Genomic DNA, 144179 nt, shown 5'->3' on the forward strand with positions numbered 1-144179 from the left:
TTTTGATTAAAAAATGCATTCCACTTTTAAATTTGTGAATGCTTGGAACATTTGTAATATTGGCTTACCATGTGCAAATATGCTACATCTTTTCATTTATTAAAAAGTATCTTCTTTTATGTGCTATGCCTAAGAAAAATGAGTTCCCACTTTTTATGGTAAAATGAGAGGCACCAAAATCACTTGCAAGAATTTTAATCTATAAGAAACAAGTAAATTTAAGCTTGGAAATCTGGAGTTGTAGGTGCTAATTCCAATTGTACCCCAGGTTGTGTGGTTTTGGAATGTGGCCAAAGGATAACCAAAGTTCAAACTACCTAGTCCACTATCAGGGGCTGGGCTGGACTGGAGGGTGAGGAGGAGCATCTGCAATGGTTGGATAAGTTCTAGGTAATCATTATCTTCTTCAAGAATAGATGAAATATTACCTACATGTCTACAGTGCCTCTTCAGCTATTTTTAAATCTGAGAAGTTCTGGAAGCTGAAAGTGTTTTTAGTCATCGAATCTGAACTGACATGAGGCTATAGTTTTTAATCTGTCCCCTAATGAGAAGATTCACGTTTGGTTGTAAGAATATGGGGACCTGTTCTGGACCCTTTTACAGGTGGTTTGTCATAACAAACCTTGTGATATTTCTAACACCTGAAATCTGACTCAAGATTCAAATAAAGAATTTGGAAGCTTTCGATTGCTAAATTGCCACATCTCAAATCTTTAGGATAATATATATTTTTTTAAATCACAGTTGCTGGGGATGTCTATTGCTTGGTTATAAAATGAAAGAATTTATTGAATAAATGTTCTTCGGCAGTGGCTTTGGTAAGTAAATGAATTAAGTAATTTTCCAGACATAGGCTCTAAGTTTTGAGTGCTGAATGGTGCTTAAATTGCCCTTTCTGTATTATAATAAATACCACCCCCGCCCATTCAATGCCTCCACGATTTCTTCTAGACTTGTTGTTAATTCTAAAGCCATGTACTATTCTGGACAATGCTCTGAAAGGGGAATTCTGTAAAGAAGACCATTCAGAAAGATGACAGAGATGACAAATAACTCTACTGTAAACCTCTCCATTACACAGTTAGACTGAATGAACTCACTATTGTAACCACTGTGACCTAGTAGTGTACACATTAATCTGAGGAAGAATTTAAAAGAATTTAGTGAAAGGGGTTTTTCTCTAGCTTTCCTTTTCTAGGTTCCCATTTCTTAAGTTTCTAGTTACACATTCTCTCACTTATTATTTGCTTGGTTAAATTCAATTTTTCTGGTACCATTTTTAAAAAAGGTTTTATTTATTTATTTGAGAGAGAGAGAAAGAGGGTGTAAGCAGGGGGAGTGGGTTAGGGAGAGAGAGAAGCTTCAAACAGACTCTGCGCCTAGCACGGAGACTGACACGAGGTTAGATCTCAAGATCTTGAGATCATGACCTGAGCCGAAACCAAGTTGGATGCCTAACTGACTGAGCTACCAGATGCCCCTCTATTACCATTTTTGAACAAGGCTTAGTCTCATTCCTGACTGCGTTCCAATTTAGAGTAAAAGTTTGGTACATTCTGCAGATTGTTTTTAAGAATACTTTTTATTTGTCTTTGGAGTGAGAAATGGACACAGCGAGTGATGAACACGAGCCGTGGAATAACAGGGACTGGCATTTTCATCCTAGGCCCACACTTATCCCTCGAGGGTAAGTAGGCAGAGCTCAACTTGGTGGGGCCAGGCCCACCGTGATGCATATCCAGATTGTGTCCTGCTCTAGGTCCCACTCGATTCACCAAGAGGGTTGTAGTAGGTCGAGTTGTGGTCCCCCAAAAGAAGTCTAAGTCGTAACTTCTGGTATCCATGTGTGTGACCTTGTTTGGCATAAGGATCATTGCAGAAGGCATTCATTAAAGGATCTCGAGATGGGATAATTCTAGATTAACCGGGTGGGCCCTAAATCCAGCGACAAGTATTCTTTTAAGAAGAGAAAAGGACGTAGACAGGGAAGAGGAAACATAGGAAAGTATTTCTTTACAAAAAGATGGGGGTGGAGATTGAAGCAGTGAGTCTACAAACCATGGAAAGCCAAGGATTGTCGGCAAGCACCAGAAGATCAGAGGGAGGCAGGGAAGGGATTCTTCCTCAGACACTCTGGAGGAAACCATCCTGCTGACAATTGGATTGGAGACTTCTGGCTTTCCCAACTCTGAGCATAGATTCTCTTGTTTTAAGCAACCAAGTTTGTGGTAATTTGTTGCAGCAGCACTAGAAAATTAACACAGGTGCTTTTTGTATGGCCACTTCAGGGGCCAGGGATGCCATTTTCTAAAACTGTACAGAATTCTCTGTAGAGCTAACAGTGGCCCTGAGTCCCCTGATGTGACCCCTGCTCACTTCCTGGGTCACTGCCTGCCATTCTCTCTCTTCACTCCCATTCCCTTGGCTAAGTCCTGTTTGCCAGAACTTAAACTTCAAAATTCAGCTCAGGGAACTCACTGTTTCATTTCCCAACTGCAAGTCAGGTTATGTTCCCTGCTGAGACCTCCAGGCCATGTCTGTCAATATTCATGATATCATGTTGTATTCTCCACTTGGCTTGCTTCTCCTACGGTCTACAAGTTCCTTATGAGTTGTGTGAACGTTCTTGGACCTCTAGCAACTGGCAATGCTCTTGTCTCATAGTAGGCATTCCAACGTTTATAGAACTAATGGAAAAAATGTTGAGTGGCAGGGCTACCAGGATGAGGAGTTGAGCTTTGGTGAAGGCAACTCCCATATGTGGGTTTTCCCCTCCACACACACCACTAAGCAATTCTCCAATTCCCAGCAGACACTGTCCAGGTCCCACAGATTTAACTCAAGTCCGATACTATCTTCCTGGAAACAGTGTTAGATCTCATAGGTTAAATGCTTGGTCTCACAAGACTGCTCCCACTCCAGATGCCAGTCACAAGTTCCTACCTGTGCTTCTGACCAGCTGGTTGTAAGTCCATGAACGCCTCCTTGAGTTCAGTTGATTTACTAGTCTAGCTCCCAGAACTCAGGAAAACAGCTTTATTTACTACATTACCAGTTTACTAGCTATAACTCAGGAACAGTCAGCTGTGAGAGATGCATAGGGTAGGTTATGTGGGGAGGGCCAGGGATCTTCCATGTGTTCTCTGAGACTACCACTCTCCCTCGATCTCCACATGTTCACTAATTCAGAAGCTCCCAAACACTGTACTTTGGGGATTTTTGTGGAGGCTTCATCAGGTAAGCCTGATGGACCGTTAACTCAATTTGCAGCCACTCTCCAGAGAAGGGAGGATGGAACTGAAAATTCCAAGCTGCCAATTATGGCTTGGTCTTTCTGGGCACTAGCCCCATACAAGAGCCCAACCAAAATTGCCTCATTAGAACAAAAGACATTCCTATCATCCTCGAAATTCCAGGGAATTTAGGAGCTCCATGTTAGGATTCAGGATCAAAGACCAGAATTAGAACAAAAGAGGCTCCTAGTGTTCTTTTGACTTTTGAATTTACAAGGGTTTTAGGAGCTCTGTCCCAAGAACTGGGGCAGAGACCAACACATATGTTTTCTACTATTTCAGAGCAACAGAATAAAAGTGTGGTTCCAACTTCAGTGAGTATGGAGAGGGAGATCTTCCTGAGCTGTAAACATCATGGAGTATTTCTAGTAAAGAGAACTCTAGGGGGTCAGGGAACGATAAATCTGTCTTTTTACCTCCAGGCTGCTTAATTAAATATTTCCCAGCACGTTTCCCCAGTGAACATGTACGGTTTTGATTTTGCCAACCCTTTCCTATTTCTCCCCTAAATTCCTTAATTAAATAAAATTAATGTTCTATATTTAAGAAATATTTATAGCTCTATTCTTCAGTTAATTTTGGAATGATTTAATTCCCATTCTTGTGGCAAGAACACACAGGTTGTCACCCTAAAATGGGGCCTCTAGAGTCAAACTATCTGGGTTTGAATTCTACCTTCGCCACTTAACCATCTGTGGTGGGTTGTATGTTCTCAGGTGGCCACAACAGCTCTCTGTCCTTCATGGTCTTTCTTAGAAAGGGTATCAATGCTACTCTTATCAAGGTGGGGAGGACGTGAATTTCTCCCCTTGAATCTGGACAGGACTGCAATTATTATAGAAATGAAATTGTGTGACTTCTAAGACCAGGTCTAAAAGGCACACATGGACTATTACTCAGCAATAAAAAGGACCAGCTATTGATGCACACACAGTTGGATGGATTTGAAGGGCTTGAGCTGTAGTGAAAAATCCAACCTTAAGAGTTTACAACTACATGATTTCATTTATGTCACTTTCTTAAAATGATAAAACTGGAAAACCATTGAGTGGCTGCCAGGGGAGAAGTACGGGGCTGGGGAGAGTTGGGAGAAACTCTAGAGGGAGAGCATGAAGGAGTCCTTTTGTGGAACTGGTTTTTATGTTGAATGTGACTATTATATGTGTCTTAACATGGAATCAAATTGCACAGAACACAGACATGCACACACAAGAACACACAAAGGAGTGCATATAAAAACGGGCAAAACAGAACATAAATTCATAGCCTAATCCAAAGCATTGAGCAAATGTCAATTTCCTGGCTATGACCTTGGTCTCCAGTTATAGAAGACCACAGTATTAGGGGAAGCTGAATAAAAGGCTCATGGGACTCTAAAACTGTATTTCAACTTCTTACTTAGTCTATAATTAACCGAAAAAAAATTTTTTAAAGCCAATATAGCTTTTACCTGTCCTGTAGGGATGCTTGCTCTCAGAGCCCAGTTGGGACACAATAGGGAAAGTCCAGGCCAGGTGGAGAGGTCTTGGTGACAGCCCCATCTTGCATCCTAGCCAGCAGACACATGAGTGAGGAAACATGACAGGAAAAAAGACAACTCCAGCCACAGCCACTGCCTGACTACAACTGCATGGGAAACCCCCAGCGAGAATCCCAGACCACCTTGCTGAGTGCAAGACCACCTTGCTGAGTGCAGTCGACCTCAGGAACCATGAGAGAGGTAAGAATAAAAGGATTAATGGGGTTTTAAGCCACTGCATTTTAAGATAATTCTCTCTGCAACAAAAGATGAACAGAGTACCATCAGCGTGATCCGGGAAACTCTGTGCCTCAATTTCTTTATCTATGAGATGAAAAACAGTGGTACCTGCATCACAGGGCTCCTGCAGCCATGAACCAGGTTATCAAGTAAAGGATCTAGGGCGGTGTTTCCATGAGACTAGTAAATATTAGCTACAGGTTTTATTACTGTGGATCCAAGTTATAACAAAAGGACAAGCAAGATAGGGACTAGCCCATTTAGCTCTGGGTCAATTTCAGAATGACACTCAATGACTCGTCCTGTCTTATCCCCAGCCATTGAGAGTGAACCCCTGGAACTTGGCAATAGAGTGGCTTCTATCTTGAGCGCATCCTTAGATGACCTCTATCTTCCAGTTTGCCTGTGGGATAAATGTTCATTCTAAATATAAATGATGGTTTTATTAAGTTATCCCCTCCCCCTCAACCCCAGAGGGAGTAGCTTTTTTCTTCTCTACGGACACAAACCTTTAGAGCAAAATGTATGTATGGGTGCTAATCTGTTCCTTGGAGTCAAGAAATGTTTCTTTTTGGAGAATGTCTATTGCTTGAAGAACACTTGAGTTATTTAGCAATAAACAGCATGAGGAAAAGCCTTATTCTCTTTTTTTTCCCCCAATTTGAGCACAGAGTGTGCTAAATCAAATGATCTCTAAGGCTATCTAAGATCTAAAGAACTATAATTCCTACTCTTATTTCCTGACTCTGTAGTTCCTGCCAGCATCCAGATGGGTCAGGCCAGAAGGGAAGAGAGAAGAGAGAGAGAAGAACCCATAGGAGGGCGGGCAGAATTCATTACGAGGGGCCTGGGGTCCTGAGATCACCCCCAGGAAGCCTGAATTCTCTCCAAGGGCTAATGCCTAGTCAGAAACCAAGGAGGGGCCATTTCACCCAGTGTGGTGACTGCAACTGCCAGGCAGAGCAGGGATGCAATAGAAACCCTTGGACAGCATTTGGAAAAGCACTTTGAACTTCAGACTTGGGAAAATGCCAAATCATTAACCCTTAGGTTCCAGTTCTTGCCCCTGACCAGTATGGGTTTTTGGAGGTTACCTTCGCATCTAGATTCAATGTGGCTTAGTCCTGCCAACTTTGTCAGTAATATTTAATCCCTAGACAGAGATGAGAGAGAAAATTGATGTCGGGGACTGAGGGGAGGTGGGGCAGGGGGTTATGGAGGGAGATACTGGAGAAAGCACAAGTCTAGACACACACACACACACACACACACACACACACACACTCAGCAGAGGTATCTTTGGTTACTGACCATTATCATTCAGGTTTTCACAGCCAAAGTGGCTTTAAATGCAAATGTGCATTGTATCTAAGAGATTCTGAGGAAAAATATCAGAGTTGCCTGAAAACGAGGACAAATATCCCAACAGCCTGGGAATCCAGAACTCGTGACTTACAAATGACCCTGCTTTCCAGAAGGGCCACAGCTGGCCCTGCCACTCTCCTTACCCATCACTGGGAGATCTTAGAGGATTGACAGTGACACCAAACCCAGTTTAGCTGTTTGAGAGAGTCTCTGGGTCCAGAAGTGGAAGAAGGAAGGAGGGAAGTTGAAAACAGGCTGGAAAGCGGACCTCAGAGACAGTCTCCCACACACACAAACTGCTGCTGCCAGGAGGGGGAATAAAGTAAACAACACACCTTAAATTGTATCCATTAGGAATTACTTGCAATTAATCATCACCACTATCATCATCCTCTTTACTTTAAAATGGATACTATTAACCAACGAAAACCTTGTGTAAATGTGCTCTATCCCGTGGCTTTTTCCTAAACCTTTCCCATAGTTCTCGGATTTTGTCCATTGAGAACTATCATCAGAGAAGCTTGTGAACCTAGAGATTCCTGGAGCTCTGCCTTCAGCGTCTGATTCAGTAAGGGAAGCCTGGGAATCTGCATTCGAATACCCTACTGGGGGTTTCCGATTGAATATTCCCCACTGAGTGTTCTGTTCACTCTGGTGTGTCTCATATGGGTGGTCTTTGGTTCATATTTTAAGAAGCGTTTGATCTAGCTGCACTGAGCAAATGGTAGTTCGCCTTCTTGTCTGCTGTTTGCTCACTGATCCTGGACAAGTTACCTTTATCCTGTCGGCTTAGCGTCCTCCTGAGTAAAATGTAGTGATAAGATGATGGTGGAAATGAACTGAAGATGCACGTAAGAGACATCCATAAGAGATGACACACACAAATGTGAGTCCCCTCAAACTGTACCCCAGCTACATACTGAAGACTTACTCCATTGCTTGTGCAAGAATCTGTGCTCTAGTGCACCAAACAACTGATTTATGCAAACTTTTATAAACCATGGTCTAATTGCAAGCTTGCAACTTGATTGAACCTGGGACCAAGTTAATCTTATTTACGGAACACCATGTGACCAGAAACCACTTACTTCCTCATGCTACAAACTATCAGTATAAATGCTCAGGACCTTTACTTTGCACAGAACTCCGTCTATACACTCCTTTCCATAACTCCAGTTTCCATGCAGTATTTCCACTTATGCACCTCAACCATTCTCACGTACGACTGTGGTTTGTCACCCTCGCCCCGTCTCAGAACTCTGCAGGGACTCACTCTTCCCTTTTCTTTGTATTTCTTTCCCCATCTGCCCTACCCCCCCAAAATAGTAACTGATTTATTTTCCATAAGGTTAACATATATGCTTAAGACACACGCATGTCAATTAAGACTAAAAGTTCAAAACTACTCTGTATTTGAATAAACAACAAAACTGGATCTTCCCTAAGCAATTGATGTAATTATTGAAATACATGATTTATATTTGTGTTATGAAAGTTGCCTGTATAATTTATACATATGGGCCCTAAGTGCTGATTTAGAATTATATATAATCTGCCCAGCAACCCCCCCTCTTTGAGTAGTATGAGTGTGAGTATCAGAGATGACAGAGAATGTCAGTTGAGAAGATGAGAATGTTATAAGTTTCATATAGATGAGTAAAACACTAATTTAAAAATCTTAGTATGCCTTTTAGAGTATGATTATCGAGAGTTGCCAGTGATTGTCTTTTAGTTTATGTTCACCTTGGTCTTGAACATCTGTCTGTGTGCCTACCCCTTTCCAAGTGAATTAGCTTAACCCCTATCTTTGGCACTGACCCCTGTCTTCCGGATTGTTCCTTCTTTGTCCTTCACTGACTCTTCCAGCTTACTAAATGTGGCCAGTCAGTGACCATTTACTGTTTTCATTTTGCTTTTTTCTCCTGCAGCGAATCTACAAGACTTCAACTATTGTCTACATCTCTGGCCCTGACTTCAATCATTTATCTTCAAATGCTGCTTGAAATCCCCTAATTGGGTGTTCTGCCTATCTCAGATTCATTGTATACAGCTGAACTTGTCTTTGGCTCGGAACCAGCAATCTTCTTGAGACTTCTCTTTTTTGATGGTAGTCCCTTAAGTGATTCACTCATCAGACGCAGAAAAACTCATCTTTAAAAAAAAAAAAAAAGATTTCTTATTTATTTAAGAGATAGTGCGAGAAACTATATGATAGATATAAATGTGTGTAATCAATTAATTGGTTGTTAATAAGACTTTTTAGAGGTTGGTAGAAATTCAAACTTTCTATACAATAGATCATTTTTTAAATGTTGGGATACCAATAAGATGCTGGGTGTTTTCCTTGGAATATACCTATTGACAGGTTTTTAGGCTGAACAGATTCTGATAATAAAGAAGAGAGTTCAACAATAATCTAACTACCCTCAGAAATCATTCCAGTTGAAGACCATTCTTACATATAGAGTCAACTATTCTCAAGTGTGTCTGGGCTGTTTTCTCTTCCCCCTCAGCACTTTGAGTATATCATTCCACTGCCTTCTGGACTCCATGGTTTCTGATGAGAAATTAACTATTAATTTTATTGAGAATTCCTTATACATGATAATTAGCTTCTCTCTGGCTACTTTTTTTTTTTTTTAAGATTTTATTTATTTATTTGACAGACAGAGATCACAAGCAGGCAGAGAGGCAGGCAGAGAGAGAGAGAGAGGAGGAAGCAGGCTCCCCGCCAAGCAGAGAGCCCGATGCGGGGCTGGATCCCACGACCCTGGGATCCTGACATGAGCCGAAGGCAGAGGCTTTAACCCACTGAGCCACCCAGGCGCCCCATCTCTCTGGCTACTTTTAAGATTTTCTCCTTGTCATTGAATTTCTTTTATTATGTTCAGTTAACCACTATATAGTACATAGTTTCTGAGGTAGTGTTCAATGATTCGTTACTTGCCTATAACAGCCAGTGCTCATTAAAACATGTGCTCTCCTTAATACCCATCACCCTATTACCCCTTTCCCCTTGTTGGTTTGTTTCCCGGAGTCCATAGTCTGCTTCATCTCCCTCTCTGATTTCTCCCTTTCAGTTTTCCTTCCCTTCCCCTATAGTCCTCTGGGCTGTTCCTTCTGTTCCACATATGAGTGAAACATGATAATTGTCTTTCTCTGCTTGACTTATTTCACTTAGCATAACACCCTCCATTCCCATCCATGTTGATGCAAATGGTGGGTATTCATCCTTTCTGATGGCTGAGTAATATTCCATTGTATATATGTACCACATCTTCTTTATCCATTCATCTGTTGAAGGAAGGCATCTTGGCTCCTTCCATGGTTGGGCTATTGTGACTGCTGCTATGAACATTGGGGTGCATATGCCCCTTCTTTTCACCACAGCTGTACTGGGGTAAATACCCAGTGATGCAATTGCTGGGTCATATGGTAGCTCTATTTTCAACTTTTTGAGGAACCTCCATACTGTCTTCCAGAGTGACTGTACCAGCTTGCATTCCCACCAGCAGGGTAAGAGGGTTCCCCTTTCTCCACATCCTCACCAGCATTTGTTTCCTGTTTTATTAATTTTTGTCATTCTCACTGTGTAAGGTGGTATCTCATTATGGTTTTGATTTGTATGTCCCTGATGGCGAGTAATGTTGAGCATTTTCTTTTAATAGATTCTTCTCAATGGGCTGTGGTGACATCCATTGCAGGGCTGGATTACCTCACAGTTATTGTAGTGGCTTTATATTTTTATTTTTAATTTTTCTAAAAAAGATTTATTCATTTGAGAGAGTGCACATGTATACACTCAGGGGAAGGAGTGGAGGGAGAGGCACACTCCCTAGTGAGGGAGCCCGCCAGTGGGGCTCAATCTCATGACCCCGAGGTCATGATCTGAGCTGAAATCAAGAGCTGGAAGCTTATCCGACTGAACCACCACCAAGGTGCCCTTGCTATATATTTTTAAGCTGTGGTTTTGAGGCATATGAAGTTTATATTAGAAAAAACACATGGTATTAGCTACATAAAAGATAACTCAATGACTTGATTGTTACTATGCTATTTATAGGCAAAATAGTTAGGGGCCTGCTATACCTTAAAGGTGACTGACACATTAAAATAACTATCTGAAAACTGTTTCAAGTGGAAAGACTCATGAATTCTTGACTCTGAGAAGGTATCCCATGCACGTTTTGTTTCTTATAGAAACACTTTAAAAGCATTCCAAATGTATTGTGAATCCAAATAGGTTAATGTCTCAGGTACAGTGCAAGTAATAAGATTCAAACACCATGTCTGTGCACAGTCACTAGTGAGCTCATTGCTGGAGACTTTGAGAAAGATAAGAGCTCAAGCCACTCCCCCAAGTTGGAGAATTCCACTAGGAGTAAATGTAGGAGTAGAAAAAGTCCATCCTTTATGTATCTCAAATCTCTTCCTGTGATCAGCTGGGAGGTGTTTTGTTTTGTTTTTTGTTTTGTTTGTTTGTTTAGATTTTATTTATTTGATAGAGAGAGAGACAGCACAAGCAGAGGGAGCAGCAGAGGGAGAGGGAGAAGCAGGGAACCCAATGTGGGTCTCGATCCCAGGACTCTGGCAGATGCTTAAACAACTGAGCCACCCCTCAGCTAGGAATTTATGAAGTGGTTACATCAGGGCTGATACTTTCCCAGCAACTGACAGAGGAAGTGGAACAAATATCACTGAGCCAGGTGTTAGTCACAACTGTGCTAAAAGGCAAGGGTTGTACTCAGAGTAGAGATAAAGGTATGGTTTATCCTGCCATAGCTTCAGGAAATTTGGAGAATATATTCACGGAAAATGAGACCCAAGTTAACTCCAAATAAATTCTAAAAGTCTTCCTATTATAATGGTAAAGAATCTCACTAAAATACAGTGACTCAAAACCCAAGCTGGTTGGCTCTTAGAGCTAGTATGATGTGAGTCCTTGGTATAGTCTGACCTGAAGAGAAGTACCCCCATCTAGAGGTTGTCGGTCTTAGGAGACACTGGTGTCCCAACAGTGTCAGGATTAGAGGACATACTCAAATCTATTTGTTGGGTGAATTGTGTTCAAAGAAAGAAGAAACAACAAACAGAAAAAACTCTCATATAAAGAATTTGATCCAGATGCCAAAACCAGATTAAAAACTTTGTCTGAGATCCAACTTGTAGGTCTTTATGGAATAGTACAAGGGTGTGGTAATTAATTTGCAGCAATGAGTAGGCTGACTCAAATAATAAAAACAGGAAAATGATCTAAGAAATAAAGCCACTGAGTAATTCTAGCAAATGGAGTAACTGCAACCAGAAAACATGGAAAATTTAGGTGAAACAGATGAAGGTAGCTCTAGAATATTAGAATCAAAATTCAGAGTCAAAGTTAAATTTTTAGTTTCTATCATATAACTTAAACATTTCAATGTTTACTTGGGAAATTCACAGTAAAACCTTGTAAGAGATACCTGAATATCGCTTGAAGTAGGAAGAAAAGTAGGAGAAATTTGAACTAGTGGTTTGAAAAGAGGAAAATGTGATTCAGCTAGAAAATGTCTCGGAGCTTCGTCTCTGAACATATAAATAGTGCACCAGGTGAAGCAAAGCAAGGCCAACCAGGAAGAGAGTAATTCTTACGCAGAAATCAAATGAGAGCTTTACACCCAAGGACCTCTAACAAGAAAGTGTCATGGACTCATCAAGGTGAGAGAAGGGAGGTCCAAAAAGCCACTTAAGGACCCTCAAGCATCTCTATTCATAATTCTTGGTGTGTAGTTGGTTGAGATTACAGGGGTAGAGCATCTTCTTAGAGAAACACTTCCCAGCTTGTGTTTGAGAAGGTTAGAGACAATGTGACTGGAATGTGTCACTCTATGAAAGGCAAACCAGAAGGCCTGAACAGCAGGGTCAGCCAACAGTAGAGAGAAAGTTCTTGATTTGTCTCTGGAGAATGTGGCCCTGTGTCATTAGTCCATGGGATTCAGAACACGTTTCCTAATACATTTGTTTATCTTTTTGTTGTGAAATAAGGTTGATAGAGTAGACCACAAAAAACAGTTTAATGAATAGTTACAAGGCATTCTTTTTTTTTTTTTTTTAAAGATTTTACTTATTTGACAGAGAGAGAGAGAGAGAGAGAGAGCACAAGTAGGCAGAGAGGCAGGCAGAGAGAGAGGGGGAAGCAGGCTCTTCGCTGAGCAGAAATCCTGATGTAGGACTTGATCCCAGAACCCTGAGATCATGATGTGAGCTGAAGGCAGAGGCTTAACCCACTGAGCCACCCAGGACCATTATCACCCACGTCAAGAAACAGAACAGTGGTTGGGGCGCTGGGGTGGATCAGTTGGTTGAGCTTCTGACTCTTGATTTCAGCTCAGATCGTGATCTCAGGGTCATGAGATCCAGGCCTATGACCTGCTCCATGCTGGGTGTGGAGCCTACTTAAGATTCTCTCCCCATCTCCCTTTACCCCTCTATCACTTCAATGGTTTCTGCCCAAAATGCGTAACTTGAATCTAATTACAACGGAACCTCAGATAAACCCCAGCTGAGGGACATTTTACAAAATAACTAGCTTATACTCTTTAAAAATGTCAAGGTCTAGAGAGACAAAGAAGAGCTTAGAAACTGTTTCAGGCAAAAGGAGGCTGAAGAGCTATGATCAACTGAAGGCGATGTATGATCCTGGGTTGGCCCTTGGAGGGAACCCTGTGAAGATTATGGGAGCAGTTGCTGAAACTTGAATAGGGACCATATCACATTATATCAGTGTTAAATTTCCTGACTTTGACAATCATACTGTGGTTATATAAGAGGATTTTCTTGTCCTTAGGAAATACATGCTGGATTATTATTATTTTTTAAAGATTTTATTCATTTATTTGACAGACAGAGATCACAAGTAGGCAGAGAGGCAGACAGAGAGAGAGGGGGAGCAGGTTCCCCGCCGAGCGGAGAGCCCAATGCGAGGCTCGATCCCAGAACCCTGAGTTCATGACCCGAGCTGAAGGCAGAGGCTTTAACCCACTGAGCCACCCAGTTGCCCCCACGCTGGATTATTTAAGGCTGAGGGGGCACGATGTCTTCAAATTCCTCTGAGCTGGTTCAGGAAAAAAAGGTGTGTATAGGGGTGTGTGTGTGTGTGTGTGTGTGTGTGTAGGGATAGAGCAAGTCAAGAGAGAGATGGAACAAAGGGAGCAAAAGCAAAAAATTGGCAAAATGTTATGGGACTTCCTCATATAATTTTTATGATATTTCTGTAAGTCTGAAATGATATAGAATTTAAAAGTTACAAACAATGCTAGGCTGTCCGCAAAATTCACCTCTTTGAGTCAGAGATACCATCCAGAGTTGTTTAACTTTCTTGTTCCAGAGGAATGAGCAGTTAGGATGCTGCACTCTCCCTAATATTAAGAAAAGGGCCTATACATCTGTACCCCAATGTTCATAGCAGCAATGGCCACGGTCGCCAAACTGTGGAAAGAACCAAGATGCCCTTCAACGGACGAATGGATAAGGAAGATGTGGTCCATATACACTATGGAGTATGATGCCTCCATCAGAAAGGATGAATACCCAACTTTTGTAGCAACATGGACGGGATTGGAAGAGATTATGCTGAGCGAAATCAGTCAAGCAGGGAGAGTCAATTATCATATGGTTTCACTTATTTGTGGAGCATAACAAATAGCATGGAGGACATGGGGAGATGGAGAGGAGAAGGGAGTTGGGGTAAATTGGAAGGGGAGGTGAATCATGACAGACTATGGACTCTGAAAAACAATCTGAGGGGTTTGAAGTGGCAGGGGTGTGGGAGGCTGGGGTACCAGGTGGTGGGTATTGTAGAGGGCACGGATTGCATAGAGCACTGGGTGTGGTGCAAAAATAATGAATACTGTTATGCTGAAAATAAGTAAAAAATAAATGAAAAATAAAAAAAGAACAGGGCCTATGAAATAAAATTTCTAAGAGAAAAGGGGTAATAAGAGTACACAATTTTTCAGGATTTATATAAACACAGTCTTTCTTCATATTTTTTATATTTGTTTCATATCTTACCTCCTTAACAGGAACAGACAAGACCTTGATGTGGAAAAAATTTTTATGATAGAATTATTCAAACGGAGGATGGAAAATCACTGGTTGGCAAGCCTTAGGAGGACTGTCTGTATCAGGGAAAAACACAAGGGAGCTGTGATTCTAACTGTGAAGATTAGTTATTAAGTATTTTCAGTTAAAAATTCTACTTAAGGGACGCCTGGGTGGCTCATTTGGTTGGACGACTGCCTTCGGCTCAGGTCATGATTCTGGATTCCCGGGATCGAGTCCCGCATCGGGCTCCCAGCTCCATGGGGAGTCTGCTTCTCTCTCTGACCTTCTCCTCGCTCATGCTCTCTTTCACTATCTCTCTCTCAAATAAATAAAATATTAAAAAAAAAACATTTTAATAAAAAAAAAATTCTACTTAAGAGATCATACTTGCAACTGAGAGAACTTTGAAGTGTAGGACTCCTGTCTCCTCTGTTCCTGGATCCTACTGCCTTCAGGGTTTTGCGAAGCAGGAGTTATTTTCCAGGTCAAAAATTCTGATCCTGATGTTGTTACAAAGTAAACCATTAGCCTTGGCATGTATCGGCCAGCATCTATTCATTTACTGAATATTTTAGAACATTAACCAGTTCTTGGCCAAATACTGATCCGACAGATGTTGAGGCGGAGCTCTGCCCCACGAACACTCCGTCTGATCAGCTTCCAGGATGTTTGTGAGTGCTGGAGGGACGAGCTCAGGTCATCCAAACCAACAGCATTGCTTCGTTCCACGTGATGCTCTTTCCACCCATTGAAACCTGCAAATGTGCAGTCCAGTAGAAAGAGCCCAAGCTTAGCTACAAAGATTCCGGACTTTCGGCCAAAATGGCCTCCGAGGTACTCTGTATGCCTGATCCACGTGCGTCCTGAGGCCTGTTTCCTTCCCCCAGAGTACGTGGCTACCGCTGGCATGCTGGCCAGCTTTTCTTCAGGTGGAGCTGGAACTGTGGGAAACCCCTGTGACGTGGCGCTTTCTCCACATTGCCCGGGGACCCACTGATCCCCATCCATTCTCTTGTCGTCTGGGAGACACCCCTGCTCCCTCCATCTCCAGTGCCAGTTCAGATCTTCATTTCACAATATACCGATAACTGGCCTTCCCTCCTGGACTGTGCCCAGCACCTCCTCCTCCACAAGTACTCATTCTTCACACAAGCTGTGCTATTTTGCTAAAGGAAAATATGATCACATCCCTCCCTTCTTAAGTCTTTACTGGCTTCTCATTAACTTACGTGATCATACCTGTACCCCTAGCATGTGCCTCCACTCGATTCCCTAATAGTCCAGTCATTCCTTTGTTCTGTCTTCGGTCTTCTTTCCCTCTCCCTGTAGGATCCACATCTTACCACTTACTTACCCATTTGCCCCACAGTCCCAGAAGTATACTTGATAAATAAAAACCCAAGAAGACTGGTCATTAGCACTGAATTTTAATTACAATTAGTAATTAAAGTAGTTCAGATGAAGAACGGACTAGAATAGTGTTAAAATCAACTTCTGAAAAAAATCACATTTATAGAAGGGAAATAAAACGGGCCAGCAGAAGTCCAAAAAAGGTGCAGCTTGGATTATTGCACTTGGATGAAATACGCTGCTCGGGGTAACATAATACTCAGGCCACACAAGGCCGGGAAGAGGAGGCAAACAGACGACAGACCCAGGCAGTATTTACTCGGGATTCCAGACTCTCTAGTCGCCTCACAGATGCTTAGTATTTTCAAAACACTCAAGAAGAGCTCTTTCCAAAAGTGACGGTCGTGTCTCTCAACAGGTTTTACGAACACCTCTGCTTTCATTCCAAACTGTGGGCAAGTTCACTGGACGGCTCTGCCTCACGTGATGGGGCATCTGTCGCACCAAAACGACCCAGCAGCCCAGGCCACGGAGAGGTGAAGGGGGGGAATTTGGACTTCACGCATGTTTTCAGGAACAATACTGTGGCTACAGTTTACCCTTTCAAACACTGTTCATTTTGGTCATTTGTATTGGAACATGAGAAAAAGTGACGACGAGTACAAAGGAGCACTAGGCTACCAGTAGAAAATCAAATAAAATTTTTAAAAAGTCCCCTGCCACGTTCACAAGGGTGGCGTAACTGTATGTGTAAGAAAAAGGCTGTAAACTTATAGAAAAGATAAACTCTGGCTTCTAAACAAATTATAAAATTGATTTTACCTTGAACCTTGAGTGTTATGCAGGAAAATGTAAACCAGTGGGCCTAGTTACCAAAGACACGTATCCTCCTAAGCTGAGGGATGGCCTTAAAGTTTGGCCTGAGCCAGTTTTATATTCAAGTTTTCTCCGAGTTTGTCCATGAACTCGAATGTATTCAAGTAGTCAGAACGTTGCACACTAATACAGGAGGAAAAAGGAAAGAAAGAAATTAGTTTGTCTCTGGTCTGGTAGCAGGTAAAGGGAAAGTCCTAGAAATGCTATGTAGGTAGCATTTAATTAATTGAAAATTTATTTATTAATAAATTAATATTATAAATTACAAATGAATATAATAATAAATTATAAATTAATATATGGCTGATGACTGTGCTCAAGGTGCAAAGGGCTGACTGAGGCTATAGGCAGCTTGGCCACATGTACCTTCAGCATGTCCCCTGCCCTGAGTCTTTGAGGGCGAAACTATCACAGAGCTGCTGCTTCTTCTTCTTCTTCTTTTTTTTTTAAAGATTTTATTTATTTATCAGAGAGAGAGAGCGAGCACAGGCAGACAGAGGCAGAGGGAGAAGCAGGCTCCCTGCTGAGCAAGGAGCCCGATGCCGGACTCGATCCCAGGATGCTGGGATCATGACCTGAGCTGAAGGCAGCTGCTTAACCAACTGAGCCACCCAGGTGTCCCCTTCTTTTTTTTTTTTTTTTAAATTTTATTTATTTATTTGACAGAGAGAGATCACAAGTAGACAGAGAGGCGGGCAGAGAGAGAAAGGGAAGCAGGCTCCCTGCTGAGCAGAGAGCCCCATGCGGGACTCGATCCCAGGACTCTGAGATCATGACCTGAGCCGAAGGCAGCGGCTTAACCCACTGAGCCACCCAGGCGCCCTATCACAGAGTTTCTGTTCAGGCTAATGGCGGAGAGACTGAAATCATCCCACTTCTTATTCCTCATTCTTAAAAATAACAAAACCTACTCAGGGGAACAGCCATGCTTTCATTTACATTCCTACAAATTGTCACATGTCCTTAAAACTGTCTGAACAGTCTTATTATTATCATGGTCTTAAAAAAAAAAGAAGATAACAGACTGGCTAAGGTAATCCTGATAGGTGCCGAATCAAAGAGGCTACAAAGCTAACATACCAATAAGCACATTTCAAACACTGTGTTCTTGCCAGAAATTTAAGATAAGAAAGACAGAGTGGTTGAGTATATCCCCATCACTGAGGTATACTGACCCTGATGCAGATCTCAGAGGATGCATGGTTTAGACTTGGGACTGGTGTTAAACTTCAGTAGGGTTCCTTTTACTTTTCTTTCTTTTTTTTTTTTTTTAAAGATTTTATTTATTTATTTATTTGACAGACAGAGATCACAAGTAGGCAGTGAGGCAGGCAGAGAGAGAGGGAAGCAGGCTCCCTGCTGAGCAGAGAGCCCATGTGGGGTTCGATCCCAGGATCCTGGGATCATGACCTGAGCTGAAGGCAGAGGCTTTAACCCACTGAGCCACCCAGGTGCCCCTTCAGTAGGGTTTCTTGAAGTGAGTCATAGTGACCAACTGTGAAGAAGTCTCTGATTAGCAGCCAATCCAGCCGGGAGATGGGCTACCATGTTTTCAGAAAAATTCTGGGCAATAGATGGGCCTCGAACATTTGACTATTGGTTAGAGATCATTATGGAAGGGACTAGGACGAAGTGGGCATCTAAAACTTGTGCTCTTGTTTTTTTTACCCATAAATTGGAGGAAATAAAGGGGTACAATACAATAGCCTTGGTGGTCTCTTTGTTTCAAATGTCTATAATTTTCTTGTTAAACAGAACCCTGTCACCCAACGATCGTCAACTAGATCAGAGGTCAGCAAACTCCAGCCTGGCTCCTGGACTCCATCCAGGCTACAGTCTGGTTTTGCAACTGGTTTGACTGGAACACTGCCACATCCACTAGCTTCTGTATCATCTATGACTGTTCACCTTCCACAGTGGCAAAGTTCAACAGCTGTAGAGTTTTGAAAAGGCTGTCTGTTCCCACAAAGTCTGAAATGCTTACTGTCAGCAATCTGTAGATAGTGTCTGTTGATCCCTGAACTAGGTGATAAATAATAATCCGTGTACCTCAAAAAAGCTCTGATATTTTGTACCTAGAAAAGATACGTGGTGATTTAACTGCAGATCTCAAGGTATCTTATACTTACTTGGACAAACCTTTAATACAAGCAGCCAAGTCCTTGGTCATGAAACCAGCCTCAATGGTCTCAACACAGACTTCTTCCAAAGCCTTGGCAAAAAAACCGAGCTCTTTATTGTTATCAAGCTTAGCCCTGTGGGCTAATCCTCTGGTCCAGGCGAAAATGGAAGCTAAAAAGAGCAAAACAGAACGAAACCAAAAAACCAACACTTAGATCAAACCAAGAGGGATTCCCAAATGTTTCAGTTCCCAAAAACAGAACAACTTTTTTTTTGGTTAAATCTTCAAGTGACTGATACCATTAGATGCTATCCACATGGGCTATATAAGAATTGGAAATATTTTTACTGAATAGAAATTTTAAAAAGATCTGTCTTTTTGTAGAGCAAATGTCTTAAATTTTGTTAGAGCCTTCAGAAAGTACATTTTCATGGTGTGCTAGTAATACTTGAAGCTTAAGGCATTTACTAATCTGCGATGGGTCACCATCTCTTCTATCTCTCATCTGTGTCGGCCTCCCCTCCTCTCTCTAGGCTGTCATCTCTTTTTAAAATGTTTTCTTTAAAATCCAGTTAGAAGGATCTAGCTGTATAGCTTTTAGATTATTAGCCATCTGTGACTTTGCTGTTCCAGAGGAAAAGGGAAATGCTCACTGGCAACATTCTTTTCTGTAGTGTGCATTCTCCCACAAAATAGAAATGCATATATTGTGTATATTTCAAGAAGTACCTTCAAATGGCTCTCATTAGTCGAACAGAGGCACTGTTTGGTGATGATTTTATACACAAAGCACTGGGCAGACAAAGGGACATGTCTGATTTCCTCTGGAGATCTCCACTCCTCGGGTGGAAATCGGTATAGCAGTAAACATGACCTTACCAATGGGATTGGTGGACGTCTCCTGTCCTTTCTGATACATGCGGTAGTGACGTGTTACAGTCCCGTGGGCAGCCTCTGCTTCTACTGTCTTGCCGTCTGGACAAACCAGCACGCTGGTCATCATGCCAAGAGAGCCATAACCTGTAAGTGGCAAAGCATGAAGAACTGGGTACAAGCGCAGAAGAAGGCTGACTCCCTCAGAGAGGAGCGGGCTCAGGAAAATAAACTTAAGCGTGTGTAGTCATCAGTGATTCCACAGTGCTTACATTTTAGGATTTAACAAAGGGCTGCAAAACCCCCTTTTCTGAACTAGAGAACTACTGCGGCATGACCTAGGTGCCACCGGCTGCACTCCACCTCTGTTTGGTCCCACAAGTCCTTACCTTGGGCCACGGAGTCTGACTGCACATCACCATCATAGTTCTTACAGGCCCAGATGAAGCCTCCCTCGGACTTCATAGCTTGGGCCACCATGTCATCAATGAGCCTATGCTCATACCAGATATTCTGAGCTTCGAACTGGGATTTGTACTGCCTAAGAAACAAGAGAGAGAAAAGGGAATTAACACGGAGACTGGTGTTGTTAGGGACAGCACCTGCTACTCCAAAGAGGGTGGGGTTGGAAACCAGCATTTTTTAGTGGAAGCAACACAGACTTGAGAATCTGAGAGACCTAAGCTCAAATCCTGCCCATTTTAAAGCTGTGAAACCCCAGTGTCCCCACCTGTTAGAGTGACTTCACCTTCTTTGCAGAGATGTGAGAATAATGGAGACAGCAGTGTCACCGCATTATTTTTAGTTTTCAGTACACTACTGATGAGATTCTTCAGATATAGCTTACTTTAACAATGTAATAACAGGGGCCACCTGGGTGGCTCAGTTGGTTAAGCATCTGACTTTGGCTTAGGTTGTGACCTCAGGGTCCTGGAATTGAGCCTACCTCCAGTCCCCCCTTGGGCTCCCTGCTCAGTAGGGAGCCTGCCAGTCCCTCTCCCTCCCTATGCTTGTGCCCTCTCTGTTTCTCTCTCAAATAAATAAATAAAGTCTTAAAAAAAAAAAGAATGTAATAATGGATGAAAAATAAGATTCTACCACTCTGTATCTTTCAGGAAACTAGGACAGCTCCTGGGGTTGGTAGCAGGAAGAAGAATTAAGATGTCTTAAAATCCAAGCCCTGGCTTCAACATTTGCACCTAAAAGGGAGTTACGTCATCTTAAAAGTTAACACATGCTCCCGTGTTGTTGAGCCTGAAGTTGTTATTAATACAGAAAAGTTCAAATGACTCCACTAAAGCTGAGTTCTAACTCACAACAAGGTGCTTTGGAAAGAGTGGGAATGTGCCCATGCAGAAACTCATATGCTTGAAAAATTATATATATATATATTTTTTATTAGAGAGACAGAGTGAGCAAGCAGGACTGAAGGTGGGAGTTGGGCAGAGAGAAAAGCCTTAAGCAGGCTCCCTGACAGGAAGCGGGGGCTTGAACTCATGACCTTGAGATGATGACACGAGCTGAAATCGAGGATCAGATGTTTAACTGACTGAGCCACCCAGATGCCCCTCCTATTCTTTTTTATAAAACAATATTTTATTTGCAAGTAATCTCTACACCAGACATAGGGCTCGAACTCACAGCCCTGAGATTGAGAGTCATATGCTCCATCGACTGAGTCAGCCAGGACTGATTTTGACTAATTTTGCCCCCCAAAATTAGAACTTTCTGTCAGTCACAGGGCACCTTCATTCAAACATTAAACAATTCTGGCTCTAAACAAAAAATAATAATAAATGTGAGACATTACTTGAAAACATTTACCTTCTAAAAGCAACTTGAAAGTGGTTTGTTTCATGTCTGTTAAATCTTAGTTTTGCCCTTAACTTTATGGGATAATGATGGTTTTCATTCAATTTGTCCCAGATTCAAAGGGATAAGGATGCAAATTCTATATTATAAATCCTAGCTTATTTTAGAAAAAAGACAAAGAAACAAAAAAGAACTAGTTACTTGTCATATATTTCCTGAAAGATGTCTTTAAAACGTCCATCGTATTTCTTCAAAATAGTGTTCTTGGTGCTCAGATACAAAGGCCAACTCTTCGATAGAGCCATCTGGAAAGAACTGTGTGCAAAATCTTCGATCGACTTATCTTGATTGTACATCCCCATAGCCACACCACCACCCTCTGTGGGGGGAGCACCGATGAGAGGAAAAAGGAGAAAGGTAAATGGGGTAGAATTGTAACAAGTTCAAATCCACCCACCAACACCCAAGCACCCAATACCCAGCTCCCATGGCTTCAAAAAGTGCCGGCCAGACTTCCAACAAGAATATTCCATGAGCTGCCAAGGCACGTGATTGGAAGAAAGTCAATTCTAGATAAGAACCTTCTAACTTGTTTTGAAAGGGCAATAGAAACGAGAAAAACATGGTCTTGAAGATCCTGAGGATACCAAAATACTAGAAAGTACTGATATGAGCCAGAAATACACTCAAGAAAGGGCGAATCATTTTTTAAGCTGTCTTCGGCACTTTCAAAAATTTCACACGTGTTTTCGACTCTATGTGGGTGCTTTATCCTCAGCCATTGAGAAAAATTGGCATTTTAAATATCGAATGAAAATTCTCATCATTTCCTGGAGGATACTGAAGGTTCAGACCTCACTGGCAGAAATAATTATGCTACACTACACGTCATCACTAGTGTTTTACGACTCTTACTTGGTAAACTCTGTAATTATTGAAAGACAGAACTTGAATCTGGGCTAGTGCCCAGGGCCAACCTAGGCTCAAAATATACAAGGCCCAAACCCGCAGGACGAGATTCCATTAAAATGATATTAGTTAGAGGAGGGAAAGAGAACAAGGGCTAGGTAAGCTTTGAGCTCTGTTTGCATGAGAGCTTTTAACCACTTGAGGAGTGGAGAAAGAGGGTTCTCTGTTCTTTCAACAACCTTTGGGTGGCATCTGCTACGGGGGACCTTTGAAGCAGCAGGATTGGGTGGAAGAAAAGGCAAAAACCAAATGTTCACTTTCACAGAATAAACACTCAGGGCAAGAAGAAAATCTCAGCAAATATATAACGCAACCATTTTCAAATACAAAGCCTACCAGAGCAAAGCGCAGATTACATGACAGGCGATATGGGATTATTAATGTTTAATTTCTGTGATTTAGGCATGATTGATTCCCGCCTACCTCTCCTCCCTGTCTTTGCCCACGTGCGTTTCCAATTAAGTGGCTGGTTCCTTTTGTGTCTTTTAATCTACCCCGTGGGAAGGCATGGAAGGCACCTACTTCTTTATGCTAGACGTTGGGTCCTATAGAAACGTTACAGATTCCATCTTGTATTTTCAAGAGCCACATAACTAACTTCCAAAAAAGAGTACCAATATTGTCTAAATGATCTGTAAAAAATGAAAACATGTAGCTCCTGATGGACTTACCTTCGAAATTATGTACCAGGTATGTCATTTTTTTGGATCCATCACTTGATGTGTAGGTTATCTCGACTTTACCAGGTCCGGGAACAACAAAATCAGTTGCTCTGTACTGTGTAGAGGGGAGAAAGATATAAAACCAACCAACCAACCAACCAACCAACCAACACCAAACCCCCCGCCCCCAAACTATCTTTTTAAGAACTATAAGGGAAAAAAAAAATCATAGAACACAGAGCTGGAAGATACCTAGACAAACAGGGCAGTGTGGCCCAACCTTCATTTATTTTGGATGGGGAAAAAAGAGGTCCAGAGAGTTCCCAAAGCAAGTTAATCCCAGGGTATAGTGGAAATCAGAATTTACTGGGTGCCTCCCATGTAAAGGGCAGTTTCCTGAGCACTGATAAAGAGCAGAGAATCACAAAGCATTTTCTCTTAGGAAGCTTATAACCTAACAAAGACATTCAAAAAGTGAGAACCAATCTAAAAGCTTTCAAATGTCAAAGGTGGGCTTAGATAAGAAATGCAGTAGGATGACAGAGGGAGAGAAATGACCACGACCTGCAGGTCCAGGATGTCTTTCCCCAGGGGGATGATAATACACCAGCTAGATCGTGGATGTGAGGAGAGCTAATGCCTTGCCTTCACTATATGACAGACGTTTTAAGTGACTAACTTGAATCATTTATTTCATTTGATTCTTACATCAATCTTACAACAGAGGAACAGTGATATAGTAGAAATAACACATCTAGGGTCAAAAGACTTGCAATCCCGTCCTTAGGCCTTCATGGCTCAGTCTCTTCACGGTTATTATTGCTACTTACACCAGCCCAGGATTTGTCCAAAAGCAGCAGTGACTGTGGAAGCAACTATGAGGGCTGGTGCGCCTTCGGAAAGGACCGTACAAGGTGGTGGAAGACTGTGCCTGGCTCACACAAGGCATCCGTGAATTTCTGCCTCATTGTATTCTCTTCAATGAGTTAAATTAGAATATTTTCACAACCAGGTACTCACGGTTGCCAGCCACACCTACTTATTTATGTCCATATAGAGTACTACTAATGACAACTGGGAAAAGAGCCTTTAGGTAACCGTGAAGATTAAATATCTTTTCTATACAGCACGCTTCTGCCATATGAAGTCTTTCACTATGGGTGGTAACTCATTCCCATTTCTTAAAAGGAAGACACTGAGGCACCAAAGCCTCATGGATGCTTTGTAAAGGTTTATGCACATTTAAACAATTAGGGTTGAATCAACTGTAGGCTGGGAATTTTCAGTCTGAATTTTAATGAAAAGAATGACCATTCTTCCAAGTGACTGATGCCAAAATAATTGAAGGGGGTAGGGGTGCAGGATGAAAAAGATACCATGAACTCACAAAAATATAAGAGTAGTCTTCCTGGGATTTGTGTTTGAAGCGCTCCTGTGGACATTCTCCCTCCTGGGCCTCTGGAAGGTTCGGCCAGGATGAAGGGATAGTTTGAACCAAAGGGTAGAACAAAGTGAGCTGATCCTCAAGGACTAACCCAGTGACCCCATCCACAGGGACGGAGAGTGGTCGGACCTGGCCATACTGTTTCTAAAGACAGCTACATCCAAGTCTCTGGATTTCAGCACAAGACATTCTTATCTGTAAGGCTCTTTGAGGACCTACGCTGCTTTTTATAAAAGTTCAAAACCTCCTCTTCAGTACGGATTTTGTTTAGTTGGCAGTTTTTCTGTTTAAATTGGCAATAAGCCTGCTGGTACAAAAGTACAGAAACTAGTACTTCTTTCTTTTCCAAGTAGGAAAGGAATGTTTTAAAGAGACTACTTTCAGTCACGGAACCAGTTTTTCCTTTTATGTATGAAGTGATCATGTTCCGTATAATCTTTGGTGGTTCTCAACCCTGTCACGAGAAAAGAATATGGAGAATACAACAATGCGAACGCGACTTACTTGATCCCCATAAGCATGGCGACCTATGATGATGGGTTTTACCCATCCGCTCACAAGCCGGGGGATATTTTTGCAGATAATAGCTTCCCTGAAAACGGTGCCACCCAGAATATTTCGGATGGTGCCATTTGGTGATTTCCACATTTGTTTCAACTTGAACTCCTCAACTCTCTTCTCATCAGGGGTGATGGTAGCACACTTGACACCAACGTTGTACTTCTTTATAGCTTCTGCCGCATCCTTGGTGACCTGGTCATTGGTGGCATCACGATTCTCTATGCCTAAATCATAGCTGGGAGGGAAAAGTCGTTAAGTGGAACTGTCCAGACAAACTGATGAGTGATGGAGGGTGTCCCCATCCACGCATGGGGATGGCGCGCAGAGCCTGCCCTGAAGAAAGGAAAGGCTCAAAATACACCTCAATCTGCCAGCTTTGAGGACTAGTGCACCTTAGATCCAGAAGACGGCTGCCAACCAAACAAAGCACTAAGAGAGGTGGACTGTGGGCTGTAGCCACCTGCGGCATGGGAGGTTGTCTAGGAGGAGACTGAATGGAAGCCACTGTGCTCATCCCCTTTGTGTGTTCTTTACTGCCAAAGGCAATAAGCACCTAAGCAGCCGTTTCTGCAGACTTCCATAAAATCAGCAGAAAAATGTAAGTCTAAGCACTTATTTTCCCTTGGTAAATAGTGTGCTCTAAAAATAAAGGGCTCGGAAAGTCTAAAGGATTGTTTTACGGCATTTAAGTGGTAGGATCTATAAATGCCACGGTCGGTGCCAAAAATGCTATTGACTTCTTCATTAATGCCAGTTAGTCAGAAGATGAACCTCTCCCTAATTCTGAGGCAAGTCTCTTTGTTCTGGAAATAAGCCTGCAGTGTGTTGAGTAAATAATGGAATGCAATGATGGATTTATACACTCCAGGGAGTTACAGTAATTGACACCAATTCCCAGGCTGCAGGTCATTCGGAACTGGAAAAAATGTTGGTTGTCCACGGAGCACAGAAAATGATTAAAGCTTTAGCTCAAGTATGTCAGAATTTGTCAGAAACAAAACAGTAATGTAATAATTCTTTTTGTCCTCCAGGACTTTATGTTTTTCAGGTTTTTTTTAGCTTTCAAAACTTGCTAATCCATGAAGCCTCTAGATTTTTCTTTTCAGTTCCTTTTAGTTTTTGCATTTTCCTTTCCTTCACTATCCCAACTCACAATGCAAACGCAAAGGAGCAATCTTAGTGTATTTCCAAAGAAAAATTATTCCAAACTGCTTTGGCCTTAGATAATTCACTTAAGTCTAACGAATCCATTGACTCTTATCTTCTGGCAGAGGAAATGCTGAATACTACAAATGTCTAATCCTAACTCAAACGAGGACCGTGGTCAGCACTTTTCATGTTTATAGGAACCAGCTCTCATCAGAAGAATCTACCAGCAAATTAGTAGTTTTTCTTCTCTTCTTTAAGTCTGTAACAGAAGAGAATGAGTAAGTGGCCTGGACCACTAACTTGCAGGAAACAAAACAAACAAATCACTCTCTGTTCCTCAAAAAGAACTGGTCACGTAATGACTACAGTCATTTTGGAACACCTTAAAATTTGTTTGAGCCTCCCAAAATTCTTTATTCTGTAGCCAGTGAATCTTTCCCTTTCAGGCATAATGACTATCCTTTAAAACTCCTTATGCCTCTAAGGCTAACGAGGCTTAAAGCTTTTTCGCAGCTTTTACACTGTCAAGAACTTGGCAAACTCATCTGCTACTATGTCAGGTTCCAAACCAGGGGAGTGCTCGTGAAATGCTTCTCTAACCCATTTAATGTTTTTTATGCTTCGTTTCCTGTATGTCTGGTTGGCCTCTGCAAGTATTTGCTTCTTCTCGTGGTTGCAAAACAGACATTATCAACAGCTTGGGCTCAGAATAACTAAAGAGTGTCTAATGACACCATGTAAATGAACTAACTAAACCCAGGCAAACAACAGGCCCTTGGAGGAACACGTGGGTCTGATGAATAATTCTGGGTCAAGACAAATACACAGAAGACTTGCTATAGTCTGGCTGAAATGTGTGGGTCAACATTTTGCCATGGAATATGGCTTTAGCCATATCCCCTTTGGAAAAATTCCGTCTCTTCCTAGTTTGGATTCACAAGGAATATGAGCAAATTTATAAAAATCACAGGGAACAAAGGGGAGGATCCCATAGAGACTTTCATCTCTGTCTCCAAACACTTTAAAGACAGAGCAAAGGCTCAAATCCTTAGAACACAAAAGGCATGGTCTACAGAAAGTTGAGGGTTGTATAAGATAAATTCAAGTGTTCTTTCTGTACTAGAATTGTGTGAAAAGGGTAAAAGGTGGGGAAAAGTCCACTGACTAGTTAAGTAGAGTGATAGAAATCAGAGGTAGAAGGAAAGGAAAAAACCGCGCTAACTACATTTACTTTACTGTTCAATACAGACTGTACCTCTATGAGTCTCCTTTCCACAAATAATACCTTGTGCAGCTCTGAGCCGCTGATTTATAAAAAGAAAAAAACTTCACAAGAAACAGAGACTTGGAAGGAGCGGAGAATCACTTTGTTCTCAAAGCAATTCTTTTCTTCAGACCAATGCTAAATCCAGTCTTTCTAGCAAAATATCAAAATTAAAAGAGTCTGGGGCGCCTAAGTGGCCCAGTCAGTGAAGCATCTGACTTTTGGTGTCGACTCAGGTCATGATCTCAGGGTTGGGAGATTAAACCACTGGTCATCGGGTTCTGTGCTCAGTGGGGAGTCGGCCTGAGACTCTCTGCCCCTCCCCACTGCATTTCTTTAAAAATAAATAAATCTTAAAAAACAAGTAAAATTAATAAAATTAAAATAGAAGGTTCACATATCTATATTTTGGTATCTCTCCCTCGACAGCTTCATTCATAAGATACAGCTGTAGCTAGTTACACAGCTAGTGATGCCCTGAAATTCACTTAGATTATGCTTTCTGAGTTTGCTGCATAGAAGGCTAATTCATTTACCTGTGCAGGTCCAGTTCCACATAGGGAAAAATGAGTTTTTCTTTAATCAACTCCCAAATGATTCGTGTCATTTCATCTCCTTGCATCTCTACCACAGAACCGCCACGAATTTTCTGAGACATTTTGACTTCAAGAAACCTTTAAAAAGAACAAAAGGGAAGACCCAGGTCGTCTCATTTATTTCATTACAGTGTAAAAAATACCAAGAATTCGGTGATTACTAAACACTACATTCACTCATGACAATATATTTACCAGGAGGCTCAAGCACATTCTCTGTAGAGAGCATCGTGTTACGTGCTTCATGTGTGGGTTTTGAGGTGGTCCTCACAACCCCGTAAGATGGAAATGATCTTCCCAAGTTACTCTGACAGAACGAAAAGGTTTCCCAAGGCCGTCCCATGACCCTGTAAGATGTTCTCAGTAATGTTGTCATTATTCCTGACTGTTGGTTCACCTTCTAAAACGAGATGATTTCTTCAATACCATGTTTATTTGAACCCTCCTAATCCAACCCCTCATTTTATGGCACCCTCAAAATCAGCAAAATGAGGGGTGCTAGTATTTCTCTTTTTTTAAGAGGCTGTTTTGGTTAAAAACACACACACACACACACACACACACACACACCAAACCTAAAACACCAAAACTACACTTGGGGCCATTCAACAAGTTCTTATAAGCCATGTTTAAGGAAACTTTAAAAGTGAAAGATGAAGGATTTCTGGGGGAATTATGTTTTCCTAGAGACAATAATGGAAATGGGGATGTCACCCTAAAAACAAAAGTGATTTCTCTATTTCGAAAAACCTGTATATAGAAGGGCTACCACTGCCCAGAAGCCAAGCATGTCCCTGTCCTGTTCCTTGGTATCCCAACTCCTGGACTGTTCTTGGGCAAAGGAAAGCTGCCAGTGGGTGGGGCAGAGAAATGGAATTGTTCCAGTAGGACATGTCTTCCTCGGATTGAGGATAGCAAATACAAATTAATCTCATTCCCAGAAAGGGCAGGGGTGCACCCTCTGGAAGAAGTGCAACTATGAGGCTTCCAGAAGACCACATCCTGTATGTTGTCCCTGAGAAGTGGAAGAGGCTCTGTGCCTGAGGAAGGGATCTATTGCCTTTCATGATGCTCTAAGGGAAACTATTTCCCTGGGGGAACATAACTACAAATTGCTCCTATCCCCTTAAGTTATGGCTGAAGACTGGAAAAGTCAGGAGAACGGACTTACACAATTATTAGGTGAGAGGCCTATAAACAGAATCACTTGACAAGTTGAGCTAAAGTAATTTCGTCCTTAAATTACAAAAATGTACTGGGCGGCGGGGGGGGGGACCTGGCTGGCTCAGTCCGTGGAATGTGCGACTCTTGATCTTAGGGTCATGAGTTGAACAACCACGTTGAGGATAGAGATTACTTAAAAAAATAAAATCTTAAAAAAAACAACAACACAAAAAACCAAAAATGTACTCATTAGCAGACTGTGAACCTCAGTTCCTTATAATAAGCCAGGGTATATCCCTAACCCTCAGGCCCATTTTCACTTCCCAAATTTGTAATTCTAGAAGCCTGCTTATTAGTGTTTAGGAGGTTCCCTATACCATTACTGGGAGCCATCTGGAACCCAACTAGAATAAAAGAAGGGAAAAAACTAGTGTGGTAGAGTTAATTACTTGTGATGTGTAATTTCAAATATAATTTACAGTAGAGCTATATGTTGATTCAGTCCTGCTGAGCCCACTGTCACATCTGTCCTTGTATTTAAAACAAAACAACACAAAAAGAGGCAGCAAACTTATCTTGGTCTTGATACATTTCCATGGTTGCATTCCTATATACAAGCGTTATGACTTGGCTATTTTTCCTTGATGGCAAATACAACTGATGGCTCATACAGCATCTTTGAAAATGTCTTGCCTTGTCACAAGGAACTGAGGTTCAAGTAGACTAATGAGTACATTTTTGTTATTTAAAGATCAAATTACTTCAGTTCAACTTGTCAAGTAATACTGTCTATATTGAATAATGGCATTTTAAAAATTATCTCCGCAGTTGAAGCAGACATTTTTTGCAGTAAGTTTTCTATATCTCATAATTGAAATATATCAGGATTTCTTCACATTATCCATTAAATGTTAGCACCTTTTAACTAAAAAAGTCAAGTTTTCTTCTTCTTCTTTTTTTTTTTTTTTTTTGGTAGACCCTTGCTTCCTACAACATAGGACATTATTTATTTCTTTTAGATTTAAATTCCATGGGGTAGGCTTTAGGCCCCACTGGATTCACTTCTCTAAGCCTTGCTGATCAGAGTCTCCCTCTTCACCCAAACCCTGATTTCAGAAGGAAGGACTTTTCCAACAAATCAGTTCATTTAATCTGAAAGCAGGTGAATTCCAAACTTCCGACACACTTGTGTCATTCCACAAAATAAACCCGGATGAATACAGAGTAGTTTAAGAAAAAAAGAGTTGTTAAACCTTCTTAATTTTTTTCATCAACCCTAAAATTTTAGCCACTTTTTTTTTTTTAAGCTGAGTTCATGAAATACAGTAACTTCTGGGCCAAAAACAGCCTCTTGCAGAGAAGAGGTGCAAAGAAGGAAACAAGGAAGCAGCTGAAATTTATTGTTGTAAATATCCCTGACTCATTCCTTGCAGTGCCTCCGCCTACCTCCAGACCTCCAGGACCAATAAAATGCAGAATTGCCACATCAAAAAATACAGAAGGGGAAAACTTGCTAATTCTCACCTTTACAACTTCTAATCACTCCAACTCCTTTCAGTCTTGCAGACTGAGTTGAGCACAGTTTATTTCCTAAAACAAAACAAAAAGGGGAATTGAAGGACTTAACGTTCAAAACACGCCTGTCAGAAGGATTTAGCTGTTTTTAATACGGGCCAGCCGGGTTTATCTGGTTTAAAGTACAGAGCTGAGCAGACCCAGAAGGCCAAAGGGCAGTTTTAGGCGCGCAGGCACTTTCCAAACGAAGGTTAAGGGAGCACACAGATCTCAGCTCCGCACGCACTGAAGGGTGCGTCAGTGGGCGCGTCTCGGGTTCATCGTCCGTTAGCTGGTCTTGGGGTTTGCATGTCCTTAGGTGACGCTGTGACCAGCGGGCTCTTGGCCTGCATATGTCCTTGTGGCCGTTGTGCAAGACGGCTGCAACCGAAGCTGGCTCCGCTCGTCTCTCCAGGTCTCCACGCCCACCCTTCGCTGGGCACGCCAGAATCTTTACCCCGGGCGTCTTGAGCCTGCTGGGGGAACGCTTCCCTAGAACTGGAGAACTGGAGAGCCCCGCGGGGGGCGGAGGTGTGCCCTGCACCCCATCCCGCCCCCTCCACGCCTCCAGGAGGACGCTTCCACCGCCGCACGGCCAGGTCCGGCCAGCTGAGTTCGCGGCACACGCCCAAGTCCATGGCTCCCCCCCTTCTTTGCAGCCAGCTCGCCACCGCAGCACCTTTTCTTCCCTCTAAAGCCGAGACTTGGTCTCCCACACCTCGTTGCATCCTCCCACCGCTCGATTTCCCTTTCTGCCTGCAGACCTGGGTTTCTGTGTGCCACTGCAAGCAACTTTCCGCCGCCCATTCCAGAGTGGGCCTCTGCACATCCAGACATCGAGGACCTTCTTCCTCCCCATGCCTCTTCCCCACGCCCAACCTGGATTTCCCTCCTTCCTTTCGATCAGGGCTCGCCGCTAGATTCCTCCCTTCATTCCCAAGATCTGAGCTTTCTCCCTTCTGCCCGTTCCAGCTATAGGCGGGCTCCGAGCCTCCCCGCAAAAGCCAGGTCCTGGGGGCCGCCCCTCGAAGCCTGCGGTTACCTGCAGGGGAAGGTACGCGGACGATGAGCTAGCGGCAGCACAGTCACTCACACGCCGAAGCTCACAAACGTCTACACTGGCAAACCCCGCTGGGCCCCAGCTGTTCCAGCTTCTGACACCGCCTCCGCACCAACCCAGGAGCCGGCCGGCAGGGCAGGGCTTTGGCACAGCCACGCTTTTGTCCCCTCCCAAGCCCGCCCCCTCAGCCCACCTCCCGGAGCTCCACCCCCTCCACGCCGCCAATCACCGCACGCCGACTACAAGGGAGTGGGCGGAGCCGAGGGGCGGGGACCGGTCCCGGAACTTCGGGGCTGAAATCGCAGCCGGGTTCTCCGTTCTCGCGGGAAGCGAGGGGCTGCGGCGCCCCCTGGACCGGGCTTCGGCTGCGTGCGGCGGAAGAACGTGAATGCCACCTGCAGGCTCCGGACCGGGGTGCTCCAGGCTGGTTCTCTAAGACCCACGCCGCTTAGGGCCCCGCAGAGTTTCCAGGTCTTCTGTAAAGGCGGACAAGGACGGAGCTTGGCTGAAGGAAGAGTGCGGGCGGGGGCTAGGGAACTTGAGGTGGTTTTCGGGGCTTCTCGGTGCAGCGAGAATGCAGAGGGTTACAGAGTTACACAGGCAGGAATCCACGGTAAATAATTTCCGCCACCACCACCGACGACGTCTTCAGAACTTCCGTACCTGTCATTCTAATCACTACCAAGTACATTCTATAAGTAAACCCAATTGTCATTCGCAATAGAAGATAAAGATAGGAGATTATTGTGTGGATCCCAGTGAAGCCGGAATAAAGATGTGAAACCTTAAGAAAACAGTAAAGCAAAAAAAAAAAAAAAAAAATATATATATATATATATATATATAAATATATATATATATATATATAAAATATATATATATATATATATATATATATATATATATATATTTTTTTTTTTTTTTTTGCCTCCTGCAGGGAACTTGTTTATTCCTTACTCTTGAAAACATGGGGGAGGAGTATTTTAGACGGCTATTTGTAGTAATGCTTGTATATTGCTATCCAGATTCGATGTGCCAAAATTTATTTTTTAAAATTTTCTGTAGCATCGGATTACTACAATTACTCTTGGAAGATAAAAGGGTGTGACTGGCACTACACGAGGCACATTTTGGACACTAGAGGGCACTGGTCTTTTTCCCAAGAGAAAAGTAAGAAGAAAGACTGTAGCATCTCACTTGTTGATTTTTTTTTTAAGATGTTGTTTTTAAGTAATCTCTGCATCCAAGGTGGGACATTAACTCAAAACTGGAAATCAAGAGTCCTATGCTGTATCAGTGAGCCAGCCAGGTGCCCTACACTTGTTGATTTTTTTTTTTTATTTAAAATTTTATTTATTTGACAGAGAGAGATCACAAGCAGGCAGAGAGGCAGCCAGAGAGAGAGAGAGGAGGAAGGAGGCTCCCGTGGGGGGCTGGATCCCAGGACCCTGGGATCTTGACCTGAGCCTAAGGCAGAGGCTTAACCCACTGAGCCACCGAGGCGCCCCTCACTTGTTGATTTTTTAAGGTAGATTAATGGAAAGTAGCAGTTACCTCCATTTATTCTTGTGGAAATGATTATAGAAGAGTATAAGCTTGTATTTTCATCTAGAATCTGAGATCCAAAGTTACCTGAGATGTAAATTTACTCCATTTTATATCAGGTTCACATTATTTGTCACCCCTTGCCTACTACTAAAAGTATATTCATTCTTGCTTGAGAAAGATTGAGGACAGCTTTCAAGATATATACAATATAGCATGATAAAATACATTGAAATATGTGAGGAGAAGACAGAATAAATATAGGAAATTATACAGAATGAAGGTGAATTTAATCACAAAACGTATTCCATCAAATCCTAAACACTGCTAAGGCTGGGCTGCAAATTTGGCTCTGAGCAGACATGGGAGGCAAGGTAGCATATGGGAGTCTCAGCATCTTAAAACAGTAGGTTTTTTAAAATGACTTTTAAAAAGATTTTATTTATGTATAACAGAGAGATAGTGAGAGAGGGAACACAAGCACAGGGAGTCTGGAGAGGGAGAAGCTGGCTCTCTACTAAGCAGGGAGACTGACATAGGGCTGGATGTGGGGCTGGACATTGGGCTGGACATGGGGCTGGACATTGGACTTGATCTTGGGACCTTGACCTGAGCTGAAGGCAGAGGCGTAACTGACTGAGCCACCCAGGCACCCTCAAAACTGTTTCTTAAGCCAGTAATGTAGGAACTCCTTTTTCATTGAAAACATTATTTTTATAGATCCCTAGAATTGACTCATTATAAGATGCATAAACTAGATATATGCTCCTTATGCTGTTAGCTCTTATACAACTAAAAAATAAATTTATAGATAAAATGATGAGAAATAAAACTATAAAATTATACATTACCTATTAACAACATTAGTTAAATGTAACAAATGATGTTTGGCTGAACTTAAGTTACTGCTTGAAATGTGAATATGAAGCTCACTGCTCAGACTCTTGTTCTTTTGAACTTAGCTTGCTATTCTGGGTGTCATGTGAGGGTTCATTTAGTATACCATTTTTCTGTTTGGTTTATATTGCATGCCTTGACATCATTTGGTTTTCATTTGGACAATAAAAATCTGAATATTTTAATATTAGCTGGTTCTATATCCTGTTGTAAGCACAAATAGAAACATGGGCTGTGAAATTTCTGTCTGTATTTGGTTATGAGACCCTCATCTAGATAATAGGGGATTCTCATAAATACTTCAAGGTATTTGTGTTTTCATTTTGATGATCTAAAAAGTGAAGTAGAATGAACAGTTATTCTACCTTGTGGAAATTCACTTCATTGAAAATTACTGGCCATGAAGATTATAGGAGGAAGAACATTGCAGGTAATTTCTGGGCTTGGGGTTTGGGTGACATGTTGCCCTTCAACAAAGAAATGATATAGATAGAGTCACAGGTTTGATGGCCAAGATAAAGAGTTAAGTGTAAGGTTTGTTAAATTTGAGATGCCTATGGGACAGCAAGATATAGTGTTAAGGAAGCAGTAAGCCACATGATTTCAGAAGGGGTATCTGGGCTAAAGAGAGAAATCTGAGAATCTTTAGTATTGTTATGGGCTAAATTGTGTGTCCTTCTTTCCCCCAAATTCATCTATTGTAGCTCTAACCCTGCTATAAATCAGAATGTGACTGTGTTTGGAGATAGGGCCTTTAAAGATGTAATTAAGATTCAATGAAGTCATATTGGTGGTCCCTAATCCAATCTGACTAGTGTCTTTAGAAGAAGAAGAAATTTGGACACACAGGATGTGCACACACAGAGGGATGAACGTGTGAAGAGGCTGCAAGAGCGTGGCCATTTATTTGCAACCCAGAGACAGAGGCCTCAGGATGAAATAACCCAGCAGGCACCTTGATCTGGACTTCAGCCTCCAGAACTGTGACAAGTAAATTTCTGTGGTTTAGGCGACCCAGTCTGTGACATTTTGTTATGGGAGCCCTAGCAAACTAATAAAAGCATGTATTGATAGTAGTGGAAGCCATGGAATTTATGAGGTCATAATCTAGAAGTATACCATAAGAAGAAAAGTTAACCTCAGTGAGAACTCTGTAGAATACTTCACATCTTTAACAGATGGGTGGAGGGAAAGTAGTCCTCAAAAGAGAATGGCAAGGATTGTCAGGGAGGTAGTAGAAAAATCAGCACAGGCTGATGGGAACCAAAGAGAAAGTTTCTAAAAAAGAGAAGGTACTACAGAGAAGGCAAGGAAGACAAAGCCTGAAAATAATTTTGGCAAATGCACCTTAAGAAGAATAATTCTATCAGAATGATTCTGAATGAAGCCATAGTCGAGAGGATTGGCGTTTGAATGGGAAGTGGGGAAAAGGAACATAACTCTTAAGATGATTGGCCATGAAATGAAGAATCGTGCACTATAAAGCAAGCCTTAGCATAATTTTTAATGACTGCATAATTGTCCATCATTTGATTGTATTGCTTTCAGATTGATTTCATTAGAAATTTGTTTCCTTTTTATTTTTATTACTGTTTTAAATAACTGTGAAAAACATATTTCACTACATTCTACTTTGCACTAGAAACAGTTCCTTAGGCACGACTGTTGACTTGCAATCGTTGGATGAAGGAACATAAACATTTTTAAGGCACTTATTAGACCCATTGGATAATTTTCTAGGAGGACATACCTATTTATGTTTGTTTTCACATGCAGTGTATGAGAGTGTCAATTTCATGACTTTCTAGACAGAACTGACTTTCATGATTTTTAAAAACATCTTTGTGTTCTCTATTAAAGGGATCCTTACAGAACTACTAATTCTAGACCTGGAGCAAGGATAATTAAGTATGAGTCTGGTGTATTTTATTGGGTGAGAAGGTAAGGAAGTGCTCAGAAAGTGAGAAAGGCATGTCAAATGTACATGGAATCTGCTTGAAGGGGCTCTCCCTGGGCAAATCAGAGAAAACTTGACTATCAAAAAGAGTGGTACAGTAATGAATTATACCATACTGTAAAAAAAATCATTAGTCTGTACTACTACTGTTAAAAATAAACTGAGGCATATTACAATTTTTAAGAGCTTATTTGAGCAGGAATTTTTTTTTTTTTTTTTTAAGATTCTATTTATCCGACAGAGAGAGACCACAAGCAGGCAGAGAGGCAGGCAGAGAGGGAGGAGGAAGCGGGCTCCCCGCTGAGCAGAGAGCCCAACGTGGGACTCGATCCCAGGACCCCGAGACCACGACCCGAGCCGAAGGCAGCGGCCCAACCCACTGAGCCACCCAGGCGCCCCTGAGCAGGAATTTTTAAGAGCTTATTTGAGCAGGAATTGAGCATTTCCAAACACGAAATTATTGGAAACATTACAGGGACAGGAGCTAGGGGAAAGACTTTTATTTATTTACTTATTTTTAAAAAATATTTTCTTTATTTATTTGCAAGAGAATGTGCGCACAAGAGCAGGGAGGGTCAGAGGGAGAAGCAAACTCCCTACTGAGTGACCCTCCGGGAAGGCAGTTGCTTAACCCGAGGAGCCATCCAGGCACCCAGGGGAAAGACTTTTATAGAGAAGAAGCAAAAGCAAAACAAGGAAATTGTTTGATAGATTACAGCTTAGGCAGTTGCTGTGTTTGTAAAGCCTAGGTGGTTGTTTGTGATTGGTTAGCCTTAGGTTTCAAATTCATAAGCTTGAGGTATTACAGGCTTAGGTTTGGGTTTGCTTATGAAGGCTACTAAGACATTAGAACTATCTCAGTCTAATGGTCTCCTTATTTAATTAATTGAATATTGGGAATCAATATAAAAAAAGAAAAGGAAAAGCTATTTTGAGTACAAATGCAAGTGATACCTGATGGAAGAATATAAGCATAGTACCATCCTAACAATAATAGACTCAGTAAGTACCATAAGTCCGTGCTTCAACGAAGGGTTTGTTAGAGGTCACAACCAATAATCCCAACTTTCTCACTCAGGTAGGTGAGATTCTCTGCTGAGAATGATAGTCAAGGTAATGGGGCAGGAGGAAGGGTGTGATGTGGGATAGTAGTTGAGAAATCAAAGAGGAAGCTGACGACTCTTAGGGAGATTACTGAGGGCCCCCCTGAGGGTGGTAGGGATTTCCTTGTACTGGTATCAGCTGTCCGGTTTCGGTGCTGCTCTCCATAGCCGAGAAGGCTAACTCGAGGAAAACTGGGTAGGGATTTGCCAAAACTCTTGAGCAAAGGGCTTGACGAATTTAATTAAAATAGCCCCTCACTTTGGGTTTCTATTCTGACCGCCCCTGCCAAGCCCCACAATTGGGGTCAGCAGGTTTGGGCACGTTTTCTCACAGCAGTACAAAAAGATGGGCTAACGGTAGCCAGGGTGGGCAAGACGAGGCTTGGTAATTTTCTTTGCACTCAGTCTTGGTGCAACACAAAAGCTTGAACGAGAAGACTAGCTCTGGGGCTCACATCGCGTACTCTGGGGTAAGGCACTGTGCCAGAAGCTTTCAGTGAAATGTTTTACTTTATTTTCAGACGCTGTCTGTGCAGTGGGTGTTGTTATCAGCCGCATTGTAGAGTTGAGGGCAGGAGCCCGAAGAACTTAGTAATTTGTTTACGGTCACAGGGCCAGTTGTTGCCCGTCACTTAAGCGTGACACCGGTCTGCGCTCTCGTGAATGTCAGTCCCTGCGGACGCGGAGCGCGGTAACATCTTGCGAGAGCCCTCATCATCGAACACATACGGTAACTGCGGCGGCCCAGACAGCACCCGTCCGGTGACCCCGCACGCGTGATGCTCACGCGCGCAGTCGCCTTGGCTTCCTCTGGGAAGGCTGAGCCGGCCTAATCAGTCAAATTGCCCAAGACGACTCTATTTGAGCTCGACTCCTTTTGCCTGGCCGTCTGATCCTAACGTGGCGCGGCTGGGAAGGAGGGGGCGGAGCCGGCGCCCGGGAGAGTTGCGGATTGGAGAGGAGGAGGAACAGGGGGCGGAGCCTTCGGGGGAAGCGAGAAACCGCATCAACCATGTAAGTGGCTTTGCTTCCTGCAGCAACCGCCGGCGGCCCGAGTATCCCCGTCGCTGCGCTCCGGAGCTGGCTTCCTGCGCCTGGACGGGGTGAAGCGGCGACTGGGGTGGAGGGTGGCCGGCGGGGCCGGGGCGGGAGGCGCTGGCAAGAGGCGGCCTGTCGCGCGGCCGGCTGGCGCTGAGAGCGGGGAAGAAGGCCGGTGTGAGGAGCTCCGGGGCCAGAGCGGAGGGGAAGGCTGAAGTGAGGGCGAGAGCTGGCGTTTCCCAACCGTGTCGGGAGGCCGGCTTGCGGCCGAGGCAGGGCACCGAAGGGCGGAGAGCCCGCGCCCGGGGCGAGCCGGCTCCCTGATTCCCCGGTTGCCCCTTCTCTGGCGAGCGGGGAAGGGAGCCGGGTGCGGCTGTTCTTGAAGCGGTTTCCTCGGAAACATTTGCAGTTCCCTTGCCCGTCTCCTGTCCCGGGTCCCCGAGCTTGTTTTGGAGGTGCACAGTCCAGTTCCTCCTCCTGTCAGTTGCCGCCGTAGACTGAAGAAGAAAGTTCCTGAGCTACAGAACACGACACCAATAGTGGCTTTTCCGATACGTATCTACGTCCTTAAATGATTGCTTCTGCTCTTCGAGTCCGTTCCGTTTCTACCCGGGTGTGAGGAGGAGGCTTGATTTCCCAGTTAGTATTTGCCCTTTGCTTAGAATATTCCCAACAGAAGGGTGAGGATGAAATGTGATGGGTATTTTTAGGGAATTAAGAGTCTGCTGTTCCAATAGAGTGGTTATGATTTTTAACATACTCGAGAAATATGAGAAGTGCTAGAAGTCTGTATAAAGCAAGTTACTTAGGTTTATCGGAAGTGTGTAGGGATATGCTAAATGATCAGGTGTGGATTCAGTGCATCCTCTCTTATAATGAGTACCTGCTGACGGTAGAGGTAGTGGGTCGGGTGTGGCGCTCTCTTATTTCTCACTTATTTGAATCTGGTTTTCTGCCACTCCAGAATCCCATCAGGATTCAAAAATAACCTTGGTTTTCATTTTGGGTTGGTTTTGTTTGTTTGTTTTTGTTTGGTTGGATTTGGGAAACACTGGGCAGGTGAAGTCTTCTGTGGAGCCAAACTACAGTCCCCTTTTCTTTCCCTGAGTGCTCCCTTTTTCTTCTTTTTGGGAAGAGTAATATGGATCATGTTGTGGTCTTGCTTTAGTATTTTTCTTGGCATGTTGATGAAAAATTGAACAGAAAAACCCTTTGTTGTTGGAAACTGACATTTCTGGTGTTCAGCTGACTTGTATTATTTTGGGTACATTTTAAGTATTTTTAAAAGCTGTATGTAGGAATGATTCAGCTGATACAACTTGGGTTTTTTCATCTGCTTTATTTTGAAATTGGCTAGTAGATCGGGCTTGTTTAATACCTTATTAGCTTTCCTATTGGCTTAATCACCGAGATAACGGGTGGTGGGTCTGTATATACTAGGAGCCTTCAAATGAGAAGAGGCAGAGTACTGGCATTTGGAAGAGTAGGTTAATATTTCTTTCTTTCTTTCTTTTTTTTTTTAAGATTTTATTTATTTATTTGACAGAGAGAGATCACAAATAGGCAGAGAGGCAGGTAGAGAGAGAGGAGGAAGCAGGCTCCCTGCCAAGCAGAGAGCCTGATGCGGGACCCGATCCCAGGACCCTGAGATCATGACCTGAGCCGAAGGCAGTGGCTTAACCCACTGAGCCACCCAGGTGCCCCTAGGTTAATATTTCTAATTGCCTATCACTTAGCAAAGACTCCTGGTTTATATCACAGACAGTTTTTAAGCTTTCAGAGTAAGAATTATAAGTTTTTTCAAGATCCTGGTGTCCTTATGGAATTTTTGAGATGAACTGTGTGACTGTGTTTATGTTTCAGAGATTATAGTTGCTGAGTGTTGTCATGGTAATTTTTATCCTCATATTTCCAAAGCTGATTAATTAGTTTTGTATGTGGGTGACCCTCTGAAGTAATGCTGAGATTCTTTATTCAGATTGCTAACTCTGCTTCTGACATTATTTCTGTCAAAGTAGAATGTAGACTGTTTTCCCAGGCCTGAGTGTTCCTGTAATCACATAATCCCTTTTCCTTAGTGCTTTTTTTTTTCTTTCCTTTTTTCCCCCATTCCCCCTCTTTTTGAGTTTACATTTCTTCAGTCAGCAGCTTGCTTCAAAATCCTTTATGCTGGAATATGGATTGTTGACTACTCTCCCCAATAGTGGATGGTATTAGAGGCCTCCTCTCTCCCTCTCCTTCCTTTCTTCTTCCTCCCTCCAGCCCCTCCCTCACTCTGCGGGCTCCCAACCTTCCTTCCTTCCTTCCTTCTCTTCCTTCCTTCCTCCACCTTCCTCTACTTTCCTCTCTCTCCTCCATCTCTCTGTCTGCTCTTCGTCAACACTCCTTCCACTTTTTCTTCCTCCTTCCCCCTCCGCCACCGTACCAATAAACAGTTATTGCCAAATCATGTTCAAGTCCATGGTTTAATTTCTGCTTTGTTTAATTAATTAATTATTAATCAGGCAATGTCTTGAGTAGTTAGAATTCAGTTAGGCCAGAATTGGAAGTATGTGAAGAGCTACAAAAATAATTAAAAAAAATATTTTATTTACTTATTTGACACAGAGAGAGAGAGAGAGCGGGCACGCGATCACAAGTAGGCAGAAAGGCAGGCAGAGAGAGAAGGGGAAGCAGGCTCCCTGCTAGGCAGAGAGCCCGATTCGGGAATCGATCCCAGAACCCTGGGATCATGACCTGAGCCGAAGGCAGAGGCTTAACCCACTGAGCCACCCAGGCGCCCCTACAAAAATAATTTTGATCTAAAGAGGAATTCTAGAATGAAACTTTGGGGTCTACTTACAGTTCTATCACTGACTAGCTCAGTGACCCTCAAGAAAGGTGTTTAGGTTTAGTGTACATTGCTTGCCTCCAAGATGAAATGTAGTAATAAGGGACACCTGGGTGGCTCAGTTGGTTAAGCAGCTGCCTTCGGCTCAGGTCATGATCCCAGCGTCCTGGGATCGAGTCCCACGTCGGGCTCCACGTCGGGCTCCTTGCTCAGCAGGGAGCCTGCTTCTCCCTCTGCCTCTGCCTGCCATTCTGTCTGCCTGTGCTCTGTGCTCGCTCTCTCTCCACTCTCTCTGATAAATAAATAAAATCTTTAAAAAAAAAAAAAAAGAAAGAAATGTAGTAATAAGTCCAGCTCTGTGCTCTCTCCAGGATTTTTGCAAAAATAAAACAAGATGGTAGATATGATTTTGAAAGTGAAAAGCATTTGAAAGAGTATGATGTCCTCATAGTAGAACATAAATTAGTTGACAAACTATAGAACTTTAATGACTAAAGTTATGTGTAGTTTATGGTTCTCATTTATTTGAAGTATTAATATGGCAGGAAATAGACACTCGTGTTTTTCTGTAACCTCCATCTGTTGATGTGGTTACCTTTCCTACTTCAGTTGAACTATGATTTTTAGTTTTTGGGAAAAAGCCCTTTAAGATCTTCATTTTAATGTCTATATGAGTTTACTCTTAAAAGGAGAAGAACCAGGTTCATGTGCCTAGAAGAAGAGATGCTAGGAACAGCTTGTTGATTTGTATAGTTTTTGAACTGATAAGGCATGGCTTGAGGTTATATATATTATATATATAATATATAATTACATATTATAGAAATATATAATTTTTGAGGTTATACACAAGTATCCTTAAGGGTTGACTGTTGCATCTTGGGAATATTTATGTTTTACATTTTTTATTTTTCCAATTTTTAAAAAAGATTTATTTACTTTAGAGAGTGAGAGAAAGCACGCCCACATGTGAGCTGATGGAGGGGCAGAGGGACAGAGAATCTCAAGCAGACTCCGACTCCTTGCTGAGCTCAGAGCCCATATAACTGGGCTCCAGTTCCATCTCATAAACCCTGAGATCATGATCTGAGCTGAAATCAGGAGTCAGACGCGTAACTGATGGCTACCCAGGTGCCCCTGATTTGCATTTTTTTAAAAGAAAAAATTGAAATAAGTTCAAAAAATTGTGAGGAATTAATATACTTGTGTAAAACCTGTTTTCCCCGGTATTGAGTATCTGTCTTTAAAAAGAGAAATCCTAAAATGAAAAAGATATAAATTATGTCAAAATGCTTTTTTTGTTTTTTTTCCTGCTCACATTTATATTTACCTCCAAATTGTTAATGATTTCGATGTTTTCTGTAGATTGAATAACAATGTAGGCAGTTAGATTGGCTATATAATCATAGTTTCATGTGATTGAGACCTTTATGATCAAGACTGCAGTGTTTCTAAGCCTTAATTTGCAATATAACGCTGAACTAGATTTATTTACTCTTTGGTTTTCAGAGGTCTGAGTTTTCAGAGTCAGATTTCCAGAGATTTAGGGCTGCTGTTTCGACTTTTGAGCTTCCTTAGGAACTCCTATCTTTTGTGTTTTAGACTCATGAGATGGCCACAGATGATAAGGCTTCCCCAGCAGTGGACTCTGCTAATGATTTGCCGCGGTCTCCTACTAGTCCTTCTCATCTCACACACTTTAAGCCTTTGACTCCTGATCAGGACGAACCTCCTTTTAAATCAGCGTATAGTTCTTTCGTCAATCTCTTTCGATTTAACAAAGGTAAGCATTATTCTTAACCAACTGAGCCACCCAGGCGTCCCAAAGGTAAGCATTATTCTTAAGGATCAGAGAAGCTGCAGTTTTGATTTTCCGAAATTCTCTTGTTCAGCTTTCATGCTGTGTCTTTGCAAGGATGTGAAATATCAACAAGGAGATAGCTTTAGCCATAGGTCACTGGGGTTTATTGCTTATGAAGAGAAAGCTAGAGTTTTCCCTGCAATCTTACTAATTATTGGTAACTAAAGATCTGAATTGAAAGCTAAATGTTAAAAAGAGGTCCCTTTTTGAAGTTAGCCTTTTTTTCCCTTTCTTAATATATTTCAACTTTCTTAAATTCACAGAATGGACTTTGTTCTTTTAAGGGTTAATAGACAAAAAGATTGTAATTAGATCCATAAAACTAGAAGAATCAGCATATGGGAGGAAAGGTTCTTCTATTTCCAAAATTTAAACTGTTATGCCTGTTGCCTTAAACCCATTAGATTAAGTTATAAATGTAATGATATCAAGAGAATAGATACTTTTTACTTATATATTTCAGGAAATTCAGTATCGATGCAGTACTTTTATGTAATGAACAGTCTGTATTCCACACAAATGAAGTGTTCCCAAAAGAAAACTTCGCTTCCAGGATCCAGTTCAGGGTCACATTTTGCATTTGGTTTTCATCTGTTTTTAGTCTCCTATTCTTAGTCTTTTGTGAGGTTGACATTTTAGTAGATAACATGCCAGGTATTTTATAGAATCTCCTTTGTTTGGGGTCTTCCTTATTTTTATTTTTTTTCACTGAAGTGTAGCTGACAACATAGTGTTGCTTTAGTTTCCGGTGTACAGCACAGTGATTGGACAAGTCTATACGTGGTGCTGTGCTCCAAGTGGAGCTTCCCTCTGTCACCATGCAATGCTCTTATATACCATTGACTATGTTCCCTGTGTTGTGCCTTTCATCCCCATAACTTGTCCATTCCATCAGTGGAAGTGAAAAGGTACTTTTTAAATGAGCTCTTTTCAAGTAATACATTTTTTACCTAGAAAAAAATTTTTAAAAATATGGCCTGTATCTTCGCTTTCTATTTGTCTGTATTATTTGATATGCAGTAGAAAGTAATCCCTCTTGTAAGGAATTTGAGAGTTAATTATTAAATGAATTCAGGAGAAATTTTAGTAGTATTAACTGACTTTTAATAGTAGTCATATTTAAAGCTGTATAAAACGTCTTCTTAGTCCACTTTTAAGATAATGACTTTTTTTAAAAGAATATTTTTTATTTATTTAACAGACAGAGATCACAAGTAGGCAGAGAGGCAGGCAGAGAGAGAGGGGGAAGCAGGCTCTCTGCTGAACAGAGAGGCTCGATCCCAGGACCCTGAGACCATGACCTGAGCCGAAGGCAGAGGCTTAACCCACTGAGCCACCCAGGTGCCCCAAGATAATGACTTTTAAAAAATCTTACTATTTACTTATAGATTTATGGAAAAATTGGGAAGCTAGTACAGAGTTCTCATATACTCCCACACCCAGCTTTCCCTATTATCATCTTACGTTAGTATAGTGTATTTATTATACTGTATTATATTCATGAACCATCATTGATGCATTGTTGTAAACTAAAGTATGTGTTTTAATCATACTTGTTCAGTTTCTACCTCAAATCCTTTTTCTATTCTAGGATCTCATCCGGGATACAACATTATATTTACTCGTCATAAAATAATAATCTTCTTATTCAGCAAATGTTTATTGAGCCCCTACTATCTGCTTACTGTTGCACTATTTTAATAGTGTATGGTATCTACCCCATAAACAAAACCGATCAAAAAAATTCTCTGCAGTCATGTAAAGCTTGTATTCTATTTCCTTTAATATGCTCACAATATTTCTAATGAAATGTAAAACAAACTGGGGATCACATATGCCAAGGGTATATCAGCTTGTAATTTTGTCACTTTCTTTGAATTTCTTTTTTTTTAAACTTAATTTTTAATTATGCAAGTAATATGTAGTTACATTGTTTTCTGAACAATTTCATCCTCTTTGCTGAACTCTTGAGTTTTACTTTTTCAAATAATGCCAAGCTTTCCTTTGTTACAGAACGCGCAGAAGGGGTCCAGGGAGAGCAGCAGCCTCTAGCTGGAAGTTGGGCCAGCCCTCAGCTTCCTTCAAGAACACAGTCTGTGAGGTCACCTACACCTTATAAAAAACAGCTTAATGAGGAACTCCAGCGACGATCTTCAGCAGTATTAGGTGAGACGGTGCTTCTCATTTCATCTCTCTCATGTGTTGGATTTTTCCAGTCATTGTGTTTTTCAGGTTGTTTATTGACTTAACTTTTCTACCGTTTTGGAATAGTCAGGTGCTCTTCAGAATTAATGACACTATTGCCTTGGTAGTGAAAGAATTTGTTGATACCTAAAAAAAATTCCTAAGCGCTTTATTAAATTTTAACTTAGGCCAAGCACAGATCTCTTGACTGTTTTTTGATTAATTACTTGCTTGGGTTTCAGAAGAGAACAGTTTGCAACATCCCCAGAACACAGGTTAGTTTCAACTTTGTGAAGGAATTCTGCATCTGTTCTTGGGATGGCTAGTATAATGTGGTGCGCATGACTCTGGCTGCAGAACTCTGTCACCTCCGTTAGCGGGCTGCCACTTGCTCTTGGCATTCTGTCCTTGTTGGGGTGCAGACTGTCCTTGTGGCTGGATGAGCTGAGCTCTTGCCTGTTTGTTCTCTGTCCTGGTCTACTATAGTCATCTCCTTCATTTTCATGCTCTTCTGATGAGTATAGACTGGGGGTCAGTGCCTGAATCGAGAGACAAAACAAATGAGTTGTTTTATGTTTTATTTCTGTTAGAGTATTGAACTCAGCACAGTGGTTTGCCCAGCTAAAGGTGATAGAAGAAAGGCAGTGAGAGGTGGCCTAAGAGAGGAGGAGGGGGCAGCATTGGAAGTCAAGTGTCCCTCGACACCATATCCTATCTTGTCTGGCCAGCTTCCTCATGAGATCCTTGAGTGAAAAGTAGGCAGGCACAGGTAATGATGGTTGGCGGGAGGATATCTTACGGCCAGCTGAGACTCGGTATGGAACCTGAGGACTGGAGTGGGGCTTGTGCACGTTTCTTAGGGCAATGAGCCTCAGCCTGGGTTCCATCAGCCATTTTGGAAGGAAGACCCAGAAGGTGGGAAGGGGGAGAGGGAGAGAGGAGCTCTTCTTCTACCCCAGATTGTGGGAAGGAAGAGACCATCCCCACCTATCCTTTAAGCTCAGTAAACTCTTTTGCTTTTAAACCTGACCTGTGGCCACACTGTTGTTTTTGTTGAGGGATCTGACTATGTCCTATGCTGAATTAAGCATAGAATTTCCTTATTTGTCAAATTTAGGAGTTGGACTAGAGGCTCTTAGGGATTACAAACTGACAGCCTATCACACCTTGCCTTGGTGTTTTGATAAACTTGAATTTAAATATCACTAGGTAGGGGTGCCTGGTTGGCTCAATTGGTTAATCCTCTGCCTTTGGCTAAGGTCACGATCCCAGGGTCCTGGGATTGAGAGCCCCAAGTTGGGCTCTCTGCTCAGTGGGAGCTGCTTCTCCCTCTCCCTCTCCTCCTCCCCCCTGCTCATGTGCACTCTCTCTCTCTCTCTCTCTCTCAAATAAATAAATAAAATTCAAAAAAAAAATCACTGGGTAGAGCTTGTAATGTCTAATTTGCTGCAATCCTTACCACTCCTAACTGTCTTTTATCGAGTCCCTTTGATTCTTTGATTCTTTTTGCCTTAGCTGCTAGAGACATTTACATTTAAGCTTCGGAAGCCTGGGACTGTTTGACCAATCAAGTTCCTTTTTCTACTGCAAGGCTGTAATTCCACAATTTATTAGCCCTGTGACTTTAGGAACATCATTTCATTATGTAATATCCGTTTTACAACAGAAGCATCTAAGGTTATTTAGGGCAGAGTGCTAGACCAGATTTCCTCTCAGGTCTCTTTCACCTTCATGTGTGATTCTTTTGGTTCCAGCAAAGGCTTGTGTTTCCTTTTCTGTTGAGTGATGCCATTAGTACTCTCTTATGCTTCTAAATAGCTAAATGCAAGGGGTTGTCCCTGCAGGGGAGCACAGCCGTTGCAGTCTAACAGCTTCATCTGCCTCTCTTTTTACCTTATGAATTATGGACACTTCCTTTATTTTGTGATACTCAAGGAGAATTTGGTCATTCTAATGCTTGCATGTTGTATTCCAGTAACAACACATCTGAGGTGTCTGCTGAAATTAGCATTTGACTATAGAAAAAGTTTTTAAAGTTTTCTAACATAGGTGCACTTTTGATAATTATTTGTGTTATTCAGTTGTCTTGGGAAGTTCTTTGTCAATTTAGATTCAGAGAACAACCACTCGTTTCTTGGTAATCCTTTCTGTGCCACCCAACCCAAACAAAGAACATTTAAAACAAATCTAGCGGTGAGTTTGAGAAAGACTTGAGTCCGGGTATCTTCCATCTTGATTTCCATAAGTTATTTGTTAATGAGATTAAACTAATAGAGATTTTCATCCCTTTTATCAAGCCACCTCCCTTCATTCTTAAGCTTTGTAACAGCCAGAGCCAGGAAACTTCAGTCGTAATCTTACTCTAAAATAAGGAAATAATATCATAGTTTTTGTGGGTGTATGCATTTTGTCCATGAAGCTGAATTTGGTTTACTATTGATAGGACTGGCTTCGGTATTGCTATTAAAAGTGTAAGTGATGTCTTTCAGTTTGGAGATGCAGGGTCAAGAAGGTGGCAGGAAAGGGTGGGACTGGAGTTCTAGCAATTCTTTGGTGTTTTTAATCTGTTTAGATCTTGGTGAAGCGAATTGTGGGTAAATCACCGCCCTGGATATTCTGAGCTCTCTCAGTCTTTGGGGATGTGGTTATTAAACTCTTTTCTGATCATCTGCTTCATGAGGCTTTAGGTACTTGGTCTGTAGACTGAACTGAACTGTTGCTTACTGTTTGGCTGTAGACACTAAGCTAGGTCAACTCACAGGGATTGCTTTTTCTTCTAAAATTTTAGCAGGTATTTATGATGATTTGGGAACAAAGAGCCCAGTAAATCATAATGAATTTTGGGCCCTTCTGAGCAATGTGTCTGTCTGAGGCCTCAAAGCCATCAGTGGTCTTAGTGCTTTTCTTAGGTAGCCCTTACTTGCTTGTGAAGCAGTGTTTTACATGGTAATAAATACTTCCAACAGCCGCTTATCTTTATAAAAACTAGTTTAACTCTCAATCCATGTCAGTGGCTGGGAGAACATAAAGGCACTGTGCATCACATATATACCTTATTTTGCATAGATATTAGAGACTAATAACAAGGTTGCCTTTTCTTTCTTTCTTTTTTTTTTTTTTGGTAAATCTGATTCAGACACGAGAAGGAAAGCAGAACCTACCTTTGGAGGTCATGACCCTCGTACAGCTGTTCAGCTTCGAAGCCTCAGCACCGTATTAAAACGCCTCAAGGAAATCATGGAGGGGAAAAGCCAGGTACTCTCTAGGGGGTTTAGAAGATTTTTATTAAATACTTATATGGGGCTTATGCCATACTCACTAAAAATGGCATAATGCTACTCGACTTGAAAGAATGTTCAGCTAGTAGTTCCTCCAGTTATGAACACATTTTTAATACAAATTCTTAACTTTAATTTATCATTTTTCTGCCCTTTATGGTAAGTGTTTTTTGTTTTAAGTTAGTACTTTTCGGTTGAAGAAGTATTTATTTAGCTCAGATGGTCTTTCATGGTTTCTTCAAGAAACTTTATAATTCATGGGAAGTTTTGGGGTCAAGCTTTTTTTTTTCTCACAGAGGTCTAATTGGACCAAATACCATTTTTTTTGTTTGTTTTATTTTGTTTTGTTTTTGCTTTTTTGGAAAAGACCATGCTTCACTGATTGCATTATAAATCTTGTCATAAGTTCATATACGTGTGTGAGGGTGTGCCGGGCTCTCTTTTCTGTTCTATAGTTCCATTTCTTTTCCTATCCTTGAATGAATTTTCTATTTAAATTACTATAGTTTTAGAATAAGTCTTGATGGACAGTAATGTAAGTCCTTCAACTTAAGCCTTGTTCAAGGTTATTTTAAGGCCCAAGGTGATTTTGATCTTTTCCATTCCCATATGAATTCTTGAAATAAGATGTCAATTTCTGCAGAAGAAACCTTGTAGGATATTGATTAGCATTGCACTTTTCATTGCATCTTTTCATATTTTCAGTTTCACATATTGTTACTGTTACAGGATAGCGACCTGAAGCAATACTGGATGCCAGACAGCCAATGTAAAGAATGCTATGACTGTAGTGAGAAATTTACAACCTTCAGGCGCAGACACCATTGCCGACTGTGTGGGCAGATTTTTTGCAGTCGTTGCTGTAATCAAGAAATCCCTGGAAAATTTATGGGCTATACAGGTAAATGCACTTTATTGACAGTTTTGCAGTTTTTAAAGGTCATAACTATAAAATAGTTATAATACAGGACCGTTGTGAAGCCAATTTTTATTTTGGGTTTTGTGTGTGGGACATGAGGAACACAAAAGTGGGGGTGATACAGCTTTGCTTTAAAGGACTTTACAGTCGAATAATAAAGTAGATGGAGAGGTTCATAAATAGAGTAAAAGATAGTGTGTCATAGATGCTAGCAAAAACCACAGGAGCAATAATATTTATTAGACAAGGTGGTTAGGATAGATTACTAATATATATTACTATGAGAATTTTCATTTTATAAAATGCAGATCATCCTTGAGTTATAGGACACCTTGCTTAGCAAACTGCATCTTATTCATATTTTTTCGTAAATTTATCAGTATGGAAATGTTAAATTATTTAAATTATTTGTTGAAGCAGAAAATACCAAACAATGGTATGTGGATTTACACAGTGCTTTGGGAGTGGGAGGTGGGCAGAAGTTACCAAAAGGAGAAGACTCTTTGCATCTCTCAAATTATTTTTGTTGCCGTGCAAATCTTCCTCTTAGCCTTACTCACTCCCCCTGCCCCCCAGCTGCTAGAGTTCAGAGCTCAATTATCTTTCATCAGGATTTTGGCTGCAACCTTTAGAGGAATTTTTTACCTTTAGTTTTTCCCTACTTCTAGATCCTTTTCCATACTCTGGTTATTATTCTTTGTTAAATGCTAATTTGATCATATTGGGATATTACCTGCCTAAAACTCATTCAGAGCTCCCGTTACCCTTAGGATAAAATCCTGTCTTGTTAATATGATTGTCGTGTTAGTTTCTCAGGGCTGCCATAGCAAAATATTACAAACTGAGCAGCTTACAACAACAGAAATTTATTTTCTCAAAGTTCTGGAGGCCAGAACTACAATAATAGCTCTCACTGCACAGGTCAGAGAACTAATGTAGGGATTCTTCCATTTACTGAGTATGTTTATTCCAACTGTGTGTTTTTAGAACTGAGGAATAACCACAGAGTAACCACTCAACCCACCAGAAGATGGATCTGAGCTAAAATCTATTCATCACCTGACCTCTATAAGTCCCTCTCCTGACTGGTAGACTATAATAAAATTTTGGGTCTCCTGAAATGAGAGCCAAGTCCAGTAATCCACCAAAGGTTTGACTGTTACCTTTTTCTTAATGCAGTCACCCTTTGGGGAAGGGTGGTACATATATTAACAGTGTTAAATTTTTGGCAGTGTGTAATGAGGTTTTTCTCAAGGGGACCTAGCCTCCCTGCTTCATTCAAGGAATTCTGGGTCTGTAAATGGCTCAATTCTGAGAATTAATTGGGAGGTCATGACTGTTTTTGATTTAAGTTAGACTACTGTCCACTTGTTCTGGAGTTTGTCTTATACAAATCTAGTAAAAATTTAGTAGACTGCCCATTGACTTCACTTTTGGGAGTACTATGATCAATGCCATGGTCGCTACAAATCAGACTATTCTGAATCCTGTGTTGACTCCACTGTCTATTATAGTATCCGTGCCCACCTTGTCATTGGTGATTAAGTGCCACCATTCTGCGTGTGCCACTCTAGAATCTAATGGTCTCCATTGCATTTAGGTTTTTCAATTCAGTGGAAGCAGTTCCCACTGTAATTTCTTTTCTTTTTTTTTTTTTAAGATTTTATTTATTTGACAGAAATCACAAGTAGGCAGAGAGGCAGGCAGAGAGAGAGAGGGGGAAGCGGGCTCCCCGCTGAGCAGAGAGCCTGACACGGGGCTCGATCCCAGGACCCCGGGATCATGACCTGAGCCAAAGGCAGAGGCTTTAACCCACTGAGCCACCCAGGCACCCCCCCAGCCCCCCGCCAACTGTAATTTCTGACCTACAGAGAAGAGTGACCACAAAGCTCTACAAGGATCTTGGGGTTCCCCTCACAAATTTATTTCTCATGGTCATGAGAGGTATATGTTCTAGATCCTGCTGGGGTGAGTAAGCAAGTGTTACTTGATAAATCCTTTCTTAACATTTAATATCCCTAATTCTTTGGATCCCTTCCTTCATAATACACCAGGTTAGTTCTGGCCTTTCAGCCTCTTAAAGTATAGGCCACTTTTGGTCCCATGTTTCAGCCAGTCAACCAACAAGACTGTTAGAGCCCTCTTTACTCTCATGCTATGGTTTTCAATTCATAATCTCTATTTAGTGGGCTCATATCAGTAAATTCAGCTGGGTCCTACTTTATGTTCTTTCTACTGTATCTTTGATATATCTCCACTGTATCTCCTATATCTTTGATATCCATTTGCATACCTATTCCCTGGGTTTCTGTCCATATGAGTTGGAAAAATGTTAGTTCACCTTCTCATGGGTCACACTATACCTTACCTTTCAGGGCTTGCTGGGACTTGAGTCTTGTTATAGCTCTAGAAGCAAAGAGGGTAGTGGGAGTGGGTCCTGAGGAGAATAAGCAGTGTCTTGCAAGGTAGAAAACTCAGGCCATTTTGGATTTCTCAGGCAAATCAGGGTTAATCTCCTCTGACAGATTGCAAAGGCTAAGAAAGGTAAAGAAGACTCAGCAGAATTTTTCAGGGCTTCATTCCCCAGCTTCATCAGGATCTTTCCATAGATCTCCATTCTACTTTTCAGGATTCCATTCCTTTCTAATCAGTGCCCTCATTTTCACAGCAGTCATACTGCAAGATTAAGTATTCTATGTGTGTTGTGATTCAGCCACTTGCAGGATGAAACTCTTAGTTTGAGTTTTAGCTCTGTGGCTACAGGAGATAATGATTTCTCTCGGGGAAGACAGAGAAACTTCCAGGTAGTTTGTACAGCTGGGAATTTGAATTCCTGAGGTCATCCTTCCTGCCTCCCTCCCCACTTTGTCTAGTAAAATTAGGAGCAATCAGTCAGCCTCATTGTACCTGCTAATTTGACAAAAATATTCTAAGATATGAGGGCCACCTACTTTATGGAGGGTAATTTACTTAAAGTCAACAGATTGTATATGTTAATCATACATTAATCAAAACCCTTCACAGTAACAAGGAGATTACTGTTTGGCCAACCAACTAGTCTCTCTAAGTTGACACATAAAATTAACCATTGCAAATGGAATAATACATGTTGGGCACTTGTACAATGTAGCCTCGAATAAATGTAAAGTACTTAGAATAATGTATGGCACATGGAAAGGGTTGAATGCATATTAAGCAGTTATTGGTGGTAGTAGCATTAATATCTCTACATCCATCAGGCAACTTTTTAATTATATGTGTGTCTTTCACCTCAGTGGACCAAGGTCTTTGGTGGCAGAGCTGTGTCTCCTCAGCCTTTGTTATACAATCACATAATTAAGCATCTGTTCAGCAGACACTTGCTGATGAAATTTCTTCATGATATGAAAACTTTTTAGTTCAGGCTTGGCTGAGTTCTGACCATCTGCATTCTAATAGCTGCCTGGTAAAGGGAAATTTCTTTATAGTGAGAAACAAACCAAGCCTTTATTGTGGGAACTTAGAGACCTTTCTGCAGGATGTCATTTCACTTCCTTACTGTAGTTCTACTTCTCTTGGCTGGTGGTGATTTGTCCAAACACTCTTATTTACCCCAGACCAGATTTACTTTTTTTGGTCCTGATTGAAGTGGATATAGTTTTCTTTAGTTTTAGTATATTTCATCTGTTGAATTGTGGCATCAGAAATAAGTAATGCAACAAGTGATACTTAATTTTGTGTAAAATCTATGCATAATGTAACAAAACTGAGGACTACATAGAACATAATGTAACGAAACTGAGGACTACATAGTCTTAACATGGAAAACCCCCCTAAAACTATTTAACATAATTATACTTGGTTGTAATTATGGTAAAAACAGTACAGTTGCCTTTAAGAATGTAATAAAATCTGAAATTGTTTCTTTTAAAAATTAGTAATTCCCTTTCAATAATTCAAACTCTAGTATTGATTAAAATCTTATTACTAACTGATGAAATTTTTTGAGTTCATTTTTTCCCCCTCGTTCTGAATGTTTTCTCAATAAATTCTGGCCTTCTAAAATAAATTTAAAAAAGAAATCTTTTGTTCAAGTCCCATCAGTTTTCTAATGTTAATTGTAAAAAAAAAATTAAGGTGGAATTGTTAAATAACATGTGTTTGTAAAGTTCAATTATCTGACCTTTTTTTTTTTTAGTACAGTAAACTTACAGACTCAAACAAATAGCTTTTACAGAAAAATAGGATGGAAATGAAAACTTCTGTTTGGGCTGGGCTGTGACCTTAAATGACAACATATGAAAAGTATTAAATAACCTTGTTGTTTGTCCTCTGAAGAACATTTCGTTGCCAACTCAGCTTTCACCAGAGCAATTTCTTAACAGTTCCCCAGCTACTTCACAGGGTCTGTAAGCCCATTTTGTTATTTGTTTGTTTCTGAGATGGTGCCCCCTTGTGGAGGCTGCTCTCAGGGTTTCACAACAGACACTTGCAGGACATTTTCCTCCTTACCCAGGGAAAACATGTTGTTTCTCTTTGTATTGCTTTATTTACTCTATTCGAAACAGTTTTTTTCTTGAACTTACTGTCCATTATTTCATTTTTAGAACCTTGAAAAGTTTATTTTTTTGAAAAATACTCTTAAAGAGTTTTTTTTTAGTATCATTGGGTGCTATTTTCTTAACTCATTAATAAATTTTGAGGTTATTTGAATGAATGGATGAATTTATCACAATGATGGTTTTTAAAATATATAAATGAACCCAAAATTATTTGCATTGTGAAAACATCTTTTTTAGTAGTCTTTAGTAGTAGAAGACATTTTCCTGTTACCTGAAAAACTATTAACCCAAGGACTTAATGTGTTTTGTTAAGTAACCTGTTATCATTATTTTTTAAGTTCATTTTCTTGTTTTGTTTTCCTTCCTAGGGGACCTCCGAGCTTGTACATACTGTAGAAAGATAGCTTTAAGTTATGCTCATTCCACAGACAGTAATTCCATTGGGGAAGACTTGAATGCTCTTTCTGATTCTGCTTCCTCTGTGTCTGTACTGGATCCAAGTGAACCTCGAACACCTGTTGGAAGTAGAAAAGCTAGCCGCAACATATTTCTAGAGGATGATTTTGCCTGGCAAAGGTACTATCACTTAAGTACAATTTTATTTATGTTTGAGAAATACAGATAGTCTTGTGACCTGAGGCTGCCTTCAGTTTATTTTTATCTTCTTTGAATTATTTTCTATATATTCTCCTCCTTATTCTTTGGAATGTTTATGGGTAGTAATTATATTGACTAATTAGAACCTAAGCTGTAAAGAGGAGAGACTTTATATTTATATTGTTCTTGTTCACTGTTCTACCTGCTGGCACCAAGAACAGTGTATGGTATATATCTTGAGATTTGTTAAAAAGGAAACAGAAGTTATTGAGATGAATAATTTCTAATGTAGCCTTCATAGAGAAGGAAAATGCCCATAAATTTTGTATTCATAATATTTGTAAATGAGGGGTGTCTGGGTGGTTCAGTCATTGGGAGTCTGCTTTGGCTCAGGTCATGATCCCAGGGTCCTGGGATTGGCCCTGCAGTGGGGTCCCTGCTCAGCGGGAAGTCTGCTTCTCCCTCTCTCACTTCTCCTGCTTGTGTTCCCTCTCTCGTAGTGTCTCTCTGTGTCAAATAAATAAATAAAATCTTAAAAAAAATTTGTATATGAAATTAGATCTTTTTTCCTCCCTAAGGAACATTTCATGTTTTTCCATAGGTTTAAATCTGCTACTTCCAGTTGCCTGCTGGTGAAGGATGTTTCTAACTCTTGGTAGTTACACGGAATTGTTTGAATTAGAATCCTAGATTCATCAGTTTCTGATTTTTTTTTTTAAGCTAAGTTATATTCTTATGTATAATACTAAATCTAGCCATATGAAAGGGCTTAGAGTTTTAATTAACCCTTTTCTGATAAGTTGTTTTATCAATCACCCTTAAAAGTGTGAGGAAGTAATAGGCAACTAATTTAAATAGAAGTCAAGAACGAATTATAGCTGCATTCTACATATATGACTCTTAGGGACATAACGTGGAGCAGAAAAGAAAGTCACAGAGGTGTACAATGATTATTTATGATGTTCAAAAATACATAAAACAAACACACTGTCTAGGTATACAGATGTGGTAAACTTAAAGAGAAGGGAGGGAATGATAAGTATAAAATTGATAATAGTCGTTTCATTGAAAATAGTCTCCCAGAGGGGAATGGGATTGGGTAAGGAAATAACACGCATTTCAGAGTCAGTACTGATGGTACATTGTTATTTGTGGTGTCATAATTCTTTATCAATTACGTGTCTTTTATAAATTTTAAAAATTGATTTTACATTTAATAGAACAGTAAAAAAGTATAGGGATTCTCACTCCTTTCTCACTTTAGTTAGTAATCCCTTTTAGTTGTGGCTGGCCCTATTGCGTGAGCCCAGAATTGGCAAGTGTCTTTTAATAAACTAGATTTGAAATCTTCTTGAGAGATGTAGGATAGATGTCAGAGGTAGAGTAGTGTGGCAGTTGTTTCATGTTCATTCTCTTTTAGTTATCGTATCTCTTGGATAGGCACCACTTTCTCCTTTTGATAGATGTAGAAGGTGAGGTTTAGAGAGATAACTAGTGGACCCAAGGTCAAAAGCTAGAAAGAAGGAGAGCCTGCACTTGGACATACGTCTGACTCTGCGGTGCTATTCCAGTGGGCTAAGGGGACTGAGAATAAAATATTTGAACTCAGGGTTTCTCCCCAAAATCATTTCAATTTTGTATATGATGGATGTAGGAGTTCTGTAAGTACCCATCCAACCGGCATTATTATTTTAAGGACTCACTGTATACTTAATAAGCTACCAGCCTTTTGGCAGTTGATGTAGTTAATATAAAAACTATAGTTTCTATCTTAATTAAAAGAAGAAAACAAAACTAACCCCTAATATTATTATTGTAGGGGAAAACAATCAGCTTTTAAATGTTAAAGCACTTCACTGAAAGTGGATTTGCTTGTTACTGTCCCAAATCATCTCAGTATTTTTCTGTTTCTTTGTAGTTTGATTCATCCAGACCCTTCAAATACTCCTCTTTCGACAAGACTTGTATCTGTTCAGGAGGATGCTGGGAAATCTCCTGCTCGAAATAGGTAAGCTGCCAAATGAAAACTCCATGTTCTGTATTTGATTTTTCTTTCTTTCATGGCAATGAGAAGAGCAAACAGATAAAAATGGGGTGGGATTGATTGTTCCACTTTCTTAGCTCTAAAATCTGAATTAAAGTATTGTTTTTCCATTTGCTAGTCAGCTCTGGCTTGCATTCTTTTCAGTGTCTCTTTTCCAGTATTCTCTGCTGGCTTCAGATCTCCACTGGCTTTCTCCTAGCTCAGCAGATAGCCTTATTGTCTATTGTAGAGCCAAGAGGGCAGCTAACAAATAGGCACTTCCTCAACTCTTACCGCCATTTACCAACCTGATTACGTTTAGAGCTCATCTTTTTTTTTTTCTACCTCTTATCCAGGCTAATTCTCCATTTGTATTCTGGATCCCATCCTTTTTCATTTTTTATTAATTATCCTGTTGATGTTTGTACCTTCTACCTTTCATTGCTGACTCCTCACCATTAGCATTTAAACAAACTCAGATCCCCTATTAAAAACAAACAAAAATTTCTTCTTTATGGTTCATCTCTCTTTTCCTATATTCTCAATTATTTCTTTTCTTCTTAGCCAAATTCCTTGAAATTGTTCCCTGTAATCATTCTACACCTGCACACTTCCTCCTCCTTTTTCAACATACTAGATCTTACTGATGTTCACACCTCTTCACTGAGAAATGCTTTCCTTTTTACAAGTTTAAGTGGTGACTAAGTAGTTCTTAACCTGAAGAACTAGAGATCTGAATGACCTTGGTTTAACATACTTTCTGTTCTTTCTACAAGTATTATTAAGTACCTAGAAACCAGCTCTGTGTAATACAGCAGTGAATCAAACAGTCAAAATTTAATGCTCAAAAAAGCAATAAGGCATATGGGTAGAGATTGACATTTTAAAATTGTGTAGTCAGGGAAGATCTAACCGGGAAGGTGACATTTGAGCAAAGGCCTGAGGATATGAGGGAATGAGCCATGTGAACATTTAATAGAAGGGTGTGCCAAGAAAACAGAAAATAGCGAATTCCTAGAAGGAATATAGCTGGCAAAGAGTAACAAGAGGTCCTGTGTACCTGGAGTAGAATATTCTTATAGTTAATTTTAGGCCTTTGTCATTTACTCTGGGTGAAATGGGAAGCTACTAGAGAAGTGAATTTTTAAAACACTTTTAAAATTATTTTGAAAATATTTCAAATTTGTAAAAAGTTGCAAGAGTAATAAATTTAATATATTCTCTATTAAGGTTCACTAATTTACATTTTCCCATTTGCTTTGTTTTTATTTATATAATAGACATTTTTTGAGAATAGGTTGCAGACATCAGGATCTTTTACCCTTTTTTAATTAATAAACTTCATTTTTTTAGAGCAGTTTTAGGCTAATAGCAAAATTGAGTAGGGAGTACAGAAACTTCATATATACCCCCTACCCTCATAACCTCCTCCATGGTCAGTACCCTGTATCATAGTGGTATATTTGTTACAGTTGATGAACAGCTGTTAACATATTATCACTTTGCATTGATACATTATCACCCAAAGTCCATAATTTACGTTAGGGTTCACTCTTGGTGATGTATATTCTGTGTTTGGGACAGATGTATAATGATGTGATGTCCAGTGTTGTAGTAAACTGTAGTTTCACTGCCTTAAAAATTCTCTGCTCTGGGGTGCCTGTCTGGCCTTCAGTTAAGCATCTGACTCTTGATTTTGGCTCAGGTCATGATCTCAGGGTATGGGGTCTCTGTGCTCAGTGTGGAGTCAGCTTGCCCCCTCCCTTTTCCCTGCTTGTGCTCACCCTCTCTCTCTCAAGTAAAAAATTCAATAAATAAATAAAATCTTTAAAAATTCTCTGTGCTCGCTTTATTCATTTCTCACTCCCACCCAACCCGTGGCATAGCCACTGACCTTTTTACTATCTGCATAATTTTCCCTTTTCTAGAATGTTTTATAGTTGGACTCATTCAGAATGCAGCCTTTTCAGATTTGTTTCTTTCACTTAGTAATATTCATTTAAGGTTCCTCCATGTCTTTTTATGGCTTGATAACTCTTTTTTTCAGCATTAAATAATATTCCATTGTCTCGATATACCACAATTTATCCACTTACCTACTGGAAGATATTTTAGTTATTTCCAAGTTTTGGCAATATGAATAAGGCTACTATAAAGGTTTGTGTGCAGGTTTTCATGTGGTCATGCATTCAGTTCCTTTGCATAAATACCAAGGAGTATGATTGCTGGATCATAGGTAGAGGAGTATGATTAGTTTCATAAGAAGTTGTCAAACTGTCTTCCAAAGTGGCTGCACCATTTTGGATTCCCTAAATGGAAGAAGAAGAATTGGAGATGGAAGTTGTGCTATAGTGAAGGAGGGAATGTCCCAAGGGGATGTGGAGTTAAGAGAAATTTTTTTTTTAAAGGTGGGATGAATTACAGTATTTCTTTTGGCATTGTACAAATGGAGAAATAGCTGTGCTAATTTACAGAGTAGTTCCATCTGTTTTGAATTAATACTATGATTGATGTAAATCTTTGGGAAAGGTATAATTTAGTCAGTGAGTACTATTTCTAAATAAAAGTTTACCCAGCATTCTTAATGCTAGGCTACTTATTAGAGTATTTGACATTAGGGGTTCCTAGGTGGCTCAGATGGTTAAACTTCTGCCTTCAGATCAGGTCATGATCCCAGGACCCTGGGATCAAGCCCTTTGTTGGGCTCCCTGCTCAGCGGGGAGCCTGCTGCTCTCTCTCCCTCTGCCTGCTGCTCCCCCTGCTTGTGCTCTCTCCTGTTGCCTCTGTCAAATGAATAAAATCTATTAAAAAAAAAAAAAGTATTTGACAGCAAATGTGACTATTTTTTTTTGTTTTTGTTACTGCCATATCAGGATATTAGGTTATGTGTAGGGATAGTTAGAATGTTAGAGAAGCAAAACACAGGATAATACAATCATTGGAAAAGAGTTTCTATTTTCTTTACTTAATGTATTTATTTGAGAGAGAGAGCATGAGGTCAGAGGGAGCAGCACACTCCCCGTGGAGCTGGGAGCCTGATGTGGGACTCAATGTGGGACTCAATGTGGGACTCGATGCCGGGATCCGGGATCATGATCTGAGCGGAAGACAGTTGCTTAACCAACTGAGCCACCCAGGATCCCGGAAGAGAGATTTTAATTAATGGAGTCAGACATATATTCACTAAAAGAATATGCTAAGAAATAAATGATTATTTGAAAAATCTTTATTATTTATTTGATAACAGTGCTTTCTCATAAGCTATTAAGAATGACTTTTTGCTAAACCTGTTACAGACCTGTGAATAATTTCTTAAATTATTTTTTTAAGATTTATTTATTTAGTTTTGTAGGGGGAAGGGGAGAGAGCACACATGTGCATGTGCATGCACAAGTTGAGGGAAGGACGGAGGGAGAGAATCCCCAAGTAGACTCCCCACTGAGTGTGGAGCCTGTCTCAGGTCTGATCTCATGACCCATCAGATCATGACCTGAGCCAAAACCATGAGTTGGATGCTCAACTGGCTGAGCCACCCGGGCACCCCAAAGTTATTTTAAAATTATCTTTATCTTCATGGCAGTGGGAGCATAGTTTTTTAGTTGGCACCTGGTTTTGAATGGGAGGCAGCCTGGCTGTTAGTCGAGTTACCTTAGAAAAATAACTTTATCTCTGATTCTTGATTTCTGTATTTGTAGAATGGCTTTAGTAGTACCTACTCTATAGTATGCTATGAAAATTATTATTATTTTTTTAAAGGTTGTATTTATTTATTTGACAGAGATCACAAGTAGGTGGAGAGGCAGGCAGAGAGAGAGGGGGGAAGCAGGCTCCCTGCTGAGCAGAGAGCCCAATGCAGGGGGGCTCGATCCCAGGACCCTGAGATCATGACCTCAGCTGAAGGCAGCTTAACCCACTGAGCCACCCAGACACCCTTGCTGTGAGAATTAAATGAGTTTATTGCCTAACTCATTGTAGAAGCTTCTGTTTATATAGAAGCTAGAATTTGGTTTCATTTCTTTCAAAGTAGAAGCTAACTAAAATTTCTATCTCCAGTTTTTAAATAAATAAAAGCTTGCTTGATGCTATTGACATTCCACTTACAAATCATTTATCTAGTAACTTTGCCCAGGGGCAAAATTAAGGATGCTATATAAGTAATAATATATTAAGAGAGGAAACAAATTTTCACTCATTTTTTTATGATCAAATTCAAAGTATGATTGAGGATAACAATGCAGTTCTAATAAGAAGAAAGGGATTATTTTGGGGGGGATAACATTTGCTTAGCTGGGGTTCAAAAGTTAATGTTTTCTCTTACCAGAACATTATAGATACTCATCTAAAGACATTCTTGTTTCATTGGTTATGCAAAAACTATTTGGTCAGTGGGCCAAAGTTTCCTGTTTCTGATCTGCAAAATTCTTTCCCTCCTTATCTCCCTCCCTTCCTTCCTTCCTTCCTTCCCTCCTTCCTTTTTAAGATTTTATTTGTTTATTTGTAAGAGAGAGAGAGCACACAAGCAGGGGGAGTGGCAGAGGGAGAGGGAGAAGCAAGCTCCCCACTGAGCAAGGGAGCCTGACCTGGGGCTCTATCCCAGGACCCTCGTATGACCTGAGCATCAGGTAGATACTTCACTGACTGAGCCACCCAGGGACCCCTGCAAGATTATTTCTGCATTTAGTCTGATTCTTCATATTTGTCAGTTAAAACAAAAACAATAACACTAGTTTTCAGCATTTTAACAAGTTTATATCCTTTTCCTCTGAAATGTTACTGGTAAGTATACTATATTTACCATTGCTTTCCTGTAATCTCTCCGTAGCAGCTTTGCTTTTTCACTTATTCTGAAATAGCTTCTCCCAAAGATGATATCATACGTAACCATCATAATTACATTTAAAAGTACCCTTAATGTTGGCAAGTAAACATTTATTTATTTATTGTAAAGATTTTATTTATTTACTTGAGAGAGAGAGAATGATTGAGAGAGCATGAGAAGGCAGAGGGTCAGAAGGAGAAGCAGACTCCCTGCTGAGCAGGGAACCCAATGTAGGACTTGAACCTGGGACTCCAGGATCATGACCTGAGCCGAAGGCAGTCAGTTAACCAAATGAGCCACCCAGGAGTCCCAGTAAGCATTTATTTAAAAATGAATTTTCACTGTAATTTTATTTATTGATGAAGAATTTACAACTGTGTATTCACTTTTTTGTTTCTCTTTCCAGATCAGCTAGCATTACTAACCTGTCACTGGATCGATCTGGTTCTCCTATGGTATCTTCATATGAGACATCTGTCAGTCCCCAGGCTAACCGAACCTATGTTAGGACAGAGACCACTGAGGATGAACGCAAAATTCTTCTGGTACTGGTCTAGTATCTTTGCTATTTTTAAGAGACCTATCAATAGCCAGTTAGCATATAAATTAATAGAGGAAATAATTATCTTGAGTTTTTATTAAGATCACCTAAGAAAGTGGTGAAGCATTCAGTACTCTTATATTGTATTAATATTTTCTTGATCCCTTTCATCTGGTAAGATTTGAGGTGCTTACATAGTAAGAGAGCTGAACGTTTAGTTAGGTCCCAGATTGTTCTTAAACTTTGAAATATGTTTCTCATACACACAGAATGCTTTGCATATCTTTCTACTGTATGTTGATGTGAGACGGTTATCAGTTGTTTATAGACTTTATGTAAGTGTAAAATATTGTATTTAGTCCCAAGAGTGACTCAAAGAAATGGAAATTGGCTCCTGTCCTCAAGCTTAAAATTCAAAAGGTAGAAATGAGGCTGATGGTCCGGTCCTTAATAGTAAAAAAGCAATACTTTATTGATAAGAGATAGAAAGATCATTAGTGGTGAGGGCTTTAAACTGAAGGGTTTGGCCTGGACCTTGAAGAACGGATGGATTTGGGCAGGCATTGAGGAAAGCAACTCTTATTTAAAGGTATGACAAAGTATAGAGGTGAAAATAAGCATTTTCCATGCACCAAAGTAGGATTTATTAGTTAGGAGAGGTTTGGAGAGAGAGTAAGCTGGAGTCTGTGGGCAATGAGAATGGAAGTTACTTGGGGTTACCTCGTGGAACATGGCAAGTTCACCCTTTACAAGTTTAGATTTGAACCCAGGTGCTGAGCAATGTTGGGAGTTTTTTTGAGCAGGGAGTCATTCACTGAAGGCCTTCCTTTAGGAAGATTCACTTGGCAGTTGTTGGGTACAGGTCAGAAAGGTGGGAAGCTGCTGGAGTGAAGACTACAAGAAATGGATTGGTGTGGTTGGCTGTTTTCCCCTCTCCCTTGCCCGTCTTCAAAGAGGAGATTTTGCAGTTTTGTACTTTGATAACTAGGAGACTGAGCATATGTGCCATGGACTGGGAAAAATTATTTGGGGTAGTTGTTTTTATTTTCTTCCCTAAAGATTTTATTTATTTGAGAGAGAGAGAGAGCACACAAGCTGGGTAGTGGGGAGGAGTGGCAGAGGGAGAGGGAGAAGCAGGCTTCCTGCTGAGCAGGGAGTCCAACGTGGGGCTCGATCTCAGGATCCTGGGATCATGACCTGAGCCGAAAGCAGCTGCATAACTGACTGAGCCTCCGAGGTTCCCTGGGATAGTTGGTTTTAAGAGAAAAAGTTACATTTGCAATTAGATTAACCTGAGTTCAGGCTACTCCCCATGCATGTGTTATTTCTGTTAGATGGTGTGAGTTGGCTCTGACAATCTGTATTGAATTTCCTTTTAGGCATCTGAAAATCACAGGAAAGAATCTGCAAAGGTATGTGATAGCATCCTTCTCAGGAGTAATTATTTGTTCATAATGTGATTTCAGGACAGCGTTCAGTTAAAGGACCTGTGGAAGAAAATCTGCCATCACAGTAGTGGAATGGAGTTTCAGGATCATCGTTATTGGCTGAGAACGCATCCCAATTGCATTGTGGGAAAAGAGTTAGTCAACTGGTTAATCCGAAATGGACACATTGCTACGAGGTAATGTGATCTTAAGAAAGACTTTTTGATATTGTTTATTGCTTTATTTTGAATAAGGCCATGTTGTTGTAGATGGAAGGGCAGCAGATTTTAAGACTAGGGTTCTGTTTGGTTCCTGCGTTTGGTGCATAGGGTACTCATGACTCAGCCCTCCTCCCTTCTGCATTTTAACCAGTAGTAAAGAGATGCAAGGAGCAAATGGGGAACAGTTTACCTTACCTATTATAAGCAGAAGTATGCAGTAATTCCCAGCACTAAGCTCTCTGATTAAGCAGGATTTGGGAAGGTAACTAGGTATTGAGATCACAGTGGATTCTTCTGCTACTGTTCTCTGATCTGGACATTGCAGTCTATGGAACTGAGTTCCTAAGTCCCGCTTGGAGTGTCTTGCTTGGCTCAGGAATCATTTGTGAGAAAGAGATGGACAGGCCCTATTGCCTTTCAAGGCAGCATGTCCCTAAGCTATTCTAGTTGATTAGATTAACTACTCCTTTCCTGGGAAGAAACAGGTAAGTAGGAAGAGAGAGTAGAAACCCCCGGGGTCCAGTTTTGACAGTATTTCTTTTTAGTTTTATGCTTTTACTCAAGTTATTTAATCTCTTTTGAACCTTGGACCTCTCAGTTTCAGTGTGAGGAGTATGTATAGGTGCTGTGAAGAAGCTGTGAGGATGAAATGAGATAATATGGGCTAAAGTGCTTTATAAATTGTGAAATGCCGTGTAAGTGCCCTGTGTTGAGTGTCTGTTTCATCTATTAAGTGTCTATGTATTATTATTATTTTTTAAAGTTTTCTTTCTTTGAGTGTGAGTGAACATGAGCAGGGGGAGAGGCAGATGGAGAGAGAAGGGGAGAGACAGACTCTCCACTGAGCAGGGAGCCCGATGTCGGGCTCGATCCCAGGACCCTGGGATCATGTCAGACACTTAACCGACAGAGCCACCAGGGCGCACCTTAAGTGTCTGTGTATTGCCGTATATGTTTAAGTATCTATTTTGTACATATATGTATATATATATTTGTAATATTTGGTATTACCTTACCAAGACCATAAGCTCCTTGAGGGCAGGAACCATGCTAGTTTCACCATTTTGTTTTACTATAGTGAGGACAGAGATATGCATGTACTAAGCACTTCTTACATGTTTGTTGTAAGTAAAATTAGGTTTTGCTAGGACTGCCTTACCAGCAGCTTCTCCTTTACCTGGTATCTGGCAAAATCTTTCAATTCAGCTTCAAGTCTCACTTGTTTTACCCCTCACCTATCGACCGACCATTTGTAATTCCAGCTGATCAAAATGGAAGAAAATTCCATTTGCGTCTCATCTTGTGCCTGTGAAATTACTCTGACTTTTTAAAGTTTTTATTTTTGTTGGTCTTCATTCAGGGCACAAGCTATAGCCATCGGACAAGCAATGGTCGATGGACGTTGGCTGGATTGCGTCAGTCATCACGACCAGCTCTTCAGGGATGAGTACGCGCTGTACAGACCACTGCAGGTAGTTTCCCGTGTCATCGCTGACGAGTTGGGAAGTCTTGTCTTCATCGGTGGGAATAAAAAGTCATTGAATTAGACAGAGATACATTTTCCCTGTTGTTTGAAAGTTACAAACATTTTTACTTGGTTGGTAGGGGTGATGAAAAGCCTGTTCGAATCAGACGGTTTCCAGTGGGTTTGACTTTTCTGAAGCTGGACCTTGTGGTGATATAGTTGCCTGTCATTTACCTTTAATGGTTTTCCGTTTCACTATGTCTGTGTTTTCAGGACCAAGAGAGAGTATACAATGAAATGATAGAAAAAGTATCACCAATGCAGTAGATTTTGACACATTACCAGTATTAAATTGTATAGCAGTGATAAAACAACGATGATGTATATATCTTTTTCCTTTAATTAGGGAATAGAAGTGATTTAAAATAGAACTTTTTTTTTTTTAAGATTTTATTTATTTATTTGACAGAGAGAGACCACAAGTAGACAGAGAGGCAGGCAGAGAGAGAGAGAGAGGGAAGCAGGCTCCCTGCTGAGCAGAGAGCCTGATGCGGGACTCGATCCCAGGACCCTGAGACCATGACCCGAGCCGAAGGCAGCGGCCTAGCCCACTGAGCCACCCAGGCGCTCCCTAAAATAGAACTTTTTAAAAAGATAAGCTTTCACTTTTGGTTTATGTTAATTTTAAATAAATAAATAAATAAATAAAATGTTTAGATACTTTTGTGAATTAAAGTGGAAACTCAAAAGGTTAGAAAAGACAAATGACCAAGAAGACTGGTGTGGTGTTGTTTGTTAAACTCTAACAGTTGTTTTCCAGACTGTGTCCTGGTGTTGGCACAGGATTAGAATAAATTCTGAGCCAGATTTACTCTCAGGACTAAAAAGCATGAAATGAAACACTGTAAAATCTGTGTATTATATTTTGCTCATATTAAGCTGCCTAAACTTACTGATTAGTGACAATTATAATTATTAGAGTGGAATTATCAACATTAATGCCAGTTTACTTAGTTTTTATCAATTAGCTTATTTGTATGTAAATTTATTCAGTGGTTAGCTTTGTAGAAATATTGGGCTTGAGTTTATTTGTAGTGTTGCCTTTGAAAGCTGCCACTGAATGTGAATTACTTGGATCTTGTCTTGATCTTACTAGAGTACAGAATTCTCCGAGACCCCTTCTCCAGACAGTGACTCAGTAAACTCTGTGGAAGGTCACTCTGAGCCATCCTGGTTTAAAGACATAAAGTTCGATGACAGTGACACGGAACAGATAGCTGAAGAAGGTGACGATAATTTGACTAGTGAGTTTAAACTTTCTAATATTTTGATTTTTGTGACTCATTACTGTGTATGTATGATAAATGAGTGTCTTGTTTGTTTAGTTGAAACAATCGACTTTAAGTTTTATGGCACCAACTAAATGTAAACCTCTGATAGCAATCTTCATTCTAGATACAGTATTTTCTTAAGAAACCAACTTGGTAGGCTACTGGCGTTTTCAGATTTTTGCCATAGGCTGTAGTTTGCAGCAGCTTAAAAATAACTCTGAGCTAATAATATCGCAGCAGACAACTTTCTCACCTCTTCACTATGATATCAGACTCTCTCTCTGCAGAACCTCCAATAGATTTCTCCATCTTAAAAATTCATCATATATTTAATGTGTTCCAATTTTTATTAAGTCTCCACAGAAGTACATGAAAATACTGTATCCATTTTGGTATTGCACATTGGCCTTGTCTATTAAAAGAACATTTTTCTCCTTTCCTCCAATACCCTGATGAAACCCATTTTTACTCCCCTCCTCTCCCTATATTTCTTTCCCCTCCCTGACACTAAAAGATTCTGCCAGTCCTAGCAAGCGCACATCAGTCAGCAGCTTCCAGTCCACAGTGGACAGTGACTCAGCCGCTTCCATCAGCCTGAACGTGGAGCTGGACAACGTGAACTTCCATATCAAGAAGCCCTCCAAGTACCCACATGTGCCCCCTCACCCTGCTGACCAAAAAGGTAGGAGGTAGTCACCATCTGGAATCTGGGCACAGGCTGGAGAGCTGGGCCACACGATCTCATGCCAGCCTGTCTTCCTGGCTTCCCTGTCCCATGTGGCGGAAGGGATTCGGTGTGGGTTTTGTTCCCCCTTTCTCGTTTTCCCCACACCGCCTCCCCACACTTTTTTTGGTTGGTTCCTTTTATTTCTCATTTTCTCCCGCAGTACCACCACACCCAATTTAAAGCTTGTAGTCTTTAAAAGGAACTACATCTTTAAAAGGATCTACTACTACTACTGCTCTTCCCTTAGCATAATGTGCAACTTCCAAGGTGGCATTTCTTTGCATTTATAACATGGATGTTCTGCTTTATTCATTTCTCTTTCTTTATTTAACATTTTAAAGCCTATTTGCTTATGCTATTAACCAGTAATGTAGTATTTCACTAAACCTTTTTAGGTGCTTGAACTGTATTAGGGGGAAACACACAATACAAAACATCTTTCTACTATGATTTAAAATGTTTGCTATGGAAAGAACAGACTGAAGATGCACATTTCTTTCCTGATATCATTGTATTTTTTGCATGGTTTCTAACCATGATGAAGCTTCTCACAGATGTTTGTCTGCAGGGAAAGATCGTGTTGATCAGACTCTCACATGTATTCCCAGGCCACGCAGTAGTTATATTTTCTTTTGTTAATAAATAAAATATCATTCTTTTGTCCAGCAAATAATATGCTTGTGTGTATATGCTGTATTTAAAGAAAAAGGTTTCTTCTCTGAGTAATACAAAGTGAATTTGTTATTTTGTTATTTTTAGTTGTCTTAAATGAGGGTTTATTCTACTGACTCAAAAATAATAATGACCGTATTCAGAAGACATTTGGTATAAAAAGGAAAAATAAATCATTACCAAAATCTAATACAGCAGTATATAAAAAATGAGATGCTTTTTATTTTTGTATTTTCATTTTATGTCATTTTTAAATTAACATATAATGTATTATTTGTTTCAGAGAGACAGGTCTGTGAATCATCAGACTTACACAATTCACAGCACACACCATATAGCACACGCCCTCCCCAATGTCCGTCACCGAACAACCCCCTCCCGCCCTCCTCCCTCCCCTCCAGCAACCCTCAGTTTGTTTCCTGAGATTATAAGTCTCTTATGGTTTGTCTCCCTCTCTGGTTTCTTCTTGTTTCATTTTTTCCTCTCTTCCCCTATGATCTTCTGTCTTGTTTCTCAGATTTCACATATCAGTGAGATCATATATGAAATGCTTTTTAAAAATGAATTTCGAGGTTTACCCTGTTGGAAAGAACTAACAGCCAAATTAAATTTTAGCCCTAGAGAGGAATTATGTAAAAGGAAATAAATAAAAAATACATAAGTAAGTAAGTACTTGTAAGATTTCATTATGTTCTAGTAACTAAAAAATCATTATAAAGATGAAACCATTTATTCCATGATTTCACCTGAAGTTTGGATTTTTAACAGCCCTCTAAAGTTGAATTCTTTCCTTAGATTGGAAATGCTTGTCTGATTTCCTTGCCACTTCCTATTTTGAGTCTAAAGATATGGTCAGAAAAGAGAAGCTTTTGAACCTAAACATCTATTCTAAAATAATTTGGAACAAACTCCCATTTCTATAACAAATTTTTAATGGCTGTCAGTAGTAACCATTATCCTCAAGATGTGGTAAAAAAGCTTTTAAGGGTTACAGTAATGGTGGGGGGGGGGAGAAGCAAACCATAAAACAGACATAAGTATAGAGAACAACCTGAGGGGTGCTGAAGGGGAGGTGGGCAGGGGGTGAGCTAAGTGGGGAATGGGTATTTAGGCAGAGCACTTGTGATGGGCACTGGGTGTTTTATGTAAATGATGATCACTAAATTCTACTCCTGAAATTAATATTATACTGTATGTTAATTAATTGGAATTTAAATAAAATTAAAACAACAAAAAGTTATAATAAAAAGGTATATCCTATTAAAAAATAGAAATTTAGAGAGGATGCAGTGAAAGAGGAGACTTGCCTAGTGTTGAACGTGAGTCAGAGACATGTCTTTATGGGGATCCGCAAAACAAATGGTAAGCGTGGTGGAGAGTGTGGTGAGTACGAAAGGACAGTGGAGTGGATGGGACACTTGGGTGAGATGAACTCTAGTCTGGTTCCCTGGAGCATACTGGGTGATGCTTTTGTAATAGAAGTGACAGATATGGGTCAGAGCTGGCACCTCTTATGATGGAGGATATCCTTTGGACACGTGTTGGCAATGCAGTTTCGTTTTGCTGAAAGTAGATCGTGAAATACATTTTTGACATGATGATTTTGTGTCTTGGAAGATTAGGAAATTATGAAAACGGTGAAGAAAGTAACCTGTCATCATAGTATTTATAATAGCAAAAGACGGACTGCTGAGCACAGTCAGACAATTTGCTTCAGGGTGCTTGACTTCCTAATATTGGAATGGAATGGAACAGAGAACTTCAATACTGACATTTGTACAGTACGATCTCAAATTGTATCCCTAAGGAAAATTAAAGGGGAAGCATCCACAGTTGGAAAAAAAAAAATCACAGTGACTCTTCTGCAACCTCTCTGCTCTTAACCCTTTATTTACTTTTTAGAGAGATTTTATTTATTTATTTGTTAGAGAGAACACGGGAAGGGAGAGCAGTAGGCAGAGGGAGAAGCAGGCTTCCCGCCAAGCAAGGAGCCAGATGTGGGACTCGACCCCAGGACCCTGGGATCATGACTTGAGCCGAAGTCAGAGGCTTTAACCATCTTAGCCACCGAGGTGTCCCTGCTCTCGACCCATTAAAAAGATTGTCTATAGAGAGACTATTGTGAGAGGTAACTTTTATAGGAGGATGAATCTGAAAGAGGGGCCAGCACTTAAAAAAAAATAAAAATGACAGGATAGCACAAGTCCAGATTGCATTGATGGATGGAATAAATGCCGAGAACATCTCAGAGAAGATTTTTAAAATTGTGGTTTAAAGAAAGAAAATCAGGGCAGTAATATGGGGAAGGTGATATATAATCTTAACTGAAGCTTCTCCTCCTTGCCCCCATCAAGACAATTTTATCAGGAAAGAATGTATATGACTAAAAGGAAAGTAAAGTCCAAGATGATGAAGAGAAGTTAGAGAATACCTGATTATTTTAAATAAGTCTTTGGCCAGGTGCAGGCAAAATATATACCAGACTATTGAAAGAATTTAGAGCTGTGATCATGGGGCCAGAGTTTGTTATCTTTGGAGAACTAAAAAGAAAAGGAGGGGGTTTAGCTGATTGTAGTGACAGAGGCATTAAAATTTTGTAAAAAATAGGTTGTTGATTTGACTTTGGAAGTTGGTAAAATTGTAGAAAAAAATTCAGAGGATGTTCTGTGGTATTTAGAAAAGGGATTGGTGGTGACTGGGCACCAGCGTTGGTTAACTAAAATTACATCTTTCCACAGTAATCCCATTTCCTTCTTTTATGGTGGTATGAGATTATCAGCTCAGGAGACTGGTAGAGACTGTTGTCTTTTATGTTAATAAGACATTTGATGGTCTCAGTAACCTTGTGCACAAAGAGGACAATTTCACACTTGAAATATGTTAAGGAGGAAGTTACAGGCAGTAGTTATATCTGCCTTTAAAAGCACAGGTTCTGGAGTCTCTGTGAGTCTACAAAAAGCACGCATAGGTTATTCGTGTGTTTGGTGAATGTAAGAACTTCGTGATGTCACTGTTAATATAACATGTACTTTGTGTAATGGTTGTGCCAAATGTTGAAGGAGTAACCTGATAGGAACAGGAAAGGCATGCTCATAGTTTAGGCTGTAGGGCATACAGGCCCTATGCGACCTAGAGACTCTAAAATCTAAGGCCTTTCTGAATCCCTTAATGAATGTTTCTGGCTTTCACAGCTCTCTCCTATTAGTTTTTAGCATACTAACAAGAATGGTTCTTCTGTTTTTCTGGTGAAGTTGAAGTACAATAATGTATTTTTTCTGCATTGTAGTTAACATTAACACTGATTACCAGAAAGTAAAGATTGTCAGAGGCAACTGGTAGTGAGGTGAAAGAGTAGTGATATACCCTCTTCCTCTGGTTATCCTTCCTTTTAGAGTGTAAATGGGAATGGGTGGTTATCTTTTCCTGAAAGTTAAAGGTAATATTTATAAAATATTTTCTTAGGAATCATCCTTTATCTTCCAGGGCTGAGGAAATTTGGATTTCTAAACTTGATTGACATATCTGTATTTTTTTTTAAAAATCTGGTGTTTTTATCTTCTGCAAGCAAACCCTACATTTTCATAAACTTGTAAAACTGGAACATTACGATCTTCTTGCTTGATTAGTTTTCACTACTGGTAAAACTTGGAGAGTTGTACAACTAAAATACATATATATCAGCAGGATTCTGAACCATTCTTGATTAAGTTAGTGTGTAGAACCTAGAGAAGTGAGAATCATATAGTTTTTGTAAGCTTCTAGATCTAAATTCCCATGTATAGGAAAAGCTATAGGAGCAAGTTAAACAGCACCAAATGGAAACAATCCAACTGACTCGGGAAAATGGGACATTCCACAGGACGTTTGGTCTGGGTTCTTTTAAAATTCAGTATCCTAACAAAGTAAAAAGGTAGGAGGTTTGCTTTGGACCAAAAGAGAATAAAGGAAATCAGCATATGAACCTGATTGGATCCAGGTTTGAGGCAAAAAATTTATTAAAGCATTTTGGGGACAGTTAGATAAATTTGAAGAATATGCACGAATTTCATCATATGAAGACACTGTCAGTTTCTTTTTTTTCTTTTTTTTTCTTTTTTTGAAGACATGGTCCAAATTTTCTTAAGTTTGTAAATGGTATTGTGTCTATACAGAAGAATGTCCTCATTTTTGAGAAATGTATGCTGAAGTATTAGTGGTCAAGGGTCATGAGGTATGTAACTTCAAATGGTTAGGGAAAATCCATACATATATATAGAGAGAAATCAGATATGGAATGTTAACAATTGTTAAATGTAGGTGAAGGGGATATAGGATTTTCTGTATGTTTCAAAATCATTTTACACACACACACACACACAGACACACTTAATCTTTAGTATGAAAAGTAAAGCTCGTAAAGCCAATATGTTGGTTGAACAAACAGATTGGCATTATTCGTTTCTGTGCAGGAGGTGTGGGAAAAAGGTACAACATCTGTTTTTATTTGTCCACATACTTGATTTATTGTATTCGGCATCGTATACTTTGAATTTCCAATGTAAAACTTTTTCTCTGCTTTTCTTCAAAGGATGAGCATATTGGCATATAAACATAGCAACTTCTGAAGCTCATTTGTTATAAGTGAAATCTACTTGGAAAGAATTTTTTGGAGAACCTTTATTTTAAAAGGCTTAAAATACATTGTGGTTTTGTTTGCATAGTAGAAAGAGCCTCACTTGAGCTATGCTTGGTCACAGATGCAAAGAAAAGTTCATGGGGAAGTAAAGAATAAGTTTCACTCGTGAGAAAAGTAATATTCTAAAATTCTAAACGAACACAGCCCATGTTCAGTTATGGCAACTATTTGGCAGTGTTTGGTTAGAATTTTGAAAAACCCTAATTCAAAAGCACATAAAAATTCTGATGAGTTAAATCTTTATTCCCTGCCAGTATCGCTTCTGTATTAATTTTTTGTAGTGTATAGTCTGAAATTTGAAAAAAAAACACTATTTTTTCAGGTGGCTTCTCTATAAACTATTTTGTATAGAGACAGAGTTATTTGTGAAATCGTACTGTTATACATGAGAAAAATAATGTAGATTTTTAGGCTTGTCATACCTAAATTACTGAAGATCTCAATTTTCATACACTGGCTCAGCTTTGATAAGGGAAAAGCAGTCTGTTAAGGATTATCTGACATGACTCCTTGAAGGTTCTGTTGTTATTATTCAAGTCTATTAAGTTTGGTTTGAAGTGATGGATTAAGTATAATGATGCATTCTAGTCTAAAGCTTTCTTCAGTTGGCTGGGCAGTGTTGGGCTTAGTATGAGTCATACTTTGTGCGTAGGTGTGTTCTCTGTATAACTACGCTGGCATGTTGCAGTCATAAGTCTCTCCTTTTCTTCCTCCTCTGCTCTCTCCCTGGTATGCAGAGTATTTGATTTCTGACAATGGAGGACAACAACTCTCAATAAGTGACGCCTTCATCAAAGGTAATTCTATCAAAAGCTGTACATGGGACAGTGTGTCTTACTTGTGAGGGTGTACTTAGGGCTTCGCATATTGAAGGGCACCTGACAAGTACCGAAAACAAATTTGGTTATTTTAGTACCATGGGAACACAGTTTTTATATGTAGAGTAACTCTGAGGATGTTGGGAATGAAGAATATAAATTTGGACTTGGTTCGAGAGAAGATCTCTGATCTGAAAAGCAACTGTTTAAAAGCTTTTATAGAATTTAAATTTTAGTCTTTGAAAGGCATAGTTTAATGCCTTCCAAATCATGAATATAAAATTAAGTATTGATATATATATCATCAAGAATTCTGAAACTGGTCCCGAAGCCCCCAGGGAGAGCTCGTCCATTTGAGGACCCTGCCTGCCCTGTGCAATTGGAAAGAGAAATGGGGAGAAGAGAGAAAGAACTAACTTTGCCGATTGATTTCTTGGGGACAAGACACTAGAGAAGAAGACAGCCTTCTCTGACACCTCCCTACTTAGCTTACTGTGGAGTAAGGACATTCTTAAGTAGTTCATAACACTCCACAGCTTAGACCTCAGTTAAGTTTTCATAACTTAGCAGTGTTTCTAAATTCATCTCTGAACATCTGGTTCCACTAGAAGTTTATATAGGCCAGCTGTTTACATAATTAAAATGTGTAATTTTTTTGTACCTTGTATTGTGGACACATGCTTTGTAGTGCTGTTCAGTTGAAAGTTTTTTTGTTTGGTTTGCTTTAAGAGGGGGATAGATTAGAGAATTTTTGTAAGCATTTCCTGCTTTTTTCCATTTATTTAGTCACATTTTTCAGTAATTACATAGTGAGCATCCTTTTTGCAAAGCTTTTTTTTTTTTTTAAAGATTTTATTTATTTGAGAGAGAGAGAGAGAGCACACACACAGAGGGCAAGTGGGAGAAAGAAGCAGACTTCCTGCCGAGCAGGGAGCCCGATGTGGGGCTAGATTGCAGGATCCTGGGATCCTGACCTGAGCCAAAGGCAGACCCTCAGCTGACTGAGCCATCCAGTCCCCCCTCCTTTTTGCAAAGCTTTTGATATAATCTGTTTTTTGTCTAGATGCCTTTTCATTCTTTTTAAAAACTTAAGGATTTTATAAAATTTTATGTAAATTGTTATCATGTTTTAATATTTCTTTATAGTTCATTTTTGGGTTTGATCTGTAAAGGTTTTGCTTTGAAAAAGGCCTTTGTTCTAATATTGAGAAAGAAACACTATAAAGAATTATCAGAATAGACTGTCTACACTGTTGTGTACTGGTTCATACGTATCAGGGCTGAGCTTTCCTCTTTAAAGTTCAGCACCCACATTGTCACGTGTCGTTCTGCCAGCACTCAGAGTTCTGTTGAATGCAGTTTTTAGTTTGTGATTTTACAGGGAAAGTCAGCCCCCTTATTTTTTAATGTCCCCAGTGAAGTAAAAGGACGGTAAAAATCTCTTTTTTTTCAGAAGCTATATTTATAATTATTGGCTTGAGCATGCTAGTCACTTATGTGAATTTGCTTTTCCCTGTTCTGTCTCTGATTTTGATGGTTGTGAATATTGGAAATCGAACTCACACTTGATTTTTTTGTGTATTTACACATGTCCTTGCCTTTTTGTACCAACAGTTTGAATTGGCTGAGTTTAAAAACTTAAAAAGATAAATCGGCGCTTTCTAAATCTATTAAGAGCATGGCGTAAAACATAATGGTGAAGTACGATTTCTTATTTTACACTCAGAATCCTTATTTAATCGTCGAGTTGAGGAGAAATCCAAAGAGCTGCCTTTCACACCTTTGGGCTGGCATCATAACAACCTGGAGCTGCTGAGGGAGGAGAATGGAGAGAAACAAGCCATGGAGAGGTTGCTGTAAGGCAGGGGGCTTTTGGATGTTAATCTCCCATTTTTATAATTTTCAATGACTTGATGGGGATACGAGTAGTTGTTCTTCCTCATAAAGTCAAAAATACTAAGATTACTTAGGAAATAAAGCCTGTTCTGATGAAATTTCTTATAAAACAAGAGTCCTAAACTGCGATTGTCTGTCCCAGTTGTAATTTATGTATTAACATTTCGTTGAATTAAAGGGGTTATCTTAATTGAAGATACTCACAGATTTCATTCATGTATAAAATCATGAAGGTACAGATATTTGAAATAAGATTGGCTTAGGAAGATCTTGTCTTTGAGCCATAATTCCTATGCTTATTTGTTTGTAGACTGCTTATTGCATCTTCAGAATTATTGTCTCTGGCAGTAATAACTGCAAACCTCTTTCTTCTGACATTTTTGTAGTTCAGCTAATCATAACCACATGATGGCACTACTCCAGCAGTTGCTCCATAATGAGTCATTGTCACCATCCTGGAGGGACATCATCGTGTCACTGGTCTGCCAGGTGGTTCAGACAGTCCGACCTGATGTCAAGAACCGGGACGATGACATGGATATCCGTCAGTTTGTCCATATTAAAAAAGTGAGCTCTGCTAATGCGTTTCTAGTGCTCGGAACTGGTGGCGTGGGCCTGGTAGTAATTTGTCTCTTAATGGTAATCTAAAAGGGGTTCTGAGTAAGGGGGGGTGGTGGTTTATCTGTCTGCTCTTTGTTAGCAGTGCACTTAGGGGTCATAGAAGCCACCCATAGGAAGTGAGAATGCAGTTGGGAAACCAACCAAAGGTGGTTTCCTTTTGCTTCCCTTTTCTTGACACATCATCTATGAGAAGACCTCTTCCCACAGATTACTGTCAATATTCTAAGAAAAAGCAGTGGATAATTGCCTTATTTAGATAGTGGAGTCCTATATGTATTTTTTGCCTGTGACGTTTGATTCAGTAATGGTTTTAATTGCCAATTTGGTCAGTCATATGGGTTTTTTAGAGTACCAGGTAAGACCGTAGAGAGTGGGAGGTGGAAAAATAGTCATGCTAGATCTCAGTAATTATTGGTTGAAGGGAAGAATTATATCCTGGAACTTTCTGTTCTGATTTGATTATATATAGTTAAAATAAAAAAAAATGGAAATAAGAGCATCCATCTGACTGGATTCTAATAATGTAGCATTGAGTTTTGTTTTCTTGTTTCATTAGATTCCAGGTGGAAAGAAGTTTGATTCTGTGGTTGTCAATGGATTTGTTTGTACCAAAAATATTGCACATAAAAAGGTAATGTGATCTGTTCAACAGTGAAGTTCAGCAGACAATGACTTGTACCAAGCCAATGAGTTGGGGTACCCTAATCATAGGAGAGAAGGAGAGTGGATAGCAAGGAGCAGTTAGCAGTGTCTGCTCTAGAGGTGAAATTTTGGAAGTTTGGGTAAGGTCTTCAGGGCTGATGATGATTAGGATTTGGATAATAGGATTTCGTGAGATGAGAAGGAAGGGAAAGGATAGGTCAGGCTTCCAGACCAACAGAATGATAGGGTACTGGTTCCTTTCTCCTTTGACCTGCCACATCTTAGGAAGACAAGGTTTCTCTAATAGACGGGAGTCCTTCCAGAGGCCTAGCATTTTAAAACTTGGTTCTCTCTTCTAGGGCAGAGCCGTAGCACTATCACTGGTGTTCTCTTATCCTTCTCACCTTTATCTTTGCCTTCAGGCCTGAGGCCTCTTTCTAGCACTAGCACAAAGGAATGGGGTGAAATAACCTGGTGTATTAAGGAATCTCTGAGATCCTAAAATGCAAAATGAGAAAGGAGATGAGGCCGGAGAAAGCAGGCAAGGGGCTTTGTATCCCATTTAGGGGCTTGATCTTTATTCTGAAGTCCACTGATTCTTAAAGTGCATGGTACATCAGGGTCCCCTGTGGACCTTGTTAAATACATGGATTCCTAAGCCCAACCCCTAGAAATTCTCATTCATTCTAAGGGTGTGGGAGTGTGAGGCTAAGGAAAACGTGGGGCTGCTTTTAAAGTAGGTTCTGCATGTGTTCCCAGTGTCATTGATCATCCCATTTTGAAAAATCGTCAATCTAGCAGTGCTCTCGAACTTGCTGTGCTCCTGAATCCCTCCAGGAACTCACTGCAAATAGAGATACCCTGACCCCCCACCTCCAGAGATACTGATTTGGTTACAGTGAGAGCTTAGGTAGATTTCTAGTGTGAGCAACCTGATGGGCGAACTACAGTCCTGTTTTCACTCTAAGCAGAGACTAATTCCTTTTTTTGTAAGGCATGAAGCCTCCTGAAAATTGTCAGTGATCATTGATAAATAAAACTATGCTTGGATTTGATCCAGTGTCAGTATTTCTGCATAGAATCTTATTAAAACAGGCACATTACCCATCAAGGTAGTAATTTAAGCCAAATTAAATGATCTCTATTGAATTAAGAGGAGAGTATGTTGAGCTTTTCGGTAGAGTTGAAAATTGTATGTGGGAGTGGTAGAAACATATGCATGAATGACTGTCTTGCTTCACTGCCCATGTTTAGAGATAGTCTTTAATTTGTAGTTGCTAAGAACAAAAATCCCCAAGCGTAGTTCCCCAAATGCTGCATTCACTGCTTTAAAGCCATTTGCCAGTTCAGAGTGTATAGGCACGGTCACTCTGAACTTCCATTGCAGGGTCTGGGCTGTTGGACTTGTGGCTTTAGTTATATGGTTAGGGTTTTTGTCTGAGTCTGCCCTTCTAGATACTTTAAGGTTTTCCTTTTTGAGTTCTTGTTACTTGGTTTGGCTTCCCAATTTATCACTGCTTAGAATCTATTCAGGAAATGTTTTCATTCTTTTCTCCCTTCTTTTTCCTTCTTGAATTTTAGAAAGGGTAAATTATGCTTTCAAAGTTGCTTATCTCTAGGAGTTCATGAGGAATCCTGTCTTTAAGCCCTTTTCTTCCATACCATGGCTTGATACCTTTTCTTACAATATTAGGAACCCCCCCCAAAACCAAAAAAACTTTAAAGAGTGTAGAGGATTAAGTTAAAATAGAATTAGTGAAGCAAAGCCAATTTTTGAGGAAGTCTGCTTCGCTCTGAGCAATTTGTTTTGAAAAAATATATAAGAATACCACAAAAGAACTACATGAGAGTATTTCAGAACAAATATAAGGAGATAGTCTATTTAGAAAGAATTATAAACAATATAACTTAAAAGATATGATTAGAGGAGGTCTGTGAAGTGCAGGCTTTAAAAAGCTTTTAACAAATTTTATGTTTTGTAGATGAATTCTTGTATTAAAAATCCCAAAATTCTTCTGTTGAAGTGTTCCATTGAGTATCTCTACAGAGAAGAAACTAAATTTACTTGCATTGATCCTATTGTGCTTCAGGTAAGGACTTCTGACTACAAAAGCGATCTGCAGGGGTCTTTGTGTACTGTAGGGCTCGCAGACTCGTAACTCATTCCAGCTGGTTTTATTTGGCAGGGAAAGAAACTTGATGGCTTTTGTTTCACTTAAAAAATTATTATAAGGGGCGCCTGGGTGGCTCAGCGGGTTGGGCCGCTGCCTTCGGCTCAGGTCGTGATCTCAGGGTCCTGGGATCGAGTCCCACATCAGGCTCTCTGCTCAGCAGGGGGCCTGCTTCCCTTCCTCTCTCTGTGATCTCTTCCCTTCCTCTCTCCTACTGTGATCTCTCTCTGTCAGATAAATAAATAAAATCTTAAAAAAAATTATTATAAAAGACCTCTTTTATGTATTACTTAGGAAGCTTATCAAAACCTCTGTCATTCCTTATTTTGGAGTTTCAGAGTTGTTAAGGGGAACGTACGACTTTTGGGGAATATATGGAAGAAAAATGGAAACTCTAAATTCTGGCCTCTCTGCCCACTTGGGTTATTGATTTACTTTAAGGATTTTTCTAACTTAGCAGATCCCCAGTGGCAATACCTAGTTTTTAATAGAGTCTGTCCTACTAAAACACGTGTTTCTGGACTGCCAGTTACCTTTTACATGGTTGGTTAAGGGGAGTAACATCCGATGGAAATTGTGTATTTCTCTATGGTTTTTCTTAACTAAGGGACCCGGAAGAGCTGCAGAGGATTCTAATCCTCAGCCTCAGCTCAGCTGCTACACAGGCTAAAACCCTTTTGGCTCTGTTTTAAGAAACTAAAAGTGCTTTTCTGCTGAAAGTGTTCTCACCCCAGAGAGATGCAGCCCTAGTCCTGCCTGGATGGCTCCCCGTGGCCCCACGGCTCAGAGCTTATTTCCTGTTGTACTATTGAGTAGTTGCTTTTGTACATTTTAAATTCAGGCAGCCTCCAGCTGTGCTGAGCCACGTGTGTGGGCTGTCCAAGGTCATCGCAGGGTATTGACTTTTATTTTTGCTAGTGGGCTGGATATGAAGTTACATTGGTTTAAAAAGTTTTTTTGCCCCAACTCCTTTTCTCCCCTAAATGCTATGCATTTTCATTTGCAGTTGTTCAAAATGGGAGGTTTTCAGGAATGTGTCTTATCATGTTCTAGCAGAAACGCTTATATTCAGTTCCAGAAATATTTACGAAAAGCATTACTTGAATATCCATAGGTGACAATTTTCTGACAGTGGTAGAAGCAGTCACTTTTGTACTGAATTCATAGAAAAGCAACAGAAGAAACTTGTGTTTTTTTGGAATTCTGCTTTGTTATTTGGGGTTGTTTCCTCTTGAAATTCAGTTATGTATAACAAAAATCAGGTTTTGACTAGATCATTACCATCCCTGATAGCTCTGATTTACCGTGACTTCTCAGTGGTGAATTGATACAGGGAATAGGGAAAAACACAATTATTGGTTTTGGAGTCTTAGATTTTTTGATGCTGGGAGTTCTCTTAATCTCACTGAAGGTATCATTGGAAGACTTATAGGATTAGATCACAACTGTGTTGATTGTAAGGCTTATCCTGAATGGATTTGTTAAAATGTATGAAATTGCAGGTCTTGGATGAACTGGATTACTGAAATCCACAGGTTAGTGTTTACAGAAAAGTGTATTTAAATTTATCCACTCTATTGTAACTCCATTCCTGCATTAGGTTAGTGGACTGAAGTCTGTTTGTGTTAGAGAAATGTGCTCTGGGCAAACCTGTTTAAGAAACATGATTTAATTTGCTATAAGGTAAAATACATTGTGCTTTGAGACGTAGTTTTTTAAACCTTAAACACCTGCCCTGTGAAAGTTTTTAGTTTGAATTGATAGAAAGTATCAGCTGATTTGAGCTCTCTCTCTCTTTTTGTCCACTCAGTGTGGAATAACCAAAGAAGCAGCAGAAATTTTGGTAGATACAGGCATACCTCAGAGATTGCAGGTTTGGTTCCAGACCACTGCAGTAAAGCTAGTATTGCAATAAAGTTCATCAAATGATCTGTTTCACCTCCTGATGCATATAAAAGTTATGGTAATGCTGTACTGTAGTCCAATAAGTATACAAATAGAATTATACACACACACACACACACACACACACACACCCCTTAATTTAGAAATACTTTATTGCTAAGTAGTGCTAGCCATCATCTAATCTTTCAGGGGGTTGTTCATAATCACTGATTACAGATTACCATAACAAATATAATAATATTGGAAAATGTTAAAAACTATGAGAATTACCAAATTGTGATGCAAATATGAAGTGAGCAAGTGCTGTTGGAAAAAAAAAGCGCAGATATGAAGTGAGCCAGTGGACCTGTTCGACATGGGGTTACCACAAACGTTCAAGTTTGTAAGAAATGCAGTATCTGCAAAGCACAGTAAAGCAAAGCACAATCAACAAAGTTTGCCTGGAATCAGGAGAAGGAGAAGCAAAGGGCAAGGAGATAAGCAGCCGGTGGCTTCACAGAGTCTTCACAGAGCTGACACTGCTTGGGCCGTTGGTCTGCCCCTGCCCTGCTCCGGGCTCATGGCCTCCTCCCTGATATCCTTTCCTTGCTGGGCCTGGACCAGGCTTCCTTTGGAATACGGTGTTTCGTGTTTAATCATGGCAGTTGTTTATAGTTGCAACTGAGAGGAAGTGTATTTGCCATTCCTGTGCCAAAGCCCAGAGATTTAAAAAAAAAAAGTCTTCTAGGTATACTTTTGAAGCTGCAAAAATAACATCATTTAAAATGCTATTAGGGGGTACCTGGGTGGCAGGTCGGTTGGGCAGCTGCTTTCGGCTCAGCTCATGATCCCAGGGTTCTGTGATCGAGCCCTGCACTGGGCTCCCTGCTCAGTGGAGAGCCCGCCTATCCCTCTCCCTCTGCCTGCCACTCTGCCTACCTGTGCGGTCTAGCTCTCTGTCAAATAAATAAATAAAATATTTAAAAATAAAATAAAATGCTGTTCAATTGCCACATAATAGGTAGAGTAGGAAGTTAACACATTTCAAGGGAAAAAAATCTATTTTGTTAATAATGGGAGATTTTGAAAATGTCCAGTTTTTGTCAATAAAACAGAGAAAGGTAGAAATACACTCCATCCTGGCAGGTTCATTGCAGGAACAGGCTCATCCGCTGCTGGTGACACTCGCTGTGAATAAGGACTTGCCCAGAACACACTTTAGGTGTGTGGAGCAGAAGTGACAGACCTGCTCACACATTCAGGTGTCCTCCTCTGTGGAGCCCAGAAATTTTATGAAAAAGTTAGTGATTTGTATTATTGTTTGTTTAAGATTTTATTTATTTATTTGAGAGAGAATGAGAGAGAGAGAGAGAGAGAGAGAGAGCAGAGAAGGGGAGGGTCGGAGGGAGATGCAGACTCCCTGCTGAGCAGAGAGCCTGATGCAGACCTGATCCAGGACTCCAGGATCATGACCTGAGCCAAAGGCGATTGCTTAACCAACTGAGCCACCCAGGCGCCCCGTGATTTGTATTATTTTAATTCTGGTCATTACTTAACAGTATTAATTTGCTTTGAAAATAAGCCTTTGTCAAGCAATTGTATTAAGCTTTGTGTTTTAGATCTTTAACTCTGGCTGTTCTGGGTAGAATATAATCTGCTAGGAGATTGAGATGAGGAGGAAGCTGAAATAGCATCGTTAGAGTTATTTATTTAGATAGCCAAAGAAGAGCTACTCTGGTTACTTTTAGAACATAATGGGGAATCTATAATTTAAAAAGTAGAAATTACTTTCATTGGGGAGTTGGGCTGTTAGATTTTTAAAATTTATTATTATTTTTTTAACATCTGAGAGCAAGCTAATTGGATTCTTGACTTTCATAGTACAAGTTACTAAGAACTGAAAATCAAAGTACGATTAGTAAGTCAGAAAATAAAGTTTCCCTGAAATTCTTTTTAGCATAATCAGCAGTTTAGAATTATGAATAAAACTCTAGGTTTTGTTTGAAGTGACTTGCTTCTGGACTTATTTATGGATGAAAAGAATTTAGGCTTAGGTTATATTAATTGTCAAACTATCCTGATATTTTAATATCTCTAGATCTTGAATTGTACCAGCTGTAATAGTTTTGATGGTTTTTTTTTCCTCAGGAAAGGGAATTCTTGAAGAATTATGTTCAGCGAATAGTTGATGTTCGACCCACATTGGTTCTAGTTGAAAAAACAGTATCTCGGATTGCCCAAGACATGTTACTAGAACATGGCATTACTTTGGTCATTAATGTAAAATCAGTGAGTGTTCTTATTTTTCTGTTTTTATATCATTTTTTAAAATCTCAGTTTTCAAATTTATATGTATGCATGATTGATATGCAGGGATCTTTGATTATCTATTTGCTATTCCATATATTGAAAGTAGGACAGTAGACACAACAGCCATTTCATTATTTAAGACTGGAGAACCTCAGGCTGGAAGAAAGTGTAATTAATTATATAGCACTCATTATAGTTATTTACAAGACCAAAGGTGTAATAGATATTAGTTAATAAGTAGTCCTTGTTGAGCTTTCATTTTTTTCAGGGAATTGTACAAGTAGAAAATGTTCTCTCTTGAAAAGTTACCCTATTCAGAATAGAGGTCAATTCTAGGAAGTTTTCCCCTTCCCTCCTCAGTATTCTGTGCCAATACATGCTGCTTAAATACCTTTTATAATGTTATTAGTATGAATCTGGTTTGTTTTCGTGGGTACATATTGATCGCTAGGCAACTACTTGTAGTCTAATCTAGAACCAAAAGAATTGTTATATAATTAAAATTAAGGAAATTATGTGATTTAATTATGTAATTAAAATTAAGGAAATGATGAGGTTTATTTTTTAATATTAATTTTCCAGAAAAAATTTACTAAGAATTTTATTTTTCTCTAATTTTGTAATATAATGTTTTTCTGTGTTCTAGCAAGTTTTAGAACGAATCAGTCGGATGACCCAAGGTGATTTAGTAATGTCGATGGACCAGCTGCTTACAAAACCCCACCTGGGCACCTGTCACAAATTTTATATGCAGATGTTTCAGTTACCTAGTGGTGAGTGATCTTTAGCATAGATTCACCTGAGATCGAGGACAAGAGGAATGAGTAAACTCATTAGTACTACAGTGTTTACTTTGTCCTACTAATATGTACTATCTATTAATAACAGCTAGTTATAATGTTAGTATCTGTGAGCGTGGTTAGATGAGTATTGGCAACCGTGGTCTGTCTTAGAGGTTTTTCCTCTTACAGAGGTTAGGATAATGAATGAATTCTGTCTGGTTTTAACGGATTGCCACCTAAGTCTTCTTAAACTTTTTATGTTTATTTGTAGAGCAAACCAAAACACTGATGTTTTTTGAAGGCTGTCCACAGCACCTGGGTTGCACAATCAAGCTTAGAGGAGGCTCTGATTATGAGCTGGCTCGAGTTAAGGAAATCCTAATATTTATGATCTGTGTCGCTTACCATTCTCAACTAGAAATCTCCTTCCTCATGGATGAGTTTGCTATGCCTCCCACGTTAACACAGAACCCTTCCTTCCATTCTCTGATCGAGGGGCAGGAGGACGAAGGGACTGCACAGGAGCCATCCAGCGCAAGTCCCCTCACCCGGGAGCCTGACTTCCCCGCAGAGCTTCTGCCCTCCGAGGACGGCAGTTTGCTAGAATCGAGGACTGTGTTTGAGAAGGGCGACCAGGAAAATAAAAGCGTGACCCAGGATGCGGCCTCTCTGAAGCATCAAGAGTATGCCACGACAGCTTGCGCGGCAGGGATCCCCTGTGCTCTTTTTCCGTCGGTCCCGGAGTCACTGTTGCCGCTCCACGTGGACGACCGGCAGGATGCCCTGGGCATGGAGCAGCCAGAGCCCTTGCAGCATGCGGATGAGCTACAGGATCCCAAAAGCCAGATGAGAACCTTTAGAGACCCTTTACAGGATGACACTGGATTGTACGTGACCGAGGAGGTTACCTCTTCTGAAGATAAACGAAAGACTTATTCTTTGGCCTTTAAGCAGGAATTGAAAGATGTGATCCTCTGTATCTCCCCAGTAATCACATTCCGGGAGCCCTTCCTTCTGACTGAAAAGGGGATGAGATGCTCTACCCGAGATTATTTTGCCGAGCAGGTGTACTGGTCTCCTCTCCTCAACAAAGAGTTCAAAGAAATGGAGAGCAGACGGAAGAAGCAGCTGCTCAGGGATCTCTCCGGCCTTCAGGGCATGAATGGGAGCGTTCAGGCCAAGTCTATTCAAGTCTTACCCTCGCACGAGCTAGTGAGCACTAGAATTGCTGAGCATCTTGGGGATAGCCAGAGTTTGGGTAGAATGCTGGCTGATTACCGGGCCAGAGGAGGAAGAATTCAGCAAAAAAATGCAGACCCTTTTGCTTATTCAAAGGAAGTACCTGGCACAGCAAGCGGCAGATCAGGAAGCAGAATTGAGGGTGATGAAGAGAAGGGGTTGATTCCGAATGACGCGGTGTGGTCGACAAAGGTGAGGCCACTTCAGGTGCACGTTTAGAACTTGTTGAAAAACTGTGCTGTAGCACGTTTAAAACACACACACACACACACACACACACACACACACATATGACAGATTGCAGATTTAGTAAACATTTCTTCCTGTACCTTTTTTTTTTTTTTTTTGTCTTGAGTCAGCTATTTTGTGTATTGCTTTAAATATGAAGTAGGAGTATCAAGTAATGAAACTGGGTTTTGAAATTTTCATGCTGAGCTCGCAGTCAGGTATGGGAAGAGCTTGGCGGTAGGCGGAAGGGTGGAGGTAGGTCAAATCCGTGGCAGGCTGACTTGGGTGTGGTGTGATGCGTCCTTGATCCTTCTAATAAGCTTGTGAGAGGGAGCAAGACAGGAGGTTCCCGCAGAAAATGGATGTGTTTTTAGAAAATGTCAGATGTATTTATTTAGCATAAAACACTTCACGTTATTTAATGATGCTAGTGCCCTCCTTCTTTTTAAACACAAATTGAGAAATTAAGGAAGATTTGCTTATGGACACATTAGTAGTAGTGTTTGTAATAAAACTAATGAAAAAAATCCATCTCTAAATCAGGATATGAAATTGTTTAATAGAACAAATAAAAAGTTGCCTAATTTCACCCAGAGTTGGGGAAGTACTAAATAATAATGGGACACTGTTTTCTGTATGGTACACTAGTGTTTGTGAGATTGGCAAAAAAGGAAAGTGGTAAGTCATAGTTAATGTGGTGTGGAAAAAAAATCTATAATAAATTGTGTATAAATTGGTGTTTATATACATTTATGTAAATTTATGGAAAGTGATGAGGAGATCCATTTTTATTTCCATGTACATGCATATACCTATGGTCCAGGATTCCAATCTTTTATAACCTATTCTGCTGAAATAAGTAAGCATTTTATAAGGAATGCTTACATTTTGTAGGACTATATGTACAGGGAGAGTTGCTGAAGCCTTGTTTCTAGTTGTTTGCAGTAAAAGGATGAGTTAGATCTCATTGAATCACCCGGATAGAGCCCATGATATATTTTCAAGTGTTAAAAAACAAGTAGTGTTGTATGTAGCATCCTCTCATTCTTAGAAAAACGAAATCACCCGTGTATTGTTATGTGGGTGTTTTTGTGTATAAATGCATGTAAACTCAAAGAGAGGTTTTTTTTTTTTTTTTAAGATTTTATTTATTTATTTGACAGATCACAAGGAGGCAGAGAGGCAGGCAGAGAGAGAGAGAAGCAGGTTCCCTGCTGAGCAGAGAGCCCGATGCGGGACTCGATCCCAGGGCTCGGGATCAAGACCTGAGTTGAAGGCAGAGGCTTTAACCCACTGAGCCACCCAGGTCCCCGAGAATGCATGGTTTTTAATCACAGGGTCAAAGTTACCACAGGGTCAAAGTTACCACAGGGTCAAAGTTACCAGGAGGTGGGGTAGCATCAAAGGAGGAGAGGCTTTATGTATTTCTGGAACTTCTTCATTTACCTCTGTACTGTTTTATTTTCAGCAGAGAGCAAATGTTGCCTTTGTAATGACCAAGAACAGATATAAAGTACAAATAAAGTAAATCCCTGAGAATGTGGATTTCTCAGATTGATGTTATATTCAGTCATCAGTTCATATCGTTTCATATGGATCTAGTTCATTAACTATTTACTTCCAAAGTAATTTAATGCGGTTTTGTAAGTACTAAAGAGTATTTAGGAAAACAAGCTATTTAGACATCTGTTTGTATTTTTAAATAAACTTTTTGGATTGTTCTGTCTCAAAAATGAATTGCTCCTCTTCTTCATATTTAGTTTCTGGCAGTTTTCAGTCTTCACTGGCACGCTCACAGTGATGGTGGGAGGCAAATCGAGGGGCATATGTTGGGCATTAGAAGCACGCCTTGGGGTTGGAGTGTGGGGCGGCTTCTGGTTACTCATTCGCTCCTTCTCCTGTAGGTGGACTGTCTGAACCCCGTGAACCACCAGAGACTGTGTGTGCTCTTCAGCAGCTCTTCGGCCCAGTCCAGCAACGCCCCCAGTGCCTGCGTCAGTCCCTGGTAGGAGTCTTTTCCTCTTGCCCTGTGGCACTGTATTTAACAACAGAATTCCAGCAACTTAAAAAAACATCTTAGCCATTAGACTCTGTTTTTAGGTACATGGCATGTATACGAATTGATAGAACTTTTAAACTTGTGAACTAAGTACGGAATTTGTATTTGTTCATGGGTAAGGAGTACATGAGAAGTACCTTGAGTAAGAGTGAAAAGGATGTGAGGGGTGGAAGAAATATTGTACGTATAAAAATGAGGAAGTTGATATGTAAAAGCTAGTTTGCTTTAAAAAAAAAAAAATTTTTTTTTATTTTTAAGTAATCTCAACACCCAACATGGGGCTCGAACTTACAACCCCAGAGATAAGGAGTTGCATAGTTCTCCGACTGAGCCAGCCAGGCACCCCTATACAACCTAATTTTAGTCATTGTGATGATTGTGTACAACTTATGCAGGTTTTCTGTGAGGCATCATTTTCATAAAAGTAGTGAGTCTTTGGCCTTATTAATGGGTTTTCCTAAAACTTAATTATAAGTACACTGATAGAAAAACATCTTATAGTATCATAAACTGTTTGTTTAAAATGATATAATAGTCACAAAAGACTACTTATTACATAGTTTATCTTTAGTTTTAAAAGTACTATATGTACTTTAATTTTAAAAACTTGTTCTTGGAGCACTGTTTCTGTGATAAAATGTGTTCTGTATTTTAACTGTGGACCCCAGAAACACTTTATTTCTACCAGTGAGATCATTCTTCTAGTGTGTATAGCTCTAGCAGACTGACTTGGGGCTGAGGAACCCATAGGAGTTTTCTGTGGGAATTTATGGACTCCTCAGGCCAAGGCTTGAATAATTGAACAGTGCTATATATAGCCAAATTCTCTTATTTGTGGGCATTCATAAGTTGGGCATAACATCAGGAATTGGCTCTCCTGGAAGGATATGAGCTGCTGTTCTCCGTGCTCAGTAAAGGTGTGGACCAGAGAACAGGAGATAGGAGTTCTATTTTATGGTGATAGGACATAACGGCTTTGTAAAGGAAACTTCCTGGCTCACAGTTGTTTCAGTCATTCATTATTATTGTTTATACATCCTGATATAGTTTTATAAGATACTAATGGACTGGGAGTGGGTAAGGAGATATATTGTGGCTAGTCAAAACTGTTGTATCTGATGAAGTTAACTCTGTTCTATAAGAAAAGTGGAATATTGCCAACTTTAATATACTACATTGTAGGCATATTTAACAGGTAGTCCGTTTGTAGTCTCATGACGTGTCCTGGCTGTGTGGTTCTTATGACACACACGCTCCTAAGAAATGTTGTCTTCTTCTAGGATTGTAACGATGGAATTTTATGGAAAGAATGATCTTACATTAGGAATATTTTTAGAGAGATACTGTTTCAGGTAAGAACAGATTTTCTCCTTATATTCCATATATGCTTTTCTGATGCCCAGAATTTCAACCTAAAACATGAGCATGAGTTGGAGTATTATTCGGCCTCTTCTATAATACCACATGTCAGACTATACCATACAAAGAAGTATTTTCATATTCAACCCCGGAATGTCTTATCTAGTTCATTCCTCAGATCTTTGAGTGTCTAATTATGCTGTGATCCCTAAGACATTTTTTAAGGATGTCCGTTTTTACGGTGATTGAAATGAGAGGCAGGAGAAGCATAGAGATCAGCTCGGCCTTGGTTTAAGTCTTAGTGCTATCCCCTGCCATTTACATGATAGAGAGTAATTTTTACCACCCTCCTCTACAGGGAATAGCAAGCTCCTGAAGTATCATGGATTTCCATAGGTAAAATGAATTGATGTTTTCAAAATGCTAAGCAAATAGAAGGTGCTTAATAAGTGGAAACTATCACTGAGCTGCAGGAGAAGTCAGGATGCTCAGCTATGGGGACCAAGCCATGTGGGTGATACCCTGCTCTGATCGTCCACCGGTTATCAATATTGCTCTAGAGAAAATACTGTACTTTCTGGACAGTACAGTTCTAATTAGCCAGTATTCACTCTACATTGCTTCTGGTTTCATGGTTAATGTGAGGACTTCTTTTGGTCAAAGGCCTTCTTACCAGTGTCCTAGCATGTTCTGTGATACCCCCATGGTGCATCATATTCGGCGCTTTGTTCATGGCCAAGGCTGCGTGCAGATAATCCTGAAGGAGTTGGATTCTCCAGTGCCTGGATATCAACATACAATTCTTACCTATTCCTGGTGCAGAATCTGCAAACAGGTAAATATGCCCTGTTGCTATAGTATTTCATACAACATCATTTATTTCTTTATTTGTATAGTTCTTTTTGGAAGGGGTGGTCTGTGTTATTTTGGATTTATTTGTAATTGAGCTCTTTTATATTTTACCTTCCAGGGCTGGGTATTGCATTTAGTGTTTATTTCTTGAAGTTTCCATTTTAGAATTTATCAGTAATTAGGTAACATACAGATACCTTGTTCAGTAAAATTACAGAGATTATATGTTGACAATTTTCAGTTATGTTTATTTATTCAGCAGACACTTATTTAGCACTGTCTGTGTGCTGGGGACTATATGAGGGCCTGGGCATCTCTCCTGTCCTTTAGTGGGGGAGACAGACTTTTAGCACAACAATGATAGCACTCTAGGATGTTTGTGTCTGTTTGAGCCTATATCAACATTCCTATCTTAAGAGATACAGCTGAGATCATGTTTAAATTGATGTCTTGAGGGCACGTATTCCACGGAGCACTGGGTGTGGTGCATAAACAATGAATTTTGGAACACACACATGAAAATATTAAATTAAATTAAATTTAAAAATTTGATCTCTTGAGAAAAAGACCATGTGTTTTATTTCTTGTGTGTACTTTTCTTTTTCCACTCTAGAGGAAGTACTTGGTGACAATATTATGCTTTTAATATTTACTTTTTATCCAAATTGTTTGCAGTGAACGTATGCCAAGTTTAATGACTTCATTTGCTTATTTTGGAGTGTGCTTTTGGAAGGCAAATATGAGAATTACAGATAAAATAATAGTGTGACCTGTATCAATGTCAGTGGTTGAGGAATGTAAAATCAAAGTCTGTTCATTCTGCAGTAGCAAGCATACAGCCATGAAATCATTTCTTGTAATTATCTATCTTCTTATACTTGTTCTTATAGGCCTTTTGTTCCTTTTAGACAGCGGGTAGTATTTTGTTGTGGAATATATGAACTTCTCTAGATCGAGCAGTGAATTAAATGAATAACTTAGATTTGTATATCTTACATGCCTTGGTGTATGTACTTTATTTTAAAACAAGACTTTTGCCTTTGGGGTTATGTTAGAAAGGAAAAGGCAAACAGTTTTTGTTACACAAAAATGAAAAAAACTTCCATGTGTCAAAAAACTTATAATATGACCAACTAGTAATATACTTAGTATTAAATTTCTGTAAGGCATGATAATAGAAAAAGGGCAAAAGGCATAACAAAGCAATTTAACAGAAATGGCCAGTAGACTTGTGCAAATAGATTTTGCTCAGTAGTCAGAGAAGTGTTAAGAAAACCAGTAAGTGTAGTTTTATTTTGTTTTTAAGAAATTACATTTTAAAGGTTTATAATTCCTGAGATTGGTAAGAAAGTGGGGAAATTGATATTCTCAGGTATTGTTAGAGATTGTGTAAACAAATACACCAGTTTTTTTTTCCTTTAAGATTTTATTTACTTGAGAGAGAGAGGGAATGCAAGTGGTGGGGGGCGGGGGTTGGGGCAGAGGAAGAGGGAGAAGCACACTCCCAACTGAGCAGGGAGCCTCACGTGGGACTCGATCCCAGGATCCAGCTGGGCTGAAGGCAGACACAACCCACTGCGTCGCCCAGGCACTTCCCAGTACCCCAGTTATAGAAGACAATGTGGCAAAAAGTATCAAAGACTGCATAAATGTTCATGCTCTTTGGCCTACCAATTCCTACTTTCCTTAATTTATTCCAAGGAAATAATTGTGGATATTTGTAAGTAATTACGCGCACACACGCGCGCGCACACACACACACACACACACACACACACACACATAAGAAAGTTCATCAGAGCATCATTAGAATAGAGAAAAACTTGTAATATCTTGAAAGCATATCAGTAAGGATTGGTTAGATGTCCGTATAATGGGATACTCTATGGCTATTAAAAATCAAGTTGTATGAGAGTATCTTATGTGGGAAAATATGTAGGAGACATTGCTAAGTAAAAATAATACAAGAAACTAATTATAGGAAGGGCTTTTTATTTATAAATACACTGTCTGGGTACCTCCTATGTATTCATTTCCATATATATATATGTACATATATACATACATGTAAATATACATAAACATACATAGAAAGTAAATATACTAGCACATTGATACTGGTGGGGTGGGATCACCAGTGATACTGCTCCCCCAGCCATCCCTAACTCTAGCCACTTAGAAGCATTTCTATCTTTTTCCAGTTTTCTTCATTCAGAATATATTAGATTTGTACTAGAAAAGAAAACAAATTATTCTTTTAAAAAGATTCTCAGTATGTGATTATATAACAAATGATTTATATGAATTTCAGGTAACACCAGTTGTTGCTCTTTCCAATGAGTCCTGGTCCATGTCATTTGCAAAATACCTTGAACTTAGGTTTTATGGGCACCAGTACACTCGCAGAGCCAATGCTGAGCCGTGTGGTCACTCCATCCACCATGATTATCACCAGTATTTCTCCTATAATCAGATGGTGGCATCTTTCAGGTAAGGAGCCATGGTGATCTTACACACAGTCACGTACTCCCTAGGAGGCTTTGTGACATTCTTCTGTACCAGGATTGAATTACTTTGTGGTGTGTGTTGTTCCCCACCCCTACCATTGCAGATGTGGAGGGTCGTACTCTGTGCTAAGAGCTTTCAGTGTTGTCATTTTACTTCATCCTTAATTTGAGAAATAGGTATGATTATTAGCTCACTTTCGAGCTAATTGGTCACTGAGAGAGCTATCAAGTGATGAAGTCATGATGGGAACTAGTAGCTCTGCTGTTACAGGTGTTCATCTTAACCACTATTTTCTGTAAGCGTTTGTTAGAATTTTTGTTGTGACATTAACTAGCTTAAAGTTAACTGGATATTCCAGACAGAGCTAAAATCACAAGTTTGCAGAATGGGTACCCTGTGATATTACATGATTTGAGAAAGCCTTCAGGCTCTGCCTTCAAAATATATCCAGAATCTGAATGCCTCTGACCATCTCCACCACTGCCACTCTGGGCTGGGCCTCTGTTGCCTTTCCCTAGAGTACTGCAGTGGGCTCACTCAGTTATCCTTTGGCTTGCCTCCTGCGGTCTGATCTCAACCCAGTAGTCAGGGTGATTCTGTTAAGTGAAAATCGGCTCAGGCCACTCCTCTGCTCCAGACCCTTCCATGGGTGTCTGTTTCAGTGAGCCCGTTTATGGGCCTGTGAGCTCCTACGTGCTCTGGCTACTCCATACCTCTCTGTTCTCACCTCCTGCTTCTGCCCCCTCACTTACGCCTGTCCCCTCACTGTGGCCTCCTTTCTATCAGGTAGGATCTTGCTTGGGAGGCTTGTACTCGATTTTCCCTCCCTGATCACGCCTCCATTCCCCAGCTATCTGCCTGCTTTTCTGTCCGTCGCGTAGGTCTTTGTTTCTTATTGCTCCTGCCCTGACTCCTTACGCCTAGCACTCCCTGCTTACTTCCCTTGCTCACTTTAGTTTTCTCTAGAGCACTTACTGTCTGATATACTAGATTTTTGAACTCTTTGTTTTGTTTATTGCCCAAGTCTCCTTCTTCCTGACTCACCAGGGCAGTAATTCTGGCCCTTGTTTAGTGCTATATCCTCAGCACCTAAAACAACTCTGACACAAAACAGGACTTTGGAAATACTGATACTTAGAGCTTATTTCCTTTTGGAAGCAAGAGCTTTAAACATGAATCTACCACCTGGATGGGTGAGATTTATTAGATGACAGAAACTCATGGGTAGAAAGTCTCCCAAGGGACTCATGAGGATGAAAGACTCAATGAGGAATTGAGCTCCAAATCCTCAGGAGCTGGGAAGGTGACCTGCTTCTAGGCGAACTGTAGGAAGGGGTTCCTTACCTTCATAAAGGTTTATATCCCAGTTGTGCTTTAGGCAATACATGATGAGGTCACAGTACAGTGAAGAAACAAACAGGACAAAACCCTTCCAGAATTGGGGAGGATATTTATAATGGTTGAACGTTGTCTTCAGTATTTTTATAGTTGTTTTAAAATGCTGTATTATAGAAACTTTGTCTTGTACCTCATAGAATTTAGGTTTATCTCTACTCAAGATGTTAAAATTTTTTTGCTTTTCTACTGTTGTTTGTATTTTTTTTTCTCTCAGTTATTCTCCCATTCGGCTTCTCGAAGTATGCGTTCCACTCCCCAAAATATTCATTAAACGTCAGGCCCCATTAAAAGTGTCCCTTCTTCAGGACCTGAAGGACTTCTTTCAAAAGTGAGTTTTACTTTCTTTGATCATCTGTTTTTGTGTATATAGACCTGTCTCTAGTGTACACATATTTTAAAATATCAGGTTTATTCATTTAGCTTTCTTTGAAAACATAAATAACTATTTTTCTAAATATATGTTATATATGTTCAATGTAAAAAAAATGTAGACTGCATAAAAGTATAAAAAAGACTTCAAACCCTCTTAGACGTAACAGCTTTGAAACTTTGATGTACATCCTCTTAGGTCTTTTTTGTGTAGCAAAATTGTGTATGATTCATAATTCAATAAAATAAAAAGTTTTCTGTGTTGTTTTTCTATATGAGATTAGAAAACTTAATTCCAACTTTTCTAAGGTGTTTAACGTTTATGTTTTAGAGTTTCACAGGTGTATCTTGCTGTTGATGAAAGACTTGCATCTTTGAAAACGGATACATTTAGCAAAACGAGAGAAGAAAAAATGGAAGATATCTTTGCACAAAAAGAGGTCATTCATTTCTTTGACAGAAGCTCAAAAGTTAAAAAACTTATCAGAAGTCTCTTTAGGTGTGGGTCTCAGGCAGCTGGAATTGTTTCTCTCCTTGTAGATGGAAGAAGGCGAGTTCAAGAACTGGATTGAGAAGATGCAGGCGAGGCTCATGTCTTCCTCAGTGGACACCCCTCAGCAGCTGCAGTCGGTCTTCGAGTCCCTCATCGCCAAGAAGCAAAGTCTTTGTGAAGTGCTGCAAGCTTGGAATAACAGGTGTGCTCTACCGTCTGGTGCTTTCCTGAATGTTTTTGTAAAATTTGCTCTGCCATGATGTTTTTAATTGAAGGGCCTTTATTGTGATGCTACATTTAATTCACAAGTTGTAGAAGTTTCTATTTTTCTGTCAACACCTCCCCTTCATCATTTAAAACATATATGCTAATCTTCAGGTGGTTTATAAAGATGAAAAAACAGGTAAGAGTAGCGTCAGTGCTGTTTCAGAGACTCAAGAGTGTGGGTGTTTATTGAATATAATCTACCTTAATCAATATGCTGTGGAGTGATTATTGGTTTTTAGGCCAGGACTTTCAAATATATTATTATGTGTACCTTAGACATTTATGTAAATTTTTATTGGGGGAAATATTTCCCTCTGATGCTTATTTTTAAAAGTTCAATTGAAGTATTATAGCATTTATTTATGGAACATCTGCATTATGCTAGGCAGTGAGGAAGGCCTAGATGGACATTCAGTCTTTTATTTGGTCTTATGAATCCTACAGTGTATATACTGTTTCCATTTTACAGAAGCTCTAAAGACTAAGGCGATTCCCCAAGCTGTACAGTTATTAATTGTCAGAGCTGGGTTTTGAGCTGAGGTCTCTTCATCTGTAAAGCTCCTGTTTTTTTGTTTTTTTGTTACATTATGCTGTCTCTTACAATAACTTGTTATTCTTTTAAAACTACTGTCATATCACTCACAGCTCTTGATTATTGGTTAGAAATAAGAAAGTTATAATTTTAATAACTATTGCAACTGCAATAGGAGAATCTAATTATTGTAGTTTCAAAATTGTAAAGAGAAAATTTGTATACCTTATTCAGGATATTAGAAACAAACTATGTTCTCCCCCCACAACCCTTTAATTATAGATTACAGGACCTTTTCCAGCAGGAAAAGGGTAGAAAGCGACCTTCAGTTCCTCCAAGTCCTGGAAGACTGAGACAGGGGGAAGAAAGCAAGGTAAAGAAATGCAGTCTCATTTTTGGTCTTTTGTTGATATAAGTATTACAGTTAATTTCACTTAAGCCACTTTCAAGTGGTAATTTAATATGTGGTTTTAATAATATTAGATAGAGTCTTTCATTTTACAGTTGTAAGGCTTCAAAGAGACATGGCCTGGATTAATTTTTTATCTTGCTTGAAATGCAATTGTTTGTTCATTTCAAACATCTATCAAAAGCCACTGTCTGTGGGCATCACTGGACACAGCATCATGGTGGCAGTAGGTGCCATAAAGGAAAAGTTAGGGATGCTCTGAGTATATAATAGAGTTCTAATTTATTTTACTATGTAGTTTTGTGTGTTTTTTGTCTCTGTGCTTAAGCGGGAAGTTTCTCTTAAGGGACCTAGTATTGGGTTTGTTCTACACATTGATTTAGTTGGCTTCTCCTAACTGTATTAGTTTTGTCTTATTGTATCACGAATTACCACAGACTTTGTGACCCAACACACAAGTTTATCTTTTTCAGGGGGCCAGCGTCTGGTGCAGTGTGGCTGGGATCTGTGCTCAGTCTCCCATAGCTTTGATGTATAGCTCAAGTCATGATTTCAGCCAGGGCTGTTATCTTACCTGAGGCTCAGGGTCATCTTCCAAGCTCATCCAGGGTATTGGCAGAATTTAATTCCTAGGGGTTAGAGGTCAAAGGTCCCACTTTTGTTGCTGGCAGGTGACCAGAGCTCATTCAGCCTAGAGGTTGCCTGCATGCCGCATGAGCCCCCTTTCATCTTCAAGGCTTACAACAACGCATGCTTCTAATTTCCCAATTCCTGTTCTCTGACCTCTAGACACAGGTTTGAAGGACTTATGTCATTAGGTCATTACCTGGATAATCTCTCCCCATTTTAAGGTTAACCAGTTTGGGACCTTAAATACATCTGCAGAATCCCTTCACAGCAGCAGTATTTAAATTAGTGTTTTAATTGACTAACTGGGAAGGGGGATTGTGTATACCAGGGGGCAGGATTTTGGGGGGCCATCTTAGAATTCTGCCTATTACATGAACCATGTTTTCTAATAAATTATTAATGTCATTATAATATAAGGGCTTATATTCTTTTTTCTTTTACTATTCTTTTTTTATTTTTTAAAAATTTATTTATTTTTTTCAGCGTAACAGTATTCATTGTTTTTGCACCACACCCAGTGCTCCATGCAATCCGTGCCCTCTCTAATACCCACCAGCTGGTTAGCCCAACCTTCCACCCCACCCCCCGCCCCTTCAGACCCCTCAGATTGTTTTTCAGAGTCCATAGTCTCTCATGGTTCACCTCCCCTTCCAATTTCCCTCAACCCCCTTCTCCTCTCTAACACCTCATGTCCTCCATGCTATTTGATATGCTCCACAAATAAGTGAAACCATATGATAATTGACTCTCTCTGCTTGACTGATTTCACTCAGCATAATCTCTTCCGGTCCTGTCCATGTTGCTACAAAAGTTGGGTATTCATCCTTTCTGATGGAGGCATAATACTCCATAGTGTGTATGGACCACATTTATTTTTTTATTTTAGGGAGAGAGAGAGAGCGAGTGCGTGAACATGCAGGGGCCAGGGGTGGAGGGAGAGGGAGAGACAGTCTCGTGTAGACTCTGCGCTGAGCACGGACCCCGTTGTGGGGCTTGATCTCATGATCCTGAGAACACAACCCAAGCTGAAACCAAGAGTTGGATGCTTAACCAACCATGTGACCCAGGCACCCCATAAAGGCTTACTATACTCATATGATGAGGGACTTTGAGAGATTATTTTTTTTATACAAATGTATAGTATCGGTAGAGAAGTATTTCCATAAAATGATAAATTCAAGTGCCTTAGATCTTGATGCTTCTTTTTTGTCTCAGAAACAACTGTGTAGGAATCACTTTTCCTTAAAATTTAGGTGAGAGTAAGAGTAAGAGTTACCGAAGACGATTTATACACTAGTATTTGCCAAGTGATTAGGGTTATCAATGGCGAACACCATTAGTGTTAGCTGTAGTGGCTTTTTCATTTGCTCACTGAAGAAACTGCAAAGCTGGCAGTGTAAGACCTTTAATTATAATAGGTAGACACAGAATGGAAAATACAAAATCATTCAGTAGATGATCATCTTTTTGAAGGTTTGAAAGTTGATGTGAAAATCTGTAGCACTGTCTGTACTTTAATTCAGTAACTAGTTTTTGAGTACTTTCAGGCACTATTCTAGGTTTAAGGCATATATTTCTGAATAAAGGCCATAGTTAACTATCCTTGAGGAACATTTGTCTAATGAGGCGGACACTGACAATAAACCAGTGAACAATAAACTCAGAAAGCAAATGGGAAAAAGCTATAAAGAAAAAAATAAAATAAGGGAAATGGAGAGTCTTGCTAAGGGAGTGGTATATAGTTATACCTATTACATATATATAGGTATAACTATACCTATTATATAGGTATAATCACCCTATACCCTAGGGTGATTAGGGCCAGGGAGGTCTCTCTGGTATGGTGAGCCAATCTAGGAATGTTCTAAGTAGCCATCTAAGAAATGACTTTGTAATCAAATTGTATACAGGGTTTATAGTAATTTGAAATATATCTTACCGGATATGGGATAATAATGGATATTATCCCATTAACCAGTGGATAATAAAAGATTACTAAGTTTAATGGGTAATCATAAGTAGTTTCTAGATGCTTTAATGCTAGGAAGTGAGCTACTCTTTAGAACACATTCTCCAAGTGTAGTTCAAGGACCCCTGGGGGTTTTTAAAGTCCCTTTTGAGGGCCCTACATGATTTCCCTTTTTCAGTTGCATATTTATGTGGGGCAAGATTTTCTTTATACTCTTCAATCATAATAATATAGCTCAATAGATTAGTATTTGCAAAATACTTAAAGTATTTCCAAAAGCTTAAAAGTATTTACAAAAGTGTAAAACAATGCCACTTTGACCCGTTTTTTTGGTAAATAGCTGTTTTTTAATTTAAAAATGTTATTTATGTTGACTTGTAAGAGCTTATTATTTTTAAATGAATTAATGCAAAAAATGAATTAATGCATATTCTAAAACTTCCAGTTTTAATTTCTAATAAGGTAAAAATCAAAAGTTATAACCCATAAAAAAGCTGAGTGTCTTAATAATTCTTAAGAAAGTTTTAAAAATGTGATTTTAATGTTTCCTTAAGAGTAAAGTATTTACTTCTCTACAGATAAGTGCAATGGATGCAGCTCCAAGAAATATTTCTCCAGGGCTTCAAAATGGAGAAAAAGGTTGGTGCTTGTGTCTGGTGATCACTTGCTATTGGATTTAAAGAAATTTCTTAGTCTGTAGGTCATTTCAGTGGCTAATTTTGAGAATTTTTTCTGGCGTAGTTGTTCTAGACTTTGTTTTCCTTCCTGTAGAGTATTGTTAGCACTGTCAGTTTAAGATTATCATAAAGTATATTGCAAGAAAATAAATTAGGATATAGAAATACATGATACATAGAGATGGCTGCTGTTAGGGGAAGAGCAAAGAATAAAAGGAAATTGGATTTTTGTTTTGCCTCTTCCAAAGTCAGCAGGTTTGACTGCAAAAACATTAGAAAGTTTAATTTATGTTTTTTATGTTACTAAAATCTTTCCTAGATCTAAGTTGTCTTTCACAGTATTTCATTGAATAACTTGGTGCCATCTTAGAAAATTTGTAGGGAAATTTCCTTAGACTGCCTTTGTAGAATATGAATTTAACTCATAATTCTTAGCATTTCTATTATAATGAATGAACTTTCCCCCTGAGAGTGAGTATGTGGTTTTTTTCCCAATGGTGTCCTGGTAAAACTGAATGGACTAGTGTTTAGGTAACTATTATGGCCAGTGGAAAAGGATATTGGATTGGAATCAGACTTGGTTTGCCAGTCACAGTGCTATCACTAAGACATGACTGTGATCAACTCATATAACCTGTCTGGATATTTGTATCTGTTTCTAAAATACGTGCTGAAAGGGCCTAGATAATTTTTAGGAAGCTAAAATTCTTTGGTTTAGGAAGTAGAAATATGAGTTGACATTTAAAAAACATTCCTATTAGGTAGACATGGGGTCAGCATTTTTAAATGATTCACTTAAGTTTGTTTTTCTTTAGAGGATCGCTTCCTAACAACCCTGTCCAGTCAGAGCTCCACCGGTTCTACGCATCTCCAGTTGCCTACTCCACCAGAGGTCATGCCTGAACAGCTGGGGGCAGGGCCAGCTGACCTCGACACAGCCAGCAGCTCTGAAGGTGCAGTTGAAGTTACTTTTACTGACTCGATCTAGAAAAGGGGAGCACCACCAATGCTTTTGATACAATGCTTTCTTATTTCTCAGAGTTTGTAAATTATGCTTATTAAAAGTGCTATCGGGGCACGTGGGAGGCGCATTTGGTTAAGTGGCTGACTCTTGGTTTCGGCTCAGATCATGATTTCAGGGTCCTGGGATGGAGCCCCACATTGGGCTCCATGCTCAGCTGGGGAGTTTGCTTGTGGATTCTGTCTCTCCCCTCCCTCTGCACACAGGCACATGTGCTTCTCTTTTTTTCTATCGTTATCTCTAAAATTAAAAAAAAAAAAAAGTGCTATTTTAGGTAGAGCTTTTACTATATCACTTCTTCAGCTGCACTAGTTGACATATAAATATCTCAGTAACAGAATGTTACCCTGATTCCTGTTTTCTGGGGGTATTACTTTCTCGAGTCCCATAAAGCACACTTTCTTGTTATTTCCTTGTAAGAAAACAAGAGAAATTACAGCCATTTCTCCAACAACAGTTGTTTCTTTCACTAATAGCAAATTTTTGCCTCGCTTCTCTCTTTCCTTGCTTTCTGTTTAAGCAGTAACTACTTAAGTACTGTAAACCTTAAAAATAACTTTTAAATTGAAATCAAACTATGATGTAATGACCACAGCACATATAACTGAGGTGAGGTGATGACAAGGAATGCTGTGGCTAAGGGCACGCATGCTCAGGCAGTACTTACATCATGGCTGCCGCCCGGCCCCTGCAATGGGAAGCCGTCGATTAGAGGGTCAGACGTAGAACGAACAGAGTGCTGCTTGGAATCAGTGCTGTGTGTGCTTCTTCACTATTGCTGCTGCTTTCATCCCCAAAGAGTCCTTATTCCTAGATGAGTAATTTTGTACCTTAATTGGTAATTATGGTGTGCATATGTCTGTGTTCCATGAATGACAAGAAATAATGTTGATACTTTATACTTCCTTTTCTTTTTACTCTTTCTGAATATTAACATGTAAGTAGCATATTTTTTATCCTAGATGTGTTTGATGGACATTTGCTGGGATCCACAGACAGCCAAGTGAAGGAAAAATCAACCATGAAAGCCATCTTTGCAAATTTGCTTCCAGGAAATAGCTATAACCCTATTCCATTTCCTTTGTAAGTATTTTAAATGTCAGTGGCTGTTGTTGAGTGGTTTTCTTTTCATTAATTTAAAAAACCTCTTTGTATAGATTTATTCTTTCCATATTTAGATAAATTTATTTAATTGTATATATACTTTTCAGTCATAAATTACACTTCATCAGGTAAAAGAGATGTCTTTTGGTATAATGTAATTTGTAGAATTATTATGTAGTAATTAATCTTCATTACATAGTAGATGAGTGGATGAAAAAAGCATTATAATGTTGCTTAGTGCTTAAGATTACTGATTCTGAAAATTGTTTATATATATATATATATATATATATATTTATACATATGTAACTATATATTAAAGATATACTGCTACATCTATTGATCCCGTAATCATAGAAACATACTACTGGTTGTATGTGAAGATGACATTATTGACCTGATAACTTAATGGGACATGGTACTTTTCTGTCAGTGGTGATGTATTACAGTGACCCATACAAGTTTTCATGAGATCTTGTTTGTAGGGGGTTTTCTGAGTTGAAAAGAAAATAGACTGGCTGTGAGAGTTTGTTTTTTTCCCCACTGGTTGATCTGTGTAGCCATCAAATGCTCCTCAAGTGTATCCAGAAGGTGGACATTTGTTAATAAGGACCTTTGTTCTTCACTGACTTCTGCATTTATTTATTCAGTCAATATTTAAATTTACTGAGTGCCAGCTCTGGTGCCCGAGGATGTAGAACAAGATTATTAGTAAGGAAAATCACTGCTCTTGGGAACTCCCTGTCTCAGGGAGGGGACGTGTAGTGATTCATACTACAGTCTGTGAGGGTCCCTGTCTTCTCTGCTTCCCACTCCAGTATCATAATTTCTTGAGTGGCTTATTGTCCCACCTGTTGTATGGCCTTTGCCCACACCCTCATTTTCTTCTTTAGTCATTAACTCCTTGAATTTTTCCGCAGGAAAACTTCAGACCCTCCTCCTAGCCCCCTGCCCTAGCCAGATTAGGTCTCTTTGTCACAAAATCTGTTTGTGACTCATGTTTCCCTCATGAAACATACCACAGAAGGTGATTGTTTTTATTCGTAGGGTTACTTGTTTCTTTGCACCTACTATACTATAAACTCTACCATGCCTATTTTTTCCCACCTCTGAATTGTTAACATCTTGTCCAAGTTAGGTGCTCAGTATTAGTTTTCCTTAATACTGTGTCTCCGGTACAGTGGGTGCTCAGTACATAGCTATTACACAGATGAATGAATGCTTCTCTAGGGGTTGGAGGGTGGAAGTCCGGGCATCAAGATTGGGGTTAAAATGGTCACCCCTTTGAGTTTCCATAGGATAATAGGAAAACATTTGTGTTACATTATTTCTTGTTGGACTAATGGTACATTTTCCACAATTTCTAGAAAACTCATCTTTCAGGCTTATAGTAGAACAAAATCTTTCACACTTCTGCTGTTCATTATAAATACTTTTGGAGATGAACATGGCTCAAAGTCTTGGCAGCATGGAAAGTGTTGTTTGGAATAACTAATCCAGAACCCTCTGACTTGAAGACTAAATCTGATGATTTTTCAGTGGCCTTTAAAAACTTTTTGTTGATACATTTTCCTTGGCTGTTTGGTTTGGTTCAGTTTCTGCATACCTTTTGGTTTACTTAATTACAGTCTTATAATTGCGTCATATTTAGTTAACTTAAAATTGTCTTGAAATTTCCTTGTAATGTATTAGTGGTTTGTATATGTCATTTCCTGCCAATTTTGTTCTTACTGGTTTATTTAAAAAATTTCAACAGTGATCCAGATAAACACTACTTAATGTATGAACATGAACGGGTGCCCATTGCGGTTTGTGAGAAGGAACCCAGCTCCATCATTGCTTTTGCTCTCAGGTATTTTTCATGGGACTTTTTCACCTATGATTAGATCTTTATATTTTATGATATTTGTTAATGGCCTTATTTTTAGATATTTTATAGATTAGGGTGGAATGATTAAATATAAGCAAGAATATGTATTCTTTGGACATGGTAGCTTGTTGTCTTTGGGTCTGAAAGTGTATTCTTGGCCCAAATAACAAGGATGATTCTTAAGCAAGCTTCTAACTAAATCGACTAGGCAAGTTACTTACTTATCCTTATATCCTCTAAACATTCTATTATACTGTATATCCATTGTATCCCTTCCTTATTACGCTTACTTACTGATATAATAAAACATATTATCTGAGTATCTTTTGTACTCCTAATTTCCTTCCTGCTTCTCACATATAGCAGGTATGGTCTCCTTACTAGAGTAATGCCATTCCTATGTCTTAACCCACTCACATGCCAACAGTTAATCATGTGTCTTTAAAAAAAGCCTCTAAAAATATTTATATCTTATGTCTAAAAAGACAGTGCTTTTTAATCACAACAATATCTTGGTAGCGGTAGAACTTAGTTTAAGTATAATCTAAGATGTTTAATTAAATTCCTTTTCTGCTGGAAGGCATTGAAATGTAAATTTCTCTTTTTATATATTGGTTACAAGGAGGCTGCTTATTCTGCAAATATTTGAATATCTACAATATGTGGTATAGTAGGCATTAGATTTATAGGAATAAACAAGATAGATTTATATGCCTTAGCATTTACGAAGTTTAGAGTCTGTTCGGATTATGAGGAATTTCTTTTCTTTAGGAGATTCCATGTGACTTTTTTTTTGTTTTTGCCTTTCGGCCTTTAGGAAGTTAATATTTATTTCTTTATTGCTTAGTCTTACTACATGAATAGATAGGAAAGGTAGGAAAGCCAACCAAATACAAAATTTCTTTTGTACTGTGAAGAACTGAGTATTCCAGTAGAAATCACTTTCTTCTAATGTCTTGAAAAATAATATATGCTTCTCTTGTTCGCTGACATCTGATTTATCTAAATCAGGGCTCTCAGACTTCTAGTCCAAGAGTTGGATTTTTTTCCTAAAGTTCAGTACCTTTTAATAGAATAGCACTCTCAAGTTCCTTTTCTTGCTGTTCTATTATACTAACATCTGAAGTTTTATACTTTAAATTACCTGTTCTATCCCTGAAGATGTTTGATCTAAATGTTAATACGTAGGCTTTCACAATCATTGTTTAGGATATTGATGCTGGTTGATGTGTTGGTTTGTATTTTGCATTATTATCTGTGAAGATGATCTTCTTGAGGCTTCTACTTGATAACTTTTGTTAGTTGACTCAAATATGTTTAATCATGGACACATAAAATGATTGTATTTCTGTAATGTGGAACTTATCTAAAGTATCTGATATATTTTGAAGAGAAACTTAATGTTTAAGTTAACATTTTCAACCTATTTCTACCCTAAGTTGTAAAGAATACCGAAATGCCTTAGAGGAATTATCCAAAGCGACTCAGCGGAGCAGTGCCGAAGAAGGGCTTCCAACAAACAGGTGATCCGTAATTGAGTAGAATTCACTTCATTTGGCTATATTGTTTTTTAAACACTTGTGCTTTGATACTTCAATTTTATTTTATAGCATATTATCAGTGTGAAGGTTGCTATGATACTGATGGTGGCACTCAAACTTTAGCAAACAATTGACAGAACAAAATTCCAGTATAGCAAAAGGCCTTAAACAGGGCCTTTGGATACAGTTTTCTGATACATGACATAGAAGTGTAGTATATATTGCAGACTTAAAACTTTCAGCATTTTAAATTCTTCTTGTTTTCATTTAAAAAATAGTTACTTGTGAAATTAGTAACCTACTGCTTTACTTTGTTTGTAATTTAATGTATTTGTGAATTTTCCACAATACTTAAAGATCCCAAATAGTTTAAAAACAAAACCAAACCCCCCACTAGTTCTTTTGATATATTCAATATTTTAGACATTTAGACAGAAATTGTCATAGGCTCATTATTTTGGTTCTTACTGAAGTAAGTTTTACACCTTCACTAATGTGACAAAATTTGATCTGGATTTATTTATTATCATGGTAACTAGCCTGAGAAATATGAAATTGGTATTTTCTGTAATTGTTCGACTTACAGGTGCTAAGATAGCTCTAATGAACTTGGGGAGATATTATAAAAGCCTCTGCTTTCGTATATTTTCCATACACTTTTATATTTACAGTATTTTGCTTTGTTTTTCTTAAGTCCAGTAGACATTTCAAGACTTTGTTAATAACCTGTGTTAATAACCTGTGTTTACATAAATTATGAATCAGATTTCGGATTCTGTGTTTAGGATTAGGTGGAGAGTAGATTAATGTAGGAATCATTTTCTGTCCAAATTGTATGAAGCTAACTTTTCTTTTCTTTTTTTTTTTTTTTTTGTTCAGTACTTTAGATAGCAGACCAAAGAGTAGCAGCCCTATTAGATTACCCGAGGTCAGTGGAGGACAGACAAACCGTACAGCAGAAGCAGAACCACAGCCAAGTAAGATTATACATGGAGGAACACTTATTATTAGTGTTATTTGTAATTATGGTTTGAAGAAGAAAACATTAAATAAGAAATGCCAGCTGGCAAGAATTTATTACTTCTGGTCTTTATGATGTAAGAAGCATTAAAAAATTTTTGTATGTCCTATTTTGTAAATATTTTGCTTTTCCTTGATCTTTACCTTATTATTAGATTTGAAACTTCTAGAAATTCATAGGTCTATACAAAAAGAAGCAGAATCTGCCTTTTTAGAGCTTTCACTTTCAAGTGAGACTTTTTAAGAAAAAGAATTTATTTATTTGGGGGAGAGAGCACAAGCAGGGGAAGGGGTAGAATAAGAGGAAGAAGCAGGCTCCTTGATGAGCAGGGAGCCTGATGTGGGACTCGATCCCAGGCCTCTGGGATCATGACCTGAGCTGAAGGCAGAGGCCTAACTGACTGAGCCGCCCAGGTGCCCTAAGAGAGACTTCTAAAAAAGTTTTCACAGTATTGTTGGCATTGTGAAAAGAATTTTTCACGGGTCCTGTCCTTTAATCCCCACAATAACCTCCTAGGAGTTATTTGACATATCCCCATTTTTTAGAAAGCAAGTTAAGACTTCTGTAACCTGCTCAAGATTATAGAGGTAGCAGGAAGTTGGGATTTGAACACAGCTCTCTGGCTTTGTCAGGAATGTGCTCCCTACAAATAACAGAAAACTCAAGTGACTGCTGAGGCTCAGACAAACAGTGTATTTTTGTAAAATAGCAATGTCCAGAGGCAGGAAGTTGCTGGCATTGGTTCAGCTAGCCAGCATTGTCATGACAAGAGAGGAGTGATTTCTTTATGATTCTCTTAAGTTTTCCTCATGATCAGAATGTTCCAGTTCATGTCTCCACTTGGAATTGAAACAAGGGAGGTAGCTACAAGCTGCAGCTGTTTCCTTTAATAGGAATAGAGAGGCTTCCCCTTTCCCCTCGTTGGCTGGAACGGAGGCTCATGGTCATCCCTCTCTGCAAGGGAGACTGGTACTGTAGTGACTAGCACTGCCCTTGTTGCTTTTATAAATCGTGATTCATTTTCTGGGGCTTTCCACACTGCTGCCCCAAACAAAATTGCAGTTCCTTCATCAAGGAACAAGATGGGCTTGAGTCTTAAGGAGGCCATAATGGTGTCTGCCACCCTAGCTAAGCACATGGTAAATGTACAAGATTAGAATCATATATGCTAAGCTCATAGATCATACATAGATGATAAAAGTATACTAAACTCAAAACTAAGAATGAGAGTTATAGAGTAAGCTTTAGTAATATTTTTGGTCATCTTATACTAATTTCTGAAAAATGCTGAAAACATCTTAGAGTTTGCTGTGTTAAAATATAGGAACATAAATGATATAGAGATGTTATTTTTAACTCTGCGTTCTTGTAGATTGTAGTATTGCTCTGTATTAGTTTAATTAACTGTTGTAATAATGTAAGAATTTAGTCTTGCATTTTGTTGCTTAAGATATTATGACTGCTGGGGTGCCTGGGTGGATCTGTTCGTTAAGCTTCCAACACTTGGTTTCAGCTCAGGTCATGATCTCACAGGTTGTGGGATTGAGCCCCACTTTGGGCTGTGTGCTTGGTGGGGAGTCTGCTTGAGATTCTTTCCCTCTGTCCCTCCCTGCATTGGTGCACGCATGTGCTCTCTCTCTTAAATAAAATAAATACATCTTTAAAAGAAAAAAGATGATGACTGCCATGTGAAGATATTTTGGAAAGATATTCTGTAGAATTTCTCACATTTTGATACACAGTTATCTGAACATTGCTTTTTCTTTTATATTTCTGATAATAAAAGTGCGTGGCTAATAACCCATCCCCAGACCCCATAAAACTTGTGGAATGATAGTCTGTGCAAATGAAAGTATCAGTGTGACTCATATTTATTACCCTTATATAATGGTTACTACTAACAAAAGAATGAGTTGAAAATCTTTATTTTCCACCTGCAGTGACCTGTACTTAATATATTACCTTTTATTTTTAGCCAAAAAGGCTTCTGGAATGCTGTCCTTCTTCCGAGGGACAGCAGGGAAAAGCCCTGATCTCTCGTCCCAGAAGAGAGAGACCTTACGTGGAGCAGATAGTGCTTACTACCAGGTTGGGCAGACGGGCAAGGAGGGGACGGAGAGTCAAGGCATTGAGCCTCAAGGTGTGTGAGAGGAGACCAAATGTGATTATTTTACTTGCTTGTGTTTTTATAGCCTTGAATAGATAATTCTTACTGCTGAAACCAGGGCATTCGCTCTTCTCTCATGCCTCAGTATGGCAGAGTGGAAAAAGCATGGCACTTGTAGAGTCCAACTGGCTTTAGATATTATTGCTGTCACTTACTGTGTTACTAAGGATCAGAAATCCTTGGTTTCCATACCTTTGAAATGGCAAAAACAATGTCTTCCATGGTTTACTGAGGACGGAGTGACATTAAACATGTAAAACATCAATCTCACCTTGGAACTCGTAGTTACGTACTCAAATGTTTTCATTCCACTACCCACTCAGACATTTCCTTTCTTTCCCAGTCTCTGTTGGGTTGGGGGTATTGATGTCTGCCTTCATTTTGATGTTTAAAAATATATCTACCTGATTGTGTTTGAATATGGGGTAGACCAGCCCAGTAAACTGCTGACCTGTTTTGTAAATAAAGTGTATTGGAACAGAAGCATGCCCATTCATTGACTGATTGGCTGCTTGCGAGTCGTATCGATAAATTGAATAGTTGTGGCTGAATAAAATTCTTACCATCTGGCCCTTTACAGAAAGAGTTTGGTAAGCCCTGGGTTAGATGTTGAATTAGTGGTCTAAAAGTTAACGTAATAAATTCTCATTCGTAATTAAGATATCTGTTTAGTATTCTATAGACTTCTGCTGGGCTGTAATCCTTGGAAGACATTGGTGCTTTGAAAAAATAATTTAGAAATGTGAAACATGGAGGTTCACTTCTTCTAGCTCTTGACATATATTCCAAATGTGTAATAATTAGAGTGCATCTAGCAGTAGCTTTGCCACACAAATCAAGTATAAAAAATAGCTCTGAAGTAGATACTAGTATATTTTATGTATTATATGTATATAACTTAGTATATGACAAAGAAGCCATTTCAAGCTATTGGAGAAGCATTATTCCACACACAGGGAAAACAGAAACTGATAAAGAAGTAATGGGAACTTGACGAAAGAGCTGTGTTAGTATATTATTTTTTTTATTTGTATTTTTTTATTTAAAACCAGTTAGCATATAATATTTTATTAGTTTCAGAGGCAGAGTTTAATGAGAGTATATTGTTATCAGAGGAGTCAGATATAAGAAAAATTGTTCTTCAACCAGAATTCTCTATTTTTAATCTGGAAATTGCTCTTTCAAAAGGTACTTATATTTTTGTAATAGTTTATAAAGTTTGATTGTACACATAATTCTTGCTCGGGAGTGACTTGACCAGGATAACAAGAATTGACTTGTTAGTTTTTATTGTTGTGTCAGGGGGAAAAAGACAAAGTGAACTGATAACCCATTGAAAACCTTGACTTTACTAATGATATTAAACTTTTTAGATGAGGTAGATGGAGGAGATACACAAAAGAAACAACTTATAAATCCTCATGTGGAGCTTCGTAAGTATGAGATAAAATACTGTTAGTTTGGGGACAGGGACTGTAATTGAGAAAACTATTATTTAAGGCTTCTAGCATTATATTAGATAATATCCTGTTCCTTGGAATGAATATTGTCTGTGTGCTGACAATAAGCTTTACTTAATCTAGATTTAGTTTATAAAATAAACATTATTTAATATATAAAGAAATTAATTTAAATTTTAATTTATAAGGTGTAATTTAATTTCTAATGTTTAAATAATTATTGTGTAATCTAGAGCCATAGAGCCTTGACCAGGTGTCTAGAATTGTGTGTGTATGTGGGTGCCAAAAATTTATCATCTAGAATAATAAGTACAGTAAAATTTAAGATGTAAAAGTATAATGATTAAAGTACAGTAAGCAGTATAAAATTAGAAATGGGTCTTATGTTTGATTTTTCTGTAAGGACATTAGATGGTTTTCAGTCTTCCCTGAGAATCATTTTAACAGACCTGTGATAGATAGGGGTGTAAACTTAACATGAGAAATGGTATCTTGGAGAAAATGAAATGGTCAGATTTGTCGGGCATGGGGAGTGGGCAAGATGGAAGAGAGATTTCTGATTCACAAAAGGCCCTCCCCTTCTCCTTCTTTTTTTAAACACTCTGTTCATAGAATTTTCTGATGCAAATGCCAAGTTTTACTGCCGCCTGTACTATGCGGGAGAGTTTCATAAGATGCGCGAAGTGATTCTGGGCAGCAGTGAAGATGATTTCATTCGTTCTCTTTCCCACTCGTCGCCCTGGCAGGCCCGCGGGGGCAAATCAGGAGCTGCCTTCTATGCAACCGAGGGTAAGTCTTTTTAGTCACTTACTCACGGAGTTGAGTAGTAGCCATCTTTCCCCTCAGATAATTTGCGAATCCCTTGAACTGAGGTTGTATATAGTCAGCTGGCAAACGAAGTTTTCTGTTTTTCTTTTTTCTTTCTTTCTTTCTTTTCTTTTCTTTGGAGAGGATGTAGTAGCAATATTTAAAAGAATATACAGGTATGTGGTGTGCTGTTAGAGACAGACATTGATTCGATCCTTACTAAACTCTTCTGGTCCTGACTTCAACAAATGTGAATAGTAATGGAGAACTTCCAGAAGACTCAAAAGGGTTCCTCAGAGCTGATGAGACAAAGATAAAAATACAGATACTTAACCTGAAAATAGGAGGGCCAAGTCCTTCACCTCCAAAGGTTTACAGAAGATGATGACCATTTGTACTTCACATTCTATTCTCCATGCGCTGAAAACAAAATTAACCGAGAAAATGCAGCAGGAACAAATATCAAGCAAAATGTGGCTTGATAAGAGCTTTCATAACTGTGACTTACTGCATTGTTAAAGGAGTCTACGAAATTTCACTTAGTAGTTTTAAAAAATAGACTATCTAGTTAGGAATTCGGGTCTGGTACTGTCAAAGGTAGAGGCATCTTGACTGTATAATCCTCAGGAACTCTTTGAGCCCTCCATTACTTGAGAACTTTGTTCTGATGAAAATGTTCTCTGTGATATCAGAAAATCTCCCTTAAAGCTATGAAGCAAACACATCATTTGGGATGGACGTCATTGGGATGGGACATCATTTGGATATTTGGAATGATGTAGTACAGGTTACCTCAGGAAATATAAACACCTATGACACTTCTGCCTTTTAGATGATAGATTCATTTTGAAGCAGATGCCTCGTCTGGAAGTCCAGTCTTTCCTTGACTTCGCACCGCACTACTTCAATTATATTACAAATGCTGTTCAACAAAAGGTAGAAATCCCAAACCTTGGTCTATAATTAGAATTTTCTGGACTTTTTCACATCCTGAGAGTCCTGGTGGCAGTTTTTTCCATGCTAAGATAGGAACTGGACGTGTTTGGATCTCTTTTGATATTGAGCTCTGATAGAAGGCACTCATACTCTCTTTCCCATTTTTGCCAGTGAGGAACCAAGAAATCTCCAGCAGGTTGCATTTAATATGTGTGTGTGTGTGTGTGTGTGTGTGTGTGTGTGTGTGTGTAGAAACATTACGATTGGATGAAAATAGCTGCACATTATAATTTGTAATTTTGTTGAGACAGAAATTGGAAATATTTGTTGAGACCTGCATGTGTTGGTCCTTAGGGAGAAAGAAAGCCAGTGCCTGTCAGTGCCTGCCTAAATTGACATTTAGCAGTGATCCTCCCAGTAAGTGTATAAAGGAGTCATTAGATTTTTTTTTTCCATTTATGGTTTATTGCATATTTGGGAGGAAATTATATGTCATGACAAAATTTGTGACTGAGAAATTATAAAGCATTATCCTTTGGGAGAACATGAAGGATCTAATATTTTTATTGGCATTGCTGTTTTTACTTCTGAGATTTAAGGGTTTAAGTTTCTTTTAAAGTCCTTTGGTCATATTAATAGAAAAGCTTGTTTGGATATTACATGGGTAGTCTAGATATGGGTATTAAATTACAAATTTTCTTGTTTAGAGACCCACTGCATTGGCCAAAATTCTTGGAGTTTACAGAATTGGTTATAAGAATTCTCAAAACAACACTGAGAAGAAGTTAGATCTCCTTGTCATGGAAAATCTTTTCTATGGGAGAAAGATGGCACAGGTAAGGATATTGAACTGTGCAAACCATTTGGCTACTGGAACCTTTTGCACTTCTGGTTCCTGAATGTAATGAATCAGAGAATAACATCTTATTCGATAGTATTAAACCTCACTTGGTAGCCAAATTGAACTTCTACATTGCCTTAGTATTATGTGGAGTTTTGATATCGAAATTATAAGTTTCCTAACACTGTTTGCATCTGGTTTTTAAACTGCTTTATGATCCAATGTTAAATTTTTGGAGTTATTTGTTAATGTATCTTAAAGTTGATTAAGTGGGTTAGTTTATTCTTCAAGTGTTTGAGTAACTGAATACCCAGGTGTTAATTCTCAGTGATGAATTGAATTACCATCTGTTTTATGTCTTGCACAATTATAATGCACGCCTTATATATAATTTTATATGTAATATATTTAATATAATATATAATATGTTTAATACAATTATATAAGTTATGATTAAGTTTTAAAATTAAATTTAAAAATCTATATAATGGTATAGGCAACAAGGAATCTTTTTTGCATTTCCAGTTCATTATATTAATTAATTATGCAACTCATGCATAAATGACAAAAAATTTTTCTTTCCTCTAGGTTTTTGATTTGAAGGGTTCACTTAGGAATAGAAATGTAAAAACCGATACTGGGAAAGAGAGTTGTGATGTGGTCCTGCTGGATGAAAATCTCTTAAAGATGGTTCGAGACAATCCTCTGTATATCCGTTCTCATTCCAAAGCCGTGCTGAGAGCCTCGATCCGTAGTGACTCCCACTTTCTTTCTAGCCACCTCATTATAGACTACTCTTTGCTGGTTGGACGAGATGATACTAGCAACGAGCTGGTCGTCGGAATTATAGGTAAGTCAGTGAGCATATGTTACTTACAGTTCATGATTGAAGCCGGAGTAAATTGAGGATTATACTGAAATTGGATTAGTCGTAGCTTATTAAATAGTTTCACCAACTTTCATTTGAAAATTCAACAATAGCTTTTAAATTTTAGTTACCTTCTGTTCAGTGTCTCATTTTCGTTTCATTATCTTTACCAAAAATATCTGTATTCAAAAGTTACTCTTAAAGGAAGCCTTGTGACGTTAGTAGGAGGATTAAAAGAATTAAATGGAAAAAACCCTTGGGACAGTGCCATGCAATATTGTTAGCATTCAGTAAACATTATAGAAGTAACAGTAATTACTGTTGTTATCTTTTTATATTTACTAACATAACTATACTGCTAACCTTGCTTCCTGTAACAGATTATATTCGAACATTTACATGGGACAAAAAGCTTGAGATGGTTGTGAAATCAACAGGAATTTTAGGAGGACAAGGTGAGCAGAAGTCTTGCTTATTCTTTTTTTTTTTTTTAATATTTTATTTATTTATTTGACAGACAGAGAACACAAGTAGATGGAGAGGCAGGCAAAGAGAGAGAGGAGGAAACAGGCTCCCAGCTGAGCAGAGAGGCTGATGCAGGGCTCGATCCCAGGATCCTGGGAACATGACCTGAGCTGAAGGCAGAGGCTTTAATCCATTGAGCCACCCAGGCGCCCGTGCTTATTCTTTAAATTATTCTCATGTCTTCCTTATCAGTTAACATTTAAGAAATGGGTACTTTTTTAAATCCTAAAAAAAAATAAGCAGTTATCTCTGATTTTATCATTTCCAAAATGATAAATAATAAAGGGAATTGCATAGATGGGGAAATAATTGGTTTTAAAGTTGTGTTAAAATGCCAGAATGAAAAGTAACCCCCCGCCAAAAGCTAGATATTCTGAATAAGCGGTTGTTTTTAATTAACAGTTGAAGTCTTCTAAGTTCTCTGAGCCTTGCTGGCTCTATTTGTGCTTTCACACATCTCTCATCTCTAGACGAGAGCTGGTCTCTTACTTGTCAGGTAGAAGGTGGGGAAGGGGAAGGGCGTAGAGGGAAATGGAGAGAGAATCTTGAGCAGGATCAGTGCCGCACCTGACTCTAGGCTCCCTGTCATGACCCTGAGATCCTTACCTGAGCCGAAATCAAGTTGGACACTTGACTGACTGTGCCACCCAGGAGCTCCCGGGAGCCAGTCTTTTAAAACAGAAACCCCTACCGGAAAGGCCCTGTTATGTGGCACAGTGGACACCCCTACCTCCTTTCTGAGACTGTTATGTGTGTGTGTGTTGTGTGTGTGTGTGTGTGTGTGTGTGTGTGTGTCTTTAAAGCAGTTGTCATGAAAGAACATAGCTGTTCGAGTCAGCTCTGTAACAGCTTTTTCTCTTTGCTCTTTTATAATCTTAGGTAAAATGCCAACTGTGGTCTCTCCGGAGTTGTACAGGACTAGATTTTGTGAGGCGATGGACAAATATTTCCTGATGGTTCCAGACCACTGGACAGGTTTAGGTCTGAACTGCTGAAAGGGAGCACATGATTTTGAAATGGACCATGAATGAAAGGGGCCTGGAACAAAGGACCAAAAATAAGCTACATGTTTTATTTCTTCATCACATTCACCACTGTATGCCAAGGCCTTCCCGTCCTCTGGTCGTGTGGGCTGTCTGTAACTGAAGGGTTAAAACACCATGGATTTGCACTTTGGTTTTTGATAACTAAATTAGCTGTCTTATGCTGGGAAGTTGCATGAGCATTTTTCCACTTAAGCTAAAATACAGACATATTTCAAAGGGCTAACGACGAATGTATAGTCTTTAGAGGTGAGGAGATAAGGGTGAAAAAATGGGGGGTTGGTTTTGTTAACAGTCCTGATAAGAACTAGTCCTGAATTTTGGCTTTCCAGCATCTTTTCCCAGCAGCTCATTTGACATACTCTTTACTTAGCATTTGTAGAGGTGGTGAATTTGTTTTGTGTTTCTTACATAAAAGTATAATGTTGCCTATTATCAGATTTTTCTGAAACCTTTAAAAAATTCTGAATTACTCTCTTAATGGCCAGTGAAAAAAATGGACCCAGTCTGTTCTTGTTTTATTGGGGCATTTGACTTAAATTGGGAATCCTGTTTTGTTCTTAGCTTGCCTTGTTTTTGAGTGTGCTTGCTGTGTTTTAAGTTCTGTCTTCTCTGCGGGTGACAGGAGACTCTAGCCATTAACTGTAAGCCTTCTTTTGGAGCTGTTTTTTAAGCTTGTTTATAACTTTTGTGCAATTAATATGTTCACCTGCACTTACCCACACATGCTCATATTCTAGGTTTTCCTCCACTTTCAGGGAAACAGTAAATTGGTCTATTGTGACTAACTTCCCAAAGGGAGAATTACTGAGGATTTCTTTTTTTAATGGAAAAAATAAATTAGACCTTACCCAAGATATTGGGTGAGACGTAAACGCTTGTTTTATGTAAAGGTAAAGTGTCTTTTTCAATATAAATAGCGATTTAAATGACATCTGTAAAACTAAGAGGTTTCTAGTGTGGACATCTGTTTCTTAACTTTCTGCACTAGTTTCTAGTGCAGTTCTGATTATTGAGAAATGTTAAGAGATAAAATATTTGTAGTAAGGAACTTCTTGTTTAATAGAGTTTTTGTTTGTTTAAAAGTGATCTGATATAGTACTAAACTAACTTTGAGGAAATAACAGAACGACAAATACTTCCTCATGGCTTCTCTCCCTAACAAGGGTAATTTGGGGATTTATAAAGTTTTATAAAGTTCTCTTTTCAGGCTTCCTCTAATAGCACATTTCTATTGTAACTTTCACAAAATAAGAAAAAGAAATCTGGGTACATTCCAGTTACAGAGACTGTAAGTATGTGAAATAGGAACATTTTGGAAAGTTTGCTTTAGAGAAGGAAAGCATTAGTTTGGGGTTTGGTGCTTATTGGATATGTGGTTTGTTTTGAACTAGTTAACAAGTTGACCAAGGTCTTAGGACTAATTATAAGCACTTTTTAAATAAATGTGGTGTGCCTTTTGAAACTCACACTAGAACACTAGTGGTTTTAATTTTAATATTACAGATGAGAAAAGGATGGCCTCCTGCAGAAGTGAAGCAGGTGGATGGAATGTAACGTCTCCAGTCCCAAACAACGGATTTTGCATCTCGTTTTGAATGCAAACACTGATTTGTCTCTGTTCTTTTTTTCAGTCAGGATACTTAGGATTATTTGTCCATTTCCTGCACCTTCATTCATGCACTCCCGGGGAGAAGGTAGCTTTCCTTCACTGTAGTCAGGTGGTTTCTTTGTTTTGGTCTCAATACCAAATATGTGGAGCTGGGATCCTCCTCTGGAATAATTCCTGACCGTAGTGTGTGTCATGTTGATTCAGTTTTCCCTGCCCATGACTTGAAGACCTATTTTTTAAAGCACTGCTGCCTCTTAATGATTTTGAGGCTAAAAAATTTCCAGTATAATACGATCCCAAGCTAATACTTGCTACCTTGCAAGGGTGATCTGTCCTTTTAAAATGTCTTAATGAAAGGGAAGTAAATTTGTGAGTGGTAGAACTATATATATCCTCACCCCCCGCTGCTTTTGTGGAGGCCGCTACCATAGGTATATATAAGGGACTTCCAGTGTTGTGCTCCTTGGTGTTAAGCATTGAATGACCACTCACGTCCCTTGAGTTCCCTTCTGAGGTTTGGAGAATATTGATGTTGAAAAGTTAAGACTGAGGAAGAAATCTTACTACTTTCTTCCTTAGAATAAAATAGAAATCCTGAGAAAATGGATAGTAGCACAAGAAAACTCTGTGAACGTGTTTCATTGTATAAACATCTTATTTATAAATATGAAGGGTTTTGATGCCATCAACACTTTATGGGAAAAATTAAAAAGATTTACTTTTTCTTACCCAAGTCTGAGAAAAATAAGGGGAATCGGCTATTGCAAGCCCTTTTGTAGTTTGTTGGAATAATTTAAATTTGTAGACATTCAAAATTTCCTACAAAATGCTGCTTATAATTTTTTTCTTGATCCAGCCATGAGTGTTTTTCTAGCTTTGGTTTTTATTGGGTATTGTAAATAGGTTTGTATTGGTTTTGGTGGCATCAGTGTCTCCTTGGCATTTTACTGATTAGCATTCGGCCAAGGAAGAGTCATCTACCCGCAGAAAGTTTATTTAGCTAGCAGAATGGAAACTTGAGAATGAGCCTGGTGGTGAAACAGGTCAGGCCATTCATTGTTCCTCAAGTGTTAACATACTGACTTAGACAGTATTCAAACCATCTAGTGCAATGCCTTTTTGTTTATTTGTTTTTGTAACACGGGTGCAGTGTATTATAGAAAACAAAAATTACAATCCTGAGCAGTTTTATTAATGCTACTGTGCTGGTTTTGTAAAAAAATGTACATTATGTCTTTTGACAGGTTTGATTTTAACTAGAGAAATGACATTGTAAATCATAATATTCTCTTTTAATTTAATACAAAGAATTCAATTAACAATATTGAAAATACTTAGTGTATTATATTGTATATATTTCTCTACTTTGGTTCTAGCTGTTTTATATGATTGACATGTTATTTAAGAGATACAACTGCTTTGACCTTTTGGAGACTTATACTGTAAATAAAGAAGACTTAAAATAACCAAGAATCAGCTTCACTCGTTTGAATCAGCTTGAATTAGCAGGCGGAGATGGCGTTTGGTGCCCAAGCCTCCCCCCTCGCCCCTATCCCTGGCCTCGAAGTGTTGCCTTCTGTTTGTTCTCTTGCCCTTTGTTTCCTCATAAGAAGATTTGTCTTTCACTAGTAAATGGCCTTCTTAAGTCCCAGAAAAGAGGGTCTTAAGTCTGTGTGTTTGCTTCTGTCAATCATGGTTTCACCTTTTCTGCCCTCCTTTTCCTCGTGTGTTTCTGCTTTCCTGGTGGGACACTCAAGAAGGTACTGCCCTTCCTCAGCTGGGAATGGCTGATTCACCTTGACTGGGCAGGCTCTCTAAGCTAGTGATTGGTCCCCAGCCTGTTCAGAGGAGTCTACCTGAAGTGGACCCGACTATGCTGTAACCTACAGCTGCTCCCCGTTGGGCAGCCTGGTCCCCTTCCGTGCGCCTGGGCTCCCCCGGGGCCATGAGAGCCACTGCTATGGTGGGGTGGTGCTTGTGCTGGGGCCAGGCACCTAGTTCTCTGTTCCACCTGCCTGGAAGTGTCCTGTGGTGGAAATCCTTTTCTCGTACATTTCCCGGCTCAGTGCTTAACAAAACTAAGATTTATCACCTAAGTTTAAAAATTGTGGGTAAAACCATCCCAAATGTATCATCTTAACCACTTCTAAGTATATAATTTAGTAACGTTAACTATATTCACATTGCACGTTATATCCCTGGAAGGTTTTCCTCTTGCAAACCTGAAACTAGACCCACTGAGCCATTTCTCCTGTTCACCCTGCTCTCTGGTAACCATTCTCCTTTCTGCGTTCACTAATTTGACTGGTTCAGGCTCTTTACTGTAAGCGAAGTCAGATAGAATTTGTCTATGGATGGCTTATGTTACTTAGTATAATGTCCTCATTCACCATGTTATAGCGTTTCCTCCCTTTCTTAAGTTAAATGAGGGACGCCTGGGTGGCTCCGTCGGTTAAGGATCTGTCTGCCTTCAGCTCAGGTCATGATCCCAGGGTCTTGGGTTTGAGTCCTGCTTCAGGCTCCCCGCTTGTGGGGAGCCTGCTTCTCCCTCTGCCTGCCGTTCCCCCTACTTGTGCTCACTCCCTCCCTCTCTCTGACAAATAAATAAAATCTTAAAAAAAAATGATTTTCTAGGTTGAATGATACTCCATTGTATGTATGTACCACATTTTCTTTATTCATGATCAGTGGATATTTGAATTGCTTCCACCTCTTGGCTGCTGTGAATAATGAACATGGAAGTACAAATGTACTTTGAAGATCCTTTAAAAAAATTCTTTTGGATAAATACAGAGAAGTGGGATTGCTGGATCCCATGGTAGTTCTATTTTTTTTAATGTTTTGAGGAATCTCCATCCTATTTTCTCTAGTAGCTGTACCACAGTAGTGGTACCAATAGTAGTACACAGGGTACCAATGTCTCCATGTCCTTCCCAACACTTGGTTACTCATTTTGATGGTGGCCATTCTAATGAGCGTGAGGTAATATCTCATTGTGGTTTTGAATTGCAGTTTTCTCATGATTAGTGATGTTGAGCATATTTTCATATGCATGTTTATCATTCATATATTTGGAGAAAAGGCTCTTCAAGTCCTTTTACCATGTCTAAATTTGACTTCTTGACTTTTTTTGTTGTTGCATTGTAGGAGTTCTTATATATTCTGGATGTTAACCCCTTATCAGATGTATGATTTGTTAGAGTTTTCTCTCATTCCGTAGCCTGCCTTTTCATTCTGTTGATTGTATCCTTTGATGCATAGAAGTTTTTAAGTTTGGCATAGTCTGTTTGTCTCCCTTTGCTTGTACTTTTGATGTCATATGCAATAAATCATTGCCAAACCCAATGTGTTGACGCTTTCCCCTTCTTATAGTTTTACGGTTTTAGGGCTTTATCCTATTTCGAGGTAACTTTTATATGTCATAAAATAAGGTCTAACGTTACTCTTTTGCATGTGGATATCCAGTTTGCTAATACCATTTGTAGAAGAGACCATCTTTTCTGCATAAGTGGTCTTGGCACCCTTATCAGGGATCATTTGAGCATATAAGCAAGGGTTTATTTCTGAGTCCCATTTATTTATTTGTCTGTCTTTATGCCAGTATCACAGTGTTTGATTCCTGTAGGTTTTGTAGTATGTTTTGAAATAGGTAAGTGTGAGGTCTCCACCTTTATTTTTCTTTTTCAAAATTGTTTTGGCTGTTTGAGGTCTCTTGAGATTCCGAATGCGTTTTAGGATGAATTTTTCTATTTCTGCAAAACAAAACAACAAAACAGAACAAAACAAAAAGCCATTGACATTTTGATAGGGATTGTGCAGATTGCTTTGAGTAATATGGACATCTTAATATTAACTCTTAATTCATGATCACAGGATGTCTTTCCACTTTTGTGCTGCCTTTAATTTCTTTGACTAATGTTTTATAGTTTTCAGAGTATAAGTCTTTCACCTTTTGGTTGGGTTTATTCCTAGAATTTTATTCTTTTTGATACTACTGTAAATGGACTTGTTTTCTTAATTGCCTTTTCAAAGTATTCATTTTTGGTTTTTGGAAACACAACTGATTTTTTTAAATTAACATATAACGTATTATTAGCCCCAGAGGTACAGGTTTGTGAGTCGCCAGGTTTACAATTCACAGCACTCACCATAGCACATACCTTCCCCATTGTCCATAACCTTACCACCCTCTCCCTACCTATCCCCCGCCCCCCAATTCCTGGCAACCCTCAGTTTGTTTTGTGAAATTAGGAGTCTCTTATGGTTTTTCTCCCTCCCAATCCCATCTTGAGAAACACAACTGATTTTGTGTTGATTTTTTTATCTTGCAATTTTACTAAATATTTTTGTTATGATTTTTTTTTTGTATACATACTCTTTGAGGTTTTTTTCATGTAAGATGATATAATTCACAAACAGATCTTCTTCTTCTTCCTTTTTAATTTCCATGCCTTTTATTTCACTTTCTTGCCTCATTGCTCTGGCTGCGGCTTCAATGTTATTTTGGATGTAAATGTCGAGGTAGGCATCCTTGCCTTGTTCCTGACTTTGGAGGAAAAGCTTTCAGTGATGCTAGCTGTGGACTCTTCATATATGACCTGTATTATGTTGATGTAGTGGTCTACTTTTAGTTTGTTGAGTATTTGTATCATGAAAGTGTGTGCAGTATTGTCGGATGCTTTTTGTTTATCGATTGAAATGGTTAAGTGGTTTTTATCCTTCATTCTATTAATGTGGTGTATTACATTGATTTTCATATGTTGAAGCATCCTTGCCTCTTGGGGATAAATCCCATCTGGTCCTGGTGTCTGATCCTTCTAATACACTGTGGAATTCAGTTTGCTAGTATTTTGTTGAGGACTTTTGCATCTCTGTTTATCAGGGATGGCGGTCTATAGTTTTCTTTCAATTTCTTTCTCTGACTTTGACATCAGGGTAATCCTGGCCTTATTAAATCATTTTGAGAGTTTTTCCATCTCTTCAATTTTTAGGGAGAATTTGCAAAGGATTGGCATTAATTCTTCTTTAAATGTTTGGTAGAATTCACTAGTGAAGCCATCTGGTCCTGGATTTTCTTTGTTGGGAAGTTTTTGATTATTGATTCAATCTCTTTACTAGTTATAGGTCTGTTCAGACTTTCTATTTCCTTGTGATTCACTCTTGGCAGATTGTATCTTCTAGGAAATTATCCATTTCATGTAGGTTATCCAGTTTGTTGATCTACAGTTGTTCAGAGTATTCTCCTATATCCTTTTTTATTTCTGTGACATTAGTTGTAATGTCCTCTCTTTCATTAGTGATTTTACTTATTTGAGTTGTCGGTCTTATTTTCTTAATCTAGCTAAGGGACTGTCAATTTTATGGAACTTTCAAAAAACCCACGTCTTTTGTTGGTTTTTTCTATTCTCTACTTTTTCTCTCTGCTGTAATCTTCATTATATCCTTCCACCTGGCACCTTGGGATATAAGGTGGTTCTTTTTTTTTTTTTTTTTTTTTTTTTGAGTTCCTTGAGGTGTAAAGTTATGTTGTTGATGTGCGATTTCTTTTTCAGTATACACGTTCACACCTGTGAGCTTCCCTCTTCATTCTTCTTTGACTTTATCCCATAAGTTTTGGCATTTCGTGTCTAACTTTTCATTTGTCTCAAGATATTTTCTAATCCCCCTTGTGATTTCTTCTTTGAACTTGTGGTTGTTCAAGTGTGTGTTGTGTAATTCTCACGTATTTACGTATTTTCCAGTTCTCCTACTGCTATTGATATGTAGTTTTATTCCATTGTCGTTGGTAAAGATACTTGGTATGACTCCAGTCTTTTTAACGATTCCTTCCCAAAAGAAATCTTCTGTTCTAGAACATGTATTCTGGTGTCTTATGTTGAAACAAAAGAGAAGGGAGAGATCCTAGTAATTGTTTTGAAATTGAATGTCACGAATGAAATGTGACTACCCGTTGCTGTCCTAGGGATTTTTCCAGATGTCTTTACCTATTAAAAGAAGGGTCCCCCCCCCCAAATCTCTATTCCTGATTGTTAAAACTGAAAGTAAAAGCTATGAAATCATCATTTTACTGTAGTAAATGTCCTTTAAAGCATCCTTGGAGTTAGCGGTCTTGAATTTGGCTCCGATTGGTTGTTTGCAGCTTATTACATTTAAAGTTTTCAAATTTGTCAGAATATGTGTAACAGGGCAGAGGAAACTCTTAACCTTCTAAATCCTCACTTTAAGACATTGATTGCATTTATATGGGTCTCAGCACTGTATCATAAAAGCTGCCCCTGCTCTTAGGGTTGAGGGACGAAGTATTTTCAGGGAGTTTGTTAGGGTTTAGAATGGACCAAAATGAAGTTGCAGTGGTGAGAAGTGGCCAGTAGAGGGCTCTGAGGTACTGGATTCTAAGCTTTCTGAACTGGCTCTTCAGAGCTATAGGAAGCCCTTGAAGGGACCCCTGGGGACGAGGAGACCCAAGTCCCAAAATTTTTTTACCAGAGTCCAAAGTGCCTTTTAAGCTACTTTTTGACAAGAGTCTGTTATATCTTAGAATATGTAGTTTTCAGATGGAGGTGTAAGTTAGAAATAGCTTAGTATTTTTTTTTCCCCTAAAGATTTTATTTATGTATCAGAGAGAAGGAGATAAAAAGAGAGAACGGAAGAGAGTTCTAGAGCATGAGCAGGGGGAGGGGCAGAGGCAGAGGGAGAAGGAGACCCCCAGATGAGCAGGGAGCCCCATGTGGGACTCCATCCCTGGACCCTGGGATCATGACCTGAGCTGAAGGCAGATGCTTAACTGAATGAGCTCCCCAGGTACCCCTACTTTAGTATTTTCTACTCAGATTTGTAATTCTTTTTTTCAAATGAAGATAGCACTAAAAGCTTTTCATTTGAAAAAACACAATTTTGATAAATTTGCTGTCCATACACCACTGAAATAGAGTCATAAGTACAAATGAGTGATTATCAGAAAAAAGACATTAGGAAAAACTAGGAAAATCTCAAAGTGTGTGTGGACTTTAAGAAGAAAGCATCAATATTAGTTCATTAATTGTGACAGTTACACCTTATTAAGTTAGATATCAATAGTAGGAGAAGCTGGGTGTATGGAAACTATACTATCTTTGTATGTTTTTTTTCTGAAACAACAACCAAGTGATTATATTGTAGATAGGAAGCGTGTCACTCCAGAGATGTTGAATTTAATGGAATTAAACTAGAAGGTCGTTTTGTCCTCTGATGTTATTTTCCTATTAAAACACTTTCTTCCTTCCCCAATTCAAAGAACCAACTGCTCTTTAGAAGAAGATAGGCAAGTGGAAAGAGGATATACTTGCATGTCTGATGGCCCTTTCCCTGCTGTCTTGCGACGGGCAGCTTCCGCATGCAGGTAAGAGCAGGTAGAAGCTGAGGGGTCCCCATCCGCCACAGATCTCCAGGGCTCTCACTCTGTGAGGCCCTCTCCTCTCTGGTACACTGTCCCATGAACTCAGCTACATTGAGTGTTCCCCAAGGAATAGAACAGGGTTCTCCTCAGTTGCCTCTCTCTCTGCTTTGGCCTTAAAACTTTCCGAACATCATCTGGGACAAACTGGGCTCACTTCCTTTGCTCCCCACTGCTCAAGGATCTGCTGTCCTTTACTGGCTGATACCCAGTTTTTGAAAACTGTTGCTCTATGGATTTTATCTGGTTTTCATGATTGTTTCAGTAAATCTGGACCCTATTACCTCACTTTGGCCAGAAGCAGAAGCCGAAATTAGATGGATTTATAAGGATTATATCTAAATGCAATGTTGAATTATAGACACAGTGTTTCCTCTGTCAACGTAAAAAGTACTACTCTGTTCATAACTGTTGTAAAAATGATTTAAAAAATCCAGTTCCTTCTAGTTGAAGTCCTGTTTTCTGCAAAACATTAAAATAGACAACATAACTAGGAAAAAAATTGTATTGATTGTTTTGGTGGGGGGAAGGAAGGAGAGAGAGAATCTCAAGCAGGCTTCATACCCAGTGCAGAGCCTAATGTGGGTGGGGCTTGATCTCATAACCCTGAGATCATGACCTGAGCCAAAATCAAGAGTTGGACGCTTAACCAACTGAGCCACCTAGGTGCCCCTTGGAAAGAAAATTTTAATTCAATATGCAAAAATATGCATTGGGGTACCAGCAGATAATTGTGATCCTCTACACAGATATACATTATCACCTGGCAGCGCATGTTCTGGGGAGAAAAAAACCCTGAGCCAGGCTCCTGGTGTTGCCATCGTATTTGCCTTTTAGCTTCTCGGCTTCAAGGCTGTTCAAGAATATCTTGAACATTGGGCATAACTAATTGCCCTATAGCTTATTGTAGCAGAGCTTGGTAGGTACTTATGGATTTTTCCACATAGAACTTGACGGGCATTTCTATTGCTAATGTGCTGATTGATCTGGGAGAAACGCATCTGGCAGCTCCAGCCAGCCCTTCAGACTCTGATTATCATCATCCCTTCCAGTGGTAACACATAAGGGATCATTATGTCATTAACGAAGTACTCCTTCAGGAGAGCCCAGCTCAAGCTGCTAGCAGAAGAGCACACCCTGATGTTCTAGCAGTGATTCTTCTAGAAACATCTGTTGGGACTAGTCACACTACCATTGTATAGGGGCCCTGCTGTAGCTTTCCTGTGCTCATTTCTAAATACCTGTAGGTGGAAACTGCAGAGATAGGTTGCTTTTAATGTCAGAGATATTGCTTTTCCCTTCTATCCCCTAGAAGTGAGTGCAGGGTAAGTGACACTACAGAAGGTGGGTATGATGGCTCTGAGAAATCCAGGCTCTTCGATTATGGTGGAAGGTGGATACACCTTGCCTTAGTCCAAGCCTGGAAGCTGTATCTGGTACATTCTCTCTGCTGCTAGAGTGAGATTTTTATCTCCTCCTTCCCTTGAACATGGTGTGTGCTATTTCATTATACCGTATCAGCTACGCTTTGCTGTTGTCTGCTGGTGGCAATCAATACCTTCACTCATTCAGTCCAGAAACACCTATGGGACATGTACTCTTGATGAGGTTCTGCTGCTGTGGAGATGAATGACCCCCCTCGCAATCTCAAGACGCTTACAGTTCAGTGGTGGAAATGGACATACAACAAATCACTGTAAGGTGTGAGATAAAAAATCGATACACGTTGATTTTGTGAGTGGAGGTAAGCTTTGTTCTCTGAGAATATTTATTCAATTAGCTACATGACAAATTTGCCAATTTGAAGAATGCTTTGTTTTAGCAACTTTAGAAGAGATTTATCTTTTATTTGTTCTTTATGATGTGAACTTGATGTTTTCTGCTTTGTAAAGTATCGCATCTCCTCTGTGAATGTCGGGGAGAAGACAGCTTGGCATGAACAGCTAATTTTAAGCATCTCTCATGGAACAACCTGAATTGCTCAGTGAGGGAGGTTCTCTAAGCTAAGGCAGGAGCGTAACTCCAAACCCTTCTGAGGACATCCAAGTGAAATCACACCTAAAAACACATTGTTAATAGTTTGTAGCTGCTCTGTGAAGGCAGGGACCTTTCTTTACTCATTTCTATGTTTCCTGTAACAGTTCTTTGCATAGTTGAACTGGAGACAAGCCCATGGAACTCTAGGGACAGAGAATGACTTACGCAACCACAGTCTGTTCTGTATAAGCTTCCATGATTCTTGTCATGTGATTTGGTTATTACCATGACCCTCACTGGTTGACCCAACCCTTCTTTATGCCCAAAGCAACTCTCCAAATAGGCTAGATGTACAGAGCCCACTAGCCTGTGGGATGGTCTGGTTTGAGGAGTGTGTCCAGTAGGAAGACTCCATGTTAGATGATGCCTAATGGATTCCATCAAATTCTCTCTTTTGGCCATTTGGATTTTCAGAGAAGGCAGTAGAAGCAGTGGCTGTGTGTGTAAGTTGAAGTAGCAGAGGGAGAAGCTAAGAAGGCAGCTGAGTCCTGAGTATAGTGGGCTCAGTAGAGGAGGCAGAGAGACAAAGCTGAGGGGTTGACTGCTTGCCCAGCACTTGTTCGAGCTGCCTGAACTTCCTCTCTCTTGTGACTAGCAAGGGCTTTGCCAGCTCTCCACGAAGCCCACAGAGGTCCTAGGACTTCCTTCCTTTCTCTCACGTGCATAATAAGTGCCCATCAGGTGAGGTGGCCATCACTGCTCCTCACAGCCTCTAAGAGTCAAACACAATATTTAGGCAGATAATTCTAAAAGGATATATTCATGCTTCCATTGCCATATAACACATTGTAACAGCATGCCAACTTCACCATAATGTTCACATATAGCCTTATGTTGCTTCCGTGTTTGCCAATACATATGCTTGCATTTTTGCCAAGATAAAATAGTGTTAAATTGTATTGCTTGAAATACTGTGATTTTAATGTAAACTAGCACCTTGAAAAGTATTACAAACAAAACTAAGCAGGTTAGCCTGAGAAAGAATTTTATTACCCATATTATTTTAGAACAGTTCTTATTTAAATCAAAATGCCTTGCTATTCTATTTTAATGTGTTTTGTACATATATATAAACTCAGGACTGGTAAATACATGATTTTCATCAGATACACTTTGTTTGATTGAAGATTAAATGCATTTGTAAAACGTGTCCTGTTTGAAGTTGAAATTTCATGTCACCACAGGAATGATCAGCAGAAGCTCATTTACAATCGGTAAATTGATTTATGAGAGTACCCACAGGGTTTTAGCTGTTATTTTTGGACTTGCTCCCCAACCCACACAGGCAATTAAGTAAGAGTCAGAAAAAAGGAAACACTCATCTGAATCATCTTTTAAAGTCTAGGTTCCGCTCTGAGACAAAGGATTTTATTTCCTGGTCTCATATTTAGCATATACACTGGTCATATTCACATGAATGGGCTCTGTTTTCTGCAATCGTCCAGTTCCCCTTCATCTTTCCTTAGTGTGTGCCTTTTAAAGAAAAATGACTCTTTTAAAGAAAAATTCCACCCTTTTAAAGAAAAATGCCTCTTTCAAATATGTAAGTACATTTGATGGACAATTGCCTTCAGTACCCAATACTTACTTACCCCTCCTTCAGGGACTTGAGAAAATGTGATTTTTTTTTTTTTTTTAATGTGCTATCATGAACATAAAACCAGGAATTCAGATTGAAGTGAGGAAAAGTTAAATTATTCAGGTATGTTTGGTTTCCTAGACAGAACTGGTTTCCTTAGTGCTGAAGACTGACTTGAACTCTAACAGAATTCAGGTCTGTTTTAATTTAATTGAAATATAGAGCCAACTCAGTGGCCATGACATTTCAGGGTTTCCAGGTAGAACTGACTTTGCAGGGCATCTGACAATGGGTGTACTTCCCCTAATTCCTACTGCTCTGCAGATTTAAAAGCATTTAGCAAATATTTAAAAATGATCAACCCAGTCCTTTCACATGCAAATGTTATAAGGATTCAAAAAAATAAGTATACATATTAGAAATATAATGTCCTTTTTATGAAAGTTCAAGAATTTCATAAGGACATGGAAAAATACAAGAAGGCAAGAAAGTAGCCAAATTATTAATGATTGTTGCTAGATTTGTAAGAGGCTCCTACTAAATTAATTTCAATCCTGAAATCACAGGCAAGCAGTTATTTCTAGGTCAAGATTATGGAAGTTCTCAACAGAGCCTGATCCATCATTGTGTAGATTTTGGCATTTTTCTTTTCTTTTTTTGTTTGTTGTTGCATTTTTGATTCATGTAGTTGGAAGACCTTCTTTACTTACTGAAAATAATGACTCACATATAAAGAAGACCTTCTTTAGCAATGAAAAGTGATTTCTCTTTGAGTAAAATTCAGTAATAGCCACTTCCTCTCAAACAGGAGGATGCCAACAGTATATTAGAGATACCTGTTCTCAGGATTCTAACCAGTTGTTACTACAAAGGATATAGAACACTCTTTTGGTGCAGTCAAGATTTTTGTCCTGAAGACCATCAGCCTTACGCCATGTGTGTGGTTCCCATCTTAAGTTGGAGTTAAAATCCTTATATTAATTTATATAATATATATAAAAATATACATATACTTATATATATAAATATATAACTTATATATTTATATATTAATTTATATTAATCAAAGTACATAATTGTTTTATAATTGTTTTGTTGTTTTCTTGGAGAGCAATTTTACATTCATTGCAATTCGTTTGCTAGCCTAGTATTATACATCTTGGAGTCTACCTGCAGTAATTTCTCTATTCTGTAGATACAAACATAAACCTGTCTAGAAAATAGAGAAATTATTGAAGGCGGGGAAAATAAAGTCTTGTTTAACTTATGACATGTACCCGTGACCATGTTTTATTTGTTCCTGAACCAGTTTTGAAAGGAGAATTTGGTTTCCATAAAGCTCAAGTAAAATATTTTCAGTCAAACTTGTGTAACCCCCTTTTTCATGAATTCAGCACCATACAAAATCAATTAGGTGTATTAAATATTCAAATACTTTAATACAACAAGAAATGCATGAATGATGTTAAAATCAGTACAATGAAAATATTCTGAAAAATATGGTTTACTTAATAATGAGGCTCTACAAAAGATGTTTCTTTTCATTTTTCTGTTTCCTTTTTAAGCCAAACTTCGTGGAAATCTTTGGTTCTTGTTCTTTTCTTTTTTTCTTAAAGGAGGCACCATGCTGCAATGGAATGCCAGGTTTGGTAGGGAAGAAGGGACAATGCGCCTGAATTCCTAGTTCATCTCCCATCACACATGAACTCTGCGGCCTTGGCAAGTCACTTACCTTCATAGAGCCTTGGTTTACTTGTTGAGAAAATGGGGGTAATCATGCCCACCTTACTAAGTGAATACATAGGACTAGCATTGCTGGGTCCTAAGGCAAATATATGTTTATAGTGATAAGAAATTACCAAACTGTTTTCTACAATGGTTTTACCATACTTGAGTTTTAAAAGAAAACAGATTAGCCCTACTTCAAATCCGTATATCTATAACCTTAGAGGATCAAATAGCTTCCCAGACCATGCGGGAATTGTGCAGGTAATGCCTGGAGAGTGTGGCGAGATGCACCAGGGACGCAGGAAACTTGGGTTGGAACGTTTTGCCTCAGCTTGCCCATCCCACCACATTCCAGGTCTGATGTCTACTCGCAAGGGGATGGATTCTTCAGCCTTCAGGCCCTTTTTTGCTCTAGTTACTGAACCTCTAGTTACACAGAGGCAGGAAAAACGTAAGCTATTTCAGGGAAGTTTTGATATTATTCTGTACTTAATGGATCGCTGGGTGGCCACATAGGTCACCCCGGTGGCGAGCTCAGTTGTTAGCCCAGTGTTGAGCAGTCCACTCTGGTACTGTGTGAGGTTCCCTGTGGGCCCTGGACCAGAAAGCTGCGTCTTCAGCATGGAGATCATACAAACTCTTTGTCCCTCCTTCCCATTGCTGTCCCCTTGGGAGACCTGAGGCTCTTGCTTATTGTTATTTTTAGTCTGTTCTACCCAAGAACTGCACCTGCGCACTAATCAGGCCACCCTTTCTGTTTCATCTTCATGGGCAGATCGAGGGCTATCCCAAACCTTTTTATAGTAAAGCTGTTTTGTTGTCCAGAAATTCATCAGTGAGAAAAACACTTGCAGGAAAGTAGGTAGAAGCTATAAGGTGCTAAATATTTTTCTTTCCTTTAAGTGTGATTTGGATCTCAAGCAGGGCTGATTTTCCTTTTCTTATGTGCACAGTGTATACCAATTGATCTTTAAACCTTGGGCAGAAATGTGTGAAGGAGCAGGGATGTGAAATAAAAGGCATATCTTTGTGGGTTGTTGAGTGGATGAGTCTGAAACTGGTCCCAGTACTGGGGATATAGGGAGGGACCAGAGAAAGAGGCAGACCACTTCGCCTTGGTAGGTGGCAGTTGGAATAAGCAAGCGAATAACACAGGAGACATCTCTTGGGCAGCCGCAAGATGAGTGGAGCTCTACAACCAGACCCCTACAGCTGCCTCCCACCGCCCCCGCGAGAATCTTAAGAGTTTATATAGAGGTCTTCACTGGGTTCAGTCATTTATGCCATCCAGATGGTCTCAACAACACACTATCCTCTCAAGGCTGCATCCTTGAAATGGCCCCAGCTCTGGGAATGGGGAGCAGAATGTACATTTCAAGGGTAAGAGAGAGGGTGAGGAGCCTCTCATATCCTGGGTCCAGCTTGCCTGGTCACCGGCGGTCATGTCCTCTCGACGACCTCCTCCAACAGTCTGGTGTCTCTGCTGAACTGCGCACAGGTAGCTCCCAGCGGAGGTGTAGGGGAGTAGGATGCACAGCCGAGGAGAAATAATACTGTCAGCGACCCCAAGGCACTTTAGAGGATTATTGCAAAAGGTAGAAGTGCTTAAATATTTAAGATTCTTGTGAAGCTCATACAGCATGCAGTGATGACTCTAACAACTCTATTACTTGAAGCATTCTGGCCACCTTGTGTGGCAGAGAAAAACGTGGCTATTTTTAGCCCCTTGACCTAAATTTTTTTGACCTGTGAATGATCCCAGGAAAATAACCTAGCAATACATTCCACTGAAGTAATGAATGGGGAACATGCGGATTGCCAACAGCCAACCTTAAACATGATGTGTGAGTGTGAGCACTGGTGCTGTGGGCCCCCCATGAAGACAGTTTGTTGTTGTCACCCTCCACTGAGACCAGAGGGACATCCCAGCCCCGCACCGAGCGTCGCTGGGATCCACATGCTCTGGGCAAGATGGATCTCCACTGTGAAGGACTGTTTGCGGTGATGAAGGTAATACTTTGGAACAAATAGAAGGTGGGACATGGGGAAAGAGCAGGCTTCTCCCTCTAATTAAGACCCTCTCTGTGTAAGTTAGGTGTAGGGAATGCATGTTTCCACCTACCATTACTTTGGAAGAGGAGAGAGTCTTGTGAAGAGGAGTTGTCCGGACAAGAGAGCCCAGGACCCTGCGCTGGCATGTGTGGCGAAGAGATGCAAGTGTACATGTGGTCAGAGGAAGAGCTCTGTGTGGGCCGCACAGGTCTGAACAGGCTTCTTGGTGAAGGTGGGGCTTGACCAGGCCCTCAGGGATTTGACTTAGTGTGAAGAGAGGGTGGGTGTCTCATGCCAAAACCCAGCCGAGCCGGTGGATTTGAGGACCCGTGAATATTTGTGTCAGAAAACCCAGAAGTAGGACTTGATGGTTAAGGAGGAATCCTTCAAAGTATGGAGGCTCGTGAAGTCCGGTTTGAGGCATGCTGATGAGGGGCTCTGGAGATTTGAAGAGAGACCTATGAAAGCTTCTTAAAACCTGAACTTGGTCAGCAGAATGAGTAAAACCCAAACCTCTGACCCCTCTGTTACCTCTTTTGCGGGGAATAGTACTCCTGATAATTTAGTGTAAAAAAGATCATTGATTCTGGGCTACTGCTGAGTCCCAGCTTCTTTACACACACACACACACACACACACACACACTTTTGTTCTGAGAATTTTTCTAGTAGATAGATGGAGTGTTTTTTAAACTAAAAAGTGACTAGTTCTATAAAACAACCAACTATTTAGTGGCTAACCCCCAAAGGAGAGATTATTGTTTAAGCATATATAGCAAACTGATTTCGGTTCAGTGTTTTGGATGGAAATAAAAGAGCATAAGCAAAAACAGCAGGAACATTGGAAAAACACTCATCTCCCTTCCAGCACTCCATTCTTAGAATGGACATAAAAGCCTTGGGCTTTAAACTATGGGCTAGAGAAATGTTATTTGTGCTCGCCATTCTCCTCATGACAACTCCTGATAGTGTTAATACTTTAATTTAGTACCGTTCTTTAAAAAAAAAATACAGGGAAATGACCTGTTCCAAGAAACTGTGTCCTTTGACTTAATTGTGTGTGTGCCATGATTATTTTTAAAATGGCCTATTGAGGAAAGGACACGAACAGGTCATTTAAAAAAGACAGCAGTAAGTGTGGTTAATAAACATGTTAAAAAATGTTCCCTAACTAATATTCAAAGAAATGCAAATTAAAATAATGAGCTACCATTTTGGTTCTCAATACTTTGAAAATTGTTGTGTAAATTTTATGGATAGGATTGACCAGGCAATTGATGCACATCTAAAAAAAAGAAAAAACAACAAAAAACACTTATGCTTTGACCCTAGACTTCTAGACTTTGGTGCACAGAGCTCTGAGGTCATCTCAATGGGGGGTGGGGGTAGCACCTGATGGGGCCCAGAGGCCTCAGGGCAATCTGATCCTCTCCTGGGCTACAGTCTTTCTTGCAGTGGTACATGCTCTGATTTTCGATATTACTGCAAGTCAAACTCCTGAGTCAAATTTATTTGTGGAACTCTGGATTTGGAGTGGAATCGGGCTTTTGGACATGCTATGCCTTCTCCCAGCTCCATAGTAAAAGGCCTTTGAAGAGCTAAATACAGAAAAAAATCCTCGACAAAAATAATTTATTTCTGTAATTACTGACTACTAGGTCGATAGAGCTACAATGAGGAAAAGCTGTGAAGAAGTTCTTGTTAAAGAGAACAGCACTACCCACCTGAAAGACCTGTGAAGAAACTGCCCACCCCTACCTTGACTCAGAGACTCCCCAAATCTGGGCATTCATTTTCACCATAGTCTGTGAGTAACTACTTTTAGCAGCCAGATCTCTGTCCCCACTGTCGATTTTCCTGAGGCTCTTCAGATACAGAAAATTCCAGAGAACATTTGAATCCTCAAATCTTTGATTTGTTTCATGTATCTGGCCCAAGGAGGTGTCCTTATTGATGAAGTTCTAGAACCTAGGTGAGGTTCAGTGGGCTGAGGTCCGGAGCCGATGACCAAGAAAGAATTCTTGAGTCATCTTTGGTGCAAAATAGTGGTTTATTAAAGCACGGGGACAGGACCCGTGGGCAGGAAGAGCTGCTGCCCCGGGTTGTGAGGGATGGCAGGTTGTGTACCCTGCTGTTGGGGGAAGGTGAGGGGAAGGGAGGTGTCAGTGGAGTTTCATATGCTAAAGAGGGCCTACAAGGTGCCAGGATGTTCCAGGCCTGCCAGAGGCCTTGCCCTTGCTGCTGGATCAGTGTTGTCTTTAGACCAGCCATTAACATTAAGATAGTTGGGAGACTTTTTGGTGGGGTGTGACAATCCTGCTATCAATCGTCTTTGTTAGTGAGATTTAGGACATTTGTAAGCCAAGGGAGACTCCTGTCTAGCAGGATTGTGAGCTCTGCAAGTTAACTATTTGCTTATTGTTCATGGCAGTCAGGGCTGCCTGAGGGATGCTACACATAGGACTGAGGGGGAGCGGATGGAGAGGGGGGGTACAAGGCGCCAGCTTTTGCTTTGTCTTCAGCCAGCCTCGTGCTCCCTCATCAGTATGACCTTTATGCCAGAGAAAGTGAGATTTATGTTCTTTGTCATATTCATCTTCTGGACATCTCACAGATTAGGACCTGCTGACTTGTACTCACATAACTCACGTTGACATGTGTATACATATATTACATTGTGTTTCTGTTGTGATGTATTTGTGTGGGTGTATGTATGTGTGTGTGTGTGTGTGTATAAAATTAATTAATTTGAGAGAGAGAGAGAGAGAGAGCATGGACAGAGGGAGGGGCAGAGAGAGGGAGGAAACAGACTCTGTGCTGCTGAGTGTGGAGCCGGGGCTGGATCTCATGACCCTGAGATCATGACCTGAGCTGAAATCAGGAGTCAGACACTTTACTGACTGAGGCACCCAGGCGCCCCATGTTGTGGTGTATCTAGATGTGAGTACACAGTTACAGTGGATGGAGGCGCAGAACTGACACGGATACAGCACAGTTGTATAATTCCCTTTATATTCTGTGTATATCTAGACTGTGTCTACACCAATACCTTATTGACTCGTGAGGCATAAATAAGTGGATATATATGACACTCTTAGTGTAGCACTGGGCAAGTTGCAATCAATAATAATTACAGAGAGGGCGAGAGACAGAGGGCCAGATACAGAGAGACAGATACAGAGGGAACCTGCTCATAAATGTAATTTATTTGGTAGTATCTTGGTTTGGGCGGTTACAATAAAATATCACAGAATGGATGGCTTACACAACAGACATTTCTCAGTTCTGGAGGCTGGGAGGTCCAAGATCAGGGTGCTAGAAGATTCGGTTCCTGGGAAGGCCATCCTCCTCATTTGCAGACGGCCATCTTCTTGCTGTAGTTGCACATGGCAAAGTGCTAGAGAGACAGAAATAGAGAGAGATCTGCTCTCTTGGGTCGGAGGGCTAATCCCATCGTGGGGCTCCACTCTTGTGACCTCCGTACCTCCCAAAGGCTTCCCCTCCAAATACCATCACATTGGAGTTTATATATAAATTTTGGGAGACCAAATGTTTAAGTCCATAACAGGTAAGTTGCAATATCTCAAGAATTTATATTCCTTATGTAAGAATCTGTCATTAATGACAGAATGTTTTTTAAAGATTTTGTTTATTTGAGAGTGAGAGAGAGTGAGAGAGAGAATAAGCAGAGGAGTGGCAAAGAGAGAGGGAGAACCAGAGACCCTGCTGAGCAGGGAGCCCGATACGGGGCTTGATCCCAGGACCCTGGGATCATGACCTGAGCCAAAGGCAGATGCTTAACCGACTGAACTACCCAGGTGTCCCAATGACAGAATTTTAAGTTTAAGTGGGAATTTGTAGTCTATGTTCTCTCCTTTAAAAAAAAGTTTTACTGGGACGCCTGGGTGGCTCAGTCAGTTAAGCGGCAGCCTTTGGCTCAAGTCATGATCCCATCAGGCTTCTTGCTCAGCGGGGAACCTGCTTCTCCTCCCTCTGCAAGCCATTCTGCCTGCTTGTGCTTTCTTTCTCTGTCAAATAAATAAATAAAATCTAAAAAAAAAAAAAAAAAAAAAAAAGTCTTTTTTCAGTTCCTAAACTTCCCTATGCAAAGAAGCAACAATTTGACTAAATATTTTTGTTTTTTGAGATCTGGATTATTTGCATTATTATAATCATGATCATCTAATAATCTTAAATTTGCAGAGATAGTACTTTATATTATTAAAAACAATTTTATGTGCTGTATCAAATTTGGTTTTTCTCAAAGCATTATATGAAATAGAAAGGACATACATATTTATTTTATAAGTAATCTCCAGGTGGAGTCTGGGGTACCTTATATAGCTAGAATGTAGTGGTGTTAAATCCTAAATAAACTGGCGTCTTTTTCCAAATGCATATTCAGGTATCCTATCCTATCCCTTCCCTTCCCATTAATCCAACAGTCTGTACACGGAACTGTCAAAGCAACACCCTCCTAAAAGTCTCGACCATATTATACTCTTTTCCTCACCTCCCTGATTGCTGAAGCTCCTGACTCCTGCTTTGGTTCCTTTAGAAAAAATTCCTGGGGCTTGAGAAATGAGGAGTCGCTTAATTGCATTCTAGAACTCTAGCCCCCTCTTAAAAGTGTGGCTCTGTCTTTTGCAATGAGATGATCATTTTCCATAATGAAAATCACTGAGGCAAAATAATGTTTAGGTGATATTGCTTCTTTATTCTCCCATCGTAGTATTACCTAGAGGTCTGTCACAGGATTGTCATCTTTTTACTTGACTCTTGTAAGTAAGGATGTCACAGTATTATAATTTTTTACTTGATTATTTTCTGAAGGGGAACTAACCACATCTATTTCAATCCCTAATTACATCATTGCAACAACTCTGATCCAGGTGTCCCCTCCTGTTTCCCTTTATTTAATTTACTTAATTAAAAGGGAGGGGCAAAAGGAGAGGGAGAGACAGAATCTAAAGCAGGCTCCATGCCCAGTGCAGAGCCCAATGTGGGGCTTGATTTCACACCCCTGAGCTTACGACTTGAGTTGAAATTAAGAGTTGGATGCCTAACCGACTGAGTCACCCAGGTGCTTCCCCCCTTTATTTTACAAAGAACAGGACACTGGTGTTCAAGTGTTAAATAACTTAGCCGAAGGATCACAGATGATCCTGGTAGTGGCAGAACCTGGATTTGGACGCAGGGCTCTCCCACTCAAAGTCCCTTAACACTGTGCCATACTTCCTCAGAACACAGGTTACAAAGATGTGAATGGAGCCATGAGTGAACTTGCAACAACTGAAGACTTCAGCCTTCAGTCAGCATTGGTCCCAACAGCGTTGAAGCTCTAATTCCACATGTGATTTCTGTAAGGTCTCACCTTCGGCAATGTTCCTTGCCACTGCTCAATACTGTCATAAGATGTTTCTCTTCCACTGTGTCCAGTCCCGAGTCCCATCCCATCAAGCCTTGAGATAACCTTTCAGGTCATATTTATCTCCCTGTCTATATCCTCCATGTTGGTACATAGATTATTTTAAATCCCCAAATCCTCTATCTTTGCATAAAATGCAGCATTAAGAATTGTGTGCTTTGCATTTCCAAGTAATAGTAATTGTTCTGGTATGGACATGTTGAGATAAGAATCATATTGTTGGGCAAACTAGAAGTGGTATAATAAACATGACTTTAGAAAGAAAACTGTCAAAGACCATGACCAAACTATTAGGAGAAAACATAGCAATTCACGTGCCCATTATCCTGGAACCTCTGCTTCTCTTGACGTTTAGTTGTAATTCTACCCCTGGCAGCTTCAAATGCAATTTTTAGCTGGCACCAACACTAGAAGAGAGAATCCTAACCCAGGGTATGGTACCCAGTAAACACTTACTGATGTAACCAGCAAATGTCCTGTAGCCCAATTTCCTTGGGCTCCACACATAAGAAAGCAAGGAAAGATTATTTGAACATTTCATGAATATGTAGAATTGAATAAAGTAGCCTTAGTATCAACATCTTTACCCCTTCTTAAAACCAAGAGATTCTGATTAAAAATTACAGGGTGTTCATAATGAAGATGCTTTCATTGCATCTGAATTTAAACATTAGAGAGTATTGGAAAAGGTATTGGAAAAGACTGAATTTCTAATCATTTATTTTTCCATGACTTGGAATGTTAGAGAAATATGCCATACTTTTTACATATATTAAAAGAAAGCACACACATAATTTATTTTAAAAAATCTAAAAATAGATTGTCTATACTCCTTAGTGCAGGTCTACAACATTAGGCACCATTTCATTAAAATTCTTCTCATTATTTTTAGCTCTTGCCAGTTGTTCTGCTTAATTAGCTCAATCAATTGTGGATTACTGCCAGTTATGTTTGCAGAAACCATGGTGGTTTATTAACTCTCACAAATGCCAAAAGATAACAGAAGCACTGGAGGACCGATAATTAAATGCATCTTTTAATTTCTAGCCTACAAATAAAATTTAGCTTGTGTTAGTTGGCAGGTTGTCAATGTGTAGACTCTAGAATAGCACTTTTCTCAAAGTCTAGGCTGTCTGTGACCCATGAGGAGAAATTAGCGAATCATGGCTGTAGTGACTCTTAAGAGCGTTACCACTAACAGTTTTCCCAACACTGATGTTTTCTTGCAGACCAGGAATCAGCAAGATTTTAAGATTCACGGAAGAAGATTTTTTAAAAAATTATTATATTGCCATAATCTAGAAAAGCCACTGGCACATAGGAGGCACTAAAAAATTATTTGCTGGCAAGATGAAAAGTTGCTTTTAGTCCCGTCTTTCAGAGGGTACTAACATTTTTCTTGGTCTCCAAAGACCACATATCAGAAAATATTTATTGAGAAAGTAAATATTCATTAGCCAATGAATAATAATTATAATACATATGATTTATTACTAGAAAGCAATTTATTCATCCAGTCTAACAATTATATCCAATAATAGAAAATTAATTGTGGGGTCTTTGATTCTTAATATTCTTTAAGGCATAGAAACGTTGGAAAAAACTGAATTTACTACTCTAGGCATTTTGTTAAAAAATACTAGTTTCTTTTTCTTTCAGAATGATGTTTGTTTCAGTGCGTATATATCTTCATCATGCTTATTGAAAAGGTAATGTTTCCCTAATTTTTAATATATAGCATCCATATCCCACACTTAGCACTCTTTGGTATTGTCTTCAAGGATCTGATGCCAGAATGGACATGAAACCCAGACACACGTCTCACACGAGAAATGGATTATCAATTTTACTGCGGGTTTGTTTTATTGGTTGGAAGGGTTTATTTGTTTTTTAGCAGCTGAGATTAATGATCGGCCCATTTCCCATCACTGTGGTGATTTAGTGGCTGCGTTAAATTAAATATATGTCCTTAGACACAGAACCTGAGAAAGGGAAGGCAGTCACACTCTTGCATTCAAATTGAAAAGCTTTTTAAGAGACGTTATATCACTATTAAGTCATTTTAGAGCCTGTATATGGGATGTGTGGATGTGGTTTAGGAATGTAATTACACCACTCTGTTAAAAATATTTAAAGGGACTTCTCTCTTCCCCCAAATTGTTACATTATTCATTAATTTGCTCTCTTGTTTTTGTGCCATTTGATACATGCCTAGAACAGTTTGGGTCTTAACATAGAGAAGAGCTGTCTCATTGGCCCATGGATTTTGTGGTAACACAGCAAAGGCTTCAGTTATTAAATTAGACAGTCTTGAATACTAGCTCTTAACCAGCACCAAACTTGACTAATGAATCGAAAGATCAGGCAAACACCAGGCACAAGTGAAACTGTCTCTTCCTGGAGAAGTCTGAGACCGTTTGGCATGGCTTCTTAAAGTGGCCCTATTCTTAGGCAGGAGCGTGAGTTTTGGTTTATATATAATAGACAAGATGCTTCCTACACGATGTGTGCAGAAGCATTGTTCAAACAAAGGGAGTAGTTTTGGTTGGGGAACACATCTTCTTCATATCCCATTGATTAACTGTTTCAGCTCTGATTTTGCAACAAACCATACCACCAATATATCTGCAAATTCTAAATGTATTTATAATAGACAAGCTACATAATCAAGATATATCCTCCCAAAACATTTTTACAGATACAGACCCTCCATCATTGTTCCCCTCCAAGTAAATGCCATTAGTATGTTTACTGGGATGTCTGGTCGTCAACATATGTGCAGGAAAGGGTTAACTCAGTAAGCTCGGGTGCTTCAACCCTGAGCACTCCTGAGAAAGGTCAGTCTTCAGGACAGGGCCTTCCCTGGCTCGGGGAGATGAAATCTGAGTTTTTGTAATATTCTGCTGAGTGGTTTTGTATGCTTGACGGCTTGTTTGCCTCAATTGGACCAGAGTATAACAGCTTCTGAGTCCTATGAGTCCTTCTAACAAATCATCCAGAGTGAAGATTGTGGGCTTGGAGACCCCCACTATGGCTTGTTCACAAAGAGATTTGAGGTTTGTCTTTCCTTTCTGCGAGCAAGTTTGCAGGCCTTCTACTTACTGTTTTCTTCTCAGCATAGATGGGGCTGCAAACCTCTATGTAATATCCCTCCCCCCCCTTTATACTGACGTCTACTCACCTGTCTCTGGAGGCTTAAACTTTCTTTAATAATACCATAGGAAAAAAAAATTGATCTTCAGTTAAGTCACCTGGAAGATTAAACTCTTCCTAAATCTCAAGCTACCTCTTTTAGTTATTTGGCTCATTTTGTTTCTGTGGAGAATGCTGCTCTTCATAGCTTACTAAAATAACTATTATAGTGGTTATATGTCCAGAGGCTGGTAACATACTTGCTTATCGCCAAATAGAAATATGAATTCTAAATAGTGATGTCCAAATTTGCCAAAATGTATGGGGATAGAATTGACTTCAGCAGACTTTTCTCTTTTGTAATATTATAACATCCCGAGAAGAACGAGCCAAAAAATCTGCTCAGTTATTAAATTAGTCATCAGTACCTATCTTTGGGACCACCTAACATGAAAGGATATGTCTATTTACAATGCAGTGGGATATTCTTATATTTTCAAAAATAGCAAGAGCTATTTGATTTTCTCATTAGAACCTTTAAAAAAAAAAAAAGAGAGGTACTTAGTTTAGCCTGGTAATGTAGTAAAAACAGCAACATTACCCAGAGTGCTAAGAGATGGTTCAGAATAAATTATGTTAGTGGTTATTTTGGTATTAGGGCTAGTATATTATCTTTAACTTTTTATAGAGATCCCATTGTCTTGTTTTAATTTAGGGAAAATTATTTTAGACATGGAATATTCAGATAGTAACAATTTTGTCTAAATGTTTTTCACATTAAGTCAATGAAAGTTCAACATATGGTTGTTAAAAATAGTTTATTTAATTTTTTAAAAAGATTTTATTTATTTATTTGACAGAGATCACAAGTAGGCAGAGCAGCAGGCAGAGAGAGAGAGGGGGAAGCAGGCTCCTTGCTGAGCAGAGAGCCCGATGTGGGGCTCGATCCCAGGACCCTGAGATCATGACCTGAGCCGAAGGCAGGCACTTAACCAACTGAACCACCCAGGTGCCCCCGAGAGAAAGAGAGTAGGGGATTGATCTTGGGACCCTGAGATCATGACCCTGAGCAAAAAACCAAGAGTCAGATGCTTAACCAGCTGCAGCATGGCGGTATCCCGAAACAGGGTTGTTTTTAACCCCATCATTCCTTCTACCTTTTAGTGTCAGTCTAACTGTTAATATTTTCTTTCACATTTTTTCTCAGCACTGTCTCTTCCTGGGTAGTTTCCTACTTTTCATTTCATCCCCCAGGTTTATGGCTGCCCTGTGCCCTCCTCTTCCTCACAAATGCTGTTCTGGAGCCCATCATGCTCTCCGGGTTTCCCTCCCTTTGCACATGCTTTTTTCTCTCTGTCTAGAATGCCTTCTTTGGAGCCCTCCCTTGACGCAGGCATAGCCGCTCTGCACACTCAGTCCTCGTCTTTCCTCTGAAATCTTCTCTCACTTGCACAGGCGTAAGTGACTCCCTGGGAGCAGATTGGAGGCAGAACGGGCTTGATCCCTTCGAAACTCTGGCATCTAGAATGCAGTGCCTGCTGTACTGAAGTTCTTACTACAACTGGTCCTCCGACACGGCTCCCTTGTTTCTCCTCACGGCACCTGTTCTATGCGGAGCAAACAGAGCACTTTTTCTCATGCAAACATTTTAATGTCTCAACTTTGTGGGGTGCATGATTGGCTGCCGTGCCATTAGCTGGGTAATGAGGGATGTCCAGCCCCTGCTACTTCTCCTGCTCCTGTTCTTACTGGCAAGGCCATTTTCTTCCTGTTTTCTTGTACCCATTATATAATGCGGTTCTATCTACAATAGTTGTAGGATATACCAGCTTTGTGGTGAGTTCAGCCCATTGTAAAATACATAAATGCCCTCTTCCTTTGTCATATCACCTCAGAAGCTTGCAAATCTGTCTCCTAGAAGTCTCCCAACCCGATCACTCCCTCACTCTGCAGCCCTTAGCTATTTTCACAATACATTACTTTGGCTATGTTGATATTTTGCTTTGTCATATACATTCTTTAGGGCAAAATAATGTGTTCCATTTCTTTGTTTTTTATCAGTATTTACTTCTTACAGTGAACTTTAGTGTCTAGAAAGCACATAGTATAAATTGCTAACAAACTGTCATGGCTCCTGAAGACTTAAAGGTCTTAATCAGAGTACTTTCTTCAAGATTCCTTGACTCTTTTTTTTTTTTTTTTTAAGAGTTAGAGAAATAAGTACGTTAAAAATTTCAATGTTCTGGGTGCCCCGGTGGCTCAGTCAGTTAAGTGTCTGACTTCAGCTCAGGTCATGATCTCAGGGTCCTAGGATAGAGCCCCAACAGCAGGGGGACAGCTTGTCCCTCTCCCCTTGCCCTTCCCCCCATTGGTGCTCTCTTTCTCAAAATCTTGGAGAAAAAAATTTCATTGTTCTTTTCTAATGCATTTCCAAATTAAAGTGTCATTCCTTTTCTTATCTAGGTTAAATTTCACTTTTAAGTGTTATTGAATACCTTCTTGGGAGCATAGGGCCTCCTGTGCTGAAAGACTAAAAAAATAAATCACTGATAGATATGTCATACTGCCTGAAATGTGACTCATCTTTTAGTTTGACAAGGATCTTTAAAAAAAAAACAACGTGATTCTACAGATTGTCTTTGTGGGAAAAATGGGGAAATGATTGCGAAGGCACTTAGAAGGTCTGTGGAGTTTTACACAGATGCTAAAATGGATTCCAGAGGGTAGGGTAGGCTAGGAGGAAAAGTGATGGATGTGGAAATGGAAGGTCCAGGTGGTGGTCCCTACCTGCTGCTGTGTTTCCTTCTACAAGTCACTTGGTTTCTCTCTGTGTTGCCCTTTCCTCGCCTGAATGATCCCATCACTTAGTTTCCTCCTCTCTTAGGGTTGTTTGGGGGAACCAGGGATATTTTGCTGACACAGATACATGGCAAAATTTGAATTTTTGAGGGGAATTTATAAAAATTTTATAGAGCACTATATAACCCACGTGATTGTAAATGGCAGCCAACTATAACCATTTCATTTGGACTATTGGTTTGTCCAGTCAGATGTTTTCCATGTAAATCTCACTACCTCAGGAATCTTTTTGTTGAGGGAATATGACTATAGGTTCGTAGAGGTGATTTACACATTAGGAAGAAGTTGAAAGATTTTTCAAATACTTGTATTTTGTGGTGTCTCTAGAGAAGAATCACAGTTCTCAGAAATTCTTGACAGACGAATGAGTCAACTCTGAGAAAGCCATATGATTTTGGAAAGACAAAATGGAATTTCAGGGCAGAAGGGGTTACCTGTCCAGTCAAAATTTGGTTAAATTGAGTCATGGTTACAAGTGACCTAACAATGAAGCCAAGTTGTTCCCATATCTTATGCCAATCACTAGATGAGTCTTTAAAAAAGATTTTTATTATTTTTTAGAGCATTTTTTGATTTACATCAAACTTGAGAGGAAGGCACAGAGATCTCCCATATGCTCTTACTTCATCTGTAATGTCATTTGCAAGTATCTTTTCCCATTCCATGGGTTTCCTTTTAGTTTTATTGACTATTTCCTTTGCTGTACAGAAATTTTTATCTTGATTAAGTCCCAAAAGTTCATTTTGCTTTTGTTTCCCTTGCTTTTGGAAATGTGTCTTGAAAGGAGTTGCTGTGGGCAATGTCGAAGAGGTCACTGCCTATGTTCTCCTCTAGGATTTTGATGGATTCTTGACTCACATCAATGTCTTTCATCCATTTTGAGTTTATTTTTGTGTATGGTGTAAGAGAATGGTTCGGTTTCATTCTTGTATATGTAGCTGTCCAATTTTCCCAGCATCATTTATCGAAAAGACTGTCTTTCTCCTATTGTATATTTTTTCCTGATTTGTCAAAGATTAGCTGACCATAGAGTTGAGGGTCCATTTCTGAGTTCTCTATTGTAGTCTATGTGTCTATTTTTATGCTAATACAATGCTGTCTTGGTGATCACAGCTTTGTAATATAGCTTAAAGCCAGGCAACATGATGATGCCTCCAGCTTTGTTTTTCTTTTCAACATTCCCTTGGCAATTTGGGGTCTTTTTTGGTTCCATACAGATTTTAACATTGTTTGTTCCAGCACCTTGAAAAATGCCAGTGGTATTTTAATAGTGATGGCATTGAAAGTGTAGATTGCGCTGGGCAGGATAGACATTTAAACAATGTTTATTCTTCTAATCCATGAGTATGGGATGTTTTTCCATCTTTTTGTGTCTTCCTCCATTTTCTTTTATAAGTGTTCTTTTGTTTCTAGAGTATAGAACTTTTACCTCTTTGGTTAGGTTTATTCCCAGCTATCTTAATGATTTTTGTTGCTACTATAAATGGAATTGTGTCTCCTCCTGATGGCAAGTGGTGTTTGAACAGGGACATTAAAGATCTGATAAAGGCAAGACATAGAAACTGTTTTTTTGTTTGTTTGTTTGTTTGTTTTTTAGGTAGTCAGAGAGAAAATAACTATATATATATATATTTTAATTAAGAACAGACCAACACTTGAGAATACTTTGTTTTTTGGAATAGAACAAAACCTGACTTTTTATTTTATACCAGCATCTTTAAAATTTACTTATTTTAATTTTAGTCCATTTTAACCATACCTAAAATTTGTTTTAAAGATTTTTTTTTTTATAAAACTTTTACAACTGTTTTTGTATTTAGATTTTGTTTTGAGCCATTTTTTTCCCAAACAGCCATTTTATTTAGGAAAAAATTACTTTTTTTTTAACCTTTAATGAAAATGCATTTTTTAAAAATGTATTTTTAACTTTTTTACATACAGAGTTGTATCCCTTATTTAGGTCAGTTTTACAGTTAGCAGAATTTTTTATTTTTTAGAAACCTTAATTTCCAGTGAAGACTCAAGGAGTAACCAGTTGTGAACTGTTTCACCAGAATTTTTAAATGGTAAATTTGTGAATTAGTTAAGCATAAAATATGTTTATCAATGTATTTAAATATTTTTAGTTTTTTATGAGTAAAAAGTAAAAACCTATGTACAGTAATCAATGCTTTAGCACTTTATCCCATTTGTAGAAGACCTAGATGTTTAACAATTTTTAATTTTATTTGTCATCCAAGTTAAGCTTTAAAGTTTTAGGTTACCAAAGACTTTGAAAGTTATTTTAACAATTACCCATGAAAACTTTGAGACGGACAATTTACTATCAGTTTAGTCATTTTTTTTGTTAAGAAATTTTAACAGAGATAATATGAGCTTACTTGACCTTTGGTAA

The 144179-nt window shown here is 39.4% G+C and overlaps 2 protein-coding genes across 7 annotated transcripts; one reads left to right on the forward strand and one right to left on the reverse strand.

Annotated features, from left to right (window-relative positions):
* Positions 1–15913: 15913 nt before the first annotated feature.
* On the reverse strand, positions 15914–32110 carry IDH1 (isocitrate dehydrogenase (NADP(+)) 1). Its single transcript, XM_004764276.2, has 10 exons — positions 31941–32110; positions 30869–30934; positions 28121–28258; positions 25115–25406; positions 23176–23281; positions 21737–21914; positions 20113–20264; positions 19730–19870; positions 18858–19020; positions 15914–16851 (listed from the first exon to the last, which is right to left on the reverse strand). Exons 3-10 carry the CDS (start codon positions 28240–28242, stop codon positions 16761–16763), a joined length of 1245 nt encoding a protein of 414 aa, XP_004764333.1. The 5' UTR covers positions 28243–28258; positions 30869–30934; positions 31941–32110; the 3' UTR covers positions 15914–16760.
* A 6268-nt stretch (positions 32111–38378) lies between these two features.
* On the forward strand, positions 38379–117011 carry PIKFYVE (phosphoinositide kinase, FYVE-type zinc finger containing). 6 transcript variants are annotated; one of them, XM_004764279.3, is made up of 42 exons: positions 38379–38474; positions 42931–43111; positions 45203–45355; positions 48510–48628; positions 49381–49552; positions 54480–54687; positions 56627–56716; positions 61957–62095; positions 63558–63715; positions 65100–65211; positions 66361–66508; positions 67050–67217; positions 73347–73406; positions 75154–75283; positions 75710–75890; positions 76501–76575; positions 78569–78676; positions 82790–82930; positions 83598–83724; positions 84005–85164; positions 87105–87205; positions 88540–88611; positions 89282–89453; positions 91782–91960; positions 93591–93704; positions 94077–94185; positions 94286–94440; positions 95320–95410; positions 98624–98684; positions 99538–99675; positions 100706–100826; positions 102604–102699; positions 104157–104240; positions 105138–105235; positions 107255–107419; positions 108820–108879; positions 109519–109695; positions 110546–110649; positions 111357–111485; positions 112079–112340; positions 112739–112813; positions 113763–117011. In XM_004764279.3, the coding sequence occupies exons 2-42, from the start codon at positions 42940–42942 to the stop codon at positions 113876–113878; spliced, it is 6300 nt and encodes a 2099-aa protein (XP_004764336.1). In that variant the 5' UTR covers positions 38379–38474; positions 42931–42939; the 3' UTR covers positions 113879–117011. The 6 variants fall into 6 exon arrangements, with proteins under 6 accessions (XP_004764336.1, XP_004764335.1, XP_004764334.1 ...); XM_004764278.3 differs by lacking the exon at positions 38379–38474 and adding an exon at positions 38480–38563; XM_004764277.3 differs by lacking the exon at positions 38379–38474 and adding an exon at positions 38486–39137.
* Positions 117012–144179: the final 27168 nt, after the last annotated feature.

Source organism: Mustela putorius, unplaced genomic scaffold, assembly GCF_011764305.1.
Source record: "Mustela putorius furo isolate JIRA1106 unplaced genomic scaffold, ASM1176430v1.1 tig00000275_pilon_pilon_pilon, whole genome shotgun sequence".
NCBI lineage: Eukaryota > Metazoa > Chordata > Mammalia > Carnivora > Mustelidae > Mustela > Mustela putorius.

Excerpts from the sequence above, each read along its gene's own strand:
- IDH1 (XM_004764276.2), bottom strand. The coding sequence starts at position 28,242 with ATGTCTCAGAAAATTCGTGGCGGTTCTGTGGTAGAGATGCAAGGAGAT. Across the intron at positions 25,407-28,120 it reads GTGGAACTGGACCTGCACAG|CTATGATTTAGGCATAGAGA; the intron begins GTAAATGAATTA and ends TTTCCCTCCCAG. Across the intron at positions 20,265-21,736 it reads TTTCAGGAAATATATGACAA|GCAGTACAAATCCCAGTTCG; the intron begins GTAACTAGTTCT and ends CTTGTTTCTTAG.
- PIKFYVE (XM_004764279.3), top strand. The coding sequence starts at position 42,940 with ATGGCCACAGATGATAAGGCTTCCCCAGCAGTGGACTCTGCTAATGAT. Across the intron at positions 54,688-56,626 it reads GATGATTTTGCCTGGCAAAG|TTTGATTCATCCAGACCCTT; the intron begins GTACTATCACTT and ends GTTTCTTTGTAG. Across the intron at positions 109,696-110,545 it reads TGCCTTCTATGCAACCGAGG|ATGATAGATTCATTTTGAAG; the intron begins GTAAGTCTTTTT and ends TCTGCCTTTTAG.